Source organism: Phascolarctos cinereus, unplaced genomic scaffold (assembly GCF_003287225.1).
Source record: "Phascolarctos cinereus isolate Bilbo 61053 unplaced genomic scaffold, phaCin_HiC Scaffold_726;HRSCAF=1367, whole genome shotgun sequence".
In the NCBI taxonomy this organism is placed as follows: Eukaryota; Metazoa; Chordata; class Mammalia; order Diprotodontia; family Phascolarctidae; genus Phascolarctos; species Phascolarctos cinereus.
Genome location: NW_027556098.1, coordinates 130,011,771 through 130,155,949, shown reverse-complemented (window position 1 = coordinate 130,155,949; position 144,179 = coordinate 130,011,771). Strand labels below are relative to the sequence as shown.

At 38.6% G+C, this 144,179-nt stretch overlaps 1 protein-coding gene across 1 annotated transcript; it reads right to left on the bottom strand.

Annotated features, from left to right (window-relative positions):
- Window positions 1-52,770: 52,770 nt before the first annotated feature.
- On the bottom strand, window positions 52,771-100,134 carry TRIM42 (tripartite motif containing 42). The gene is made up of 5 exons (XM_020986140.2): window positions 99,699-100,134; window positions 83,000-83,694; window positions 75,643-76,493; window positions 67,316-67,540; window positions 52,771-53,041 (listed from the first exon to the last, which is right to left on the bottom strand). Exons 1-5 carry the CDS (start codon window positions 100,016-100,018, stop codon window positions 52,955-52,957), a joined length of 2,178 nt encoding a protein of 725 aa, XP_020841799.1. The 5' UTR covers window positions 100,019-100,134; the 3' UTR covers window positions 52,771-52,954.
- Between the last annotated feature and the right edge of the window lie 44,045 nt (window positions 100,135-144,179).

Below are 144,179 nucleotides of genomic sequence, written 5' to 3'. Positions count from 1 at the left end.
TTCCAAAAAAGTATTATTGTCACTCCCCTCATTATCCATCCTCCTTGTCTACTTTAGACTCTCATTCTCTGATTCATGATCCTTGTATTTATCTAGTCTCTCTCCTTTCTCTGAATTCCTCATGGAATCAAAGCTTCTAAGGTGTCCATTCTAGACAGTCCCCTCTAGGCAATTTCTGCCACTGCCTTTTAGAGCTTTACCTATAGATTTCCCTTTTCAATTTTGCCTAGCTCCCAGAATAAAACCAATCATTGCAGGTGTCAGCAAGGATGCTGCCCATGGTACAGCCCTTCCCCTATCATGTCCCTGATTATATAGACTACTTCTGATCTATACTCTTCCCTGGATGTCTTCACCCCCTCCCCATTTGCCTCAAAATTTCATTCCTGGGTCCATGTTCTTCAGACTTTTAGGTGCCAGCTGCCCCCAGGAGTTCCAACCTCCACCTCCCCTCTCTTAAGGTAGGATGAGTAGATTTTTCAAGTACCAAATTCCCTGGGCCACACCCAGCACAAGGTCTCAATCTCCTTCATAGACCATCTCTCTTCACTCAGCTTTGCTTCCCCATTTCATGTACCCTTTCATGGTATACTGCAGTCCTATAGGCAAACTGTTCCTTTGTTGCTGTTGCTGTCCTAGGTTGCTGCCTTTCGATTCACTCCTCCTACATTTCTGTTGTTTTGGGTATTCAAGAAGCAAATAATCTCTTCAACTCTGGTTTTCTTTATACAAATATTTGAAATGCCTCTTTGTTATTGAACATCCATCTTTTTTCATGTATGGTTAAGCTCAGATTTGTAGGTAAATCACCTGGAAGTGCACTGCTCTTCAGAACACATTATTCCATTCCTTCTTATGTTTTCTGGAGAGCACAGGGTCTCGTGTTATTCAAATTTCCTTTTCTTTGTATTTAAAGATCTTTCTGCTGATGACTTCCAGATCTTCTTGTTTCTGAATTGAATTATTAAATTTAATGAATATATGTCTTTGAGTTTGCAGCCTTTTTTTTTTCTGGAAGGGATCTGTGAATTCTTTCAATTAGTAATTTGTTTTCTATGTTCAGAGGTTCTGGGCTGTTCTCTTATTTCTTACATTAGGTGTGAAGGTTTGTTTGTTTGTTCATTTTTTTTGTCCTGTCGTGTTCTTCTGGACCTATGATCCTTAGGTTGTTCCTACAAATTCTGTCTTAGAGATCAGTATATGTTGCTTGCATGGTGACCATATTTAAATTTTTTAAAAAATTTTCTTCTTTTCTTCTCTTCTAAATTGCCCATTGCTTCTATATTTGCCTTCCCAATCTATTATTCTCTTTTGTTTGGTGAGCCTTACCACCATAGATTCCATTTTTTTCTATTCTGCCCATTTCTTCCCAGGCTGGCTGGGCAACTCACAGTTCACCAGCCTAGCCTCCCCACCCAGTAAGTTCATCTGATTGATCATAGAACTCCCTCTACACATAGAATCACAGAGTTTAAGAATTGGAAGACACCTCAGAGAACATCTTGTCCAGTCTCTAACTGGATGGGAATCTCCTCTATGTCAACCTCACTAAATGGTCATCAATCCTTCTATGAACACTTTCACTGAGGGTAAATCCACTGACTACCGAAGTAGCCCATTATTCTCTTAGATCAAAGTGTTAGGAAGTTTTTTCTTATGTGTTGGGGAAGTATGCCTCTTTGTGATGTACAGCTACTGCTCTTGTTAAGCTTTCAGGGGATAAGTAGAATCAGTTTTCCACATGACAGTCCTTCACATATTCAAGGATAGTGATCATAGAATCATAGATTTAGAATTGGAAGAAACATTAGAAGTTATCTATTCCAACCCCTACATTTTACAGATGAGGAACTGAGGCTTAAAGAGATTAAAGAGTTTGCCCAATGTAACACAACTGGCAAGTATCATTGAACTCAGGTCTGTCAGGCTCCAAGTCCTGGGCTCTAACATCTTTCTCTTAGCTTGAAAAGACCAAGGTCTCCCACTGTATCCGAGGCCATCTCTAGTTGATCTATATCTTGCCACTGGAGCTAGATGGCTCTGGAGGAGAAAGTGAGGCTGGTGACTGCACAGCCCTGCCTCACTTAAATCCAATTCACTTGCAAGTTAAGATATCACCTACCTGATGCCATTGGTCCTCTTCAAGAATGAAGGACAAACAACAAAACAAAAAACAAAACAAAAGCAAAAAACTCCAAAATCTCTTCTCCAAATTGAAGACTATTATTTACAAAAATCAAATATACTTTAAAAAAATCATCTTGAATATATTATTTTCTTTCTATATATGATAATATTTTAATCTTTTTTCAGAAGTAAGATGGAGAAAGACAGGCCCATGAATGTAAAGAAAACAAAACATAACATGTAGGTAGCATTTATACAATGCTTTAAGATGTGTAAAGTGCTTTACACATGCTATCTCATTTAATCCTTACAACAACACTGGGAGGTAGGTGTTGTTATCATCTCCATTTTACAGAGATTAAATGACTTGCCCAGGGTTACCTGGTTAATAAGGTGGAATCAGGATTTGAATTTAGGTCTTTCTCACTCCAGGGCAGCTAAGTGATACACTGTATAGAGCACTTTGCCCGGAGTCAGGAAGACTCCTTTTCCTGAGTTCAAATATGAGTTACCATCTTGCCATTTTTATTCATTTTTTTCCATTTTAGATGCATAGAGTGTAGGCTTTAATTTAGGTTCAGGAGTATAAGCCATGGACACCTGCAAGTCTAGGAATCCAGGTTAGATGTTATAGTTAGCTTAGAAGTAGTGATCCCTAGGAGTGAGACCCTAGTCCAGCAGAAGCTGGGCACTGCTAGCTTTGGACTTGAAATTGGTGGGACTAATATTATGTAGGTACTGATCTAAATTATGAGCCTAATCTCCCACCCCTATCCCCAGAAACTGAGCTGAGGTAGGAAGAGATTTTGCCCCTGAGGTGTTGGGGAAATATCTATATACACACATAGTTATATATGTATATTTATAAATACAAATAAAAATAAATAAATTTATGTTTGTTTAGCTGTATCTCTGAAGTAAATTCCTTTTTCAAAGCTAACCTGGTGTTAAGTGGTTAAATAGAACTGGGGGGCTAGTTATTGGAATCCTGAAAATGAGGGGATATGATTTATGGGGCTTGAGTTGATGGAAATAAGAGACTCCTCACAAAAAAGAGAATTCTCAACTCTCTCAGGGTACCATAGAAGTCTAAGGGGGGTATAAAATGTAGCAGTTCTGGCTCTGAGAAAGTGGGGCAAGAACAACCCATGTTATACAGATAGCAAATGGCAGAGCTAGCTCTTGAACCAGTGATTTCCGATTCTTAAGCCCAAAGCTTTTTCTACCTTCCAGTTTTCCACTCTACCTTTATACTTGACATCCTGGACATCTCACTATGCTTCCTGAACTCTGGCCATCATCTTTATCGCCTTCCCATGTGGAGCCTTGGAATTTGCCTGTTGGGACATAGGTAAACTTTTGTTTCTTCTTTCCTAAAACAAGATCTATCTGTCACTTCCTGGTCATCTCTGTGCTGCAGTTGCTGTATTAGGTATCTCTCCCTTCCCTTTCCAGCTCCCCCTTACTCATCGTCTTTCCCCATTAGTCTGTAACCTTCCTGAGCAGGTCTTGTTTACTTGTATTTGTGTCTTGGTTCCTAGTACAGTGCCTGGTATATAGTAAGCTTTTAATAAATGTACTCTTGCTGTCTCTCCATCTCTGTCTCTGCCTCTTCTCTGTGTCTCTGTCACACACATATGCTACAGGGTTTTTCATAGAATCATAGAACTTTATAGCTGGAAGGGATCTTAGAAATCATTCCCTCATTCCATGACTGAGAAAACTGAAGTCCAATATTAATTAGATCTCACTCTGTGGTCTCCTACTCTGCCTTCAATTAAGGAGGTAGTGAAGCTCTCCACAGAGACCTCACACTACTTGGTCCACATAGGATGTGTCAGGCAGTAGAAATACTAGAAAATACTCCTACCTTTTCATTCTTCTTACACCTTACTCTCTGCCATGTACTCTGAACCAGTGCCATTGGTCTCCTTTCTGATCTGCAAACAAGAAACCCCATCTCTTGGCTCCTGGCATTTTCCCTGGCTACTCCCATGCTTGGAATGCTCTTTCTCCTCATCTGTCCCTATTGATTTCCCTGGCTTCCCTTTAAGTCCCACTTAAAATCCTATCTTCTACAGGAAGCTTTTCCCAACCCCTCTTAATCCCAGTGCTTTCCCTTCTCTTAATTATTTCCCATTTATCTGATATACAGCTTGTTCATACATATTTGTTTGCTTGTCTTCCCTATTAGATTGTAAGCTCCTTGAGGGCAGGGATTGTCTTTTACCTCTTTTTTTTTAAATCCCCAGCACTAACTGCAGTGCCTGGCACATAGCAGGTGCTTAATAAATGTTTATTGACTGACTCACTGACTGGATGAGAGAGAGAGAGAGCCTGTTGTGTATTGAGCTCTAAGGGTTCCAGGAAGGCCTCTCACAATAAGCCTGCTCCACCGACTGTCTGAAGTTTTGCTATCCAAGCTTCATCCCTCTAGTTCAAAGCTCTGAATAAAAACAAATTTCAAAAAATAGGGATCAAGCTTTAAGTCATCAGGCATTTACATTTTTGAATTAATAAAAATTCTAAAAGCAGGCACAGTCTTGTGCCGAATGCTGAGGGAGCAAGAAACAGACAAGGCTCAGACTCTCAGGGAGTGTATCAGCTAATCAAATAGGCAGAACATAATAGACCTTTATGAAGGTGAAGAGGTCAGAGCCCTTGGTGCATGGAGAAACGAAGCTTGGGAGCCACTAGGGGAGAAAAGGTCACAAAACATGATTCCTGCTTATAATCAAACACAGCATAAAGAACGGAGTTATCTGAAATCATTTGGGAAGCCCATAAATGTATGCCAATTAATATGACAATGCCTGAGTATTTAATTACTGAGAAGGTCCAGAAAACCAGGCTGACATTTCCAATCAAAATCCAATTGGGCAGTTCAATAAAAATGGATTCAATTCAATTCGACAAGGATAATCATAGGCCTACTTTATGCAAGGTGCTGAGCTAGGCAGTGGAGATACAAAAGCTAAAAAGTGAAATAATGCCTGTCCTGGAGGATTTTGCATTCTACTACATCCCCAGTGAGGGATGGATAGACCTTCACAAAATGCAGTTTGTGTTCAGTGTTGCTCCACTCCCTTTTAGAGACACAGCTTGTCTCCCTCAAGAGCCTAGTGCTATCTGAGCTCCTCTCTTTAGTCTTAGTGTCCAACATCTGTGCATCTTCCCCTCCTGGACATTTATATGTCAAAGTCCACAATATTCCAGCCAGGGGTGGGGGACCTGTGACCTTGAGGCCACATGTGGCCTTCTAGGTCCTTGGGTGCAGCCTTTTGACTGAGTCCAAGTTTTACAGAACAAATCCTTTTATTAAGGGGATTTGTTCTATTAAGTTTGGATTCAGTCAAAGGATTGCACCTCTCTTTCCCTTGGCAGATATGTCTCATTTTCTTAGGGATCCTATTCTCTATTAGGGAACTGATAAAAAAAAAATTGAGCTAAGACATCAATGGCCAAAAGTGTCTCAATTTGTTACCCACCCTTGGCTAATGAAATATATATTTTTTAAAGGGGCTTTTAGTCACCTAAAAGAATGAGTGATGGTGGAATTTCAGGCATGGTGTCATGGTGATGTCTGGGTGACAGTTTCAGATTGGAGGTGTCACATGTCTTTCTAACACCTATTCTGCCTACTTTTAGTTCGCATGAACAGGAGCCTTGGTTTTCCCTAACTTCTCTCTTTTCACCCATATATTGCTTATTGACCTACTTCATGCACAGAAGCTCAAACTCTCCATGCCAGTTTTTAATAAACAGCTTTGCTGGGTGTGTATATAAGATGATGAAGCCACCTTCAAGAACAAAGCACCAGTTGGGGAGTTAGCATTCACTACAGAAATCAAAGGCTAGCAGGCAAAAGCAACAGGGTGATAAGAAAGAAGATGAGTGAAAAAGGTTTCTGTACTCTCCTTTGGCTTTCCTTACCACTGCACCCCTCCCTTTCTGAACACATTCAGACTTTAAGCTATGGATATAAAAGCTCTGTTGCCCAGAGATCATTTTTTGGGGGGAGGGAAAGGGGAGTGGAAGACCATTAATTTGGGTTCCATTCAGCATCTCCAGGTGTTTTATGTAGCCAGCAGATGGATGATATTGTTGAACTTCCTCCTGGGATATTTTTGTTCTACGTAAGTCTCCAGGCAGGGTCAGTACTTTAACCACCATCAATCCCTAAGGAAAAGTACTATAGCAAGCTGCAAAGATAAAGCTTGTAAAAATAACATTGAAGAAGACCAGAATATAAGGTCACTGGAAGAATCCTCCCTCTGCATGTTTGTATATGTTACAGTCCATCATAGCACTGAAGAAATGCCAGTGATGTACATAATAATTTTTTCTCCTATCTGGACTGATCTTTTGCTGTTCATTATTTACCATTCCCACTCTCTGACCCCTACTCCCTGCCCCCAAGTATGATTTTATGACTTTCTCCTGTCCTGTCCTGTCCTGTCATGTCCTGTCCTGTCCTGTCCTCTCTTCCCTTCTCTTCTCTTTCTGCCTTGAGGACTTCATGTATTCCCAAGGGTTCAGTTATCATTTATACACAAATCTATATATCCAACCTAATCTCTCTCCAACTTGCTCATCCTGAATTGCCAACTGCCTGGATATCTCCACCTGGATGTACTGTGCTCTTAATTTAAAATATATAAGAAAGAATTCATTATTTTCCCTTATAAGTGTGCCCCTCCTCCAAACTTCCCTTTTCCTGTTCAGGGCACCACCATTTTGCTATTCCTGCAAGTTCATAGCCACATGGTTGCCTCTTCTTCATCCCCTTTAGCCAATCAGTTGACAAGACCTGTTGATTCTACTTCCACACTATCTCTTAGATTTCTCTCAACTCACATAATCACCACCATTGTTTAGGTTCTTGCTACTGTTCTCCTGGAATTTTCTAATAGCCTCCTTCTTGATCTTCCTGCTTCCAGTTCAGCCCTTCTCCAATCCATCCTCCAAATGATTACCAAACTAATATTCTTAAAGCACAATTTCTTCCCTTGCTCAAAATTCTTCAGTGGCTCCCTTGTGTGTCTAGGATAAAATACAGAATATTTACCTAGCATTGAAAGTTCTCAATAGCTGGGCTCCCATTGGCCTTTCCACCTTATTTCATATTACTCCCCTCTCCAAACTTTATGTTCTAATCAAACTGTGGACTCCTGATCAAACTGAGACTCAGAATTCTGTCTCTTAGCTCTGTGCCTTCTCTTGGTCCAACCCCAAGGTTGAATCAGGTTCCTGGCTCATCTCTGCTTCTTTGAATCCTTATTTTTTTCAAGGCTCAATTCAGGCACTATAGGCTATGATTGTTCTTTCCAGTCAGTAATGCTTTTTCCCTTCCCAAATGACCACATATTTACTTACCTGTGCGTAAGCTCTTTTAGAGCAAAAATAGTTTTATTTTTGTCTTTGGCTTCCCAGTGTGTAATCCAGTGCCTCACATAGTGCAGGCTCTTCAGTAATATCTGTTGTCTCTCAAATATTATGGTTCTTCCATTATTTAAAAGAGGAAGAATTAACATATTTGAACTTTATTAAAGAATAATTTCTTTTCCTGGGCCTTGGTAGAAGCAAATGAGAATTTCCCCACTGATGTTTCAAACAACAGTGACAATGATAACAATAACAACACAAAAACCCTTTAAGCTAGTAACCTAGATTGAATCAATTTGATGCAGTTGGAAAGAACATCGACTGGAGTTAGGAGGCCTTGGTCCAAACATTCCTTCAGATGCTTATGACCTAAATAACCTTGGGTAATTCCTTTAACCACCTTGAGCCTCACTTTCTTCATCTGTAAAAGGAGGGGATTGGACTAGATCTGCCCCTGAGGTCCAGTCCAAATCCACACCTGTGATCTTCTATTCCATTCTGCATTATTTCACTTGATCCATGCAATAGACCTTTGAAGTCTAGAGTATAGATTCATTGGTCCATAGCTAGAATGTGGTTCCTGGAATTGAACATAGTACTCAAAATGAAGTCTGGCTGCTGTTCTGAATACAGCAGTCTTATATTTCAATAATAGTAATAAATAATAATTGCTAGCATTTATACAGAACTTTGAGGTTTACAAGCACCTTAACAGTTAATATGTCATTGATCCCTACTTCAACCCAGTGAGATAGGTGTAACTCTCTATCTGTCTCTTGCCAATTGGATAGCTCCTCTCAGAACCTCTAAGGCCAGGGAAGTCTCTATGCTTCTCTAGGTTGTACTCTGGACTTTCTCTACCAGCCTGCCTCTGCCCTTTCCCTTTTATGTATTTTCTTTCCCCATTAGAATATAAGCTCCTTGAGGGCAGAGACTGTTTTTTTCTGCTTGTATTTGTAACACAGTGCCTGGCATGCTGTGTTGTATTGTTGTTGTTTAGTCATGTCTAAACCTTCATGATCCCATTTGGGGTTTTCATTGCAAAGATACTAGAATGGGTTGTCATTTCCTTCTCCAGCTGGTTTTACAGATGAGGAAATTGAGGCAAACAGGGTTAAGTGACTTGCCCAGGGTCACACAGTTAGCAAGTGTCTGAGGACAGATTTGAACTCAGGTCCTCTTGACTCTAGCCCCAGAGCTCTATCCACTGTGCCACATAGCTGCTGTTGGCACATTGTAATCATTTAATGAATATTTGTTGAGTGGGGCTGAGGGTTTGCCTAGGGTGAGTGAAGTCTTCCTGACATCAAGGCCAGAATGCTATCCATTGTACCAGCTAGCATCATTCTGGGTACTATGCCTTTCTTAATTCAACTTAATACTTAGTTCAGTCTAATGCTTCTCTTAATGAAGTTCAGAAATCTAAATCCCATTCTCAGACATGATCTTCATAACCAGCTATTCACTTCACAAGTCAATTTTTCTGAAGCCTTTACCTTCAAATAGTAACAATGACAAAAACACCAAAGGTTTTCAGTTTCTTTGCCATGCTTTCCAGTTTCCTTCTGGGGGTATCCTTTCCCTACTTATGAATCACCAGGAGTGGGTAGTCATCTTTAATTCTGACAAGTCTCAGGAGGTTCTCCATCACATTCCAGATATATGTCCCAGGGAAAATAGCAGTCCTTCTATTTTGTTCTCACCAGGTCCACAAATGACAGCCTCACCTTTTAAGTTAGTAGCTTCCAATGATTTTTTATGAAAATCAGTATTATTGATATTTGAAACAACTCTTTGCAACATTAAGGACAGGTGTTATTGTATCTCCTGACAGATAATGAAACCAAGGCTCAGAGAATGCCCAAAGTTATATATGAAATTGTGGCACGGCCAGAATTTGTCCAAAATACAGGGAAAGTAATTTACAGATAAATAAGAAGAAATTACTTGATTAAATTTTAAGAATCAAATAGCTGTTTTACTGTATCCATTTGCATTAAAAAAAGCAACATGCCATAGAGGCCATTTCTTCCTCTTCCATTAATCTAGTATTTTGCTCCTCTCTTCAGGACAAGTAAAACAATATGACTTACAGCACAGCTATCTGTAATATAATTTATTTCTCTGTAGTTCAAGATACTTTCCTTAGGACATTACTATTGTTCTGTCTTCAGTTTCCTCCTTTATCGATTTCAACCCTTTAGTTAACCAGTTCAACTCTTTATTTACTAATTTTTTACTTGAGTCCTTTGTTCCCCTGCCTTATGGTTGCTGGCCCTGCCAAACCCTATCCTTGCATTCTCACTATGTCCTCCTCTGCCCCTACTTATGCACTCTTAAATGGAGCTTGAGAAAGTAAGTGGAGAAGGAAATGGGAAACCTATCATCTTTGCAGAGAAAACTCCATGGACTTTATGTAGACTCAGATGGGACTAAACAACTGAAGAGCAAAAGTAATGTAACAGCTCTGAGGCTATGTCGTATAATGGGAAGTGTTGAACAGGGAGTCAAGAGGACCTCAATTTAAATCCTGTCTCAGATACCTACTAGCTATGTGACCATGTCAAGTTACTTAAACCTTCCATGTCTCATTTCCTCATCTGTAAATGACAGGGGTTGAATTAGATGGCCTCTGAGTTTTTTTCTAACTCTACAGCTATGATCCTATGACTAGTGTTACCAGTTTATGTGATCTAATCTGAACTTGGCCTCCCCGAAACAAGGCAATTCTTTTATTCCCTAACTGATTCTTTAACTCCCTAGAGCAGCTGTTATAAACCTCCTCAAGCCTGCCACACCACCATTTCCCCAGACCCTCCCAGTTTAGGGCTGGTCCTCATACTTTTATTACTGAATACTTAATATTACACACACATATATAATATATAATAACATACTTAATATTACTGAGAAAATAGAGGCCATTTTCAGTAATCATCTTCTTCTTTTATTCTCTAAAACTCCTTGACATCATTTGCCATTCTCTCTTCTTTTACTCCAGTCTCTGATGAGGTGGCCCTTCTTGCCAATCCCTCTCTATGTCCCTTTGATCTTATCCCTTTCTATATTTTCCAGCAGATCACCTCTTAAATCATCCCATTTCCCCCTCTAATCCTTAGCCTCTCCAGCTATTTGTTCCTTGCCTGCTACCTCCAAACACACTCATTTCTCCCATACAAGAAAAATAAATCTCAGTAGACTCCGTTCTCTCCTTAAGCTGAGCCTGAAATAAAAAAAAACCTGGAATAAAAAATCCAGCCCCAGTCACTTATTAGGTGTGCGACCTTGGGCAAGTCACTTAACCTCTATTTGCCTCAATTTCCTCAACTGTAAAATGGGGATAATAATCACACCTACCTCTCAGGTTTACTGTCAGGATCAAATAAGATAATGTTTATATATTAAAAAACCCTGCTTAGCACAGTGCCTGGCATGTAATAGGTGCCATATAAATGCTTATTCTCTCACCCTTCCCTAAGCTATTGTTCTATATCTTTCCTCTCATTTTTCAATATTTAAAAAGCTCTCTATGTTCTTTGTCTCCTCTTCATCTTTTTTTTTTTTTACTGCTTAATCCTTTGCAATCAGGCTTTAGAATTTATCACTTAACTGAAATTGCCCTCTCTAAAGTTAGCAGTGACCTCATAGTTGTAATATTTAATCATTTTTTCTCCATTTCTATCCTTCTTGAACTCTCTGCTGCATTTGATATCATTGACCTGTTGGAAACTCTCCTCTCTGAGTTTTTTAGATGCTTCTCTCCCTTGGTTATCCTCTTCCTCGTCCTTTAGCTCCTTTGAAATCTTCTGATAGGTAGATCTGGGAGTTATCATTATGACTATGATAATCAAACCCATCACAGTTGATGGGGTCTCAGAGATATAGTGATCTCTTGGTATCCTCTTGCTTCTCTCTGTCTCTCTCAGTGATCTCATGAGTTAATATGGATTTAATGATCATATCTGAGCTTATGATTCCCACATCTATGTATCTAACCATAATCTTTCTTCTGAGCTCCACTTTCATATCCTGAATAGCCTATTGGACATTTTCAACTCACTGTCCTGTAGGATCTCAGAATCAAAATGTCCAAAACAGAACTAATTATTGTCCCCCTCAAACCTGTCTCTCAGCCCAACAGCAAGAGATAGAAAGAGAAATTCCATTTAAAGTTATTGCAGACATTATAAAATATTTAGGAGTCTACCTACTGAAACAAACCCAGGAACTATATGAACACAATTACAAAACACTTTTCACACAAATAAAGTTAGATCTAAATAATTGGAAAAACATCAGTTGCTTATGGGTAGGCCAAGCTAATATAATAAAAATGACAATTCTACCTAAGCTAATTTACTTAATCAATGCCATACCAATCAAGCTAACAAAAATTATTTTATAGTTAGAAAAAATAATAACAAACCTAAATCTCTCTCAAATTTCCCTGTTTCTGTTGAGAGCACCACCATCCTTCCAATTACCCTAGGTTTACAACCTTGGTGTCACACTTGACTCCACACTCTTAATCACCCCACATATTTAGACAGTTGCCTAATCTTGTAGTTTCTACCTCTACAGCTTTTCTCCCATGTTTCCTTCTCTCTACTCACACAGACACCACCCTAATACAGGTCCTTATTACTTCTCACTTAGATTATTGAAATAACCTCCTTATTGGTCTTCTTGCTTCAAGTCTCTCTATTCTAATCCATCCTGTAAATAGCTACAAAAGTGATTTCCTAAAATCCCGATCTGACCACGTCCACCTCCTATTCAATAATCTTCTGTGACTCCATAGTACCTCTAGGATAGAATAGAAATTACTCTGTTTGGCGTTTAAAACCTAACACAATCTACCTTTACATTTCCAGCATACTTTACTTCCCTTCATGCACATTATAGTCTGCCCAGACTGGCCTTATTATTTATTGTACTCCATTATTTTTTGTCCTCCATTTCTCATCTTTATCTATTCATTTGTATTTGCTGTCTCCCAAGTTTGGAGTGAACTACCTCACCCTTTCATCTCTGAATCCTTGTTTTCTTTCAAAGCTCAGTTCAAGTGCTACTTTCTGTGTAAAACCTTTTCTGATACCCTCTCCTCATCTCTGACTACTGCCATCTTCTAAAAATTATCTTGTGTTCATTTTGTATCCTTTAAAAAAATCTAGCAAACTATATATATGTATATATATATACACATACATACATACATATATATATACACACATATCTATATCTATATGTGTGTATACACACACACACACATACACACACACACACGCATGTTTTGTCTCATGGCTAAATTGTAAGATCCTCAAGTGAAGAGGCTTGTACTTTTGTCTTTGCATCTTTGGTGCCTAACACAGAGCCTTATACAAAACAGTTAATAAATTTTTGTTGATTGGTCAGAACTAGCATATATCAGACAGTGTAGGTTTTTTACCATCCTCCGTATTTTGGTGTCATTATCTACTTTCTATAGCTTGGGAGCATATAAGTCCTTAAATGTGTCTCTTGTTCAATATCTAGATGGGAACTATGGGCAAAAATTGCAGAAGCTGTCTGGTCCCCTGAACCAAAGGAATTTAAACTTCTGGTAAGTAAGAAAGAAGGCTTAGGAACAATGGGTCTAAGTAACAAAGAGGTGACTTTGTAAGGAGATGTAAGGAGAAACTTCCAAACAATTAGAGCATTCCAGAAGTGGATTATCTTTGGAGCTAGCGAGTTCCTCTTCACTGGAAATATTCAAGAAGAGACTGGGATGACAGCTTATTGGTGATGTTGTAGTTGGGATTCTTGGTCATGTGCAAGTTGTACTAGATGGCCTCGAGTTGTTACCAGCTCTGAGATCCTGTCCTTCTAAGGCATGTAAGCTTGTGGGCAAGGGAAAAGTTGGTAAGTGCAACTTATTTAGACTTCTAAGAGTCCATTGACAAGATTTAATTCCCAAGTGCATTAAAAACATTGAATTTCAGCAAATCTAAACATTTTTGGTAAATTTAAAGGAGCTAGATCATAAGAAGCACCTTAGGAAAGCTTGGATGTTTGAAGCATGTGTCTTATAATCATGCCCATTTATGTTACATACCTTGGTGTATTATTATAAAACTCTGAGCACAATGGAAGAAGTATTGAAAGGGTTTGACCTCCATATAACAATTTTTATATTTTTATGTAAAAACTAACACTCAGCCTTGCAAAAGGTGAAACTGTCTCAGGTAAGAGAAAATGTAGGCAAGAAGGTATATTCTCTCATTTTTCTCATGCTGATGAACCATTCAGTTGTAGAAAGCTATTTTGATGCCAAATGAAGGGACTGCTGCGCCAGTATGGGTATCTTGGGACCATAGATAAAATGCTATTCTCCTATCCAAAGCTATGTACAGGTTAGAAGGATGACTGGTTATTCAGGCAATAAACAGATTGTTAACTGAATGAGCAAAATATATACAGTAATTGCATTTAGAATCACTAAATTCATCTTGTAGACTATGGAACATAAACCATTATATTTAATAACAATAAAAGATAATCATTCTTTCATCCACATTTGGATTATATTTTGAAAGAGCATGCAGTCTGAGTGATAGAAACAATTTACTTCTCATTAGCCTAATTAAACACCCTTTCTCTGTGAAGGGAAAGGCCCCACTATTCTTGATTCACAATAAAACTGCTTGAATAGCAACTAGAGTGAGTCCTAAGTATAGAGTTAATGGATAGTTACCCATATGGTATTTGAAAGGTGTTTAAAGGCTCTCTCTCCATTCCAAATATTCCACACTTATTAGCCTGCCACAATTCTTAAAAGTCCATCATCAGAATCACTTCTTTGTGAAATATTGAAAGGCTCTATTAAAATGCAAAGAGATCCCTGGGAAGGAACAATACATTATTAGTCTTGAGTGATGAGAGAGATGTGAGTGAACTTCTTTATTTTCTTAAATATTATTTGCTTTGTTTCATACCTTCAAAACATTTGCTAATTAGCAAAAACAATGATAAAAGAATCTTGACCTTTTTCACATAGGGAAAGGGATTTTATAGTAATAAACTTTAAGGTAGTAAAAAGGTTGAGTAGATTATGCGTTCATGAGGAAAGAAGAGTAAGAACTAGAAGCATCATTGCTTGGAAAATATGGGAAAGACATGCAGCACAAGGAAATAGGACCAGACTTCTAAAAATGCAATACATAGGTGTTAGAGTAAAACCGTTATGGGGGCAAGGGCAGAATGTGTGCTTCGTGTTGTCTTCAGAGCTTTCAGTGTTGAATTTTGGGGGAAAGAGGAAGAAAAGTTGGTAGTTTAAACTGGGAAAGATTAGTACGTAGTGTAGTTGTGGAAAAGCCTTAAACAGAGATACTTCAAATTTAAACTCAGACACTTCAAAGCAGGAGGATAGTAGGAAAATATTCAACCTTAGAAGATATTTCTGAGTGAGTTTATAGCTTACCTTTAAGAATAACCCTGGTGTAGCTACATAATAAGTAATGATAGTTGAGAGGAAGTACCCTTTAGTATTCATGTCTTACCTTTCTTCACATTTTGCTCTGGATGGTATTTCTATATTAACTATATTAATAATGCTAGAATCATACAAATAGTTTGATGAAGGCATTTATTTTTATAGATTTGGATTTATCTTTGGTCATGCCTCAAGAGATCTTTATAATTTGGTTTGTACTCCATTGCTTATAAATTAATAGATAAAATGCTGGACTTGAAGACAAGACTTGGATTAAAGTCCCACCCCAATAGTTACTAGTGATATGATCAGACAATACAGATAAGTCATTTAAATTCTATGAAATACAGTTTTCTCATCTAAAAGATGCTGATAATAATACTATAGTACTTAATTGAGAGGGTTGTGAAGTGCAATTGAGATCACATATAATTCAGATACTTTGGAAAGCTTAAGTTGTATGTTATTTTATAATTCCTATTATTATTTTTATTTTTTACTATTATAAAACATTACCACCATTTTGTAGCAGCTATTTGAAACAGAGACAGTAACTACAGAGATAATCTTATGAATTCATGATCTCATCAACATAGGTATTCCTTCCCTTGTTGTAGATTGCATGCAATCTGATTGTGTATCAGTTGTACAATTGATAGGCTTACAATTTATCAGTGCCATCTCATCTTATAGGAATCTTGTCAATATCTGTTCATATATCCTCTACAGGGGATCCATCCAATTTACTAGAAGCTTTCCTCCATGTCTTTATATTTTGTGGGTACCCTTGGAGCATTTTTTCATCACTCTTGCCATATGATGATGACACCTCCTTTCGATATAATCAGGCTGTTCTTCTTTGGATAATTATGTATCTAAGGAGGCCCTGTAATATAAACAACCTAGCTTTGGAGAAATGTATCTACTTAGTCAATTAATTAGAATTTATAAATCCTACCTCCCATTGGTGGGTGGTAGATTTGAGAAGAGAATACCCAAGTTTGAGTTCCAAATTCTCTCCCTCCCTTTCCTCTCCCCCATTGAGAAAGTAAGGAATATGATATCAAGTATACGTTGAAATTTTGCAAAACATTTCCATATCAGCCATGTTTCAAAAAAAGTAAAAAAAAATAGAAAGAGAAAACTTTACAGTACTTCAATTTGTACTCAAAGTTCATCACTTCTTTCTCTAGGAGTGGATAGCATTTTTCATCATAAGTCTTTTGGAATTGTCTTGGATCATTGTATTGATCAGAGTAGCTAAATCTTTCATAGTTGACCATCATTACAATAATACTATTACTGTGTACAATGACCTCCTGGTTCTGCTCACTTCACTTAGCATCAGTTCCTATAAATCTTCCCATGTTTTTCTGAAGCCACCCCCTTCTCATTTCTTACAGTACAATAGTACTCTATCACAATCGTATGCCACAACTTGTTTAGCCATTCCCCAACTGATGGGTGCCCCCCTCCATTTCTAATTCTTTGCCACTACAAAAAGAACTGCTATAAATATTTTTGTACATACATGTAGGTATTCTTACTTTTTCTTTGATCTCTTTGGGGTATAGTCCTAATAGTGGTATTGTTGGGTGAAAGGGTTTTATAGCCTTTTGGGCATATGTCCAAATTGTTCTGTAGAATGATTGGACCAGTTCACAACCTGCAAGGTCTTTCAAAGGGCTGTATCATACTCAGAATTTTATTTTCAGGTGTTTATGGAATTGGGGAAGATGCTCAGTCAGATTCTCATAAGGAAGATTCAGAAATTATGAGCTAGGAACCAGGACCATGAAAATCCAGATAGAGGAAGCAATTGGGAATGGCTCTCTTGGCTTCTTCCCTATTCAACTCTTGCTTCCTTCTTAACTTTGGAGCTCACTCTACTAGGTCTTTATGCCTTCAGTCAAAGGAGTCCCTATTCTAGGTTTTCTCCCTTACTTCTCCCTCTTTTCTCCAGCAGTAGAGCCTACAGGGGGAGGGTATGGTAGAGCAGGTAGTTATGATCATTCTTTGGATTCAGAAAGAACTCAAATGAAACTCATTTACATCTCCAAAACCCCATAAATTCTTCCTCCGTTTATAGTTTTATTTAGAAAAGTCATCTTAGGTCATTCCCTGAATTGTTGGGAGATGGGGAAGGAAGATGGCAAAGAAAGGGAAGAAGTGACACCAAAATGGGACATAAAGAAACGCTAAAATAAAAGTTAACCTATTTCACAGTTCTGCTGAGGGCTAGCCCTGCTTGCTATGATCACTGAACTCCTGCATCTCCAACTAGCTGAACCCTCAACAGATTGAAGAGTATTTTAACCTGTCATTTTGATTGAGTGATGGCTTGGGGACAAACTGAAAACAAGATTATAGAAGATGTTTGATGAAGTCAGCTAAAATGTTTTGCAGTGTTCTGCTAAGTTTGGAATCTGTGATGTTAAGAAAAGAAATTATTCTGAATCTGAAAGCCATTGCTAAGAACTAGCCAAGTTACTATGTCTGCAAATTTAGTTATTTTTGCTAGTAAAATATTAACCATATGTGGAGGGTTAGGGAGTTTTAGAGTTACTTCTCCTAAAAGGAAAAACTTCTTTTACTTGGAGTTCTCTAGATATAGCCTCAATATGGTTTCCTGGAAGCAAAAGATAACTTATTTATCTCATGATGTCTTCAGAGATAGGCAGTGAGAACTATAGAGGCAGAATTTGGGGAATCTAGGGAAAAGATCCCAAGGAACAGCAGAGACTCCTCTTTTTGCCAGCTCATTAAGCACTTACAGAGATGACTTCTTAGTAAGAAAAGTGTGTTCCATATTTCCAGTGCCCACCACTGAGTCCCCTTCTTTAGGCCCTGTGTAAGTCTCCCTCTCTGCCTCATTTCTCTTAGCTATAAGATAGGGATAATAATATCACCTACTTCATAAGGTTGTTGTGAGGATAAAAGGAGGTAACATGTATAAAGTGCTTTGAAAACCTTAAAGTGCTACATAAATGCTTACTGTTATTATTCATTATTATTGTTATACATTCAGTACCTTGGAGGCAGAGTTATATATAGTGGAGGGGCTGATGGACTGGAAATCAGAGGTCCGTGGTTTGAATTCCAGCCTTACCCCTTGCTACTTGGGTGACCCTCAGCAGGTCACCTAGCCTCATCTACAAATTGAAGGGATTAGACTAAATATTACCACGACTACTAATTATAATTGCTGGCATTTATATAGCATTTTAAGCTTCACAAATCATTTTATAAATATCTCATTTGATCCTCACAACAACCCTGGAAACTAAGTGCTTCTATTATCCCCATTTTACAGATGAGAAAGTTAAAGCAAGGAGAAGCTAAGTGACTTGCCCAGAATCACATTGCTAAATAAATATTTGAGGCTGAATTTGAACTCAGGCCTTTCTGACTCCAGGTCCAGTGCTCTAAATCAACTAGCTACCTTATTGACCCCTAAGGTCCCCCTTAGTGCTAAATCAATGATCAATGTTTGTTGAATTGACTTGAATTCTGCACAGATAAGGCTAGAAGGTAAATTCTTCTGGGTTACTGAATGGACCACAAATTCATCCAGATATGAACAAAGCCAGGTTTAGGTGGTTTCCAACAAAGGGAAATCATACTTTGGAGATTCTTTTTTCCTCCCAACTAACATATAGGTGAAACCTTTCTTACATGAATATCATGAGCAATTCTGATACATGGTTCTAAGAGTCTATACACTAGAAACAGCAGGTGGTATGCAGAAATAAGGTAAAAGAAGCAGCCAAAAGAGAGAAGGTGTCTTCAAAGGACAGCATGCAACTTGAAGGGTGTGGAGTAAGGGGGCACTGTTGCTAGGCAACTAGTCACAACCCTCCCTCATTGTCATGGCAATGGTAAAAGAAGCAGCAAAAATTCAGCATTCAGCAAAAGTATGAAAATGGAGAATTTTGTCTTCAGTATTTTCTCAACTCTTGTTAGTGCCTGCTTTCTACTTGTGATATACCTCCTCCCTTTTACCTAGGTGCCTAATACACCAACACTTGAAAGAATAGAGAATTGAATATCTAGACCTAGCTTCAGGGCTAACTCTTCTGTATTAAATGATACAGACACATAGAGTCTATGTTCTCACCATCCTGCCCCTAGCCCTGATACGTTTGTTGGTTTAGGTTATGTGTTTATACCACCAAATATCACTGAGAGGTAGCTCAAGGTTCTCTTATACAATCTCAGCATGAAGCCTTCCGCCCTAAAGTATCTGATCTGTAAGCCTTTATTCATCGTTCCAGGGATGGGACACAGGACATAAAATTCAGTGATAGAAGAGACTTAGAGATGTTATAGTCCAACCAGCTCAAACTACAGAAAGGGAATTGAAACCACAGCAAGTCAATGTACCAGAGAGAACTCAGATTTCCTGACTCCTGGTAGAGTGCTGTTTCATTAAAACAAACTAGAGCCCGAGTTTACTCCTTTCATATATAGTTTCTCATCCTCTGCCTGAAAGAAATATGCATCTTGTGTATAGTGGTTGAATATTATTCCTCTCAGTGTAGTATGGTAGAAAGATCAAAGGATTGGGAATCAGCCCCAGTTGTGCCATCAAACCATCCATGTCACCTTGTGTAAGTCGTTGAACTTTGGGCTTCAGCTTTTCCATCTGCCAGTGCTGATAATCTTATCTGTCCTTCCTATCTCACAGGAGTGTTGTAAAGATCAAGTGAGATATTCAATCCTGCAACTTGAGGATGTCCTAAAGTCCTTTTCCCTTTGTCTTGAAATACAATGAAACTTCTCTTTAACCTGTACCAAAAGAATTGCTTTTGTCTCCCTTATCCTGTGTTCCCTGTTTCTAATCTTTAAACTGTGTCCCCCTGCCCTGTCCTTAAATTTTTAAACCATAAAGAATTCCTTTTGCCTCCCTCATCCTATGTTATAAAATCCTGTCTTGTCCTATCCTTAATCTTTAACTCCCATAAAAGCCCTTAAAACTATATCATCACTTTGAAACCTCATATAAGCACAACCCCCCCAAAATATTGAGGCCTTTTCATTACCTTCTTGTTAATAGGGCCCGTGATGCTTTTTCACAAAATAAAAAGCTCCCAATGACTACAGAGAATATCTAAGTGAATTCTTTCACATGCAACTACTTTCCCAAATCTGACCTCAACGTCTCTCTCTCACTCTCTTTCTCTCTCTCTAATCTATGTCTACATACATATATGCATATGGCCTGGAGGAAACTCCCACTACCAGTGTAGACATGCATCTTTTTTTGTAGCAAGTTGTTTTGAGCATTGTGAGTTTAGGTGCCTAGGCCAGGATCATATAACCAATATCTTAGAAGTGGAAAATGAATTCAGGGCTTCCTGGCTTCAGGACCAGCTCTCTATCCTCTGTGTTCTACTACCTCCATATATATGCATACACAAATGTAATATGTATTTGTAATGTACAGTTATTTATATTTATAATTTGAATCATAACATTATATGTATAATATTATATCCACAAAGGAAAGCACTTTGAAAAGCTAAAATAGAAGCTACTGTATTAGACCAAATAGAAGTTGTAATCCTTCCCAAATACGCCTTGTTAGTATTCTTGGTATGCTGATGAATTGTCTTTTGTCAGGAAGATAAAAGCCCACCCCAGGCAAAAAAACTAGAAAGCCATTAGTGGATCTGCTGTAACGATGCTGAAAAGAACATCCCCTGAGTCTATCTCCTGGAGGCTTAGAAAAGTACAGCCCTTTCATTGTCATGGTTGATAATAAAAATAACATGAAAATGACAGTGACAAAGACAAAGAGAGTGATCATGATAAAAAGAATGAAATATCTTTATTTGACTGAAAAAATTGAAAAATAGTTTGTATTAAATATACTTCAATATGATAGCTTTTCAAAATATACTTTACATACAAAATATGTAGGGAGTATGACCAGGAATAGCCTAGTTAATCTAATAAGCCTAAATAAAGGATTAAGCCTTTGTTCTGACTTTAAAGATATCTTCCCATCTGGGGTGTGGATGTTCCTATTAAACACATTTGAAACTTTGAGTCTCTTTTGATGGGTGTGGAGAACCCCACAGATACCAAACTGAGATGATCAATCACATCTTACTGTGGGTGCTTGGCAACCCAATGAAGATGATTGAGTACTGGTTCTTGGGAGGTCATGAATTTCTCCTCATTGGATATGTTTAAATAAAGGCTACAAGACTCATTTTATTGAGTATAATAGACAGGGGATTTTGGGAGAAGTATGAGTTAAACTAGATGTATTCTATAGTTCCTTCTAACTCTTAGGTTCTTTGATTCTTATAGATCTGAGATATGCTTTTCATTTGGGCAGGAAAGTAGAAAGACCTAGAGGAAAGAGCTGATCTTAAAGGAGAACAGAACCCTGAATAAAGCACAATATAGACAAGAAGCCAGACAGAAAAAAAGGTTACATGCAGAGAATGGACTTGGGTTGCTGGGCCCAGGGAAGCCTGCTTATTTATCCAGGAAACCCTCCCTAAGTAACATCTTTGATGTGGAGATAGGAGTTATGGAGTGGTAGCAGTGGACCCATCCTTTCAAAGCACTTTCATCTTAGGGGTACAGGCTATATTTAGGTATTATTATGATTGTTGGGGAGGTTAAAAGGAAACTATTTTATGAGTCATTCTTCAATTGATAAATGGTTGAACCATATGAACAGGCAGTTTTTTGATGAAGAAATTAAAATTATATACAGTCATATGAAAAATTCTGTAAATCATTATTGATTAGAGAAATGCAGATTAAAACAACTTTGATATATCATCTCATACCTGTCAGATTGGCTAAAATGTTAGAAGGGGAAATGACAAATGTTGGAGGGGATGTGGAAAAATTGGGACATTAATATTTTGCTGGTGGAATTATGAGCTGATTCAACCATTTTGGAGAACAATCTGGAATTATGTCCTAGGAGTTATAAAGCTGTGAATACCCTTTGATCCATCTCTGAGACCATAAGTTCTGTTTCCTAAGGTGATCAAGGGAAAAGGAAAAGAACCTATATATTCTAAAATATTTGTAATGGCTCTCTTTGTGGTGGCAAAGAATTAAAAATTGAGGGGATGCCCGTCAATTATAGAATGGCTAAACAAATTTTTATATGTAAACAAGTTGTTATGTGATTGTGATGGAATACTACTGCAGTGTAAGAAATGATGAGCTGAATATAACAAAAAAGGAAAATGATAAATGTTGGAGAGGATGTGAGAAAACTGGGTCAGTAATGCATTGTTGGTGGAGTTGTGAACTGACCCAACCATTCTAGAGAGCAATTTAGAACTGTGCCCAAAGGGCTATAAAACTGTGCAATACCAGTGCTATTCCTATGTCCCAAAGATATCACAAAAGGAAAAGGACCTATTGGTACAAAAATATTTATAGCCTCTCTTTTTGTGGTGGCTAAGAATTGGAAATTGAAAGTATGCCCATGAACTGGGGAATGACTAAACAAGCTGTGGTATATGATTGTGATGGAATGTTATTGTGCTATAAGAAATGACAAATAGGATGATTTTAGAAAAACCCAGCAGGACTTACATGAATTGATGCAAAGTGAAGTGAGTAGAAGCAGGAGAATGTTGTACACAGTGACAGAAATATTATATGATGAAGAACTATTAATGACTTAGCTATTCTTAGCAATACAATGATCCAAGACAGTCCCAAAGGACTAATGATGAAGCTCACTATCCACCTCCAGAGAAAGAATTGATATTGTTTGAATACAGAATGAAGCATGCTCTTTTTACTTCCTTTATTTCATTCTTTTTCTTTTATTTGAGTCTTCTTGTACCAAATGACTAATATGGAAATGTTTTACATGATTGCACGTGTATAACCTATATCTGATTGCTTACCATCTCAGGGAGGGAGGGAGGGATAGAATTTGGAACTCAAAACTTTAAAAAAATGTCTAAAATTGTTTTAACATGTAACTGGGGGAAAATAAAATATTATATATGCAAAGGCTAAAAAAAGAAATGATGAGCTGGTTGATTTTAGAAAACCATGAGAAGACTTGCATGAAATAATGAAAACTGAAGTAAGCAGAGTCAAGAGAACATTGTATATAGTAATAGCAATATTGTTTGAAGAATAATTGTGAACAACCAAGTTATTCTGAGTATTATAAATACTCAAAAGAACTATAATGGACCTATGAAAGAAGATACTATACACCTTCAGATAAAAAAATTGATAAACAGAAGTACACATAGTATGGTTTTACATATATTTATAAATCTGTGTCAAATGGTGGCCTTCTCTAGGGTGGAGGGAGGGGGGAGGGAAGGAGGGAAACAGTTTGGAACTTAAAATGTAATAAAAAAAATTTTAAAAAAATGAAACTGTTTTCTGTTCAGGTTGGTTTCAGTATAAAGCTGCCCTAAGGTGGGGGGATGGATCTCATGAGCTTCTGCTGATACATGAATGTAGAGTCTCCCACTCACTGATGAAAATGGAAAATATATAGAAGACTCAGAGTCAGAAAACCTGAGCCCAAGTTCCAGCTCTGTAGCTTACTGGCTTCAATTTATTCATCTGTGAGATGGGGACTATAAAATTTAGAGATGGAAGGACGTCAGAGATCATGTCATCCCAACTTCTCGTTTTCCAGATGTGGAGAATAAGGCCCAGAAAAGTGAAGTGATTTTTAAATGTCACATAGGTCATGAGAAACAGTCAGGATTTGATACCAGCTTCTCTCACTCCAAATCCAGTGCTGATAGTACTTGTACTACCTACCTGGAAAGGTCACAGCAAGGGTCAAATAAAATAATGCATGCAAAGTACTGTGTGACTCTTATTATTTTTATTATTCTTTTTCGATTGTCATGTTGCTGCAAAAAATAGAAATGTCCACATTCTTATACATACACACAAAATACACGTACACACCTGGAGAATAGATCTCAGCACCTATTACTAGTTAGCATCCCTTCCTTATAAGCCAAATACCACGTGTTTGTCCCAGTTAATATGAAATAATCATAAATGATTTAGAATTGAAACCTTAAATCCCTAGTGAGAAAAGCTCGTCCCTGTTCATGTGGGTTCATGAGATCTTCAGCAAGTACCATTATAAACAAGCAGTAATATCTTGGCAAGTGTTTTATGACAACAGGTCCTAATCAAGAGTTGAGACAATGAAATCTCCCTCCCTTATAGAGGCAATGAGGTGATGCAGTGTCAGAGGTCAGGAAGCCAGTCTCAGACCCTTACTAGCTGTGTAACCCTGGGCCAGTCACCTAACCTCTGTCTATCTCAGTTTCTTCAACTATAAAATGGAGATAATAATGGCATCTCCATCATAGGGTTGTTGTGAGGATCCAATGAAATAGTATTTGTAAAGCACTTAACAGTGTCTGACACATAGTGAGTGCTTAATAAATGCTTCTTTCTTTCCCTCCCTCTTCTCCTTCCCTTTGTTCAAAGAATGCAAGGAAGTTAGTATCACTTGATTAGAGAGTAGTTTGGGATATGTAAGATATAAGGAGAGTGGTAAGTTGGGGAGGAGGCAGGTTATGAAGGCTTTTGAACACCAGAGGATTTTATATTTGATCCTGGAGGTGATATGAAGCCACTGAAGTTGGAGTGGGGCTAGAGTGACATGGTCAGATTAGTACTTTAGGAAGATCACTGTGGCAATTAAGTGGAGAATGGACTGGAGTGGGGAAAGCCTTGAGGCAAGGAGAACAACCAGCAGACAGTATTATAATAATCCAGTTGTGAGGTGATGAGGACTCTCCTGAGACTGGTAGCAATGTGTGCAGAGAGAAGGATGCATATATGAGAGATGTTGTAAAATGAGAATGACAAAACTTGGCAACAGATTGAGTATATGGAGTGAGTGTAAATGAGGAGTTGAGGAGGGCATTGAGGTTGCCAATCTGGAAGACTAGGAGGATGGGAGTTCCCTCAACAGTAGAATGAAAACTGGGGAGGAGGGAAGGTTTCTTGGGAGAAAGATATTGAAGTCACTTCTGGACATGGTGTTATGTGTGGTTGATGTCAGCATCCTGTTAGCTTAGGTTCAATTTTTGGGTCAAAAAGAGACACTGCTAAGTCATTGAATAGTTAACCAAAGGGGGTGCACTTTGTCCTCACATAGCAAGGATATACATGGTCATTGTAATCAAGGTACTGTGCAGTTTGGTAATAATTAGTTTGCTAGTTTGAAGAGTAGACAGCAATTCATCTTCTTGAGCTTTCTTTTTCTTTCTTTTTTAAATACGTTTATTTACTTTTAGTTTTCAACATTCATTTCAATAAGATTTTGAGTTCCAAATTTTCTCCCCATCTCTCCCCTTCCCCCATCCCAAGACAGTATGTAAATTGATATAGGTTCAACATATATGTTCATATTAAACATATTTTCACATTAGTCATGTTGTAAAGAAGAATTAGAACCAATGGGAGAAACCATGAGAAAGAAGAAACAAACAAACAAAAAAACAGAGAGAGGGCAAATAATATGCTTCAATCTGCATTCAGACTCCATAGTTCTTTTTCTGGATGTGAACAGCATTTTCTGTCATGAGTCTTTTGAAGTTGTCTTACATCCTTGCATTGCTAAGAAGAGATAAGTCTATCAAAGTTCGTCATCGCATAATGTGGCTGTTACTGTGTACAATGTTCTCCTGGTTCTGCTCACTTCACTCAGCATTGAATTTTCTTTTTCAATAAAATATAATTCAATTTAACAAACATTTATTAAGGGTCTACCATGTATCAGTCACCATGCTAGTTCCTGGGGATATGATGTTTGAAACAAATAAAGTCCATGCACTCAAGGGGCTTGTATTTGGCTGGGAGTATAATATTTACATAGATAAGTAAATACACAATATATGTAAAATATGTTTTGGGGTGGATCAGAGCTCCCTGCAAACTGACAACTAGAGAGATCTAAAAGGCCTTGTGTAAGAGGTCACAGCTGAGCTGAGCCTTAAATGCTCACCTAGTTAGGTGTTCTAGGAAGTGGAAATGAGGAGGGAAAGCAATCCAGGCAATAGGGGAGTCCTCTGCAAAAGGCATGAGATTAAATGTTTTGTATTGGTCAAATGTTGTTGTTGAAGGCAACTAGGATTATCTATCTATTTACCTACCTATCTACCTATCTATAAGTCTGTCTGCCTGCATATTTTTCTTCCTTCCTTCCTTCCTTCCTTTCTTCCTTCCTTCCTTCCTTCCTTCCTTCCTTCCTTCCTTCCTTCCTTCCTTCCTTCCTTCCTTCCTTCCTTCCTTCCTTCCTTCCTTCCTTCCTTCCTTCCTTCCTTCCTTCCTTCCTTCCTTCCTTCCTTAATGATAGGGACTAGATCAGCATGGTTTACTTTGAAAATTCTAATTTGAGTGCCCAACGTCATTAGATGCTCAATAAAGGAATAGAGACATGATAATGATGATGATTTTAAGGAAAACTTGGACACATACAAAATAAAAATTAGGCTTCTTTCTTTTTTTTTCAAGCAAGAGATGAAATGCTCTTTGCTCTCTCTTTATTGTCCATTATAATCACCCCATTCACCCCAAGAAGTGGTCTGATCTCTTTTCTTCTCCTTCCTTCTCCCCCTCCTCTCCAGTATAACTAAGTGATCTCCATTCTCTCTATTTTTCTTAGTTTCCCTTCCCAGGCTCAGTTTTTTTTGAATTGTAGCAGTTCTGACACTTTTTAAAAATAAGCCATGCTCTTTTATTTGTCCTCTTTCCTATCTTTGTGTTTGTCTTTGGAACATATTAAATCTAAGTGAGTCGATGAGTTTGCAGTTTGAAGCATAGAACAGAGCAAAACTAATCATGCTACTCATGTAACCATCTGCTTTCCCTCACTTTATTTAGCTGGGTGTTTTAACCATTGAGCTAATCACCATATAATTGAATATGCAAATATTTGATCTCAGTTGAACATATCTAACACATAGTTTTTAATGATTATAGTGATTTAAAAAAATTAAAATCATATAGATTCAGGATGTAATGTATTGAAAATATTGTGTCTTAGGTAAAACATCAAGAGAAGGACAAATCGCCCTGCATTTAAGGAACATTTGTTGGACTTACGAAAGCTTTTAACTTCAGGTAGTTACCTCACAGAGGTAGTATGATAAAAACAGTAAAAATAATAACTAGACTTTATATAGCAAAGTGCTTTACAAATAAAATCTAATTTTGTCATCTCAACAATCTTGGGAGTTAGGTACTATTATTATAATTTTGCAGATGATGAAACTGAGGCAAAACAACATTAGGTGACTTGCCCATTGTCACACAGCTAATGAGTGTCCAAGACTAGAATTGGATTCAGATCTTTTTGACTCCATGTCTAGAGCTCTATCTACTGCATTATTTAACTGCTTTTATATGGGTATTTGGGATCAGGACTAAGCAAAGCTATGCTTTAGGAATGGAGAGGGCAGATGATTGTCCCCCAAGCTTTCTATAGTTTGGCCAAAATCCTTATCTTCTATTTCTCCCCAGTAGCCAATCCACTTCTCCAATCAAACAGATCTCTTCATTGTTGCTTGTATGTGTCATGCTCATTCCTACTTCTAGGCTTTTTTTCATGCTGTTGCCTCCAACTGGATTATTGCAACATAGTATTGGTGACATTATAGGAGCTCAATTCAGTTCAATTCTATTTGATACCCTTGGAAATTTCTAGAATGTGATATCTAGGATGACCTGATGGCCAGGCGCATCTGCCCTTCATCCCTCATTACTTTGTGTGCATCAATCCTAGAGACAGGCAATGAGTCAAAAAAGATGGTGTTTTCTGATAGAGAATACCATTAAAAAATAAGATATGTAAGAGTTGATGAGCTTCCCCCAAGTAAAATATAAGCTCCTTGAAGGCAGGAGCTATTTCATTTCTGTCTTTACATCCCCAAAACCTAACATAATTCCTATAAGGTACTTAATAAGTAATTATTAAGTTGACTTTCCAGCCAGAACCTTCAAGTAAGTTCCAGAAACATTTGTATTTGGTGTGCATTAGGATAATGGAGAAGGAAGCACAGCAGATCTTATTTGAAAGAGTGTTAGAAACCATTTAGTCCAACTTTTTCATGTTACACATGAGTTAGTTAACTGAAATTCAGTGTTTCACCGTAATAAGCAAGCCCAAGGTCATGTGGCTGGTTATAGCAGAACTTGAACCCATTCACTATTATTTCCACTATGCAATGTTGCTTTTATTTCTCAATTACTGAATCTGTAACAGAACCATACTATACTAGAGAAAATGACTAGAATTCACAAAGAATGGCTCAAGAATAGTTTAGTTAGTCCTTAAGGATGTTTTTTAGGCAATTCAACGAATGGTATTGTTTAGTGGAAGAAAAAAAATGATTATACTATTTTACAATAAGGCATGATCAGAGCACAGGAGTTAAATTTTGTTTTCAAAGACCTTATTTGCTTATTCTAGTAGGTGTGATCATTGTAATGCAATATTCATGGAGTTTTGTAGTTTAATTTCTCTTTAGTCTGTTAGTAGTAAAATTCCCACTGGCATTTCATTTAATCCGCTCATGGTGATTCTGAAGCTCCTTACTGAAATGATTACATAAGTATATAAAATCTGACAGTGGATTCAAATCCTTATTTACAAGAGTAGGATCATAATGAAGTTCTCTTGGCAATCCCTTCTTTTAAGGTTGTTAAAAGAAAAGGAAACCTAGAAAGTGCTATTATGTCACATTATTATAAGACTCTCATTAATAATCTATTTACCCTTACTAATCCTTTTAATAAATACTAGCAGACATATTGAGGCCTCTTCTGAGTCCTCAAATTAATTGAATTAAAAAAAATTATTAAGTGCCTAGTATGTGCTAGGTGCTGGGTTAGGTGCAAGGTTTAGATATGATGCATTTCTTGTCTTCATGGAGATTATAGTCTAGTTGACTTGAATCTCCAGATCAAAGCAAAAAAAAAATTACAAAGGAATGGTGTAGTTGGATCTGGTCTGACTACAAATGCCATTTCACGTATTTTTATATTCATCTGTCCTTTCCTCTGGCACTAACTCACTGTGTTGACCTTAGGCAAATTACTTTTGGCCATAGTTTCCTCTTCTATGGAATGAAGGGGTTAAACAAGATGATCTTGATGCCCCTCCAAGCTCTAACATTCTGTGACTTTATGACATGAAAGAATTAGATCATAATATGAGATTCTATGTCAACATCAGTGGCAGGGACACTGAATACTATAAGGGTTCATAACGGGGTTTGTTGAATAAATAAATGAATAATTGAAAAGATGAAGAGGTCTTAGAAGACTTCTGAGAGGAGGTAGGATTTTAGCTGTGCTTTGAAGGATGAATAAGTTTTGGATAGCTGGAGAGGAGCAGGAAGAACATTTCAGGCTAGGGTCATGGTATGAACAGAGGCTTAAAGGCTAGATTTAGCAAAAGACAAGGAAGCAACCTAGTAAGATAGAACAGAGAATTTGTATTGGAGGGTAGTAGGAGATAATGTTGGTAAGTAGGTAGGATGGGATCATAATGTGAAGTCTCTGAAAATAGGCTGAAAAAGATGGATACAGTACAGAAAAAAATAGGATAGTTTAGTGAGTTCTGAAATAAGCAGAAAAACAAAAATGATAACAAGCACAGAAGCAAACAATGGGTCTATTTTGAATTTGGGTTATTATATTTTCAGCCAATGGAGGATATGTCTTTCATTATCTTCTGTCCAGCAAGTAACTTAAATATCTTTGTTTTTCCATAAATTCTTTGTTTTTCTTTCCTTTTTCTTTAGACTTGATAATAACTGTCACAAATGAATTTATAACTAAAGAACCTAAGTCTGAGCTACTTGATTTATTTGCAAGGCATGCCATTACAGAACAAAGGACCCTGAATACAGATTTTGTATAAATTTTTACATATTAAAAGAAAACAGTAAACAGGATATGAAACAGAATATAGAATTAGGTAATCTAATTTCTTATAGGAGGAAAGATTAAGGACTTTCCAATTTGGGAGGGGGAGATTGAGTAGATGGAATTCCTTGAAATCAGGTGATTTATAGGAAAATAACAAAATGGAGGTTATTCACAAAATAGAGTCAGTTTGGTTCTCACAATTCTCTACTTTGATGCTTGGGGAGAGAGAATTGTTCCCTCTTCCCCATGGATGACTGTCTAGAAGCCAAATTTATAAGTTTTTTTAAAAAAATATGCTTATTATCAGTATCATGAACTAAGAAAAGCTCACTAGGAAGAATCCTTTTGCATAACTTAGTATGACAGCTAATATAGAGTATAAGCATAATTGTTGTGTAGTTGTTTCAGTTGTGTCCAACTTTTCATGACCCCATTTTGTGTTTCCTTAACAAAGATACTGGAGTGGTTTGCCGTTTCATTCTCTAGCTCATCATACACATGACGAGACTGAGGCAAACAGGATTAAATGACTTGCCCAGGATCATATAGCTGGTAAATGTATGAGGTCAGATTTGAACTTGGGTGTTCCTAACTCCAGGCCTAGCACTCTATCCACTATACCACCTAGATGCCCTTTCAGCATAATAATGAAGCATAAAGGAAAGAGAGCCCATTTACCTATAATGGCTAATATGTCATTTCTCTGCAACCAAGTGAATCAGGAGGAAGGATTCTACCAGGGATCATTTGGCTTAATCAATTGTGTTTCTGCTATAATCTGTTGGATTTTATGATGATTTGTCACAATTCCTCCTGATTGGCTAGTGTAGGAACAACAATATTGATTATCATAGCACAGGGCCCTCCCTGTGAAGTCATAATAAGGTCTAAGATCATACAATTTTGTAAAACCATTTGTGCTAAAGAATCTACCTTAACTTGGAGAGAGGAGATGGACTCACTTGTGGCCTGTGTGAGTTTCTCAGTTTCAAGTGAGAGGTTTCTGGCAGACTATACTAATGCTGCGGCTCCACAATGAAAAAAAGGATGAGAGGATTTTGTTCCTAGCCCATATGCTTTTTTTAAAAAATGATATATTTTTTCCAATTACATGCAAAAATAATTTTTTAACAATTGTTAAATGTTTTTTGAGTTCTCAAATTTTCTCCCTTCCATCTTCCCCTCTCTCCTCCTTGAGAAAGCAAGCAATTTGATATAGATTATACATATATGTATATACATATATGCAACCATGCAAAACATATTTCCATATTAGTCATGTTGTGAAAGAAAACATAGACCAAAAAAGCCCAATAAAAATATAGTGAAAAGTAATACACTTTGATCTGCATTCAGCCTCTATCAGTTCTTTCTTTGGAGGTGGATAGCATTTTTTCATCATGAGTTGTTTGGAATTGTCTTGGATCATTGTATTGCTGAGAAGAGCTAAGTCATTCACAGTCCAATTGTCCAATATTGCTTTTACTGTGTACAATGTTCTTCTGGTTCTGTATACTTCATTTTGCATCAGTTCATGTAAGTCTTCCCAGGTTTTTCTGAAAGCATTGTCAGTTCTTTTCAGTTCTTATAGCACAATAGTATTCCATTACAAACATATATCATGATTTGTTTAGCCATCCCCCAAATGATGAACATCCCCTCAATTTCCAATTCTTAGCCACCATAAGAAGAACTGCTATAAATATTTTTGTACAAATAGGTCTGTTTCCTGTTTTTAAAAATCTTTTTTTTTTTTTAGGATACAGACCTAGTAGTGTCATTGCTGGATCAAAGGATATGCACAGATTTATAATCTTTTAAAAATAGTTCCAAAGCCTCATTTCTAAAATATATATAGAGAACAGAGCAAAATTTATAAGAATACAAGTCATTTACCAATTGATGAATGGGCAAAGAATATGAATGGGCAGTTTTCAGATGAAGAAATTAAAGCTCTCTACAGTCATATGAAAAAGTGCTCTAAGTCACTTTTGATTAGAGAAATGTCAATCAAAACAACTCCAAGGTACCACATCACACCTATCAGATTGGCTAATATGACAAAACAGGAAAATGATAAATGTTGGAGAACACGTGGGAAAATTGGAACACTAATGCATTGTTGGTGGAATTGTGAACTGATCCAACCATTCTGGAGAGCAGTTTGGAACTATGTCTCTATTGAGATAATCATATGATTTCTGTTGGTTTTGTTATTGATATGGTCAACTATGCTGACAGTTTTCCTAATATTTTGAACCAGCCCTGCATTCTTTGTATGAGTTCTACCTGGTCATAGGGTATGATCTTTGTGATATATTCTCTTTGTTAGTATTTTACTTAATTTTTTTGCTTCAATATTCATTAGGGGTATTGGCCTAGAGTTTCGTTTCTCTGTTTTTGTTCTTCCTGGTTTAGGTATCAGAACCATATTTATGTTGTAAAAGGAATTTGGAAGGATTCCTTCTTTGCCTATTTTTCCAAATAGTTTATATAGTATTGGAATTAATTGTTCTTTAATATTTGGTAGAATTTACTTGTGAATCTGTCTGGACCTGGGAATTTTTTCTTAGGGGATTCATTAATGGCTTGTTCAATTTCTTTTTCTAAGATAGAGTTCTTTAAGTATTCTATTTGTAATTTATTTGTTATTTTATTCTGTTATTTAAGCATTATATTTTACTGTTAGTCTGGGCAATTTTTAGTTTTGTAAATATTCATCCATTCCACTTAGATAAGTTAGATTTCTTGGCAAAAAACTGGACAAAATAGCTCCTAGTAATTGCTGTAATTTAATCTTCATTTGTGGTGAATTGACTCCTTTCATTTTTGATACTGATAATTTGGTTTTCTTCTTTCTTTTTTAAAATCAAATTAACCAGTGTTTTATCTATTTTATTCTTCCCCCTCCACCATAAAATCAGCTCTTAGTTCTATTAGTTCAATGGTTTTTTACTTTCAATTTTATTAACCTCTCATTTGATTTTCTGGATTTCCCATTTGGTATTTAACTCAGGCCTTTTAATTTCTTCTTTTTGTAGTTTTTTTTTAGTTGCATGGTTAATTATTGATCTGCTCTTTTGTCTCTTTTATTCACACAAACATTCAGAGATATAAATTTTCTCCTGAGTATTGCTTTGGCTATACCCTTCAAATTTTGGTTATGTTGCCTCGTTGTTGTCTTTCTCTCTAATGAAATTATTGTCTCTATGATTTGTTCTTCAATCTATCATTCTTTAAGATTAGATTATTTAGTTTCCAATTAATTCTTAATCTATGTTCCTGTGACCCCTTATTGAATGTAATTTTTATTGCATTATGATATGAAAAAGATGCATTTAACATTTCTGTTTTTCTGCGTGTGATTGTGAGGTTTTTATACCCTAATATGGTCATTTTTGTGAAGATAGGCTATACCACTGAGAAAAAGGTATATTCCTTTCTGTTCCCATTCATTTTTCTCCAGAGGTCTATCATTTCTAACTTTTCTAAAATTCTATTCATATCTTTAACTTCTTTTTTGCTTATTTTTGGTTATATTTGTCTAGTTTTGACAGGGGCAAGTTGAGGTCCCTCACTAGTATGGTTTTACTGTCTATTTCCTCCTCTAACTCATTTAAATTTTCCTTTAAGAATTTGGTGATATACTATTTGGTGCATATACGTTTAGTATTGATATTATTTCATTGTCTATGGTACCTTTTAAGAAGAATGTAGGTTCTCTGCTTATCTCTTTTAATTAGATCTATTTTTGCCTTTGATTTGTCTGAGATTGTGATTGCTGCCCCTGCTTTTTTTTTACTTCAGCTGAAGATTAATCAATTCTTTTCTAGCCCTTTACCTTTACTCTGTGTGTCTTTCTGCTTCAGATTTGCTGCTTGTAAACAACACATTGTAGGATTCTGTTTTTTAATCCTTTCTGCTATCCACTCCTGTTTTGTGAGTGAGTTTATTCCATTCACATTCACAGTTATGATTACTAACTGTTTATTTCCCTCCATCCTGCTTTCTTCCCATTTATCTTTCTCTGTCTTTCCTTTTACCCTGTCCCTTCATAAAAGTGTTTTGCTTCTGACTACTGTCTTTCCCAATCTGCCCTCCATTCTGTCAGCCCCCCTTTTCTTTTCCAATTCTCCTATTTCCCTGTAGGTTAAGATAGATATTTATACTCAACTAAGTGTATATGTTATTCCCTCTTTGAGCCAATTCCAGTGAGAGTAAGGTTCACCTGCCACTCCTCCATCTTCTCTTACACTGTAAAAGCTCTTTTGTACTTCTTTTATGTGAGGTGATTTACCCTATTCTAATTCTCCTTTCCCACTCCTCCCAGTGCATCCCTTTTTCTCATCCCTTAATTTCATTTTTTTTTGTATATCATCTCATCCCAGTCAACTCACACCTGTGCCCTCTTGTCTATGTATACTCCTAACTATCCTAATGAAAAAACAGTTTTTAGTATTTGTAAGTATCATCTTCCCATGTAGAATGTAAATAGTTTAACCTTATTTATTTCTCTTTCCTATTTACCTTTTTATGCTTCTATTGAGTCTTGTGTTTGAATGTTAATATTCCTATTCAGATCTGGTGTTTTCATCAGGAATGTTCAAAAGTCCTCAATTTCATCAAATGTGCATTTTCACCCTGCAGGATTGTAATCAGTTGGTTGTAATATTAGCTCCTTTGCCCTCCAGAGTATCATATTCCAAGCCCTCTGATCTTTTAGTGTAGAAGCTGCTACATCTTGTGTTATCCTAACTGTGCCTCCATGATACTTGAATTGTTTCTTTCTCATTACTTGTAATATTTTCTCCTTGACTTGGGTGCTCTGAAATTTGTCTATAACATTCCTGGGAGTTTCCACGTAGGGATCTCTTTGAGGGGGTGATTAGTGGATTCCTTCAATTTGTATATTACCCTCAAGTTCTAGGATATCAGGACAGTTTTCCTTGATAATTTCTTGAAATATGATGTCTAGGCTCTTTTTTTTGATCATGGCTTTCAGGTAGTTCAATAATTCTTAAATTGTTTCTTCTCGATCTGTTTCCAGGTTAGTTGTTTTTCCAATGAGATATTTCACATTTTCTCCTGTTTCTTCATTTGTTTGATTTTGCTTTGTTGTTTCTTGATGTCTCATGAAGTCATTAGCTTCCACTTGCCCAATTCTGATTTTTAAGAAATTATTTTCTTCATAGAGCTTTTGTATCCCTTTTCCCATTTGGTCAATTCTGCTTTTTAAGGAATTCTTCTCTTTAGTGGATTTTTATGCCTCTTTTAACATTTGACATATTCTGCTTTTTAAGATAGTATTTTCTTCAGGTTTTTTTTGTGCCTTCTTTATCAAGCTGTTAGCTCTTTGTTGCATTACTTTCATTTCCTCTCCCCATTTTCCCCTCTGCCTCTCTATATTATTGGCCTGAAACCAATTCACATTTTTTTCCTTTGAGGCTTTGCATGCAGCTGCTTTGATCTCATTGTCTTCTGAGTTTATGTTCTGGTCTTCCCTGTCACCATAGTAACTTTCTATGGTCAGGTCCTTTTTTTTTTTTTTTACATTTGCTCATTTTCCCAGCCTTTTTCTCGACTTTTATCTATATGTTAAAGTTGGGCTCTATTCTGGGGATGCAGGGGGTACTGTCCCAAGCTTCAGGTTTTCTGTTTTTTTTTTTTTTTTGTGCTGCTGTGTTCAGATCTAGTTCTGGGGATCTGTAAATTTCAGTTCTTCCAAGGTGGTATGATCTAAGGAGAGATCACTGCTCTCCTGAACTGTACTCTAGTTTATGAATGACCACAAACAGTCTTTTTTACCTTGGAACTGTGACCAGGGTCTCTGCTCCTTTTAGTTCTCCTTCTTGCCCTGGGATGACAAGCCAGATCTGTGTATCGACAATGTAACAGAGTCTTGTACCCACTACTGACAAAGGATCTCCTATAATCTCCTTCTGATCAGTTTCCTGACCCTCTTATCATCTGTGTGCTGAGAGCGATGGAAGCCACCACAGTTGATGCTGATTCAGTCACTCCCACGGCCTGCTGCTAGCTTTCAGGGGCTCAGTCTGAGCTGACGCAGCCTGCACTGGACTTCACTTCACCCCAGTGAGGTAGACCTTTCTTTCCAACCTTCTAAACTTTCTTGGGCTGGAAAATTGTGTCACCCTGTCCTTTTGTTGGTTCTGCTGCTCCATAATTTGTTTTGAGGTATTATTTTAATGTTGTTTTGGGAGGTGGGGTGGAATTTGGGAAAGCTCAGATGATTTCCTGCCTTTACTCTGCCATCTTGGCTTCTTATCCCCCCACCCCACCCCATATTCTTTCACAGGGTTTGGGATTATATTCATATTTCCACTAGCTGGGGTCTCTTCTCTTTTTTGACATTTAAATCACCTGCTTTCAAGTTTCTGGTAGTTTTCTTTCTCACTAGTCCTATGGTATGATTAAAAACTGATATTGGTAGTGTCAAATAGGTGATCCCACATCTCCCAAATCAATTATGGGGAAGAGAGGAATGCATTTAACTACCACAGACAAAAAAATTTCCAGGGGATACTACTCCCCAAGAAACTTTTGAAGGGGGAATATTTAATTCCTTCAAAGGTTCAATTATTCTTAAAAAAGCATAAATTTATATTGAAGGATGCATCATGTTTGGTCCAGCTAGAACCATTGGAAGTAAGGTTGGTCAAAGAAATACATTGAGCTTTCTTGTCTCATCCCATTAAAGAGGCTGGTTTTAGCACAAATAAAAGGGTCTCCCTTGGTAATATCAGGATCGTAAATACTGCAAATGGCTAAAGCAAAGGGTGTAAAAGCCTATTTCAAAGGTGATGTTTTAGGATAGCCAGAGTCAATGCAACTGCTAGTTGTGGGAGAATTTAGTTTTCAGTAATAGGGAGTACTGTCCATCTATTGCGGTCACTCTGGTGGATATGATGACAAACCCAGCATCCATGAGGCCCAGTTGCTCTAAGATAATACAAAGCATGGCCTACAGATTTTACATAGGCACAGCATATCCAAGAATCTTTTTCTCTGATCTTGATTGCAATTAAGGTGGTCAGTAATACTTGGAGTGGGCCTTCCCAGGCAGGTTGAATTCCATTCTACACTGGAAATTACTGATGTACCAGGGGTGAGGAACCTGCGACCTTGAGGCCACACGTGGCCCTCTGGATCTTCAAATTCGGCCTTTTGACTGAATCCAAACTTCACTGTTTGTTCTGTGAAGTTTGGTTTCAGTCAAAGGGTTGCACTTGACTCAGAGGGCCACATGTGGCCCTGAGGTTCCCCATCCTGTAAGATCTTACCTATAAGGTAAAAATCATGTACTGAAAAGTCTAAGGGCTCAGTCTATATTGCAGGCCCTGTGTTGTAAAGTTCCCTCAGTCTCTTTTCAGTTCCTGTATATAGGAAACAACAGAAGTATCTCCTCCCAGTGATTCTATAGTTGCCAGACTTAGACATGCACATGAAATTAATTTGTAAATGTTGGAAATGAGTATTAGCTAGAGGATGGCTGCTGAAAGTGGTGGCATGGAATGCACGTTGATTAAATGACTGATTAAGTAGGAAAAGAGGCACAAACACATGCAACAACAGGGGTAATACCTGGGGCAGCAGTGGGGAACTTGAGGCCTCAAGTCCACATGGGGCCTTCTAGGTCCTTGGGTGCAGCCTTTTGATGGAGTCCAAGTTTTACAGAACAAATCCTTTTATTAAGGGGACCTGGAGGACAGCATGTGGCCTCAAGGCTGGAGGTTCCTCACCCCTGACCTGGGTTGACCCACACCCTTCTAATCATATCAATAATCCCTTGTGTGCCATAATGACTCCTCTTTATGTACAGACAGACATCCCTGGTGATAAAAACTCCTAGGGATAAGTGGTTTTGCTTTCTGCAGTCACCAGATCCCATATGCCTGCTTGGCACAAAAATGATGTTATCGCTTCACAATTTCAATAATTGTAAGATAGAGAGAGGTCAGCATTATCAGAAGCAGAAAGATGAACCACATGTGTGTGGCCCTCAAGGGCAGAAAGTTTGCAGCAACATCAGCTTGATTGTTACCTCTTGAAATAGGATCAATTCCATTAGTGTGAGCAGGGCAATGGACTATAGCCAGAGCACTAGGAAGCTGTGGGGCAGATAGAAGTTCACCGATGGATTGTGCCTTCACAATGACCTTACCAGAAGTCAAGAAACCCTTCTGCAACAAACGACAAACTCCAAAAGCATAGTGGAATTCAGAGTAGATGGTTGCACACAGAACACAGTAAGCTTGTGTAAGTGTAGTCAATTAGGCATCTTGGGCACTGAGATAAGATGCCAGAAAGGCTGCCTAAACAGTGTCAAAATCAGAAACCATGGCAACACCTGTGTTCCAGGTGCTATCTCTCATAAAAGAGGAAGCATTAGCATATAGGATGGGGACAGGGTTCTTCAGGGGGGTTTCAGAAGAGTCATTGCAGGGTCTCTCAGCCATATATACCACAGAGGAACAATCATGGAGAGGCTCTCTGTGTTAAGTAAATCAGAAAGTAATGTGGCTGGGTTGAGAATAGAACAATGCTTTAGAATCACATTTTCTTTGCTCAATAAAGTCACTTCATATGTAGCAAATCTTTGACCAGAAAAAGTTTGAAAGCACTACCTCAACAAGAGATCCTTAACCTCATAGGGGCATTACATTACAAGTGGGGCCCCTAAAAGCAAATCACATGCCCTTTCAACTAAAAAGGTGGTGGGTGTTACTGCTTGCAAGCAGGGCAGAGCTCTTGCAGTCACTGAATCTAGCTGAATGGAGTAATATTCTTACAGAATAAAGAGAGGGTCCAAAGGATTGAGTGAGGACCCCTGAAGCCTTATGTTCATGTACAAAAGGAGAAAAGGACTTACTGTAATCTGGAAGTCCCAGTGCTTGAGCTGATAACAGGGCTTTCTTGAGATCTGCAAGGTCAGTAAGGTTCTGGTTCAAGCTGGAAAGGTTTTGAAATGTTATTTTTAGTTAGGAAAACTAGAGGCTCAGTGATCTCACCAAAGGATGGTATTGACTGGTGGCAATATCCAGCTGCTTCCAAAATAGCATGTAATTATCTTTTGGTCTTGGGAACTGACAATTGTTGAAGAGGCTGTACATGCTTTGGGGAAACAGACTGAATGCCAGCAGACAGAATGAAACCAAGGCCCTCCACCTGGGGGAGGCACCACTGCAGCTTAGATTTAGAACCCTTATGACCCCTTAGATGATGTTGGAGAAGACAGTGACTCTCATTTTGATGGACCTCAATGCTGGATGCCACTAGTAGGAGATCATCAACTTACTGAACCAGAGAAGAGCCATTGAAAGTAATAAAAGCCAGCTCCTACTGTAAGATTAGAGAAAACAGAGTGGAGCTTTCTACATATCATCACTGAGGTAGATGAGTCCACGTCCATTTTGTGTTCTTCCACATGAAGGCAAACAGGTACTGAAATTCTGGGTGAATTTGGATGTTAAAAAAAGCTGAGCAAAGATCTGTCATGATGAAACCGGTAACCTCACAGGGAACTGAAGATATGATGGTGGTAGAGTTGGGCATTACTGGGTGTCTAGGTATAAAATAAACATTAATGGTCTTACACAAAGTGATAAAGTTTGCCATCAGGGCCTGGCTTGGATTTCTTAACACAGAGGATAGGAGTGTTTTAAGGGAATTTATATGGAACAATAATACCTCTATCCCTCAGAGAGTCAATAATGGGTATAATACTTTCAATGGTCTCCCTGCCCAAAGCAGACTGATGAATGCATGGTGGGACGTCTTCCTTAGCCTTGATGGTGATGCAGACAGCAGCTTTTAACAATTCTACATCTGAGGATGAAGTGACCCATAGAAAATCAAGGATGTCTGATGGAATGCCTGGACTATTGTTAGGGGTCTCTTGGGCATTCCAAACCAATACAAGGAACAAAGAGAGGGAGTCCTCAGGGAGTTACAAGGACAGAGATCCCTCAGAGGAGCAGGAAATAATGGCTTTAAGTTTACAGAGGAGATCACAGTCCAACAGGTTAACAACAGATTCATGCATAAGAAGAAAGGAATGCTCTACTGAGAGAGTACCAACAGTAACCTTATAGAGAGACAGTTTAGGGATGCTTTGAGGCTTCCCCAAGATCCTGATAACATTTAGAGATCCAATAGAAGTACAGTCAGGATCTGGTTTGTTCACCAAAATCAAATTAGAAGCTAGTATCTAATTGCAAATATCAATCATGTTACCAACTTTAAGGAAGAGATGAGGTTCATTGATGTGGGGAGAGGTAGAAACTGGGATAGTTGGGGCAAGGACAGCAGGATTGGGAAAAAAAGATCCTCATCGGAATCTATGGTTCCTGCCCCTCCCTAGTACCCTCATACCAAATACCTCCCTTGGGCTCTTCTAGGGCCCCCTTTATTCCTATTTTTACATTCTCTGTCAAGGTGGTCCTTTTTGAAATAGTAAAAGCATTCATGCAGCCCTCAGTTCCCTGATACAGCTCTTGAATGGGAGCTGGAGCTGTTTGGGCAGGAGCCAAAGCTTGGAAGTGAGCTGGACCAAGACTGAGGTTTTGGCTTAGGTTTCTCCTCTTTATCTCTACCTTCATAAGAATATTGAATGATGCTTTTAAGCTTACCAATGACCTTTACATGCCATCCAGGGTAATTCGTATGAAAATATTTTTGATATTTTTATCTGTGATTGACCAACAAAATATGTATTAATAATTCATGCATCTTGTGGGTTGAGTGGGTCTAATCCCACATACTGCTTAGCACTCTTACACAGCCTATCATAACAGCAGTTAGGGGGTCATTTTCCTACTGGACAGTTTCTTGGAATTTACTCCAATATTCAGGGCAGACAGCACACACTACCATGCTCTGATCAAAGATTTCTTAGCCTGCTATAGTCTGCGGTGGTCAGCTGGAATATTAGCGTTCCAATGAGGATCTTGTAATGGCTAATTAGGAAGACTGCACAGGGCCAGCAGGTACTCCTGCTACTGGGGCTTGGTTATTTGCAGCTTTGATAAATGGCAGTTCTTTGCCCTGGGGGAGAGTAATATCTCCATTAAATCAGTTATGTCTCCCCAGATAGGATTGTAACCTCTAACTATGGCCTGAGATGGGGTTATAACAGTTCCAGGATACACATTAAATTTAGGAATATTTCTTCTCTATGTGGAGAGGTCAGAAGGATTGGAAGATTGATGACTTCTTGCAAATAATAGAATATCAGGGTTAGTTGGGTCAGGTGCAAGTCTTTCCTAGAAAGGAAAGATAACTGCAGCAGGGACACCTGTAGGAAATCCTTCGTATTCAAAGGAGATCAAATTTCCTGTTATAGTAGGAAGAGAGTAAGATGGAGGAAGAAGGAGGAGGGATGCTTGTAAAGCAGTATGCTTAGCAATATGAAGTGGTGGTGAGAGTAGGGCTAGATAAAAGAGACTACAGGGGAACAGGCAGAATAGGATATAAAGAAAAAACCCTTTTGGGGTCTGTCAAGCACAATCCATCAAATAAAATGGCCCAGTAAAACCAATATTGCATCAGATATGAATGAGGATTTTCAATGACTAGCCTTAATTTGCATTAATGGAAAGTGCCATATTGGGCCAAAACAGATTACCAGCTGAATCTTTTGCAGTTTTAGACCAAATTTCATGTAATTCAATAGTGTACTTTTTGGTGATTGTCTGATGAACTGGGAGTTTCCCCTGGTCCTAGGATATAAGAAATTTTTCTAGGAGGGGAGGAGAGTTCCCTTTGGTATGCTACTACCAGATTCTATCATTCCCTTAAAAGAGCTTTCCTAGCAGTGTGGGAGCTTCCCCAGCAGTGTGGGGGTTTACCTTACCTCAGAAGAATTCGAGATCAAGGAGAAGTCTGACCTCTGGGGCAGTCTTCCATGAGGAAGTCCCTCAGTGAAAAATCAATGAGAGCACATTTTAGGGAGGTCTTCTAAGAATCTTGTCCTGGGGATGGGATCCTATCTCAAGTATCTTCATGGTTACCAACTCTTAAGACTGAATTTATAATAACCGATGAAACAAAGTCCAAGCTATATGATTTATTTGCAAGGTATGCAGTTGCAGAAAGAATTGGGTCCAGGCCCTTTCAGTAGGCACAAGGACCCTGAATATGGATTTTGCACAGATCTTCGTACGTTAAAAGAAAACAATAAACAGGATACAAAACAGGATGTAGGATTAAGTAAGATTAGGTACTTTCTAAGTTGGGAAGGGGAGTATAAGGGAGTGGGATTACTTGAAATCAGGCGATTTGCAGGAAAACAACAAAATGGCATTTGTTCACAAGATGGGCTGAGTTTGGTTTTCATATAACTAATGCAGTTTCATTATTAGCTTATTTGAAATTTTATGGTAGTCTCATTTTCACAGTAAAAATTATATTTTGTTTTCTAGTAGAATTATTATTTTGAATGTCTTCCAAATTTTACTGATGATTAGTTTAATTTAGCCCTCACATGTTTCTCACATTTCCACCTTGGATGTCTTTCTTTAGGAACAGTGAGCTCTGGTAATTATGACAGTGAGTGTTGTGAGTTGCTTGTGGGAGCCATCACTGTCACCTTGCCCACTGTGGATGGACAATGTCTAGAAACCATTGTTTCCTTTAAGCCCTTGAAAACTAAGGATTTCTCTAGTCCTTTCCTTTGGCCTAAATAGAAATCATGGCTGGTAAGAATTAGGTGAGTGGAGTAGGGGAACAGTGGTAGTGGTGTGTCTTTATGAACTTTGAGGGTATTGTAGGCAGTAGGTTATTGTCTGTAGTTTAAAGCATGCATGTTCTGTGATGTCTCATTGATCAAGGGAGAGGGATGATGATTTGGTTACTGATGTGCCAGTGTTATGGTTATGTAAAGGAGAAGCACAAGGACTAGCTTGGCCCTTTCAATCACTTCTGTTGTCCACACCTCCTCCCAATGGGGGTGGCTTCTGGAAAGTCTGGGCATGAGGTACATCATGGACCAATGGAATAAAACTTATGATAGTTGGGCAAAGCTAAAGCTATTGGACAGGCTGGACCAGGAAAGTAAAACAAGAGTGTATCATCAGAAAGGGTTTCCAGGTTCTGGGATTAGAATATGTTAGATGTTGTAAGACCTCAGGCTGGACCACTTGAGAACACTTGTGGAAACTGGCTAGATTAGGGTGTATTTATGGAACGTGAAAAACATCCAATTATGCATTGGACAGACAATTTTATTAGTACTCTGATTCTCTTATCTTCCACATACAAGTTGTGAGTTTACTCTTCTTCTTAGAAATAAATATGTCTTCATCTATAAAAACTGGGTTGATATTTGATAGACAGAGAGAGAAGGTAGTTGCTAAGAGACAGCTTGAGGTAATGGATAAAATTCTATGACCTAGAGTCAGTTCAACATGGGTTCATATTCCGTCTCTCATGTTCACTAGCTCTGCGACCACTGACAAGACATTTAACCTCTCCCTCTCTGATCTTCAGTTTCCTTATCTCTAAAATGGGAATGATAGCCTCTACCCCACAAGATCAAATATGTTAATATATGTGAAGCACTTTACAAACCTTAAAGTGCCATAAAAAGTTACTTATTATTACTGTCTATAAAATGGTGATGATATTGCTTATAGTATCTACCCCATAGGGTTATTGTAAAGCTCCAATGAGATAATGTATTGAAAGGTGATTTGCGAACTTTAAATGACTATATAGATGTCAATTTTGATGATAATGATGATGATGATGATGATGATGATGATGATAGAGCCAGATATACAGACAGAATCCACAAAGTCTTAAGGTTTCTAAGGGCCAGAGTGTAGTACAGGGTATATACATTTCATGAGATTGGTTAGGGAATTAGGCTAGTGGAAAGTCAGATCCTGCCAGAAAGGCTCATTGGATCAAGATCAATATATGCTAGCTGGCCAGTACTGAGTGGAGATGTCTTGCTCAGACATCTTTCTTCTCATGCTGACTTTATTAAGCTGACATGTATCATGATGACAACCTTGGGCACCTATAGTATAGTTTCTTTGGCTGTGTTAGGTGCAGAGTTACTGCAAAATTGTAAAATTTGTCTTTGTCTCACTTCTCATTTCTATCTCCCTTTGTGCGTTCATTCATTCCACTGTCATTTACTTGGTGTTACCACCTTCTTCCTTTTACTTTGGGTCCTGCCCCTCCCCCCATCTTAGTGGCCTCCTAGGGGCATAGAATGACTATTTAATCAATTATTCTTCTCCCAACTAGCTAACACCAGAGCACTGAAAGAATAGGAATTTTGATGGGCATGTAGGTAAGGAAGAGAGAATTGAAACATTGGTTATTTTCCTGTTCTGAGGCTGGGGGAAGGGAAAGGGTAGGGAGGGCATTAAGTATGTATATAACACCTATTGTGTGACTCTTGTTTCTTGGTTGTTCCATGAGCAAGACCCTCCGTCTCTCAGCTCCACACATTTTTTTTTTCTGGCTGTTTCCCAAGCCTAGAACTCTCCCTCTTCTGCTCCGCACACTGACCTTCTTGGCTTTCTTTAAATTCTAACTAATGTCCCATCTTTCACTGGAAGCCTTCCTCAACCCCTCTTAATTCTAATGCCTTTTCACTGTTAATTATTTCCTATTTAGCCTATATATAGCTTGCTTTGTATATATTTATTTGCATGTTATTATCTCCATTAGATTGTAAGCTCTTTGAGGGCAGAGACTGTCTTTTGCCACTTTTTATATCCCAGCATTTAGCACAGTGCCTGGAATATAGTAGGCATTTGATAAGTGTTTATTAATTGATTGATTGTCAGACACTGTCTTTTAATAATATTATCTCATTTTATCTTTGTAACAGCAACCCTGAAAGTAAGTTGTGTTATAATCCTTATTTTATAGGTATGGAAACCAAGAGAAGTAGAAATTAAATAACTTGCCCAGGGTCACACAGCTAATAAATATCTGGGACTGGATTTGAACTCAGGTCTTCCTGACTTTAGGCCCAGCACTCTATCCACTGTGCCACCTATGTGTGAGTTGAACACCTAACTTTTGCAACAGCTTCTGGAAGTTTTTGTTCTCCCTTTTCCTGTATGAGATGCATATACAATTCAAAATAATGGCAATTACCAATTTGAATATATTTTAATTAAATTTTGAGTAGCAGCATGATGTTATTAGAGAGCCACCTGGAACACCTGGGTTCAGGTCCCACTTCTGAAATACTCACTTTGTTAGCTTCTCGGTATTCTAGACTACTCTCTTGTAGAGAAGATGCCAACCTGCATTGGTAGATGGAGTTCACTATCTCAATGAAATTATAGTTCTAGTCCCTATTTTCATTTCATTTTATTATTTTTTTTCTGGATAGCTTTATTTATAAGGGGAATTTAGAAGAAATCAGGATTGCATTGCAATATTTGTATTACAATATTAAATTGTTAGGGTTAATTTTCCATAATAATGCTTCAAGGGAAGATGTTTCATTAAGAAAGTTAATGACACGAAGCCAGTTGGAGGACATGCTAGCGAAGGCAGAGAAATGTTCACTTTAATGCTAATTTCTATGGCTAATGATTGCATAAAGTAGACTAGCTTTACATGCATAGAAAAGGACCACATTCCATCTCTTTCTCTACATTTTCTTTGTAATCTGATTTATTCAGAAAGAAACCTAGAGACAAACAGGGACAGAGATAAGATTGATAATCTCTTAGAGATGCTAGTATAGCTTTAAAAAAAACCATTTTATTGGTGCTTTAAGAAAACAACCAACCAACACCATCATTGTTTCCTAAGACTCTTTCCTTATTCATTTTACCCTTTGTTGTAACAAAGAAAAGCAGTCAAGTAAAACTAACCAATAGAATTCCTAGGTCTGTCAACTTCTGAAATATACAGGCTTGGTTCCCTATCTCTTTTCTGAAAGGATGGAAGTGTATTTCATCACCTGTTCTCCAGGACCAAGGCTGATTATTGCAATTAATCTAAGTGATGATTTCATTTCTATTATTGTACTTATGGTGTGCTTTATTCTCCTGTTTCTGATTACTTTGGTCTGTATCAGTTTATAAAAATCTTTTCATTTTCATTTCTCATCTTAGCTGTTTTTTACACTGTAATAATATTCTATTACATTCTAATGTCACAATTTGTTCAGTAATCCTAATGAAAAGATATTTATTTTGATACTTTTATTTACTATGAATATTCAGTATATATTACTCCCTTACCCTATTTCTTTGACCTCATTACAGCATATGCCCACCATATACTTCCTGGTTCAAGAGCTTGACCAGTTAGTAACTTTCTTTTTTAAGTATAATATGAAATTACTTCTAGAACAGCAACCTCCATCTTAGAAAAACATCTTTCAAGCTTTAAGGGAAAAAAAGGAAAAAAAAACCCAACTGAATAAACTGGAGTGTTCACTGAAGGATTTCTTCAGAGAACAAATTCCTGTAGGGCACTTACAAAAATTCAACTTACACGTGACTTTTCAGAAATACCTCTGTAATGTTTAGAGAGAAGGACTGCTGTAATGAATCCATGACAGGAAGGGCTGATTTATTGCTCAGTGTTCAAGGATCATAAGGATATTCCCGAACCTGATAGTCACACAGAAAGCCTGTTCTTTAAAACAAGATACGTGATACCACATGTAGTTTGCCAAGGGAACAATGATGAATCATTTTGAACTCATTATAGGAAAATACGGCCTGAGGGACTCACTGGACTTCTTATACAGCAGCAGTAGCTCTCCCAATGATGGCAGTAGCTAAAGAAAAACACCATAGTGAGTGGTACATTTTTTTTTTACCTATCTTAGTCAAATGTTAATAGTCAACTAGCAGACTCAATAGTCAAATAGTAGAAAAAGAAAGCATCATAGTGAATGACTTCGTAAAATTTCAAAATTGAAGGTAAATATTGGCAAAAAACAATTGTGCGTCAATTAGTGTTTAGGATGAAATAAAACATTCAAAACTGATGGTACCAATTGGTCAGTGCAGTTGAGAAGTACAAATGCTTGATGCAAATTACCCACTTAACAATTTATCTTATTCCAGTTGTTTTGAGTTTTTGTAAGAACCTTTTAGTATCATGTTATAATCATTATTATCCCTAGGTGGTGAAGGATTCCCTCCTTTAACCATATACCTGAAAGTTATTTTCTTCTTTTCTCCTCTAAATTTTTATATAAAGTTACCTTTTTTATTTAGGTCCCATATCTAAATGGAACTTATTGTGGTAAGTGGTGTGAGTTCCTGGTTTAAACCTATTTTTAACCACAGTGCTCTTGAGTTTCCCTATCAAGGTCTTATTGAACAGGGACCCCATCTCCCAGTAGTTTAAGGTCTTGGGTTTGTTAAACGGTATGCTACAATGTTGAATTGCTTCTGAGTCTTGCTTATTTAGTCCGAGGAAATAGAAATGTCAAAAGGTTGTCACCAGGGCTAATCTTACATGCAGGCAGAGCAGGTTGTAATTTTAGGGCATCCAGGAAGGATGCCTACCAAACTTCCCCCACCAACTTCTTTTCCCAAAAATCTTCTTGAAAGGGACAGAACCCTTCATTCTACAGTTAGACTCACAGAATCTCAAAGGTAGATGGAGCATCAAAGGTCAACCAACTCTAACCCTAATCTTTAGAGAACTTCTATAACATTGTAAAGAAATGGTCGTCCAATTTTCTCTTGAAGACCTCTAATGAGGGGGCATTCACTACTTCCAAAGGCAGCTCATTCTATAATTGGACAGCTCTAATTATCAGGAAGTTTTCTTTACATTCAACACATATACCTGCTTCTGCATCTTACAATTACTGCTCTTAGTTCTGCCTTCTGGAGCTAAATAGAGAGAGGGAGAAAATGCAAATCCCCTGGGAGAATCATAGAATTATGGAATATTAGCGTTTGGAGGGTCTTCAGAAGTCTATCTAGTATGTGGAGCATAAATTCCTTCTATAAAATCTGTAGCATGTGCTAATTTTTGAATTCTTACAGTGAGGGAGAATATATTACCTCCTGAAGCAGCTTATTCTACTGTTGGTTATCTCTAATTTTTGAAAATTTTCCTTCTGTTGAATTGAAATCTGTCTCCCTAGAATTTCCACCATTTATTTCTAGTTTATTTTTGAGGCTAAGCAGAAAAAAAAAAACCGTAATCTCTATTTCTCAATATGGCAATTGGAACATCAATCAGTACCTCTTTATTTGTTGTTGAATTGTTTCAGATTCTTCATGACCCCATATGGGGTTTTCTTGGCAAAAACATTGGAGTGGTTTGCCATTACCTTCTCCAGCTTATTTTGCAAATGAGGAAACTGAGGCAAACAGTGTGACATGACTTGCCCAGGGTGACACAGCTAGTAAGCATCTGAGGCTGAATTTGAACTCAGATCTTTCTGATTTCAGGCCTGGTTCTCTATCTGCTATGGCACTAGCTGCCCCAAATCTTTATTAAGGAACTGCTATTTGTGTTAGGGGCAGTACTTGTCTTGTGCATGGTATAAGGCGTCAAACTTCACATTACTATATGCATAACTGATATCATTATATCCTTTCCTGAGAATTGGAGCTGATATTTGAAGGATAGGGAAGGAAGTAAGGGAACAAACATTTATTAACTACCTATTATATGCCAGGCCCTGTGGCAAGTGCTTTACAAATATCATCTCCTTTTATCTTTGCAACAATTCTGGGAGGTAGGTGCTAATATTATCCCCATTTTATTATTGAAGAAACTGAGGCACACAGAAGTTTAGTGACTTGTCCGTGTTTCTGAGGCTTGATTTTAACTCAGATCTTCCTGCCTTCAGGTTCAACACTCTATCCACACCCCCAAATAGCTTATGCTAGGAAGGGCTGAAAGAAGGGGAGGGCTGTAAGCCCCTTAAAGGATGATTTGGGGCATTATGTGAGTGGTTAAAAGAAATAGAAAGGTGAAGGTACATGAAAGCATCTTTCTCTGATTTCAGTGTTTTGTTATAGCTGGCTTGGCAGTTGCAAACTGTGGTCTTTTGGGCATCTGGAGGTGATGTTCAGAATTTTGCTCTTTCTGGGGGAATTGAGATCTTTCTGACTCCTGGGAGCTGCACACCAGGAAGTGAAGGTTAAGTGAAAGCCCTGAAATTTACATATATATTAACATAAATTCATCCCAAGTGAATGACTTTGCCAACATTAAAAATGCCAAAGTACATTGGGACCTTGAATTTAATGAGGCTTTGGGGAATATTTTCTTGGTGAGTGACCAACACCGCTCTCACTGTACCCAGAGGGGTAAAATCAATTTGCTTTTGAAGGGATAGGAGCAGTCTTGGAAGGCTAGGTTGCCAGCTGTGGCAGCATGCCAGCACAGGTCTAAACAGTCAAAATTATTCAGCTTATCCAAGCAACTTTCCCTGAAGGCACCCTGGGATGACAGACAAGAACTGGACTGTGTTGTGATTGAAAAGTGTTCGACAGTTAGTACATTTGTATGGATTCAGCATGTACCTGAAGGCAAAACGGTAAAGTCGAAAAAAAAAATTGTCTTTGGTGTACTTTCTTTTCTGAGTTCTTTTCTGTCCTCTCCTCCATGGTGCTTCTAAGGTATTGGTGATAGTAAGCCACCAGATTTAAAGAACCCAGTGGGATAGGAGTGACAGGCCCTAGTGAGCCATCAAAAGGAGCAAACGCTCCTTCAGAGCTTCACTGATTGTGATTACTCAGGCCCTTGCTGTTGGACTACTCTTAGACATTTACCTACTTTTGCTCTCCCTTAGTTAACCCAGCCCTTTGTTCACTTATCTGAACAAAGCCTGGAGCTCTGAGCCACGTGGCTTGCATGTTAGCCACTCTCTGTCTGTTTGTCTGTATCCCTGCATTGTTGCTTTGGTCCGGTTCCAACTCTCTGCTCTGGCTGATCTTCCAGTATGTGACCTGTGTAGGACCCCAGTGTTCTTGCTCCTTCTCTGACATTCCTTGCTCCCAACACTGGGCAAGGGTACAGTTGTTACTGATGCTATTGGCATTGGTGGGCTTCTAGCTCTCCTCTGTTCTAGTTAACTCTGCTGATTTTGTAGTTGTTTGGAGGAGTTTTACTGCAGAGCTCACTGTACTGCTTCCTGCTTCTCTTCCACCTTGCGACCCCTCTTTGCTCTTTTCTCATCTCCTCCCAACACTATTGCCCAGAAGAGTGCCTTTTCTAAAATCCCATCACTTTCAGTTTATAATAACAAATTATGCTATACCTAAAGTACTAATAACCTGATAATTTCCAATATCAGTAAGAGAATGGTCATTCTCATATGCTTCTGATTTGACCCAACCCCTACCTGAGGCACAAATTATTTCCACACTCTTTATAAAATTCCTATAGAAATCTGCCCCCAGAAAAGGACCTGACAAACTTACCTTGAGGCAGATGGGACAGATAAAGCTTTTATGTATTTGCATTTTGGTAGCCCAAATGCTTTGTTTGCCTTAAGACAAAGCAACAAAAGTTAAATCAGAGGTCAGCTGAGCATTGGTTAGGTGACCTCCCTAGGATTCTTGAATTCTTCTTAGGTAGACAACCACCTAGTTTGCTCACTCAAAAGACTTTTTTGCTTGGAAGTGAGGATAGCTGACAGATTGTTGTTGTTTGTCCTTCATTCTCGAAGGGGACCATGACATCAGGAAGGTGATGCTAACACTTGCAAGTGAATCGGATTTAGGTGAGGGAGGACTGTGCACCAGCCTCCCTCTCTCCTCTGGAGCTATCTAGGTCCAGTGGTAAGATATAGATCAGGATGACTGGAGAGGGCCGCAGATGCCGTGGGAGATGTTGGCCTTTTTAAATTAAAGTCTTTCCTGGGGTCTCAGTTTGATTGAGGCAACACTCATGCACTGATTAAGGTTAGGTAAGAAAAAAAAAAGGACCAGTGGTCTTCAGTCTTTCCTGCAAACATGAAAGGGACAAGAATAGTAGCTAAGATGAGGGAGAGTTTTCCAGATTTCAGTTTTGGGATTGAGATGAAAATACAAAGTCTCTAGAAAAAGCCCTTCTCTAGGCCAGTGTTTTGCAAATTCCATTGTCCATGGCACATACTGAGGCTTGAAATGTATTAATGGAACCCACAAATACTGATCTGAAGAGTCTAAAGATATGGAATACACCTGAAATAAAGAGGGAGGTGAAGGAAAATTTGGAGCAAAATAGAGGGATTGGGGAATACAGTGTAAAAGAAAGCAGTGGTGTGTCTTTAGACAGAGTGTAAGGAGGAGGAGAATGGCATATGTGACAATCAAGAAACATTTTTTTACACTCTTATTAGGTGCCAGGTACCATGCTAAGCCCTGGATGTATGGTACAAAGGAAAAATAAAGACAGGCCTTACCCTCAAAGAGCTTATATTTCAATATTCCTGATATCAGGTGGGTGAGAAAAAGGGTGGTGCCAGAGTGGGATGTCCTTGATTCTATGCGTTTTGTTTATGTAGAAAGTGGCTACAATTCTGGAGCACAACAAACAAACAAAACAGAAATTAATTATGGTGATGAAATTATTAGAATATGTTTCCCATTTTTTATTCTTATATAATAGAAAGTAAGCATTTTCCCTTTTCATCTTCCCCTTTTCTGTACTAATCTGCAGAAACTGAATAATGACAAACAATTAGTTTTCTCCTTGTTGCCTTTCAGTGAGAAGAAAGTAGGATGATGTGAGTGAGAGACAAGTTATGTGAGATTAATTAATAAAAATGTGCCAGACCAAGAGTATATGGGGGAATGGCAGAAGATATGTGTCAGACATGATGTGAGGGGGAATGGTGGTATTTTGTGTGAGGTGTAAGGGAGATTTATGGAGAGTACGTGTATTCTCTGTCTGTGAAGTAGATAGATGTTGTGCCAGGGGAATCTATGGAGCTATGTCTGATAGGATGTGAGAGGAAAGGGTGGTGGAATATGTGTCAGGCATAGCATGTAAAGGGAGATGCTGCACAGTATAGGCCAAACATGGCATTAGGGTTAGAGTGGGTGAATGTGTGTGATGTATATCAGACACATGATATGAGGGAAATTCATGAACTGTGTTTGTTTATATCAGTCACAGAGAGTTAAGGGGATATGATGGCAGTTTGAGGAGAGACTCTCTGGAGTAATGGTGACAGTGTGAGGGAAGAGGGTGTTATGGATGTGATAGATATTGGGACCATATTGTGCATGTCCTCCCCTCCCGTTTTTCTGTAGGAGTGAGGGTATAAGATAGGGAAAGGGATGGGCTGCAGTAGGTAGAGGGCAAGGGGGGAACTCTGCTGTGAGGGAGATGGGTTGTGTACCTGGCTTGGAATGAGACAAGTTCAGAATTGTGTCTTCTACCAGGTGCTTGCACAATGGCTATCCCACAGACAATAAGAGTTTGTCTTGGTTTTTGAATAAATATTTGTTGACCGAATGAACTCTCCTTCTGCTTCTGCTTGCTGCCCTTTGTCAAATCTTCAGTAGCACTAAGAATTTCCTATCAATCTGTGTTTACATTGTGAGAACTACCAGGGTTCCATGGGCCACAGTTTGGAAAATGTGGCTCCAAGTCATTTTCTTCCAGTATATTTCCACTTGGGTTTGAATCTTAAAATAACAAAACTTAGATCTGGAAAAAACCTCAGAGATCACTTACCAGTTTCCCCCATCCCTGTATCCCCTCAACTTTAAAGATGTGCCAAAGAGTTTAAGTGACCTGTTCAAGTATCAAACAGCTAGTTGGTGGCATAATTGAGACCAGAAAAGCACTTCTTTTTTCATTACTTACTAACTCTATCTTCAGTGTGAATACAAATAAATAATGGCATGAACTCCTGCAGAGCTTAGACATTTATTAATTGATTTGATTCTATCTTATTTTCAGGATAATTAACAAGTTACAGCTCAGTATATGTTTTTTTTTTATTAGTGAATTACAAGACTTGTATTAGAAGAACTTAGAGTTAGCCTTCAAGGAACTCCAACTTCAATAAGGAATGCTGTAAGGAATACATATAATGTGCATCTTTTAAACTCTGCTGTTGGGAGCTCAAAAGTGTTTTTGGAAGACAGACTGAATATTCTTCAGCAGCCCCCATTTTGCTCTGGACTTCCCACGACCATCTGGTGTCACTACCTGCAATCAAAAACAGAGAAAACTATAACACAAGAAAGAAGAACCAAGTGGTGGAGGTTTCAGAGAAAGGGTTGTGTCCAGGGGAAACCAGGAAGGTCACAGAATTAGAGAAAATAGTGAGTGGGATCTTATCACCCACTCACACCCCAGTTTTGCAGATTAGGAGCAGACAGGCTGTGAATTCAAGTCTCCAGAATCTAAATCCAGCACTATTTCAACAATAACTTGCTATTCAAAAACGTAAACCAAGTGTATGGAAAGTAAATATTTTATTGTGTTTTTCATGTTCCTCAGGGTACTTCTTTCCAGGTAATTCTGAGTATTTATCTTAACCAATAGCCCAGCAAGAAAAAATGGTCATCAAATTTATAAACTAATTAGTTTGCTCTTCTTTTGTTAAGACTATTTGATTCTCTTAAAAGGAAAGAAATTCTGCTTTAGTGATGCTTAAACTATACCTGAACTTAAATTCTAGTATAGTTTAATAGAAATATGAATTTAAATGTGAATAAATCTGATTTTCCTAATTCTTGTACTTCACTTTTGAGAGTCAAGTTAGCCAACTTATGAATGTTGATGCAGTGGTGGAAATATAGGGATAGGGACAGGGACTGGACCTATATGAACACCTTCTCTGAAACTTTCAGTCAAAGAGTTGTCGATAACAGTGAGGTCAAACTCAAATAGAAATGAGATGGGGCCACTAAACTATACTGGTTTTGGCCTCACTTGGAAATGTTGCAGGTGGTCTGAGTGCTTGATACCTCTGGTACAGAGTACAGAGAGTTTAAACAACTTTCCCAGGGTTATATATTGGATATATGTCAAAAGTGGGGTTTGAGCCTAGGTGTTCCAGATTTTGAGGCTGACTCTCTATCCACTGCACCATGTTGTCTCTCAGAGATATGATCTTACCTGACCTAATGTAAAATATATTGATCAGGGCAGTAAATCCTTGATCAATTTGATGAGTTCCCCAGTCAACCTGATAAAATCATAGGGTATGCACCTCTCTTTGGAGACATCTGAGAGGCATCTTCCTATGGAATGTGGGTACACTCTCAGATTCCTTGTTAATAAGAAGCAGTGAACTTCTAAGGATTGCCTAACTGAGACTCAGGGGAATAGAATTTCATCAGAGAAAGTGATCTTTTAAAAACTGAGCTAACAGACCCTCTCCTCTCCTTGCTTCTCTTCTCTCCTTCTGTCCTTTCTTTGTCTCTTCCTTCCCCTCTGCCTCTCTCTTCCTTTTCTTGCCTCCTTCCCTCTCCTTCCCTCTCTTCTTCTTTCTTCCCCCTCTCTTTGTTTCTCTTTCTCTCCTTCTCTTGACATAAGATAGCAGAGTAGACTTGCATTTAGGGGAAGAGGAATTTTGTCTATGCACGTTATGTTCCACTCAGGAGCACTGATGAACTATGGCAAAAACATATAGTAAAATTGATACATTCTCTCATGTGACCTGAGATGAGAGATCCTGAGAATGAATTTTCCCAGCTCAACAGATGGTAGCAACTAGGACTTTCTGTAGAAGCATATGGCAGAGATAGACATGTATGTGCCTATTGGAGGGGGGAATTTTTAATTCCTTAGGCCAAATGATCCTAGAAACCAGCCTTTACAGCCAGAGAACAGAGATTTCCTGGGTAGTGATTCATGGGTAATTTCAAATTTAAGCATTTCTCTATGTTTGTGGGCTCCTGTAAGTCCTTGGCATCATATAAGTTTTCCGTGGGATAAAATAATACCTATCCCATACCTGATTTGCGTTTGCTACCTTGATTACTTCCAGGAATAATTTCACTTCAATTTGAGGAAACAGACATAAGCTCTAGGGCAGCTAGGTGGCGCAGTGGATAGAGTGCTGGGCCTGGAGCCAGGAAGATTTATCTTCTTGAGTTCAAATCTGACTTGAGACACTTACTAGCTGTGTGACCCTGGGGAAGTCATTAATCCTGTTTGCTTCAGTTTCCCTACCTGTAAAATGAACTAGAGAAGGAAATGGCAAAACATTGCAGTATTTTTTACCAAGGAAACCCCAAATAGGGTCATGAAGAAGTTGGACATGGTGAACAACAACAACAACAAAAGACATAAGCTGTAACCTAAGTACGATTAGGACATTTTCCTACAGCAAATTTAGATAAGGACAACAGGCAAAAAATGAGAAAATGACCCTTTTGGTCAAATATCCAGGATGAGACTCATTCTGCATTAACCCAGGGCCTTTGGGGGGGGGTGGGTGGGCCACAGATAATACCAATAGTTTATTCATCTTAATAACAAATCTGATCTAGAATCAGACATCCAGGAGAACGAAGTCAAGTAGGCCTTAGGAAGCAGTGCTAACAATAAGGCTAGTGGAGATGATGGAATGCCAGCTAAGTTATTTAAAATCCTAAAAGATGATGTTGTTAAAGTGCTGCACTCAATAAGCCAGAAAATTTGGAAAACTCAACTGGCCACTGGATTTGAAAAGATCAATTTGTTTCCCAATCCTAAAGGAAGACAATGACAAGGAATATTCAAATTACTGAACAATTGTGCTCATTTCACATGCAGTAAGATTATGCCTAACATTCTGCAAGCTGGACTTCAACAATATATAAACCAAGAATCATCAGAAGAGCAGGCTGGTTTTCAAAGAGGCAGAGGAACTAGAGACCAAATTGCCAACATTCGCTGGAGAAGGCAAAGGAGTTAAAGAAAAATCTACTTCTGTTTCATTGACTACACTAAAGCCTTTGACCATGTGGATCACAACAAAATGTCTTTGAAGAGATAGGGGTATCAGATCATCTTACTTCTCTCTTGAGGAACCTGCATGCAGGCCAAGAAGCAACAGTTAGAAGTGAACATGGAACAACTGATTGGAAAAGATTGGAAAAGGAGCATGATAAGGTTTTATATTGTCATCTTATTTATTTAACTCATATGCAGAGTATATCACACAAATTTCCAGAGTGGAAAAGCTGCAATTAAAAGATTGAAAGAGGGCTATGGTAGACAAATGGGAGTGCAGAAGTTCTTTCAGAAATGGAATGTAGCCTTACATAGAATCTTGTTGCATGTTGCTAAGTTGGTTTACTTGAATGCCACAGCAATATGATTAGAAGTATGATAAGAATGAGTTTGGTCTGAGAGAACAGAGAATGATCATGGGGTGAGTTTCATTTAATGGCCAATGAATGTTACTACAATCAGGGTAGCTGAGGAAGTTGTGCTCGGGGAATAGGAAGGTAGCAAAGCTATATAACTCTTCTATTCTGAGGTTATTTGCACATGACCAAGGAGGAAAAAGATGAAGTTGAATTTGGCCACAAGATTTACCCAGCAAGTGCTTACATTTTATTTTGTCTTAAAGTGTTGGGTTGTCTGAATGTTGTGGCAACAATTGGGCCATTCTGGTTTTGTCTAGAGGATCAGATTACAATCATGGCTTTGTTTCTTCCTGAGAAAACTTAATTACAGATTACAATTCCCATATTTAAGAAAGCCTAGAAAGGAATAATAATACCTACATGGGTATAGTATGTTCTACTTTTCAAAGTGTTGGTACATCTATTATCTTATTTTCTGTAAGGTCATCAGGGCAGAGATGATTCCCATGTGACAGATCAAGCAACTGAGGCAAAGAGAGAATTAGTGACTTTCCACTAACAATTAACCTGTGACTGGGCTAGGACTAGAATTCAAATATTCCTATGCCTAGTCAGTGCCTTTTCTATCACATAACATATTGCTCAACTTAGCAACTAGATAAATCAAGAGTAGATGATAAAATGTGTGTGTGTGTGTGTGTATGTGTGTATGTGTGTGTGTGTGTACATGCATGTGCATGTACTGAAGTAGTATTCATCTTACAAGAGGAATCTTAGCCTTACAAAAGTATCCAACCACTGCCTTTAAATACCAAGATCCTCTCCTACACCTAAAACGCATTTGATCTACAAATCCATAACTTTTAAGAAACATATCTACTGCCTAAAGTAACACTATGGAAACCTGGATGGAAGAACAATTAGGGCTGGACTCCTTAGCATCTTTATGATGGGAGGCGCATTGATTCTTCATTAAGTTCTTGCTATTACTTGGTTAAATCTGTTCAACCTCATGCTTTCAGATCTAGGGTTCACTGTGTCCATTTGATTGAGTGTTGAAGTGTATGTTATCCTTGTCTATGTTCCTCCTAGAAGAGCCATAATCAACCAGTTGCCACACAGGACAATTCAACATTGTTGTTAGGGTTGTTTTCGGTGGCAATGTGGATGGGGATATTGAAGGATAAAATGAAGCCACTGCTGGGGAGGCCACTGTGGGAGAGGTGGTGGGAGCAATGGTAGGAGGTAGGACAAGCTGTGGAGGAATCCACATAGGGTGTATCTGAACTAGTTAATCTTTCTAAATAGGTCATAAGCTCAGTTGGTTGCTCACTGCAAAAGGAATGAAAATGCTGTGTGTGACTGTCCTCTAAATTTAGGAACCTTCAGAAAAAGTCTTAATGGTTCCTAGTTATTTCTCTGACTAAAGTAAGGGAACTTTTGTTCCAAAGAGAATTCCTTAAAAACAACCGCCAGGTGTGAGATTGTTAACAACAACAACAACAACAACAACAACAACAACAACAATAACGATAATAATAATAATAATGTATTTTAAAAGACAGGTGCATTCTCATTTCTTTTGCATAAACCAAAAGTAATAGAAATATAGCAATTTTTGGTAAGAAACAATTCTGCCTTCTCATTGAAGCATTTTTCATAAAAGCTTTCAGAAATGTCTGCACAGTATTGGTGCCAAGGTAAAATATCCTGACTGTAAGGGAAAGAACTGAAGTTGTTATTTGTAAGAAGCTTTGTAAATGTCATTCAAACATTCCATCTTATCTTCATTTGCTATTGGATTCTTTATGTAGGCAAATCATGACAAATGCTCTGGAAATTCCCTTTTCCCTGGAATGCTAATAAAATCACAAAGACTGCAAGAGGAATTAGTTCTGAAAGAAAAATCTATATTGCATTTCATTGTGTCAGATAAAAATGAAGCTACAGGAAAACCTCATTAATTTGGACTCCACTCATTGATAATTTGTGATAATGGGAAACAGGGCTGGGTGGGCTGGACTGAGTTTCCTTCCTTCACAGAGAGTACAAATTATTGTGTAAATGCAATTGCAGGAGAAATGTTATTTATTGATTAATGATATGTTGTAAATACTTAAGAGAACAAGCTGTTTACAAGCACCCTCTGGTCTTTTATGAGAACTCATTTCTTCATTATTTTCCTCTATGTTGTTGCACAATAGCGAAAAAACAGACATTGACTTAGAAGATCTGAGTTTTACTTCTGTCTCTGCTTATTACTATCTTGTTTTAGATAATTTCTTTAAATTCTTAAAGTCTCTTGAAAGATCTGTTCCTGTGACTCTTCATGGCATGGGGTTGATCTGGGGTTCTTGAAGACTACACTTATGGAGCGCAAGCTCTGGTAGGTTCCACCATACAAAAGGGCTTTAAATGGTTCTAGTAAGGGACTTGAGTTTGCTTTCTAAGGCTCACCCTAGCTAAGTGTAACAAGGTTCTTCATTAGTAGCCACCTGGTGATGAATTTTTTGGCCATGACAACCTTTGAAAGAAAGATTAAATACAAAATGACATGCAGTCCTGTGTAGTCCTCCTTTGCTTCCGCAGAAATGTTGGCAGAGTGGTGGAAATGGGGGTAGTAAGAACCACAAGGTTTAGATCATCTATGATCTTTAACTTAGCTGTTGGCAGTCTAAGAGTGAGACTTTTGTTCATTTCCACCAAATGCATATACAAATGAAGGAACTGAATAATGCCAATCTTGACGTTCTTAACAACAAATGAAATCAGAAGAAAGAAAGAATTTGTAACTACATGGAAAGATGTCTCACAGGTTCTCTTTGGTAGGTGACTGAAGGAGTTAGTTTTGTTATGTGTCCAAAGGCGACAAGAAACATCTTTTCATAGAACAGTTGGTGATCTTGTACTGCATTGCTTATATTGTATTGATAAGTATTTGCAAAAAGATGACTATGAAAATAATTATAGCTTATGCAGAGGATGAAGAGATAGAGAAATTCTATGTAGAATTCCATAGAACCCTCCAAATAAAATCAATATATACTTAGATGCAGGTAGGTGGCATAGGAGATAGAGTACCCAGCCTGTAGTCAGGAAGACTTATTTCCCTGAGTTCAAATATGGCCTCAGACACTTACTAGCTATGTGACCCTGAACAAGTCACTTAACCCCATTTGCCTCAATTTCTTCATCTGTAAAAATGAGCTAGAGAAGGAAATGGCAAGCCACTCTAGTATCTTTGCCAAGAAAACCCTAAATGAGATCACAAAGAGTTAGACACCACTGATAAATGACTCAACAACAACAAAATATTTTGATGCTCAGTAACATCAACACAAAAGTTGGAAATAGGTGAGGATGGCAAGAAATATATTGGAAGAGATATATCAGGAATAAGTAATGAAAGAAGACAAAGACTTGTGGACTAGATAGAAGCTTTATGCCTATATGTCAGAAAACTTGTTTCGGGAAATAAATTAGAAGGTGTTATTGGAAATAATCAGAAGGCATGGTGATAACCAAATAATATAAAAAATGAGCCTGATATTATTTAAATCAATAGGAAATAACTTTTTACTCATATGGGAGTCATTCATAAACTAGATCAGAAGTGGGGAACCTGTGGCCTCGGGGCCACATGTGGCCCTTTAGGTACTCAAGTGTGGTCCTTTGACTGAAGCTAAACTATACAGAAAAGTCTCCTTAATAAAAGGATTTATTCTTTAAAACTTGGACTCAGTCAAAAGACCACATTCGAAGACCTAGAAGGCCACATTTGGCCTTGAGGTGGCAGATTTCCCACCCTGAACTAGATGTTTGTGTAAGTCAGACCACAAACTTGTTAGAGATAAAGATTAATATTATCATAAAGCTAGAATAAAGAATAAAAATTAAAAAAAAGATGAGGTATACAATTGGAACATGGATAGTGAAGTTCTTCAAATGTTTTTGTTTGCAGATGACATTTGGTTGGTGGCATCAAGTTCTGCAACAGTGTGGATGGAGCCTCCTGGAAAAGATCCCTAACTGATCAAGAGTTTCACTTAAATGGTAAATACCAAGTAGATAAAGAATGTCTATTGCAAAGAAAATGATATGCAAGGAGATGGACAGCCTACAGAGCTCATCTGTCAACATGTATATCTTGAACAGACAATCAATATAAGTGGACAACAAGTTGGACCCAGAATTAAACAGTAGAAAGAAAGTGGGTTAGATTTCCTTTAGAACACTGTGAAACTCCTTTAATGACCCAAACTTCTCCCAGAAACAAAGGGTTATCTTTTTCTTAACACTAATATTCTATTGTTTTGTATCACTAAGAGTCATGGACACTGCTATGCTGGTAAATATTTAACAACTGGGTATCTGAAAAAATGTAAACATGACATATTTTAAAATCTTATCTGCATTTTTTATCATTTTTGGGTCATTTTCCATTACTTTCTTGGGGCTAGACAATCAACAAAACAATAAATCAAGCCCCGATTTGTAGCATTTGCCAATTTCTGAAGTATATATGTTCACACCGAAAATTTATCAATTGGCTCTCATAAGCCAGTCTGAGCTGGAACACTGCATGGAAAACTATAATGACTGAAGATTTAAAAATGGATATCACTCAGAGAACAATGGAAAGGAACGTGGTGGGTACAAAATACAACACACAACAACTAAGGTACTTTAGAAGAAGAGATGTCAGAAAAAGATAAAATTGAGAAAGAAGACAGGCTGGTCCCATGGTTATAGTAAGGGATTAGATGAATGGATCAATCAGTAAGTATTTATTAATCATCTATGGCATGGGCAACAGCTTGTGTAAAGACATGGAGGCAGGAGATTGACTGTCATGTAGCAAGGAGGCCAGTTTGGCTAAAATGTAAAGTACAGAAGACCACTGATTCTGGGGTCTAAGGCCTTGGGCCCAAATCCTGGCTCTGACACTTACGACCCTGTTACCTTGGAGAAATCACTTAATTTCCCTGGTCCTCAGATCCCTTATTCATAATGTGTATGGGGGGGGTTTATATGCTGTACTCTGAACAACTCCTCTAACTATGTCCAAAAATGCATGTGTTATTATGGATCTTAGGTCTATTAACTCTCTGTCAAGAAATAGGTAGCATTGTCACTCGCCTGGAACTGTGGTTGGCCGTTGCCCTGATCAGAGTTGTGGATTTTTTCAAAGTTGTTTATCTAGTTCTTGATCTATGTCCTCATGACTATGATCCTATGAGTACTATGTAGTCAGCTTGGAAAGAGAGGTTATAATGGGATTCTAAAGGGGTTTCAGGGACAAATTTGCATTTTATCTTAGGTAATATGGGACATCTGAAGCTTTTTGAACAGTTTGTTTACTCCACTAATATCTATTCAATGTCAGGAAAAAGTGGTGAAGGCCCCAACACATTGGGTGGCTTCTCCCTATTTCCATCCCACCAAACCCCTAAGATGAATTTTTCATTGACAAGGATGAGTCACCAAAGGGGGCAGGCATGGATGAGTTGGAATCTTCTTTGCTGGAGAGAATATCCACCATGTTGAGATCACAGATATATTTGGGTAAGTCTCAGTTACCTCAGTGTAAAGCAGGGTATTAATTGCCCCACAGAGTTGTCTTAAGCAACACAAAACGACATGGGCCATTTTTATATTTAGAGGCTGTATAACATAGCAGATAGAATGAGTGCTCGACTTTGAGTCAAGAGTCAAGAGTCAAGATTTAAACCAAAATGGTTTTAAATCTGGCTTCGGACATTACTAGCCATGTGACACTGGGCAAATCACTAAATATCTCTGTACCCCAGGCTGCTCTATAGAACTTATCTAGGTCACAAATGTTTTTGACAAGATTGGTTTAGGGAATCCCTCATGTGGGCAAAAGCACACACAGATCTTTTGATGATTTTTATTTGAATTATCATCAAACTTTCAAGTTCTAACATATAATGTCAAGTGTCATATATTCTATGAGGGGAAATCCCAGGTAGGAAGAGGTCAGAAATCATAGCTGACTCCTTTTCCCTTTCCTGAATTTCTACCTCCCTTGCAAATCCCTATCTACCAGCTTCTACTTGGGAACTGGGAACAGCCAGCCTTTCATACCTAGTCTCTAGGGATGCTGTGATTTAAGCCTAAGTGTGGACACATTCCTTTTCTCTTACTGTTTTTCAAAACTGTGAAAGGTAACAAAAGATACAATGACAAAAGCATATAATGGGATGAGTTTATAGAGCACAAAGCTTTTATCAATTGTAATCTAAAAATTCAATACTAAAGTTTAGTCAGAATTTGGTTTTATTGGCCCAACTTATTGGACATCCTGTTCCAAAGTCCTGCTTTGTCAGCCTTCCCGGGGCATATTTCCATGGCAAGTCAGAGACTTCTTAAGAATTGCCAACCCTGATAACCACTTACCTATTCATGGTACTTCATGCTGGGATAAAAGATACCAGCAGAAAGAACATAGAAAGCAACATTAAATATTTTGATATTCTGGGGAAAAAACCTGAAGATGCTGGGGAAAACAGATGGCATTTGTAACCCTATTATTGATTGAAAATAAGAGACTAAGAAGAGAAAGGTAGATCTAGGAAGCAAACAATGGGATGAAAAGGTGATTGGGGATGGGATTTGGGTGTCTGGAGGAAAGCTAGGAATGAAGGGCTCTTCAGAAGAGATAGAATATACCTGACAAGAGATAATAAAACACATTTGTTAAGCATCTTGTGAATCAAATCAAGGGGGTATTAAAATAAATATGGAAGGGGGATGTGAAAACTGCCTAAAAATACCTGCCAAGCCAGATATCATACAAAATCACATGAATATAATGAATAAAACGGTGAATATGAGTAGAAAGGACAAGTAATTAACTAAGACAATATTTAGGAAGGTAATCAGAATTAAAAAAACACACCTAAAGTCTCTGATGTGCATGTGTAATGCATAAAGTAGGGGTAATAAATGTGGTGAAATAAGAGATCTTGACCAACTGAGATTTTTTTAAATACATACATGGAAAATGGAAGCAAGGATAGATAGCAGAGGCCAAATAGAAAAGGATAGCGTTTTTATAGAGCTCTAGAAGAATAGTGTCAGAAGCATTTAAAAGCAGAATGAGTTGAGGCTAGTGACAAATAGGAAGGACAACAAAAGAGGGTTTTAAAATTTACTAATTTTAGAGACTACAGTAAGTTCAAAGAAGGTAAAGGAATACTGGTTGTGGAGGATAAGATGGTGATCTTAGACAATAGAGGGCAGAACTACTCAATCCTTCATTTGCTTCAGCTTTCTCTGCCAGGGAGAATGATTTCTGGATTGGGAATGGTGGAACAAAAATGGTTAACAAGGAGTTGGAATGTAAGCTGTGAGGAGGTGGTAAGGGAGCACAATACACTGTTTTCATGTCATCAGGCCCAGCTGAATTACATCCCAAGGTACTGAATGAATGTAATGATTTTATGGCTGAGCTACCTGCACTGATCTTTGAAAGACCATGAAGAGTGAGAGGGGATACAGGACTGGAGAAGGGCAAATATTTTCTCTTTACTAGTAAATTTTATGTGATATAAGATTATTGGTGGTGATTTCTCTTTTTTTCTTTTAAAATATTTTTATTGCTATCTTTTGTTTTTATGTGACATTTTCAACTATTTCCATCTTTCATTCCTTACCCAGTAAGCTACCTCTTATAACAAAGATTTTTAAAAAGAAAGGGAAAAAAAGGTAAAACTCTGAGCAAGTTTTACCTGAGCAACTCCTGTGTGCCTCAGTTTTCTCATTAGTTGTTGTTCATCCTTCATTCTTGAAGAGGACCAATGATAACACGAGAGAAATGTCATCACTTGTGTAGGATTTAAGTGAGGCAGAGCTGCACAAAGTCATCATAGCACCTACTTCCCAGGATTGTTGTGAGGATAAAATGAGATATGTGTGTTTGCAAAGTACTTTGCAAGCCTTCAAGTGCTATGTAAGTGCTAGCCATTATTACTATTAAGGGCAGCTGAGTGGCACAGTAGATAAAACGCTGGGCTTGGAGTCTGAAAGACTCATCTTCCTGAGTTCAAATGTGACCTAAGACAATTACTAGCTGTGTGACTCTGGGCAAGTCAATTAACCCTGTTGAGTTGGAGAAGGGAATGACAGCTTACTCCAGTATCTTTGCCAGGAAAACCTCAAACGAGCCCACGAGTCAGGCTTAACTGATCAATAACATTATTACTATTATTAGTAATAAACCTAATCAACACATTGACCTTATCTGATGACATATGCAATATTACATACACATAGCACCCCATTCCCCTTTGCAACAAAAAAAAATGCATTTTGTCAATACTTTTCTAGGGCCAAGCTTGGTCATTATAGTTACATAGCATTTAGTTTCATTGTATTGTTCTTTCCATTTACATTCTTATAGTTATCATATCTATTGTTTTTTCCTGCTTCTATTCATTTTACTCTTTATCAGTTCAACTAATCACATTTATCAAATTTATCGGATCAATAGGATCGTGATTGTAAAGATGGAAAAGACCTTAGAGATGATTTAGTTTAATTTCATTTTTTTGATTAAACTTTTTCTCAATTAAAAAAATCTGCTTTCTCTCTTTCCTACTCCATTCCCCTTGAAAAAGAAGAAAAAAAAACCCCACTCCTATTATAAACATGTATAGTCAAGACAAACAAATTCCTTCATTGGCTGCCTCCATGTCTCAGTCTGAATTCTGGGTCCATTACCACTCCAAGAGTTGTTACTCATCTCATTCTACCAGGGAATTTAAATGACTTGTCAAAGGTCATGCAGGTAATAAGTAGCAAAAGTGTGATTTGAACCTGGGTCCTCTAATTCCTGAGCCAGTGATTTTTCCACTGTTGTTCAGTTATTTTCAGTTGTGTCTGACAGTTCGTGACCCCATTTGGGGTTTTCTTGGCAAAGACACTGGAGTTACTAAGTTTGCCATTTCCTTCTCCAGCTCATTTTATAGCTGAGAAACTGAGGCAAATGGTGTTAAGTGAATTACCTAGTGTCATGTAGTTAGCTGTTAAGTGTCTGAGCCAGATTTGAATTCAGGAAGATGAGTCTTCCTGACTTCAGGCCCAGCACTCCATCCATTGAACCACTAAGCTGCCTCATTTTCTACTGTATAAGTGCAGTAATATTCCATTACATCCATGTGCCATATTTCATTTAATCATTTCCCATTTTATGGCCATCTGCTTTTTTCCCCCAGTTCTTTGTTACTACCAAAAAAGTGCTGCTCTCAATATTTTGGTATATATGGGATCTTTCTGTCTTTGACCTCACTGAGGAGATATATATGTCTAGCAGTGGGCTCTGTGGGTGAATGTATCTTAAAAATAAAAAGGGCAGATATTGACTTGATTTTCAAAATGGAGGAAGGGTTGAGGCTACCAACCATAATGCTGGTGAGCTTGACTTTGACTCCTGAAAAAATTCTACAATGAATAAGAAGAAAGATTTTCTTTGTGAGCACTTAGAAGAGAAAAGGGATCTTTAAGAACTAGCATGACTTCATCAAGAAAAAAAAAACAAACTATGCCAGATGGACATCATTTTCTTTTCTGACAGAATTACTGCCTTTTTTGAAAGATCAAGCTCATGTTGCAAATATAATACACCTGGATTTTTAGCAAAGAGCCTTCTGGACAAGGTAAAGATATATGGCCTAAATTCTAGTGCTGTTAAGTGGATTCGGAAGTGGTTGAATGATTGAATCCCAAGAGAAGCCATTAACAGGTTGATGCCAACTCTCAAGGAGATCTTTAAGGAAGGATACCAGGGATCTGCCCTAACTACTTGGCTATTTGACATTTTAATCAGTAACTTGGATTGAGATATAGGTGTGTACCTATTAGATTTTTAGATGACACAAAGCTGGGAATGATAGACAACACTTTGAATGACAGAATTCTATTTTTTTTTAAGCAAGTGGGTTGAATCAACTGAATTTGACAATGAGTTGAATCTAGTAAGATGAAGTGCAGTAAGAATACATGTAAAATCATACTCTTGGGTTTAAACATCAACTTCAAAAGTCCAGGGTGGTGAACATCTTGTCTGGATAAGAATCTGTGGGAAAAGTTGTGACCATTTTAGTCAATGCACACAAGTTCAGAATGACATGGGGTAACAAGGTAGCCAAAACAGGTGCCATCATCTTAGGCTCTATTAGGAGAGACATAGAGTGCTCAGGATGAGGAAGGTGATAACCTTCCTTCACTCATGCCTGATCAGACCACATCTGGAGAACTGTGTTGAGGCCTGGGGCAATGTTTTAGGAGGGACATTGTCCTTAAGGGCTGGGACTATCTTTTGCTTCTTTCTGTATCCCCAACACTTAGCACAGAACTTAGCACATAGTATGTGCCTAACGTTTATTTGCTGATTTATTAATTGACAAATTACAGCGTATCCAGAGGTGGGTGATTAGGGTGGACAGGGTCCTAGAAAGGATCACTAAATTGAAGAGTCTGAGAATTCAAAGCTTGGAGAAGAAAAAGACTTAAGAGATGACATTAAACTGTCTCCAAGTGTTTAAAGGGCGGTCATGATGAAGTGGGATCATACTCAGTATGCATGGTACCAAGAAGACAGAACTGAGTGGAAGCCATGGAGGGACAGATTAAAGGTTGAGGAAAGGCCCAATTTCATAACAATTAGAAGTGTCTGAAAATTTAGATATGAATTGGACTAGTTAGTTTCCAACGTCCCTTTCAAACTGGAGAGATTCTGTAAATTTTGTAATCATTTGAAATAGTTCAGGAGGAAGATTCTGGCTGTCTTGCCCTTACAATTGTATTATTTATTTTCATGTCAATTTCTTTAGACCGTGCCTTCTTCATGTGTAAAATGCAGGGGTCAGACAAGATAATCTTTGAAGTTCTTTCTCACTCTAATATTGTATATTTTACTACTATTCAGCGTGTGTTGCTCAGGGTTGAAGGGAGAATCATATCTAAAATCACTTAGAAGTCATTTAGATGGGGATAATCCAGCCATTTGGGGACAATTATCTGGTCTTCTGTTCAGTCTGGTGAAGGTACAGACCCCTTCCTGTCCCAGGACTAGTGCAAGTGTGTCACACAAAGACACATAGGAAAAGGAGCTGGATAAAAAAAGCCAGTGTAGAGAGATTGCTCACAGTACCTTACACACATTGCTCCATTCCCCTGGTCCATTTTCATTGACCCCACGGACTTTAAATAGATACTCTGTGCCTGGAGTTAGATTATGTAGTTCCAGATTCTGTTGCTGTATGTCTCGTATATGTCCACAAAGTTCTGTCTGGACATTGTTGGGAGGATAAACAACAAGTTCATAGAATTCCATCTCGAAATAATCCACGTCTTCTGTTGGACATGTCCAGTAAATCTGTGAAGGAAAAAGAAATCTGCATGGCTCTAGTATGCAAGACTGTAGTTTATTCTTTCCTACCCCACTCCCTCTCCCAAATTATCATACAGCTGATATTCATCTTTATCTCTGGTTTAGTTTGAATACCTATCGCCCTGAGCTTTTGGCTACTCCTTCCTCCATAACGAAAACTGACATAATGAAGATTTCATATATGACCTTTGGATTGGACACTTAATAGCTGTGAAACCGTGGACAAGTCAGCTAACCCTCTTTGTCTAGTTGCTTCATTCATAATATGGAAATAATAGCACTTTGCACTATCTGCCTCACAAGACTTCTTGCGGTGAAGAAATCACTTTGTAAACTTTGAAAGGGCTACGCAAAGGTGTTAAACATAATAATAATATCACTCAATATGCTCCGATGGAGCCAAAATACTAGGATTTTTAAAAAAGTTTTTTGAGAATGTATGAAATGCTACATTGACTCACACTCAGGGGCCATAGAACTCAATATTTTCTCTCTAACAGGAGCACTAAAGGATGTTTTGGAATGTCTTTTCTGACATTAACATTAATTGGTTAGGCATGTCCCCCAAGTAATCTGATTTTGCAACCAAGAACTTATAATCAAACCATATTATATAATAATTAAATTTTCCTCCTTTAAAGCTATTTTTATTCTTAACGGCTATACCCTTTCGTTGACCATTGAATTTCTGTGGCAAAAGAATATACCACTGACAACTTACTGGTAATGAGTTCATTACTTAGCTGGCTGATCTTCAGACATCAGCTATAGATTCTTGCTCAGATTCTATACTCAAAGCCATTGCAGGTTGGTTGAACTTGCTAGAACTTACAGTCTGCTGGCATACTTTTTGTGAACCTGAGGGCAGCTCCACACTACAATGGCAGATTAAGGATTGGAACTGAACCTGTGATTTCATAGGTATAGGGGAACTCCCAGGTAAGGAAACTCCCTCTTCCAGTGCAGGGCGGCATCTTCTCTGCAACTTATAGCCTTAAAGAGTTTCCTAGAGCACTGAGAGTTTAAATGACTTGCCTAGCATAACACAGCCAATTATAAATATCAGAATATGTAATGTCAGAAGTGGGACTTGATCCAAAGTTTTCCTCGCTTTAAAGCTAGACCTTCCTGAGTCTAAGTTTAAAGTTTCATTAAGTCTTTCTTGATGGGCAGTGACTTAGCAGGGTATATTATATTACAGGTGTGGGTGCACCATGGCCTTGCATCTCCATAATTTCTCCAGTACTTATTGAAGAGAAGCTCTATGAATGTGGAAATGCCTCAGGCTGTAACTTATCCTTTTCTTATTTGTCCTGTCCACATATGGCTCCTTTCTGTCCTTCATAGCACAGCCAACCTAATTTAGGCCTTTATCACCTCTTGGTGGGGCTTTTGCAATATTCCCCTATCTAAATGGCCTTCCAGTATTCAGTCTCTTCTTACTAAGTCATCTTCCCCATGGTGACTCATTTGCTATTCCTAAAGAATGAGTGTGACTATGCCATTTCCCAGTACAAGAAGCTAGAAGGACTCCCTGTCACTTCAAAGGTAAAATACAAATTTTTCTTTCACCACTCAGAGCCCCTCATATTCTGGCTCCAATCTAAACCTATCCCTCCAGGTTAATTCTACATTTCTCCCCACTCTCAATTTATGTTACATATTTCTTTGTTGTGACATTGCTTGAGGCTGTTCCTCACCCTGTAATAGCTTTCCTCTTTTGCCTTTGCTTTGGACTTTCAGTTACCTTTGAGGCTCAGTTCAGATACCACCTCCTAACAAGAGACCTTTTCTGTCTCCCCCAACTTGGTAGTGTTGTTCCCACCTAGTAATTACTTTGTATTTATTTTATATATTGTTTGTTTTTACTTATCTGGATATGTATTATTTCCCTTAAGAAGTAAGTTCCTTGAGAGTAGAGACTCTTGCTTTTTTTCTTTGTTATCTCTAGTGCCTAGCACATTATAGGTGCCTAATAAATGCTTGTTGACTGGAGTATTGATACTGGAGGAAGCCGTAGTACTCTCCACCTGAAATTATTCTGTATTTATTCTGTGTCTGTTTCCACCAAAGGGAATGTAAGTTGCTTGAGGGTGAGGAATGTATCATTTTTATCTGTTTCCCCACTGCCTAATACAGAGTCTTCTGGCACATAGTGGGTGCTTAATAAATGTTTGTTGAATTGAATTATATTAAGGAGAAAACATTTTCCGTTGTGTATGAAACCCTTCCTGATGATATTCATCCCTTTAGCTTTTTTTGGCCTTAGTGACACATCAAACTAATGTATTCAGGGAACAGTCAAAAAGGATACTTAATTTCCTTTCCTAGGTCTCAAATCTATAACATGGAGCCTATTATAATCCAAACAGAGCTTTTTATGGGGGCATTGTAAAAGCCCTTCACAATATGGTCCCAACCTACTTTTCCAAACTTACATATGAGATTGTGTCTGTAAATTACTTATCCCAGTGTTTGGTTCATAACAAGTGCTTAATAAATGCTTGTTCCTTTCCCTTGTACTCCATAACTCAGTCAAACTGATCTTGCTGTTCCTCGTTCGGAGCCCTCCAGCTTCTGTCTCTGCACCTTGTCATCAGCCATCCCTTATACCAACTCACCTCCGCCTCTCAGAATCCCTTAGATTCCTGCTTATGACACCATTCACATGAAACCTTTTCCTGATTTTCCATCTCCACTTCTCTTGTATTTATTTTGTCTATATTGGTTTATGAAAGTATTGCTTCCCTTAACAGAATGTGAAGTTCCCTGATGGCAAAAAATGTATTGTTTTATCTTTGTACCTCTTCCCTTCCCACCACTCCCTCTGCCCCTCAATACCGAGGACAGTGCCTGGAATATGGTAAATGCTTACTAAATACCTGTTGATTGATTGATTGACCTGTAATTCTATTGGTTTTGGTCAGGAAATGTCCTCTTCCAGTGCAGATAGCCAACTGGTCTGCAACCTGTGGTCTTGGAGATTTGCCCAGGGCATGGAAAAGTTAAATGACTTATTTAAGGTCACACAACCAGAATAAGTCAGAGGCTGATTCGAGGCCAAGTCTTCCAGATTCCAAGGCCAAATGTCTCTATCCACTATTTCACACTGTTTCTTGTATTCCCTAAATGAGACTCTTTAAACCTACCCACATTCAGGCTTAGTTGCCATTTATAGGCCCAATCTTGTCTTCTTCCTGTATTGCTTAACCCCATTAGCTTGGATTTTCATCCCTAGGAGAGCTCAGCATCAGTTTGTAACTTGGAGATTTCATGGTGTATTCCATCTTCCAACAGACTTTTGCAAATGTTAACGTAACATTGGAAAAAAGTATTGTATAGTAAGTAGAGGTTTTGGAGTCAGGGAGCCTGAGATTGAAACCCAGCTTTGCTATCTTCTCTACCTACGTGACTTTGGTCAAGTTACTTTAACACTTTGGATCCATATTTCCTCTGTAAAATGAAGGGACTGGAACTTGATAATCAATTAGTTCCCTTCTGGCTTTAAATCCTCTGGGTTCAAGAATTAGTTTTAATGTTTGTCTTTTCTATCTAAGAAAAATTTCTGCTTATCCCTGTCTTTTATTTCTTGATTACAAGCCAACTTCTTATCCATGATACTAATTTTTAAAATAATATGTCATTTATTAAAAACATACAGTGAATGCTAGATGAACATTCTACAATTCTCATCTTAATGTTAATGAAATTACATAGGAATAATATTGTAAATTCAATTCTCCTTCTTTCTACCTTGTTACACTTATTTTCCATATGGTAAGCCCACTTTTTAAGGCAAATAGTACTACCATGACAGCCAGGAAAGCATTGTTTCAGACAAATTTATTTCATGAAATCAATGCTCATAGGGCACTCATGAAGATCTTAGACCATATGAATCACTAATTTTGGTCTAATACTAGTGAATAATATAGCTTTTATTTTATTGGTAGTTAAACTGAGGCAAAATGGAAGAATTATGTGATTTCCCCAAATTCAAACAGTAGTTTGGAGATAGATTTGGAACTAAAGTGACCGTTTGGTAGATCACACTATTTTCTGCTGTATTGGAGCTCAGGGATTTGAAATGATTACTTCTGTAATGAGAGAAGTGTGTGTTTACACAAACATATAGCATAGCTAAAGAGCATTAACAATCAGCAAATTGTATCTGAATTTATGATTTTTTGATAAACACTTTTTTCTTTATTTGGCCAGTGGCTTTTGGTAAGAGCTATCTGTAATGGAAAGACACAATGTTTTGGGGTAAAGAGAGACCTGTGTTCAAATCACACCACACTTCTGGACTACTACAATAACCTGTTGGTGGGTCAGCCTGCCTTGTGTCTCCTCTCCAATCTATCCTTCGTCAGCCACCAAAGTGATTTTCCTAAAGCGTGGGTCCAAAAATGTCATCTTCTCCTTCTCAATAAACTCTAGTGGCTCCCTATCGCCCCCAGAATCAAATGAAAAATGCTCTGTTTGATATTCAAAGTTCTTTATAACCTAGCCTCCTTTTATCTTTCTTGCCTTCTTCCATCTTGCTTTCCCTACATGTATTTCTTTGATCCAATGACATTGATTTCCTAGCTGTTCCACAAAGAGAACACTGCATCTCTCTGTTCTGGGGGATTTTCTTCATCTCATCTCCCATGTCTGGAACATTCTCCCTCCTCAACTCCACTTACTACTGACTTCCCTGGCTTCCTTTAAGTCCCAACTAAAATCCCATCTTTTACAGAAAGCCTTTCCTAACCCCTCTTAATTCTACTGCCTTTCCTCTGCTAATTATTTCCTATTTATTCTATATTTAGCTTGCTTTGTATACATTTGTTGCTTGTTATCTCCCTTCTTAGATGGTCAGTTCCTTGAGGAAAGGAACTGTCTTTTGCCTCTTTTTATATCCCCAGCACTTAGCACTGTGCCAGGCATATAGTAGGTGCTTAATAAATGTTTATGAATTGATTGATTATGATTCATTGACTAAAATTGGCACGGTTATTCCTATTTAAGCTCCCATATCCTTCTGATAGGCAGGTAGAAGGGCTCCCTCTTTGACAGAGCACAACCAGATGTTCAAAGAGAAATTCACTCCTCCTGAAGATCTTTCCCTGAAGTATCCAGGCTTCCACCACCTGTAGCTGTAAACCTGAATCTTTATCAGGAAAGCACTTTGTTAGCTGTAAATCAACAATTGATATTCATTAGCATTTAAGTTATTTGCCTGGTAGAGATTCTTTCATTTTTGGTATTTGTAGTAGTACCTCCTACCTAGTAAGTATTAAATAAATGCTTGTTGATTGATTGATGTGAGGTTGTTTTTTTTTTTTATGGTGACTGATCATGCAGTCCTAATAAGTGAATGGGAACTTTGAAATCCTGAAGAAAGGGAGATTGGAGGGAAACTTTGACAATGAGATTCCAGTAGCAAATGACTAAGGGAACCTATGTCTAAGCTGGCAGTTGCTGTCATTGATAAGAATTACTTTGGCTCCCATAGCAGGATTATCCCAGTAGTTACTTTCCTTGCTTTCATTCTATTGATGGAAAAATTGAACAATTCAGTTCATCAAGCATTTACTGAGCCTTATGTGTGTCTTGAGTAACAATTTTCAAGAGATAGAGTTTCTGGGTGAATTATGATTAGTTTTATTAACCACTGCTAGCAAAGCAGGTTAACAAAAAAGGCTTCATTTTCCTCTCCATGATGGAAAAAAGCTTACCTGTGAAACCTTTGATACTTATAAAGCATTTGGAAAAGGGGGTACAACTGAGGGTGGAAATCAATTGGTTATTGATTGGTTAACAAGTAATGAGAAGAATTAATATTATAATGTGAAGTAGGCTTATTCTAACGAGGGGCTAGAGGATATGATTCTGATCACCCAGTTTTGGTCAAAGAGAATGATCTGTATCTATATTATCTGTCTGACAAAAGGGAGAACCTACATTTTTCCCAGTCTGAGTAAAACACAAAGGCAGGAATCTTTACCTTTTGAACCTGTCAAAAAGGGAGCCCCTCCAACTGCCTATCAGAAGGATGTGGGACTTTAACTAGGAATAACATTGGTGCCAATTTTAGTCAATGAATCACAACCAATCAGTAAATATTTATTAAGCACCTACTATATGCCACGCATGGTGCTCTCCTTCTCAGTATCAGCCCTGCACTTCAAAGGCTGCCTGAGTAAGCCACAAGGGCTGATTTCTGAATGAGGAAGTAGGAAGGGGGAAAAACCTTGGTCCTAATTCAATAATTACTTATTAAATACAAGAGAGAAATAATCATTTCTCTCATGTGCAAGGCACTGTACCAGACACTTGGGACAAAGACAGAGATGAAAAACAACATAGGTATTGCCCTCAAGAAGCTTATAATCCACTAGGGCAGACACATGCAAGTAAGTATAATAGTGCAATTGGGCAAAGATGAGCACCAGGCAAAGGGAAATTTGAGGAAGGTGAGAATATTTTTAATTGTAGGGATCAGAGAAGGATTAGGAAAGGAGGTAGGGCCTGAGCAGAACCTTAAAGGAAGACATTTTTAAAAGTTAGAGCTGAAGAGGGAATCTGTGGGAATGAGCCCAGGTGGAAGAGCAGGGTGTGATTGCAAAATAACTAGTAGTCTGATTTGGCTGGATTATAGTTGGTGTGATGGAAGAGAAGGTTGGGACCACATTACAGAATGCCTTAGAAGAAGATTTGTCTTTTTCTCTGTGGGCAGTAGGACGCTACCAAAGGTGTCCTTGTCAGGGAAGGAATGTTTCCACATTTTTCAGACAGAAACTTATCTCTTTAAGTACAAAACCTTTTTAATTTTAGCCTTTTTGTTTGGAAATATTTGGAATACTCTCTTGCTTTCTTAAATAAAGTGAATATTTAGCCTTTTTTTGCTAGTGATGCAGCCATCCCTAAAAAAATAATGTACAATGCAATGGTACTAAGACCTATGAATGTATAATGGACTAGATACCCCACCCTCTACATTAAATGGTCCTATATTGATAAAATTGCAGGATTCTTGTGTTTATATCTTCCCCCAGTTAGATTTGATACATTATTTCTTATTTATTTTTATTTTTTATTTTTGCCTAGGCAATGAGGTTAAATGACTTGCCTGGAGTCACACAGCTAGTAAGTGTTATTATATGTCTGAGGCCGCATTTGAACTCAGGTGCTCCTGACTCCAGGGTTGGTGCTCTATCCACTGTGCCACCTAGCTGCCCTGATGCAGTATTTCTTGCAATTACTTCTTTCTTGTTACCTGTGTCAGTGTCCTTGCCTCTAGCAGTATCCTTTCTTTCTCCCCTAAGATGTGGTTTTTGTTATGAGCCATGGTGTGGGAAGTCAAGCATAGGTGAGCTTTGTTATAAATGTGTTTAAAGTTAGCACCAAACCAAACCACAGCTTTGAGCAATGATAATGCAAAGAGTGAGCAATGGGTCCTGAATCTGAGGACCTAGGTTTGAATCCTGTTTCTGCCACTACTTAAATGTTTACTTTAGGTAAGTCACTTAACTCTTTTGGGGTCTCAACTTCTTCATCTATAAAATGAGAGGGGTTGGACGAGACAGTTTCTGAGGTCCCTTCCAGCTATACAGCCTAGGAATATTTTCACTTTTACTTTGTGACATCTATTTTGGCTACTCAGGAGTCTTTTTCTTTTGTTGTTGCCTTTTTAATTCTCAGCTATATTCCAAATAGGTGAGGTTCCCAAATAATTGATTTAAACAGTGTGTTGAACTTGATTTGGTTTCCCAAGTAGGATTACCTATGGTAACAATGGTGACTGCTTAAATGTGTGCTAGTGAGCAGTATTTCTCATCGTAAATGAATATAAGCTTTTAGGTACAAATTAGTTTTATGGCAGCTGTATTATGTGCCAAATTCTTCAAAACCTGATTTATACCCCTTAGGTAAAGTGACCAGGGAACGTCCTGTCTGGAAGAACTTTAGAGAAAAGACTTTGTGCTCAGTATAGAGAAGTCCCAACCACTTTTCCTATCAACCTGTGTAAACATATTCATGACCCCTTCATCCTGCCCCAGCACTTACCTCTTGTGAAATGCAATAGAGAAAAGACTTACTTTGGCAGCTCTTGGGTATACCAGTGTCTGGTAGATGACAATGAGCCCTGGAACTTTCAAATTCCTTTCATTGGTGATATACCAGTTGTGGAAGCTGCTGTAGGTCTGGACTTTTGTACCTTCTGGAGTAGACCAACAATTCTGGCCTTCGGTAGGTGCCACCCAGTAGGTAAAGAACCCTTCAGTGTTCCTGGGAGTGGAGATGGATTGTGTTCTTCCATATATTTCAATGTTTGTTCTACCCTTCTCACAGGGGGATCCTGGGAGGGACTGTGAAGAGTAGCTGTGTTGAAATATTTGCTGATTGCTAAAATTTTGTGTACTGAAGGTGACTTTTCGAGTAATCATCATTTCAGAATGCACGGGATAGGGATTGGGTGAATAATCACCAGAGGATGACTCTCTCTGTTGCTGGACAGGGAAAAGGGCATGTAATCCATTTGCTAAATCTGTGAAATTCAGGTGAAGGGCCTCCATGCAGTCCACCTTAAGCTGTGGATCAGGCCGATATGTATTTTGGATCCCCTCCTCTATTTGATTTACCAAAGACTTAGCAGACTGTAGAAATGCCACCTGACCTGTCTCTTTCAAAGCTTCTTTACAAAACTCAATAAGTCCATCCATTTCCTTAACTCTAAGAGTTGTGGTACACACATATTTTTCAATTTCCTTCTGCCTGCATCCTTCCAAATTTTCCAGTTGCTCCATGAAGGATTTCTCCTTTTCTTGAAGAATATGCCTCAGTCTTATGAATCCACCTCGGATTACTTTCCTTTTTGCCTCTTTGTTGACTTTAACACCATTCTTTAAAATATTGAATTCTATCAGGTCATTATCAATCTCATATCGGACTGAAAAACAATGTGAGGCAGTTATTTCAACTTCAGGTTAAATACTTTTTAACCTTCCCTGATTTAGGAGGTGTCCCCAAGACTACAGGCAGTCAGGGCAACTGCTGTTGCCACTTGCATCAGATTCTAAAACACTATTTAGCATCAGTGAGTAAAATACAACTTGGAATTAGTTCTATAACTCCCTCCCACCCCACACCTCTGTTAAATTCCTTCAGGATGCTTACTGCTCCCTTGTGACCCTTTCTCCTTGTAATAGTCAACTGGAAAATGAAATGAAGTGGAGTCAAGAGACTCGAATTAAAATTCCAACTCAACTTAATGAACATGTATGACCATTTAACTCCTCTGAGCCTCAGTTTTCTCATCTGTAAAATGAATATAATAACACACTCCACCACTTCACAGGAAAAGTCACTTAACCTCCCTAGGCTTCAGTTTCATTATCTATAAAATAGGGACAATAAGTTGGAAATCTTAAGAATGGGCTGTTCCCTGTGATCAAGACTTCCCTTGATAATCATTTTAACCATATTTCGCTTATATCAAAATACTTGTGGGATTTGTAGAGTAACGCCTTGGGATATTCCTGTCTGTGTTTAGAGACAGTTATCTAACTATTTCGAGTTAAGCATTTGCAAGGGAAAAGGAAAAAAAATCATAATGCAATAACATCCACACCTACCAGGAAATTAATCACCACAAGAAATTAATCGCTACAAGACCTATTTTCTTGACAGATTTGGTTGACCCTTAGCAAAATTGTGAACTTGCTGGTTTCTTCTGTACACTCCACCCCAGTTTCTCTGCATTCTTTTTCTTCCACCTACTCTTTTGTTTTTCCCAATTCTGCTGCTTTTAAGAAATCATCTGTTAGTATAGGATGGGATCATAGCTTTAGAATTAGAAAGGACCTTGAAGGTCATCCAATGCAGCCTCCCCAATTTAAAGATGGAGAAACTCTGGCTTAGAAAGGCTAAATGACCTGCCCAAGGTCACACAAATAAGTGCCAGAATCCAGATGCACACCCAGATCTTCTGGCTCCAAATTGGGCACTCTTTTCACTAAACCAAGCTGCCTTAGTCATCAACATCTTAGCTTGAATTCAGTCACAAGGTTGTTCTGGTTAGGGGTGAGGTAGGGGTAGATATGGAAACCACTGCCAGAAAGTTGGGGAGGACTTTTTTAGGCTGGTGTGTGTGTGTGTATGTGTGTGCGTGTGTGTGTGTGCTCGTGACAGAAATAAGTCATTTATAAGTAACTTTTGTGTCTTTCCCACCCACCAAGAAAAGAAAATCAGGAAAAAGTGTTCCTGTAACCTATATTTTTTTCTGGCCTCCTAAAGTGTAATGGAGAGGGTCCTAGACTGGACTTAGAAGACATGGATTCAAATTCCAACTCTGATACTTACTGTTGGCCTTGGATAAATCATGTCATTTCATCCCCCTGGGCCTCAGTTTTATTAACTATAAAGTGGAGAGGTTGGACGAGATGGTTTCTTTTTGTTTTTGTTTTGGTTACGCAGTGGGGTTAAGTGACTTGCCCAGGCTCACACAGCTAATAAGTGTTATGTGTCTGAGGCCAGATTTGAACTCAGGTCCTCCTGAATCCGGGGCCAGTGCTCTATCTACTGCACCACCTAGCTGCCCCAAGATGATTTCTAAGATACTTTTTAGGGCTAAAATCTAGTGCTATAATTTCTAAGTGGTCAACATGTTTAATAAATATTTGAGCAAAAAGAAATTATAGATCTTTATATTCATAAAGTAACAAAACACCTTTAGCTCTGTAAGAGATTTTATAAAAGGGAAAGCATTGATTGCATAGATTTGGGTTCCCCTAGATTTTAATTTCTCATCTCTACAAAGACCTGTGAGTATGGATATATGCATATATATATGTATGTAAATAGGTTAACTCATGGTGTATTGTTTTCTAGAAATTTTAGATCTTTAGGAGGGGAGGTATGGCTTCTAAGGTACCACTGAAATTATATGATGGTAGTGGCTGCCTACTTCATTTATATATGCTAAAGCTGGCCCTTTAAATTAGCAAATGTTATCTCAAAAGAAAATTATGGTGGGCTTATAACTAAAATGCCAGTACAAAAACCAGTCTTTTCATTCTGCTCTAGCTCATATGCAAAATTATCCCATTTGCAAATAGAGCAGTCATTTTTCAGATTGTCAAATAAGACACACTACCATAGAGATAGAATTGGTTTGGGCTTAATATTGAATGAAGTTATTCCAATAGCCCAAACCACTTTTGATGAGTTAAAAAAATTGACCAGGACAACAAGATAGTAGAAGCAAATAAATGAACAAAATCCATTAATTTTGATTGACTTGCTAGGAAGCTAACAAAGGAGAAAATGAATTTTTAAAATTCTATATTAGGTTAATAATACAGACTATTTTAATTGATGTTTTTAAATCACTGCTTTCAGACTCCATAAAAGTCAGTTTTTTTTTTTGCCAAAACAACAATAACTTAAAAGGAACAGAAAGCCTAACAGTTCCTTTATACATAGTGCATTCTTAAGTGTTTGTTTAAATGAATTGAGCACAGAACTGAGCTCTCCAGTATACTAACCTTCTATGCCAATTTGGAAATTGATTTTTCCCACTGCAAAGCTGCCTCCCTAGAGAAAACTTCCCCAAGTGGTTAGACCATTATAGGGGCAGGTAGGTCATCTTTCAGAACCGTTATCACTTGCGGTACTTGAAATCAATTAAATAATTACTGTTTGAACTTTAGACCTTAATTTACAAAGGCCTTTGACCTACCCTAACTCATTTGACACTCTGAGGAAGGTAATACAAAGTATGATAGTTCCTGTTATTCTGATGAAAAAACATTCAGAATTTAGAGAGATCAAGTGATTCACAAAAACCAGTAAAGGAGGCTGTGGTTATTTGCATTTTACTTAAGTATTCACTGTGGTTTCTTTTAAACAATAGCTTCCCTGTTGGATTTAAAATAATTCATTTGGGGGATTTTTATTTGCTGTGTATCTTTTCAGGAACACAGCTACTAGGCAAAGTAGAGTACATATATCTATATCTATATATCTATATCTGGTATATGAATACTGGTGAAATGTAGCATTGGATTAGGAGTGAAATTTCTGGAGTAACAAAGTCTGGTTTTGGTATCTTCTTACCTACCTATTTCTTTATTCCTTCCTGAGGCCTCTTTCTACCATGCACTCTGATAGTGCCCAGAGATTCTCATTGCAATGTCCCAGCAATTTTCACCTTAGTGCCCAGACCTTTCTTTATCTCATCCCCAATCAAAACTCCCATTTTTTTTTTCAATTCAACTGATCTCCAGTGTTTGGAGGAAAAGAAACAGTAGTCAAATTCCCACTGAGGAATGAATGGCTAATAGGACTAAGTCTCCGAGGGATAATGACATTTTAAAAGAGGAGATGAGCTTATTATTTTAATTATATTTAACGATGTGATATGCTTATATATCATAGGCAGCTGGGTATCACAGTGGATAGAGCACCAGGCCCGGAGTCAGGAAGACCTGAGTTCAGATTGGGCTTCAGACACTTAGTAGCTGTGTGATCCTGGGCAAGTCACTTAACCCTGTTTGCCTCAATTTCCTCACCTGTAAAATGAGCTAGAGAAGGAAATGGCAAACCACTTCAGTATCTTTGCCAAGAAAACTCCGAATTAAGCCATGAAGAGTTACTTGGGCAGAATTTCAGTCCATGTGACAAACGGAAGAATTTCGGGGGGAAGGTGTTTTGGGGCAAAGGGACTCTCCAGGGCTCCTTCAAATTTTTGTTTATGGACAAACCTGGCCCTGGCCATATGTATTAAGATAATTCTAGCTGAAGTTTATATAGTGCTTCGAGGTCTGCAAAATACTTTGCATACAATATCTCATTTTATTCTGACTGCAACCCTGTAAAGTATGGGCTATTTATATTGAATAGATGAGGACACTGAGGCTCAGAAAGTTTAAGAGACTTGTCTGTGGTCTGACAGCTATTAAGGTCTGTAGGCAGAATTAAAACACAGGTTCTTCCTGACTCCTACCTAATGTAAAATTCTTTCTATTACACTGTGGTGACAAAAAGAGGTTGGGTCTTTGAGGTGGAGGTACAAACTGAGATGTGACAATAATGATAATAATAGCTAACATTTATATAGCACTCTAAGGTTTGCAAAACCCTTTACGAATATTTCCTCATTTGATCCTTACAATAACCCTGGAGGTAGGTACTGTTGTTATTATCCCCATTTTACAGATGAGGAAAGTGAAGCAGAGGTGAAGTGACTTGAGCAAGGTCACAGAGATTATGTGAGGCAGGATTTTAATTCCAATCTCTCTAACTCCACATCCAGTGCTTTATGCACTGAATCACCTACCTGTTCAAGAGGATATTCAGGTAGAAATTAAATCTTTCATGGCTATTCTCCATTTTAAGGCAATTAATTTTATGTTTTCCTAGAACCAAATCATAGGATCACCAGCTTAGAGCTGAAAGGGATCTGAGAGGCAATCTAGTCCAAACCTTTCCTTTTACAGATAGAGAAACTGAGGTCCAGCAAGGATCAGTAACTTGCCCAAGGTCACACAGGTGGGTAAGTACAAGGCAGATTCAAATGGAGGTCCTCTGACTTCAAATCCAGTTCCCTATTCATCATCCTTTATCACCTTCCCCACCATCTTGCTTGTTGCTCCAGTAACTTCCTGCTACCTCCAGGATATAATAGACATATATCCCTCAGTTTTTCTTTTCAGACAATTCAATATCTGGCTCTTCCATATCTTTTCCTCCCCTGCACACACTCTCCAATGCCATGACATTGACCTACTTGCTGTTCCTTACACACCATTCTCCGTATTCAAACTCTGCCTCATTTCACTAACTGTCCCCTTTTCCAGGAATTCTCTCCCTCCTCATTCATCTCTACCTCCTGGCTTCTTGTGGCTAAAGACCCACCTTCTGTTCAAAGTCTTTGTAGGTCCCTTCTGACCTTTCCTCTGAGAGCATTCCAATTTACCCTTAATATATATAGGTGGCTGGGTGGCTACAGCACTGAGCCTAGAGTCATGAGTTCAAATCCGGTCTCAGACACTTACTAGTTGTTTGACCCTGGGTAAGTCACTTGGCCTCTGTTTCCTTCAGTTTCCTTAAGTGTAAAATGGGAATAATAATGGCACCTACCTTTCATGTTTGTAGGTACCAAGTGAGATAATATTTGTTAAAGTGCTTAGCACAGGGACTGGCACATAGTAGGCATTACAATATATGCTTTCCCCCTTATATGTACTTAGTTATTTTCATGTTGTCTCTCATGAGATTATGAGCTCCTTGAGGGTAGGGATTGATTGCTCTTGCCTTTCTTTATATCTCCAGCACAGTGCTGGCACATAGTAAGCACATAATAAATGCCTGTTGAGTATTGATTGTTAATGACAGGGACCTGTTGGTTTAGAGACTTACTTTTTAAAAAATTGGTCATTAGAAAACCATTTCATCTATATTCCAGTTGTCTGAATGTTGTGAAATATCTGCATGACTGCTTCACTCTTCTATTCTACACCTAGATATTGGCCATCTGTTAGTATGGCTGCTATCTCTTTGCCTCAGGCATTTTTTTTTGACTAGGCAATGGGGTTAAGTGACTTGCCCAGGGTCACACAGCTAGTAAATGTTACATGTTTGAGGCTGGATTTGAACTCAGGTTCTCCTGAATCCAGGGCCGGTGTGGTGTTCTATCCACTGCGCCACCTAGCTGCCCCCTGCCTCAGGCATTTTCAAACACAACCTTTGATTCCTTTTCTCTCTGTACAGAGCCTTACCTGTAAGCTGTATGAGGGCCAGAGCCCACATAGAACAGTGGGACAGGGAATCACTGAAATTTTTTTTTAATTGAAGATTTGCTACATTCCCAGCCCTTGATTGTTTTTTTTTTTTTGGGTGGTGGGGTGGAGGCTTGGAGAAAACAATATACACACTGGCTATACCTACATGAAACAGCTCACTCTGTCCAGATATATCATAAAATACATTAATTTTTTTTCATATTGTATCTTAGGTACTTGATGAATGAGTTGAATGAACGGGTGAATAGATAGATGAATGAAACTCATTTGTGCTGGTGGAAGGTGTTCTTCTCCACCTCTTCCCACCAGCCCTCAATCCATCACTGTCCTTTAGCGAAAGGCGAAGGGACAGTAACCATAGGATCACAGCTTTAGAGTTGGAGGGGGCCTTAGATGCCATCAAAGACCCAACTCCTCCATTTCATTAGATGAGAAAACTGAGGCAACTTAACAGAGAAATTAAGTGACTTGTCCAGGGTCACATAGCTAATAAGCATCTGACCTAGGATTTGAACTCAGCTCTTCTTAGACTCCAAATCCAGGGAAGCCCTATTCCCTATGCCATGCTGCCCCTGTATTTTCTTAATGCAGATGCCCCACCCAAGGCCCCATTTGGGAAGGGGGGTACAGGCAGGCAAACAAAACTTCCAACCTGATTTGAAATTGGCAATGGCACTGAAGAGAGCTGCAGAGAGCTCGGAGCAGGCGTCCACTAAGCTAATGATTTCATGGCCGTCGTGGTGGATGCACTTGCAGATTTGACAGAGCAGCTCGTGGTCGTTCCAGCAGTACTCAGTGATCTTGTTGTTTGGGTGATAAAAGCAGAACTTCTCCTCCTGTTCCTGGTTAGTGGCCTCAGTGAAAAGGTGGTCCTGCATCAGCGGGTCCGAGTGCATGTTCCTGAGACAATCGACACAGAGATTCATGCGGCAGGCAATGCAGTGTTTATAAGCCTGCCGGTAATCCCTGCACACCTGGCAGTAGGCGGGATTCAAAGCCCTGTCAAAGCGCCACGTGAGGAAATTGTTTTGCTGCATGTAGCGCCTGGTGAGGCGGCTCCGCAAATAGTTCTCGGGCATCACCACCTTATTGTTGGGCAGGCAGTGACAGCGCTGGCAGATCGGGCAGTTGAAGATGAAGAAGCACTCAGTGATGTCAGCTGTAGCCTGGATCCTCTGCAGGCACCTCTCACAGACGGAGTGTCTGCAGGGTAACATGTACGAGTGCACCCGCAGCTTGCCGCAGATGGGGCAGACCAGGTGTTGTACCAGGCCAGAGTGGGTCTTAGCGATTAAGGAATCACAGCTTGCGTTCTTCCATAGAAATCTTGAATTAAAGATACTCCACCTGAAAGTAGAATCATTGAACCATGACATGTTAGAGATTGAGGGGACCTTAGTCTTCTAGACCATCTAATCCAACCCACTCATTTAAGGGATGAGGCAAGGAGACATTAAGAGACTTGCCCAAGAAAACACAGGTGAGCAGTGGCAGAATCAGGATTCGTACCCCAAGTCCTTTGACTCCAAATGCAGTAGTCCTTCCACTGTACCAGGTGCCAGCTCTTTTATTTTAAGGATGATGAAACTGAAGCCCAGAGAAGGAAATGACTAGCCCAAGGTCACATAACTAGTTAGTAGCTGATCTAGGACTAGAATCTAGGACTTGACTGTCTTTAGAGTTTTTTCCCCAGCACATTATATTGCCTCTAGTTAGGGCATGACCAATTAATCAAGAAGTATTGATATTTTTTTTTGCTTTTTGGTGAGGCAATTGGGGTTAAGTGACTTGCTCAGGGTCACAGAGCTAGTAGGTATCAAGTGTTTGAGGCCGAATTTGAGCTCAGGTCCTCCTGACTCCAAGGCTGGAGCTCTATCCACTGCACCACCTAGCTGCCCCGAAGCATTGATTTTTAATAAGAATAAGGGTAGAGCCAGCAGGTGAGGTAGCCAAGGGTTGAGGGCAGGGCCTATTTTTGCCTTTTGTTTTATATCTCCAGTGATTAGCACAGTTCCCGGCAGGTGTTATTTTCTTGATGAAATAGATGCTGAGTAATACTAAGTTGTAACATTGCTCAATATTTATGATAGATTAGCAATAGATCTGGTACTCAAACCCACATATTGTGCTGCCAAATCCCACCACTTCACATTGCCTTTCATTTTGTTAGTCATTGTGAGGGTTATAAGGAGAGTATGTTATCCTTGTCTGTGAGGATTTAAATCAAGTCACTATGTGAGTCACTATACATGAAACATTGAAAAAAATGGTACTGCCCTTTAGGGACTTATATTCCACAAAGAAGAGTACAGCACATATACAGGTAAGTGTAGAGTGGTGTTCAAAAAGGAGAACTAGGCAAAATACTATGAGAAATCACGTTTCTAACATTTAATGACATCTCCCGTAAAGGGGCTAGCCATTCCCACCAAATGATGATGAATTGGCAGGCTAGCTGAAGGAGATATAGAAGGCAGTATGTATGTGCCAGGCAATTCAAACCACCTCTACCATCTTGGGCACCATTTTTCCCCAGACCCTAATAGAGATAACCTAGGCCCTAGGACCTGGTGTGCTCAAGACATTGTGCCTGCAGAATAGTCATAGGTCACATGTATATAGTACTCTAAGGTTTACAAAGGATTTTCCTCACAACAATCTGTGAGATATTAGCTAATTCATGTTTCATTATCCGCATTTTACATAAGAAGAAACTGAAGCTCATTCAGGGAGTTTAAGTAATTCATCCAGGGTTACCCACGTCTTAAGAGTGGTTTCAGTTTGTGTCTTCTGACTCTTAGACCAGTGCTCTTCAGATGCCAGTGACTGCTAGTTCTCCAGCTCTGTTCCTCATTGCTTCCCACTGCTCAGGCCAATAGAATATTGGAACTGTTTCTTTTTTGTTCTTTTATCTCCAGTGCCTAGCACACCACCTGATCTACGTTAGGGTCTGCTGAATTGAACTGCTGAATTGTTGAATTGAATTGAATGTAGTCTGATTGATTTTCTGATTATTTCCTCCTCACCTTTGCTCATAATATTTTCTCATGATACTACCTACCTCTTGATGTTTCTTCCTCTTTTTTCATCTAAATCCTACCCATCTTTGGAGGGCCAGCTCAAATCTCATGTCCACTGTGAGCTCTTTCCCACTTGCTCTAGTGAAAAGAGTATGGGACTTGAAGTAAGGAACCCTAAAAAATTGTGACATGCTTTGTTGCATTACTTGCTTTGTTGTTGTGGTCTGGAACTGAACCTAGAATATTTCTGAGGTATGTATGCCTGCACATGGTAAAATGGAAAGAGCTCTGGCTCAAGTCAGAGGACCTGGGTTTGAATCTTTACCTGTATCACCTTGGGAAAGTCAATCAATCTTTGCAGACCTCAGTTTTCTCATTTGTAAAATGAGTTTGGACTAGGTGGTCTTTCAGGCCCCTTACAACTCTATGGAGCTGTGATCCTATAATACTATGATTTATAACCACTTTCAGCTCTAAACCTGTGATCCTAAATAGAAGTTGTACTACATATGTTACAGGGTTGTTGTGAGTAAAGTGCTTTAGAAATCTTAAAGTACTTTAAAAATGTGAGATATTATTACTACTGCTGATCATACTGTTCTTCTCCTTCTCTGAATTCTTATAGTACTTATAGCAAGTATCACATAATTTATCGTTAATTGCTTCCTCATTAATTAATAGAATGATAGAATTTTAGAGTTTGAAACGACCATTAACACTTTAGAGACTCCACAGAGAGATGATGGCAGCTTCAGGAAAGGAAAACCATGTTAATTAGGAAGGTGCACCAACTGCAAATATCAGCAAAGGAAGGTAGGATTGTATGAGGTCAGAACCTGGGAAAGAAATAAAATACTGGAAATGAGACAAGTAGTAATAACCTTTCAGCAGACAGGCCTTGAAAGAGCCAAGTCCTCAAGCCCTTCTATACAGGGTCTCTATATCAGTTGGTAAGATCTGACTATTGGCTTTTGCCCACCTGTGTAGAAGAAGGGACCTGGTAATAGCCACAAAACTGGAGCCACAGCATGGAAGGCAAAAGGGAGTCCTCATCTGGACCTGTATTTGGTGACAGGTGTAAAAAGAGCCCAGGAATTCTGGATGAAAGATGGAAGGCGGACAAGTAACATAGCCCATCTTCCCCATATTATGGTTCTTGAATCTCTTGAATCGTCTTAGGCAGAATATGACTATTTTGAAATAATCACTTCAGCAGCTTGAGTACTAAGCTCCCAACCATCAATTCCCTATTGCCGGATGATGTAATAGACATATAATTCCAAGAGCAAAAGCGTCTAATTAAAACATGAAAAAAATAAAAGAGAAGAGATATCAAATAGTAAACCCATACTTAGCATCTGTACATGAACAGGTGCAATGTCCTGAATATCCAGAAGAGTTATAATCTGCTTCTACTTTAATAGCTTTGCTTCCTCAGTATAATGGAGAGGGCTCCAGTGGTTCCAGGACTCATGGCCACAGTAGTAAATGCTTTGGCTGTGATGCCATTTGCTTCCTGGAGTTCTTTGCAGGAGCATCTTGGGACAGTCTGGAAAAGGGATGAAACATCTCACTTCAGTTCTGGAGTCATCAGGACCCATTGTGATTTCTGGTTTTGGAAACACCATGGCCACACCATTGCCAGGTTCTTTTAAGCTATCCCGCTTCCAGGTCTCTTTCCTTCTTTTTTCTTGTTCATGCTACCCACATGACTCTGGCAGCCATGTCTTGTAAACCTCCTCCTTGAAAAGCATTCCCCCACTAGAGTCCTCACCTGTGATAATACAACGCTTGCTAGCTGAAGCTGCATAGCAAATGAAATCCTATGGTTATTTACACTATAAGAGGCCTTGAGATACAAAGAACAGTATTGCTCCCAATTCATTATGTTTAACAATGGGCAAAGGAGGGGCAATGAGACAGCAACATTTTAGAAAGATTATTTTAGAATTAGTGTATAGGAAAGATTGAAGGGGGAGAATGCAGGGAATTCAGTTAAAACACTATTGCAGAGGCAGCTAGGTTGCACAGTGGATAGAGCAGCAGCCCTAAAGTCACAAGGACCTGAGTTCAAATCCGGTCTCAGACACTTATTAGCTCTGTAACCCTGGGCAAGTCACTTAACTCCGATTGCCTCAAAAACAACAACAAAAAACAAAAAAAACACTATTACAATAGTCAAAGTATGAAATGATAAGGTCCCGAGTTTGAGCAGCAGCAAGCAGTTAGAATAGCAAAGGACAGATGAATGAGATTGTGAAAGAAGGTTGTATGTTACTTGATGATTCAAGATAGATAAGAAAAAGGCAAGAGTCAAAGATGACTGAGATTTTGAACCTGGTTCAAAACTAAGAGAATAATAGTATCTTGGAGAGGAACAGAAAAATAAGAAGGAACTAATTTGAAAAAAAAAAAAGATGACGTGCACAATTTTGGAATTACTTTCATTTTATAATTCCATAATCTACTGTCTCATTTTCACATCACTCCCTCAATCCTATATGGATTTCTCACTCTGCCTGTCTAATTCTCTCCCCTTACTGTCATTTTCTGTCGCAAATCTACTGTGTCTCTTCAGTATCACTCTAATTATCATGGATACCTCACTCTATCAGTCTTTATGATATAGGGGGAAGAATGCTGTTTGGAATCAAACCACCTGGGTTCACTTCTGGGATATTACACTTCATAGCTGTGTGACCATACATAAATGATGTCATCTCTCTATACCTCAGTTTCCCCATCTTTAAATTGAAGATAATCCTTGCACTCAAAGGATCATGAAGAAAATGTTTTCTAAACTTTTAAGTTCCGTGTAAATGTGGGCAATTTCAGACTCACTCTGGTCTTGCTTCTTCACTTATGTCTTATATCTGTTTCACTTGTGGCTTATAGTATTCCATTCAATTTCACAAACATTCACAAACAAAATATACATATACACATATATGTATATATATGTGTACACACGTGCTTTCTCCCCTGCTCTAACATAAGCTCCTTGAGGGTAAAGGTTATCTCATTCTTTCTATTTATATCTCCAATACCTAGAACAGTACTTGGTTTATAATAGGTATTTAACAAATGCTTATTAAAATTCTAAATATGCTGACTATTTAAACTTATTAATTAATACTTGCTAATAAATTATAATTGGTTAATTTATCTATTTATTGTATGTAGTATCTCTATCTCTCTATACCTCTGTACCTCTGTATTCTGTCTCTGTCTCCTTCTCTTCCTCTCCTCTCTCTTCCTTTTCTCCATTTCTCCCCCCTTTTAGGACAGACTGGAGAGTCCACTGAAGGTCACAGATCTGACTCTTTTTATTGAAATGGATATTGGTGGCTGGTGGTCTAGGCTGCGATGAAAGCTCTGCAGTAATAATGGCCTAGAAATACTTGACCACCTGAAAGTCAGATCTGCATATGATATAATAGTGTGCTTATCACTATATTTTCAGAGTTTAATATTAAAAAGGAGATTTCCCTTATCCATAGAAGCTATTTTGGCAAGTTTTCGTGTTTGTATTAAGTTAAAACTTCTACAAATGAAGAAAGTCAGTATAATGTAGGGGAATGGATACTGAACTTGGGGTCTGAGGACCTGAGTTAAGTCTTATTTCTATTACTAGCTGGGTACCCTTTGACAAGTGGTCTTTCTGAGACTGTTTCTCCATTTGTATAAGGGGAATGATGTACATACTTCTTTATCCCATGGGATTATGGTGAGGAAAAGTGCTTTGTGTGTATATGCAACGGCATACTTTATTTTTAGTCTTTGGTATGTATTTGCTAGATATCTTTTTTAAAATGGGTCTTCCTATCTTGCTTAGGTGGGAAGTGCAGACTGCAGGGATTACTCACAGGCTCAGATCCCACTCTTATTGGCATAGGAGCCCATTTTCCAAACTGGACTGATTCACCTGGAGCCACCCTACTCCCAGGGGCTCATCATTTTAATGCTAAACTTAGTGCTGATATCCAATTGGCGTAGCTTTACTGAAGCTCAGAACTTTGGAGTTCAAGGGATTTACCAGCCTCGGCCTCACTAGGCATTCACAACAACATTCAACATTCCTTCTGTTTTTCAAATATCAGCATGCATTTGATGTCTTTATTATGCATGCGTGTGTGTGTGTGTGTGTGTGTGTGTGTGTGTGTGTGTGTGTGTGTGTGTATGTATAGGTGAGGAGTTAGGTCTATAAAAATGTCTTATGTCCAGTTATTGTAGATCACTTGATGCCTCTCCATTCTTATCGTGAATCTTTCCTTTCTGACTGGGTATAATGGTACCAAGTGTGGTTCACTGGGGAAAATGCTTCGTTGGGAGACAAAAGACTGGTGCTTAAATCCTGTCTCTGTCACTTACTATCATGTGACTTTGGGCAAAATCAACTGACCTCTTAGGGCCTCAGTTTCTTCAACTATGAAATGAGAAAGTTGGACTAGATGATTTGTCAGGTCACTATTCATGTTCTAAATCTATAATCTTGGGACCTTTTATGGTCTTGACCCCTTGGTTTTGATCAGCCATTTTTAAAAGACTACTAACATCCCCTCTTGAATTCCCCATCGCCTTGGCTCTCTGGGATCTCCTTATACATCTCACTTCCTACTTTGGGTAACCTCTAATATCTGCCTTCCTTGAGCCTTTCATTGTGCCACTTGAAGAGCTTTTGGAGGAAATTGTGAAGTCATTTTATAAGAGCCAAAAGAAATTTGTGTTGTCTTACCTAAACTAAGCTCTCACTACTCCATTGCATTAAAAAAAGTTTCTTTTATTGACTCCCTATCATGTACTGCACAGTGACTTTCTCTAAGCTTCCAATTAATCAACAAATATTCATTAATTACTTAAGACGTTGTAGTTACTAAACTAGGCCCTGAGGATAAAAAGTCCAAAGCTTAAAAAATGAAAAATCTCTACTCTCAATGAGCTTCAGATGACCTTTTGTATTATATTATTTCTTTTACAAGTTTGTTGTACATTATATACATGATACAGATAGTATAGTATGAGTAGAGGCCTGGGCTTGAAATAGAAAGGCCTGGATTCGAATTCTATTTTTGACACTTATTGTCTATGTGACCATAGAGAAATTACTTAACTTCTCAATATTTCTCAATAGCTCCATGAAGTGGGCCCACCTGCCTTATAGGTTATTTTGAAGTTCAAATGAGATTATGTAAACAACTTTGTAAACTTTAAAGCACAATATGACTTCTTGTTGCTCTTCTTCTTCTTCTTCCCCAATAAGCCCTCAGCTATCAGCAGTCAGGTTTCCATTCCCACTGTCTATAGATACTGTTCTCTCCAAATTTGCCAGTGGTTTCCTAAGGCTAAATCCAATGCCTTTTCTTCATTGCTTATATTCTGTGAATTTTCATAACATTTGACACCTCCTCCTCTTGATAGTCTCTTCCCTTAGCTTTCCTATCATTGCTCTTTCCTGGTTCTTCTGGAACCTCTCTGACCAATATGTCTTAGTCTTTGTAGCTGGTTCTCCCTATTTTTCTGTTATATTAAGTATGAATGCACCTATTGTCTTAAGAAAAAAAAACTACAAACTCCTTAATCTGGCATTCAACGTGTCCCCCACATTTTGGCTCCAGCTGAACTTTAGAAATATAGTTCATCTAATCACCTTCATGAGCTCTATTTTCCAGCTAAACTGAATTCACCTTCTCTCATCTCATAATATATTCTTTCATCTCCAATCATTTACACACATTATCCATTATGCCTAGAAAATACTTCCCCCAACATTTCCATCTTTTCTTCCATCAAGACCCAGTTGAAATGCTATTTTCTCCATAAAGCCTTCCTTCAATTTCAATCTCTATAGTACAAAGTTTATATAAAAGAAAATACAGAGTAAGATGTCCTGTTTAGAGAAACACAGGATTAAGAGGTAGAATGGATCTTGTCTAAACTTCTCCTTTTACAGATGAGGAAACTCAGCGTCAGGGAAGTGAAGTGAATTGTACAAAGTCACATAAGGAGTAGGAAAGCCAGACTTTGAACCCAGGTCCTCTGGAAAGTCACTTAACCTCTCTAATAATGAAACAACCCCTACTCACAATGAGCTCCTATCTTTCAGAAGATGACTTTTCTTATTCACGCTCCTTCTTTCACAGGTTCGTTATGAATTACACAAATAGCATGGTATAGAGAGAGGTCTGGGCTTTCATTCAGCTTCCTCTTTTGTAAGATGAAGGGGTTGGACTCAGTGAGTCAACTCAATCATAAAGCCCTTTCTAGTCTTAATTCCATGATTCTCTGACTTCAAAGCAAATGTTCTTTCCATTATACGTTACCTCCCTGAAAAGGAAAAGCCCAAATGAAGTTTGAAGCCACAAGTTTACGATTATGTCAGCTGTGCTACTGACTGAGCTATCTGGAGTTCTCTTCATTCTCCAGACCATCTTTGTAATAGAATACTAAGAATTCTAGGGCACAAGTCAGTTATACTTACCAAGTAAATGAGAGGAACAGAAACTTCTAAGTAGGCTTTGAAACTTCAGTTTGCTTATCTTCTACCTTGAACTGACAGCCAATTCTTCACACCTCCTCATGTGCCTCATACAAAGGGCTAGGTATGTAGCAATCATATAATTCATACTCAGATGAATGGATACATGGAGAATAATAGTTTGAAAACAGCTATTAAGAGTCAAGCTAAAATATGTTTTGCATGACTTCACAGGTGTAATAGGTATCATATTGCTTGCCTTCTTAATGAGTGAGTGAGAGGATAGAGAAAGAGAAAGAATTTGGAACTAAACATTTTAAAAATGAATGTTAAAAATATTAAAAAAAATGAAGTCCAAGACTTTTCACCTGAGGGTAAAAAAAGCATTAAGCTACACACAAAAAGAGGGTCAAAGAGAGAGGGCCCTGAATGGGAGTCAGAGAATCGGTACCTAGCATTGAAAGGTATCTCAGAGACTATTTAGCCTAACCTCTATCCTAAACATGAATCCTGGTGAGAATTTTCTTTCTTTTTAAAAAATGTGTTTTATTTATTTTAACTTTGAATTCATATAAAACATATCAATTTAGTCCTGTTGCAAAAAAACAAATTGTCTAGAATTTTCCTTGACAAATAATCATTGAGTCTCTGATGGAAGACCTCCAGGATTGGGAAACTTGCTATGTCCTGAAAAAGCCCAGTCCACTTTGGAATGGCTTTAACTACTAGAAAGTTGTTCTAGGAGACCAATCAGGATGACAGAGTAGAAGGAAGAAAATGCACCAAATCAAATTCAGATCAGGGTATCCAAGAAAGAAAATCATAATTATTTATTTTTCCAGTTCAGGGTACCATAGGGAGACTGAGATGTTTGTGCACACTGGAGTTGGGTGGAGTTTATGGAGTATGCTGTATGGAGCCTTTGGTCATGGAGACTGAGCCTGAGGGCCTGCCTACAGTCGTGCACCCAAGCAAGAAGAAGTCCCAGATTCAGTCAATGCAAAGAGGTTAGGTGCTGTACGGGGAGCAGGAATGAATGCCGATGAATAGCAACAAATGAATAGCAATGCTGCTCATTACCTATTTCTGAATCATAGATCCAGTGCAGACTGAAGAAGGCACCTGAAAGTAGGGATGGCGGTAGGTACAGGGCACTAAGTTGCATACTGAGTGAGAAGTGAGTACAGAAGCAAGCAGCAATTGTGTGACTGACTCTGGAAGCAAAGCTGGGTTTCACATCCAGCCCTGATACCTGCCTGAAGCCTGCCCCAGGATAATTGGGATAGGAATCCCAGAAAAAAGGGAGAATCTATATTTCTGTCACTGAACCAGTAGATCTTTCAAGCTGGCTGACAGTGGCTGAGTCCAGAAGCACTCTAATGGAGTTCCAACTAGGGATAATCCCACAGGTATGTTGTTCAGACCCAAAACCAAGTCAAGAACTCGTAGAATGCAGACCAAGAAATCAATGCTCAGACTTCACCCAGGATCAGGCTACTTTGGGTGAACTGAAAGCATATAGGTTCCTTTATTGAGATGTCCTTGGGATTCTGAAATAACTCACTTTTAATAATGTGAGAAGGTGTCAGCAGGACCTATGAGGACACAAAACAGGACCAAGCATAGTGCAGACATTCCCTGCAGATTCACATAGAACCTGACTCTAATACAAAGTTCAAAGTCAAGAAGAAGTAAGACCAAAAGAATGGGCAAATGAAGAATAGCACCAAAAAGAGCTATTATGGTGACAGGGGCACTCAAGGGTTAAACTTAGAAAAAGAGAATGACTGTAAACCATTGACAAGCAAAACCTCAAAGAAAAACACAACTTAGGCACACATTCTACTAGGATTTTTTTTAACATATGAGTTAAGAGTTTTAAAAAGACTGAATAATGATTTTTTATAAATGAAATGAGAATGCTATGGGAAAATTGGAAAAGAAATGAAAGGTATGGAAGAAAACATTAGAAAGAGGATTGGCACAAGTGGTACAAAATCTTGTCTAGTAAATAGACTTCTTGAACATCATAATAGACCAAATAAAAGCTAATGACTCAATGAAACAACAAGAAATATTAAAATAGTCAAAAAGTCTGAAAAAAAATAGATGAAAGTGTGAAGTATCACATATGAAAAATAACTGGCCTGTAAAACAGATCAAAGAAAGATAATTTAGGAATCATTGGAAGGCTGGAAAAGGGCTTTACCAAAGTTCCCTTATTTTTTTAAAATTAACTTATTTATTTTTGGTTTTCAACATTCACTTCTATAAGGTTTTGAGTTTGAAATTTTCTCCCGCTCTCTCTCCTCTTCCCTCCCCAAGAGGGCATACAATCTGATTTAGGCTCTATGTATACATTCCTATTAAATATATTTTCACATTAGTCATGTTGTAAAGAAGAATTAGAACCAATGGGAGGAACTATGAGAAAGAAGAAACAAAATGAAACAAAAGAAAAAAAGAGCAAATAGTGTGTCTTGATCTGCATTCAGACTCCATAGTTCTTTCTCTGGATATGGATAGCATTTTCTATCATGAGTCTTTGGGAGATGTCTTAGATCATTCATTGCATTGCTGAGAAGAGCTAAGTCTATCAAAGTCAGTCACCACACAATATGGTTGTTACCTTTGTACAATGTTCTCCTAGTTATGCTCACTTCACCCAGCATCAATCCACACGAGTCAAAGTTCCCTTATTTTACGTCACAACAACCCTGTGCTATTATTAACCTCATTTTGTGGATAGGAAAGCTTATGCAAACAGAGTATAAGTGATCTGACTAGGATTACACAGTAAGTATCCAAGACTGGATTTGAACTCAGGTTTTCTGGACTAGAGGGCCAATGTTGCATCCACTATAGCGCTTCATAAGAAGGGACTTCAAATGTCATTTAGACCAATCCTTTCATTTTACAGGTCAGGAAATGAAGACTTAAGAAAGGTTTAGTGACGTGTCCAGGATTGCGTAGCTACTAAACATCAGAGGCAGAATTTTAACTTAGGTTTGCTGACTCAAGATCAGTGTTCCCTCTATGTGTCTCCATGCTTCTTCCTGTACAAAACTAGAAATATGGCCAGTTCTAGGATGAAAATAATGGTGCAAGGGGAAATATTTAAAAATGAAAATAGTTTTCATCTTTCTTTTTGGGGGGAGGGCAAAAGTTTAATCCTTATTTTTTTTCCTGGACCATGATTTAAGACTATGAGTTTTTGGTCAGGAATGTATTGTATCTAATGAAACTTAAGAAGAATTTATTTGTCTACTAGTCTGGAGTAATAGAAATTTATTGAGGAAGGCTTAAAATGCTTTAATATAGAAAGAGATAGAAGGGAAGGGAGACAGGAATCATGCTGACAGGCATTATTTGAAGATGTCCCCTTGTCTAATCATATTGGTCTGTAGTAGACACAGGGCAATCAGGGTTTTTAGTTTGGGGAGGTAAGGACTGGAAGTTGCTTGTAAGTTGTCCTTCAGAATAAAAAGGATTATAGTATTCTTAATTAATGTGTATTTGCAGGATTTAGAATATGAATGGGAAAACAAGAAGATAATAAGGGAGGGAAGAGAGAGAAAGAGGGGGGAGGGAGAGAAATGAGGGAAGAGGGAGTGACAGAATGGGAATAAGGAACATCACAGGAAGGGAAAAAGGGAGTAAAAATAGGGATAAAAGCAGAGAAAAGGAATCAAAGAGAAGGGGTATAGTTTTATAGAGCAAATGGGTTATCTTTTTTTTTTTGCTCTCATAATGGACATCCTAATGAATGAGGCCATTAGTGGAAAGGATCTGTCCAAAATCCTGAGAACACTACTCTAGGAAATATCTTTGTTTTATGCCTATAGACTTCCAACATTAGCCAGAGTAGGCAATAGCCACCAGAAAACAGGCAAAGAATAGAATGTCCATTTGCTTTTTACCACCTGAAGGATACACAGAAACATTAATCTCTGACCATTCTGAGGGACAATATACCCATCTCAGTACTCAGGGGTCCTAAATATGAAATCCTTAGCCTTGAAGCATTAGGAAGATAGTTTATCTATAATGGACCTTGATGTGCCTTCTTTTCTGTCGTTAGCTGTAGGTTTCAAGCTGTAGGTTTCGAGCCTGGCCATGCCCTTCTTATTAGAGAGGAAAATGATCTGATAAATTCTAGGGTTCCTTCTTTTTCTAACTTTTTATGGTTTGTTACATACAATTTGACTGCTCCCCCTCCCAGAGAAGTTTGTGTTTTAAAAGAAGAGTTTTGGATCTATGAAACTCCTAAGCCAAAGAACTAATTGAAGTAGCATCAGAGGAGGGTACTTCTGTTTTGTTCCTCAAATCACTTTTCATAGACAGCCACTTATGCTGTGAAAAAAGGCAACTGAGCTCTGAGAAGTCCCTACAGCCATGGGATCCTGCCTTCATCCTCCATGTTCTGGAGAAGGTTCACACAGATGAGTCAACTCAGAGGTCATGTCTGACCCTTCTCACCTTCCTCACAACATCTAGCACATAGGCAGTGATTAGTAATTCATCCATATTTTAGTATTCTGGGATCTCATCCATGCAGATACTCCTCCCTCCAACATTAGATCACCACCTTCTCATCATCTGTGATTTTTGTCTATGTCCTTCCATAAATTCTCTATAAATGCTATGCCCATCATGCAGAAGATCTTTCAAGACTTTTAATGTTTCATGTATACTTGTACAATATTCAAACTGTCTATACCTTGATCTCACAATATGATTAACTTATCTCCTTTTCTAGTCATATATATGTACAATATTCTTCTGTGATGAAATGTGATATAAATGTACTTATACAATGTATATGTAAATACACATGCATAAATATGCACACATACACATATCAATATCTATTTCCTTGATGGTGCCTTTTATTATAATTCCTGTATACAAGTCATCATAGATCATATGCAACAGCCTACCCCCACCTCCTGTGAGTCTCCCCCCATGATCCTTTGATACATTTTTGGGAGATCATGGCATTCTCTCATTCACATCCATAAGCATCAATCAGCCAATAAACATTTATTAAGCATGATGTACCAGGCACTGTTCCAAGTGCTGGGGATACAAAAAGAGGCAAAAGCTCCTGTCATTCAGCAGTTCACAACATAATGGGTCATCACCAGAAGAATATTGTAGAGGTATTAAAAAAGATGGGTTTTAGCAGCAGGTAGCAACTTGAAAGTGCTATGCAGTTACCCATATGCAATATATTTCATTCTTCTCCTCTCATTCAATTATGTATTCAGTTGTTTTCAGTTGTGTCTGTGTCTTCATGGCCCCATTCTGGGTTTTCTTGGCAAAGATATTGATGTGATTTTCCATTTCCTTCTCCAGCTCATTTTGTGGATGAGGAAACTGAGACAAACAGGGTCTCAGTGACAGGTGACTTGGCTAGAGTTGCACAGCTACTAAGTGTCTGAGGCCAGATTTGAACTTAGGAAGATGAATCTTCTTAATTCCAGGCCCAGCACTCTAGCCACTGCACCATCTAGCTGTCCCATTCAACTGTTGTCCTAGTTTATTGCCCATCTGCATATTGTGCCTTCATGAGATATAGGTACTGATATACTAATCCAATAGGGCTGCCCATCCAACTACATGCCTTAACTGGGACATTTGTTCTTCATTTGTTTTTTGTTTTTCCTGAGTGTGTTAATTTCTTTTAAATGTCCATGAAATCTCACTGAGAAGGCCCTGTGATATTATTGCCACAGTGTCATCTGCAAAGAAGAATGTTTGGAGAACTTTAAAAATTTATCAAGTACTTAATAGCCCAAAGTACTGGACTAGGCATGATGGGTAAAACCAAGTTGCTTACACTTTAGATAGAGAGAGATTTATGTACATAACATAATTAGACACATCCCCTATAATGGTCTCCAATCAAAGTTGCTCCTCAATATCCTTAATACATTAAAAATAAAATCCTACTCTAATGCTAGAAACCCTGCTGTAAGGTTTTGGGATTAATCCTTTGAGACACAACTCCCCATACACACTCTGTGCATAGCAGCTCAACAGGGTCATTGATGGTCATTCGGAAAATAGTTGTCAGGTGGGTCCAAGAGGTTTCATCAATGAATCAGTCACAAGGGGGTCATCTCTCGGGTTCTTTCTCCCCTTCCTGTGAAGACCTGTCCCTTTCAAGTTTCTAGCTTGGATGAGGAAAAAAGCTCAGACAATCAGAATGACTGCTTTCTCCTCATTGAGATGAGCAATGTTGGCTCCATTCCCTAGTACTGTGGATGGAGGGATGAAAAGATATGAAGCTGTGTACACGGGGAGATTTTTGAAAAGTCAACATGACAGTGATAGGCATAAAGGGGATGGATCACCTCCATTCTTTTGCTGACTCAGTGAGAATCACACCAGGTCTCTGGGGCAGGGAAGAAGGAAGTTGTGGGGAAGTTGAGTCAGTAGTACTATTATGAAGATGAACATAATAGCACCTTAAGATTCATCTAGTTCAACCTTCTTGTTTTAAAGATGAGGGAACTGGAGCACAGAGAAGTATCTGGAGCGAGGTCAGTAAGCGTCATAAGTTGTAACTCAAACCCAGATCATGTGTCCAGAGTGTTTTCTCCTACATTAGAGTTTTATGTCTCTAAGAATTTTTTTAAAGCTTTTGTAATCCGAATTTTGGTCATGTATTGGTATCTGAATCTGTTAAGTATTTCAGACATAGTTCCTGTGGCACTAACTGTTCCCAGTCATGTTGCTTAGTCTAATGTTTTGTTTTGACATCACAAAGTAGAATAGACTTAATTTTAAAATAATAAAAATTTAAATCATGACTATTTAATTGAGTACTTATGGCATGCAAGACATTGTCTAGGAATATGCTATAGGGAATACAAAGAAATCTAAGGCATTATGCTTGCCTCCAAGCAGTCTATAGTCTAGCTGGAGAGACAAAATATTAAATATACAAAAAACCCCAGGGGCAGCTAGGAGCCACAGTGAATAGAGCTCTGGCCTTGAAATCAGGAGGACTTGAATTCAAATCTGGCCTCAGATACTTGACACTTACTAGCTGTGTGACCCTGGGCGAGTTGCTTAACCCAGATTGCCTTGCCAAAAAAACAAAACAAAACAAAACAAAAAAACCAACAAAACCCCCAAACATTACAAGATGAAAGCATGCATTACTGATGCCACTGGCAGGATGAGACAAAGTGCCAATGTTTTTGAAATCTGGGGTCCTGGGTTCAAGTCTTGACTAGGTGACTGCTGTGTTACTTTGGCAAGTATAGTAACTTCACTGGGCCTCAATTTCCTTATCTGTAAGATGAGATGAGATAACTTGACCTTTAAGGTCCCTTTAACCTCTAAGTTTGATGATCCTATGAAATAGCAGCATATTAGAGTGGTCCAACATTTCGAAAATTTAGAGTCAAAGGGCCTGGGTTTGATTGTCTGCTCTACTGCTTACCACTTTGCAAGACTTTGGGCCAGCCACTTCACTCTTCCCGGCCTCAGTTTCCCTATATGTAAAATGAGAGGTTTGAACTAGATGACTTCAAAAGTCTGAGTCTCTCCTAAAGGAGAGAACAGTGTAGGCCTAGATAGCCTAGGGAGACTGCATAGAGGGGAAGGAACCAGAACTGGGTCTTAAAGGATTGGGACAGACCTGGAAAAGTCATGAGGTAGCCAATGGGTGGTGCAGAAAGGAAATGGTGTGATTCCCAAAGAGGGGGAAAATGTCATGATGGGCTCTAGTTTGCTAGGGAAGTTGTTTATTAAACAAATCTTGGCTGGATTGACTGGAATGGAGTTGGCCTCAGCAGGTTATAATGGGCATCTATCTACATACAGGTTCCTAGAGTACTTACGGGGATTCAGCAGAGAAAGGTATGTGGTAGTAGCAGCGGGCATTGTAGAAGTGGCAGGAAGATTTGCCTTTGGGACAAACACAGCAGCACTTAAAGATGGGGTCATTGGCGCAGGAGCAGCAGCACCAGTGGCAGTTGGGAGAATCGGAACAGGTACAGTGACAAAACTGGCATCTTCCGTCATCCTCATATGGGCAGGGGAAGCAGGTGCAATTCCTTTCTGTAGTGAGAAGAAACTTCATGCACAGGCACATGCATGACCTGGGTAAGATAACCTCCCATGGACAGCATGGAGAACAGAGGCATGTTGCTTCCTCCATGGCCCCTACATGATTGCTGCCTTCTACATATGTCACCCCCTTCCAGAGTCCCGAGGTCTATTTGATAGCACACTCTATCTCTAAAAAGACCAGCTACTTGGTTTCCTCAAGTCATGACCTACTGTTACAACTTGGGTGCCAAGGGACAGATGGGCATTTACATAGGTAAGAATGAGTTCATTGCTTATGTCATAATCCTCTCTACCCTCTTTAATTCACTGCTCTGTGAGACTGCAGGTGCCTTGGAGGTACATTCTCCACAGACAGCCCAGTCAGTGGGATTGCAGTGAATAAAATACCTGGGGATCTTTTGCTCTCACCATGTAGTATGTGAGCTGACAAGGCTGAGCTTTGGTCTGTTTAATTCCTACTCAGGATTAGGTCTGCACTTCAGGCAAAATATGCAAGGTTACCTGGGCTATGACTTAATGGTTTGAATGGCTTTGAATAACTTCCCATAAGTGTACTCACAGTGGAAAAGAGTTATGAATTTAGAATCTGTGGTCCTGGGTTCAAATCCTAGCTCCTTGTAACCATGGGCAAGTCATTTCATTTCCCTAGGCCTCAGTTTCCTCATCTGTAAAGTGAGGAGGTTAGACTACATCAGGATTCTTAACACTTTTTGTGTCATGGACCCCTTTCGCAATCTGATGAAGCCTATCTTGGAATCACATGTTTAAATTCATGAAATAAAATGCATAGGATTATAAAAGAAAACAATTTATATTGAAATAGCTGTCAAAATATTGGAAGTTCCAAGTTCATAGACCTCCTCAAATTTATCTATGGACACTTCGGGCAGTCTATGGACCCTAGGTTAACAATCTCTTTACTAGAATGTCATCTCTGAATCTAAGCTCATATGAATTGAAAACATAAGGAACCTCTCATTGTTCTTTTTCTATAGAAATATAGCTTCATTAGACTATTGAACCAAAACTTCCCACAGAGAGGTTCAGGTGTGGATAGCTGGGAAACCTCAGAATCAGCAACGTGAGCTTGGAGGAAATGGCCTGGTGGGTACTTCAGGCCCTCTCAAAAAGATCTAACAAGCAGTGTTACCAACAAGGATTTGCAAAAAGCAACTAGGATTGCAAACCCAAGAATGATTTAGGGTAGACAGGGCCACAGAATCAGTCACACCTACCTGCAAAGTGCTGGCCATCATCATCACACTGTCTGTTGATTCTGGCAAAATGAAAGCTTCTCAAGTGTTTCCACTTTGGGTAAAACTGATATTGATAAAAATGTTGGTGTCATTCTATGGAGAACTTCTGGTCCTGATGAATATCAGCCAATTCGTGAGTTTTATCTGTGATGTTTGAATATCACAATTGCTAAGCAAAATGGGCATTTTTCAGATTTTCCTCTTTATAATGGAGCAAAAAATACTCTAAATGAAACATTTCAGGATTTAGGGTAATATTTTTGTTTCTTCTCCATGGACATAGGACATTGCTTGAGTGGAGTTGTCTATATGGGAAACAAATTATCCTTTACTTTGAGACTCATTTCCATGAAATGTTCAGGTTTTCTTTGTAGGGCTGTGTAGGATGCCTATTAGATCTTGACTTCATCAACTCTATAATGGCAAAACTCTGCTGTCTCCTGAAGAGACACTAGCTGCTTCACTTTTAGCCAATAGAGTGACGGAGACTTCCCTGCTTGGCCCCAGTGGGCAGCTGCAGAAAGACAGGTTTAGAATTGACTTATTCTAGAACTTCTAAATAATCATAGCTATTACCAGATGGAATGGGCTCCATAGAGAATGGGTTCCTCCTCATGGGAGTGCTTTTCATAAAGGCTTTTTGTTAGGACAGGCATTTTTCTAGTAAAGGGCAGTAGGTGGTGCAGTGGGGTAGAGTGCTGGGCCTGGGTGTCAGGAAGACCTGAGCTCCTTCCTTCAGACACTTACTAACTGTGTGACCTTAGGCAAGTCACTTAAAAGTCTATTTGCCTCAGTTTCCTCAGCTATAAAATGGGAATAATAACAGCACCTACCTCTCAGGTTTGTTGTAAGGATCAAATGAGATAATATTTTTAAAGCACTTAGCACAGAGCCTGTCACATAGTAGGTGCTATATAAATGTTTATTCCCATCCTTATTCTGACAGGTATGTTATAACTAACAATAGCTAGCATTTTCAGGCTTATAGAATTTTCAGGCTTGTAAAACACTTTACATAAATCATGCCATATGATTTGTAGCGACTCTGTAAGATACTTGTTATTATCCCTATTTTGCATATGAAGAAAATGAGGCGGGCAGAGATTAAGTGACTTGCCCAAGGTCACACAGATAGTAAGTGTCTGAGGCAAGGAGCTCAGGTCTTCCTGGCTTATTATCTACCTACTATAGATGGAAGTCTTGCTTGTGTATGAGTTTGAGTAGATGACCTCTGACTTCCAGCTTTGAAATATGGGGTTCTATAATCCTGAAACTACATCTCCCCAAAGCACTGTCTGATTCCACCACCTTATCCTCCTCATCTTTATGTGATCACAATAACTAACATTTACATTGCTCTTTCAGGTTTGCAAAGGTTTATATATATTATCTCATTTGATCCTCACCACAACCTTGTGATAGAGGTGCTATTATCATTATCTTAATTCTATAAGCAAGGAGACTGAGACTGAGAGATTGTAAGTGACTTGTCCAGGGTTGACACATCTAGTAGGTATCTGCAGCAAGATATGAATTCAGGTCTTCCCCCGGGGCTGCCCTAATAGCCCATTTTGTAATGGAAATGGGATTTGTTATATTTTAATTTTATTTTCAGACAATATAGCTACTCACGTCTATTATAGTTATTTTTCTATTCACAACTCTTCTGTGGCTCACTATAATTTAACAAATGTATGTGAAACTTCTTGGTTTGGCATTCAAAGCTTTTGCCATAGTCGAATGCCACCCAAGATTTCTACTTTTATCTCACACTGGTCATACCACTATAGCCAAACTGTTCTATTTAATTAATTTAAATTTCACTTGCCATTTTTCTACGCATATGCTGTATGGTCCCTTCCATGCCTTAGGTCATACTTTCTGTGCTTGGAATGTCTACCATCTATCCTTCCCCAATCCAATCAACCTCTGACTATTGAAATCTTACCTGTTCCTTAAGGCCATGCTCAAATGTTGGCAAATCTCCCATTAAACTATCCCTGATCCCACTAGTCAATAATGATAATCACCCCTCTTCCCCACTCACCAAGCCACGAAAACCAACTTGGTTCGCACTTATCATATATCATCACTATGTATTATGATCATTTGCACCTTCTTCATTCATATCTTCCTCCTAAACTCCATGAAGGCAAGAATCTTATTTCATTTTCATATTGTATCAACCCCATTATAATTATCTGAAAATAATTAATACATATTTGTTGAAAATGAATATTTCTCTTGCATAAGGGATACCCAAATTACCTTTCATGATGCATAGTCAAATCTTTTTCAGAATAATAGGCTCACAGAAACTTAGAATTGGAAGGATCCATGGAGCTACCTATCCAAGATAGATCTTGGTATATCAAGATAGATTCTTCCATCTGCGTATTTGCTTCTGCAAGTGAAGACAACACTGGAATCTGAAAGCAACAAAGAAGAATCTGAGATGTGATAAGTATGGAGACTTGAGAAGTCTCCCAACTGGCACAACATTTTGGTGCAGGGGATCTGCCTCATCAATTCATAGAATCCCAGAATTAGAAGGGATGTGCAAGGTCATCTAACCTAACCCCCTACCAATAGATGCAACATACAATTTTAGGAACTAGAGTTTCAAGGGCTCTTGAAGATCAGCTGATTCAATCTTCTTTTTACAGTTGAAGAAATGAGGTCCTCAAAGGAGAGATTATTTGTCCAAGGCTATCCAGTGACCAATCAGAAATGAGATCCCAGATCTATGGATTTCCTATCTCAGTTCTCTATTCACTGCACTCTATAGGTCAAATTAATAGCACTTTTAAAAAGTGGTTTCCTCAGAGGTCCCTAATTTGTCATCTGCATCTTGCATATCCCATTCTGAGTCAAGTGCTCTTGAGCTGGGAGAGACCCTCACATTCAGGGCTGTGTAAACAAAGGGCAGAAATGAGCTTTGTTTTGTTTTCAAGACATCTGATGTGTCACTTATTGGCAATTTACAGGTCTGAGCTGCAAGCTATACTGCATTTGAAAGCCTTTAAAACTCCCTGATCACACATTTACCTGATGTCAGCAAAGTAGTCCCTCTTGTCAGAAGCTCACAGATACATAGCTCATTTCAAATGTATTTAAGATGGGGAAAAATGATTAGCCTGGGTTAATGCACGTTTCGAGAATTTTGAAAAGTACTGAACCTTGGCACAGTTTGCCACAATGATTCTTTCTAATCCCTTCCTCACAGAGGTTTTCAGTCACTGATGCCGTAATTACTAGATTAAGAGGTACAGGGTGAAGGAGACTTGCTGAGCTCTACCTTCCAGAGACGGACAACCAGAAGAGCCAGTCTGGCAGTGGAACCCACAGCTTGGCTGAGACAGACAAAGGAGATCCTACACATGAGGATGGTGTATCATTGCTGCTGGCACTCCAGTCCTGAACTTCCCCTTTCCAGCCTAATTTGAAACAGCTGTTATTAACATTCATAGCAAACCTAGCTGGATTTCTGTAACCAGTCTAGGTTGGGGCAGAGGGGTCAGGAAAAGGAGAAGAAAGGATTCTGGTGAGAGGAGAATGTTCTAAATAGACATTCCAAGGAGCTTAGTGAACCTCAGGAAAGACACGGAGGCTTACAATGGCTCTTGGGAGCCACACTCTTCTATAGGAGAGGACCAGACAACCCATATTTGAATTCTGCCTTTCCCACTAATCACAATAAGAGCTAGCAGTTGTGTGGTACTTTAAGGTTTGCTAACTGCTTTCCATAAAGGTTCTCATTTCAAGTTTACAAATGTGTTATTATTATCCCCATTTTGCAGATGAAGAAATTGATGCTGAGCAAGATTAAATAAATGACTTTTCCAGGGTCAAACAGCAAGTATTTGAGGCAGTATTCATACTTAGGTCTTCCTGACTATTAAGTTTGGCACTCTATCCACTTGCCACCTAACTGAGTGTCCATGGGCCTTTTTTTTCCCCCTCGCCTTAGTTTTCTCACTTGTAAAATGAAGGATAATATAATCTCATAGGATTTAGAGCTGGATCTTAGAAATCTGATTTTAAGTTCATAGAAGTGTAGCCTGGCTCTGCCAGGCAGATGCCACTCTAGAATCCAATAGCAGTAACTTTGTGAAACTGGGGGACTCTGGGTGAGACTTTTCACAAAGACTTCTGGGAGAAAGACCCTGGAAGTTTGGGGGTTCTTTGCTATGTGATGTGCCAGGTGTTTATGCTGGTTTTTTCCCCCAGCACTTCCCTTAAGAGAGAATCTGACAAGAGAGACTCTGATGAGCTGCCAAAATATAGCTAATGAGACCAATAAAGATGTTTGTTATAATAGTACCCAGAAAGTGCAGCTAGGTGTCGCGGTGGATAGAGTGCTGGACTTGGAGTCAGAAAGACTTATCCTGAGTTCAAATCTGGCTTCAGACATTTTCTAGCCGTGTGATCCTGGGCAAGTCACTTAACCCTCTTTGCATCAGTTTCCTCATCTGTAAAGCGAGCTAGAGAAGGAAATGGCAAACCACTCTAGGATCTTTGTCAAGAAAATCCCAACTGGGGTCATGAAGAGTTGGATATGGCTGAAAAGATTGAACAACAACAAAGAAGTGCCCCTCAGTAACATTATACTTCTCCTGTGCCTCTGAGTCAAAGAGACACTACCCCTACAACTGAGCAACTTCAATGAGGTCTATCTCTCCCTCTTCCCACAAATGGGAAAGAACTAAAGCAAAAAGGCAATTTTTTTTTCCACCTGGTATCGGAATCCCCTGGCAGTAGCTGGCGTTCTGTCCAACAAGTGCCTTTCTTTTGTTCTTGTGCTCGTTCCCATTATACAGTTGTCTGTTACCCTTGCTATAAAAAAAATGAGTGGGTACTAACTCGTGATGTACTGTACTGAATGCTAGTACCATGAGTAGAAGTTGAGGAAATTGGTCAGTCTTGGAAAAACAAGAGATGAACCCAGCCTAAAATGAAAGACATGTGAGGAGATGACAGAGAAATGATTTCTTCCCGGGGAGATCACAAACATTTTTAGTTACTCTCTGATTGTACTCATCATCTAGCTTGGAGCTGATTTATGGGATAGAGTATAAACAAAGATTAATAATGGGAAACAAATTAAAAAATTGCCTAGACAAGCAGATCTCAAAGTGTGGTCTATAGAACCTGGCAGGTCCCTGAGACCCTTTTAGGGTATTTGTGAGATCAAAATTATTTTCATAATAATACTAAGATGTTACTTGCCCATTAAAATGCTCTACCCCTTTCCAACTGCATATATCTGTGTGAGGCTAGATTTTCTTCATATATTTCAACCAAAGTACCAAATTGCAATAGGTTGAATGCAGAAGCAGATAGGAGAATCCAGTTGTCTTCTATGAAGCCATGGATGGGGCAGCTAAGTGGTGCAGTGGATAGAGTGCCAGCCCTGGAGTCAGGAAGACCTAAGTTCACATCTGGCCTCAGGCACTTGCTAGTCATGTCTCTGGGCAAGTCACTTAACATTTGCCTCAGTTCCTCATCTGTAAAATGAGGAAACACTGGAGAAGGAAAGGGAAAATCACTCCAGTATCTTTATTAAGGAAAGCTGGTGGTGTAGAGTCAGACACAACTGAACAGCAAGAATGAGCCATTGATCTTATTCTGTATTCTTTCATCTGGGTACATACTGCTTTTTGTTTACATCCTCTTCTAACAGCTAATTCAGTGGATGAGGATATTTACAAAATAATGGAGTGCCCTCATTCCTCCCCTATCAATAGCACTTATGTTATATAAGGAGGGCATTTCTCCTGGAGTATTTTATTCTTACAAGTGAAGGACTTATAACTTACATATATATATAACTTATAGAAAGAGGAAAAAAAAATCCTTTGTAACAATTAGGACTATTTAACAACAGAATAATCTGCCCCAGAGGCAATGAGTTTCCCTATCATGAGAGGCCTTCAAGCAGGGGTTAGACGGCCACTCCATATGGATCTGGTAATACATGTCACCTACCCCACAGGGTTATTGTAGAGATCAAATGAGAGAACGTATGGAATTTTCAGACCTTAAAGTGGGATATGCATGAGAGCCACCATCATTACCTTGTCTAACCTCCTCATTTTATAGAAGAGGAACATGACAGTCAGTGAAAGGAAGTGACTTGCCCAAGATCTCATAGATGATAAATAGCATAACTGGTATTTAAACACAGGTCTCATGACTTAAATCTAGCATTCTACAAGTGTTGCTTATCTCACAGGGTTGGCGTCAGGAAAGCACTTTGCAAAGCTCAAAGCCCAATAAGATGTAAGCTATTATTATTTGGAAAACTAATAAGAAGGGGCAGCTATGTGGCACAGTGGATAGAGCACTGGCCCTGAAGTCAGGAGGACCTAAGTTCAAATCCAGCCTCAGACCAAACACTTGACACTTACTAGCTGTGTAACCCTGGGCAAATCGCTTAACCCCAATTGCCAAAAAAACAAAAAAACCCAACCCCCCCCCAAACCAAAACTAATAAGAAGAGTGGCTCAAAGTCTTTTCTATGGTTACTATACTCTTAGCTCTATGTAGCTTGCCACTCATTTCCTGAACTTTTCCTCTATTCACTTCAGCATTGTATTTTCAATTTCATATCCATTCATTTTTCAAAAGTTAATTATTTTTGAGTCAACATTAAAAGTAACTTCTTACTAATTAAACCAAGTTAGCAACAGCCTATTTCATATGCATTAGTTTTAGGTTATGCTCATATTTTCAGGGATCTTTTAAGTTTTAATTACACAACAAAGAATCATAGTTCTCCTTATTGAGAGCATTGTTTCCTACTATAGTCCCTGGATTGCAAGAAAACTCATCAGTCCTGAGATTTTGTTTCAGAGGTACTTGATCCAAACTCAATATTGTTAGTTAGTACTTGTCTGATTTTGGTAAATTACTTAACTTCTCTGACCCTCAGGTTCCTTCTCTGTAAATTAAATTTGTACAGCTCTTTAAGACTTGCAAAGCATTTAGACAGAATTACACCCCTTTTATTAATGTGAAGAAACTGAGGCAGATGAAGATTAAGTGACTTGTCTGGGGTCACACAGTGAATAAGTTTCTGACGTTGAACTTGAACTTTTCCTGATGTCAGGTGTAGTGTTTTATGCATTGTACCACATAGCTGCCTAATAAATAACCTAGTTGGGTTAGATGACCTCTTACTATAAATCCCTTATAGCTCTTAAACTGTGATTTTCTATTATGTTTCCATTTCAGATTTATTAGTCAACTCAGAGCTTCCAAATGGCATTTGTCTCTGAAAATGCTCCTCTCCCTAGGTAATGGATATTCTAAAGTCTGACAGAATGAATTTGAATGGTGGTTGGTGTTTTTGAGTCATTATTTGATCAACCTGGCCTTCAGACATGTCAGACATGATGAGATGTAGGTATGCCATTGAAGACCTCTTGATTTCTTCTCTTGCTCCTCAGCAAGAGTCATTCTGCTTCCCAAACTATGTGAACAAAAATGGGAAAGCAGCCTGTTCAATAGCAATATTTTAGAGTCTATTTATTTATTTATTTATTTTTCTTTTTTTTTATTTCCCTGGGATTTCCTTTTTAAAAAAAATTATTTTTTAATTAATTAATAATTTTTTAGTTTTCAACATTCATTTCCACAAGATTTTGAGTTACAAATTTTCTCCCCATCTTGCCCCTTCCCCACCCCAAGACAGCGTGTATTCTGAATACTCCTTCCCCTAATCTGCCCTCCCTTTTATCACCTCCCCTTCTCCTATTCTCTTCCACTTCTATTTTCCTATAGGGCAGGATAGATTTCTATACTCCATTGCCTGTATATCTTATTTCCCAAACTATTTATTAACATTTGTTTTTAAAACTTTGGTTTCAAAATTCTGTCCCTCCCACCCACCCTCATTGAGATGGCAAGCAACTCGATATAGGTTATACATGTATAGTCATGTAAAACACTTCTATAGTAGTCATGTTGTGAAAAACAGACTGTATTTCCCTTTATCCTATCCCACCCCCAATTTATTCTATTCTCTCTTTTGACTCTGTCTCTTCTCAGAAGTGTTTGCTTCTGATAACCCCCTCCCCCAATCTGCCCTCCCTCCTATCATCCCCCTCCTGTCTTATTCTTTCCCCCCCTATTTTCCTGTAGGGTAAGATAAATTTCCATACCCAATTGAGTATGTATGTTATTCCCGCCTTAAGCCAAATTCCATGAGAATAAGATTCACTCATTCCCTCTCACCTTCCCCCACTTCCCCTCCATTGTAAAAGCTTTTACTTGTCTGCTTTATGTGAGATAATTTACCCCATTCTACCTCTCCCTTCCTACTTCTCCCAGTATAATCCTCTCTCACCCATTAATTTTATTCTCCAGATATCACACCTTCATCTTCAACTCACACTGTGCTCTCTCTCTCTCTCTCTCTCTCTCTCTCTCTCTCTCTCTTCTCTCTCTCTCTCTCTCTCCATATATTTTTTCCCTCCAACTTCCCTAATACTGACAAAGGTCTCATGAGTTACAAATATCATCTCTCCATGTAGGAATGTACACAGTTCAACTTTAATAAGTCCCTTAAGATTTCCCTTTCCTGTTTTCATTCCTCTCTTGAGTCTTGTATTTGAAAGTCAAATTTTCTAGTCAGCTCTGGTCTTTTCATCAAGAATGCTTGAAAGTCCTCTATTTCACTGAATGACCATTTTTTCCCTTGAAGGATTATACTCAGTTTTGCTGGGTAGGTGATTCTTGGTTGTAAACCTATCTCCTTTGACCTCCAGAATATTATATTCCAAGCCCTCCAATCCCTTAATATAGAAGCTGCTAAACCTTGTGTTATCCTGATTATGTTTCCACAGTACTTGAATTATTTCTTTCTGGCTGCTTGTAATATTTTCTCCTTGACTTGGAAACTCTGGAATTTGGCTATAACATTCCTAGGAGTTTTCCTTTGGAGATCTCTTTCAGGAGGTGATCAGTAGATTCTTTCAATTTCTATTTTTCCCTCTGGTTCTAGAATATCAGGGCAGTTTTGCTTGATAATTTCCTGAAAGATGATGTCCAAGGCCCTTTTTTGATCATGGGTTTCAGATAGTCCAATAATTTTAAAATTATCTCTCCTGGATCTATTTTCCAGGTCAGTTGTTTTTCCAATGAGATATTTCACAGTTTTCTATTTTTTCATTCTTTTGGTTTTATTTTACAACATCTTGATTTCTCATAAAGTCACTAGTTTCCAATTACTCCATTCTAATTTTTAAGGAGTTATTTTCTTCAGTGAGCTTTTGGACTTCCTTTTCCATTTGACCAAATTTTCTTTTTAAGGTATTCTTGTCCTCATTGGCTTTTTGGACCTCTTTTGCCATTTGGGTTAGGCTATTTTTAAAGGTGTTATTTTCTTCAGTATTTTTTTGTTTTGGGTCTCCTTTAGCAAGCTGTTGACTTGTTTTTCATGATTTTCTTGTGTTACTCTCATTTCTCTTCCCAGTTTTTCCTCTACTTCCTTACTTGCTTCTCAAAATCCTTTTTGAGCTCTTCCATGGCCTGGGACCAATTCATATTTTTCTTGGAGGCTTTGGATACAGGAGCTTTGACTTTGTTGTCTCCTTCTGGTTGTATGTTTTGATCTTTGTCACCAAAAAAAAGACTCTATCATCTAACTTTTTTTGTTCAGTTTACTTGTGATCCTGGCTAATTACTTGAGTTATAAACTCTTTGTTAAGGTAAGGGTCTGCTTCCAGTGTGGAGAATGTACTGTCCCAACCTTCAGGGGTTTTGTGCAGCTGTTTTCAGAGATACTTCTAAGGACCTATAAGTTTTCAGTTCTTCCAAGGTGGTATGATCAAGGGTGAGGTGTTTACTCCTTTCCTGACCTGTGCTTTGGTCCATGAGTGACCACAAGCAGTCTTTTCTCCCTTGGAACTGTGAGGAGGATTTCTTCTTTACTGCCACTACAAGCTATACCGTGCCAGCACTCCATCTCACCCCAGGATTGTACCCAGAACTGTGACCCAGATCTAAGCATGGGCAAAGCAAGAGAATCCTGCCTTAGCACCAGCAAAGAAATCCCTATAATCCCACTCTGATCAGCCACCCAATCCTCATTGTGTCTGTGGGCTGCCACAGAGCTGTGCCAGAACTGGAGTTGAGACCAAGCTTCTTTTTCACTGCAGTCACAGACTTTTCCTACTGACATTCTAAATTGTCTTTGGCCTTTGTGGGTTGAGAAGTCTGGAAACTGCCATAGTTGCCCCTGATTCAGTCGCCTGAGGCCTGCTCTCTGTTCACTGAGGCCTGGTCTTTGCCTGTGGGGCCCACACTGAACTGCTGCACTCCTCTCCCAGCCTGGTGCAACATACTTTTCCTGCTGACCTTCCAGTGGTCTTGGGCTGGAAAATTGTTTTGCTGTCTTTTTGTGGGTTCTGCTGCTCTAGAATTTGTTTAGAGCCATTTTTTGACAGGTATTTGGAGGGGTTTGGGGGAGAGCTCAAGCAAGTTACTACTTTTACTCCTCTATTTTGGCTCTGCCCTAGAGTCTATTTATTAAGAGTATACTATGTTATTAAGCCTAGTGCTAGGGGCTGGGCAACAAAGATGAGTGATTGGATTCCATTCAATTCAATCCAATAATCATTTGTTAATCATCACTGATGCCCATTCACTGTGCCAGGACTGGGGTTACAAAGAGAAGAGCAAAATGGGCCCTGACCTAGAGGAGCTTACATTCTGCCTAGGTTGGGGAACATGGACATAGATAAGTACATGCAAAATATATACAAGGTTAATATAAAGTAATTTGGGGTGGGTGGGTGGGAAAAATATTAGGGGTGTGTGTGTGTGTGTGTGTGTGTATGAGAGAGAGAGAGATGAGGAAAGGCTTTATGTAGGACTTGGTCTAGGCCTTGAAGGCAGCTAGGGAGTCCATTCCAGGCACTGGGGACAGATTGTGCCAGGACACATGAGAGATGGAATGACATGGATCAGATACAACAATTAAGTTAGTTTGGCTGGAGTGCAGAATATGCAAAAAAGAGTAACATGTAAAATCATCCTGGAAAGCTAAGTTAAGTCTGTAAATACTCAATAGTTTCATTTTAGAGGCAATGTGGAGCCCATGAAGCTTCCTGAACAGGGATTGACCTGGTTAAACTCGTGCCTTAGGAATATTGAGTTGGCAGGTCTGTGGAGGATGATGGCTAAGAGCAGGGGTTCTTAAATTGGGGTCCATGGGACAACCCCAAAGGGTTCCTAGATAAATTTTAGAAGGTCTGTGAACTTGGTTGGGAAAACATCTTTATTTTCACTGTTCACTGAAATTTAGCGTTTCCTTCAAATATGATTAATTTTTTTCCCCTTACACCTGAAATGGCTTTGTAGGCTTCACCAGGCTACTGAAGGCATCTATAACATAAAAAAAGGTTAAGAACTCCTGGCTTAGAGACAGAAGAAGTTGTATGTAGGGACATAAATTAGAAGACTATTATGAGGTAGCCAGGTAGTGCAGTGGATAGAGCAACAGCCTTGGAGTCAGGAGGACCTGAGTTCAAATTTGGCCCCAGATACTTACTAGCTGTGTTACCTTGGGCAAGTTATTTAACCCCAATTATCTAAAAAACAAGAAAGTGTATTATAACAGTACAGGTGAGTAGTAATGAGGATCTGAATTCTCTATGGTGGTGGCTTTATCAGAGGAAAGAAAGGGTCAGCTTTGAAAGATGTTAAGATACACATAGCCCTGGCCTTTATTGAACTAACAATGTATACAGTAGCCATGATGCAGAATAAAGCATAAAATCTTAGGAAAAATCTAGACCAAATACTATGAAGAATAAAAAAAAATGAAAGCAGATCTCTCATCCCTAAACCAAGATATCATCATTCATTCAGCAAGGTATTACTGAAAGTTCACTATGTGCCCAGCCCTGTGTTAGGTACTAGGGGGAGATGTGAAAAAGAAAACATGATTCCTAGCCTCATTGGAAAGTCAAGACACAAATATGAAGAAAAAAAAAATAACAAGGCTATAGAGACCTCAGAAACTATTTATTCAATTCTATACTTGAATAAGAATTTCGTCTACAATGAATCCAAGAAGTCATTTTTGAAGACTACAAGTGAAGGATAACCATTACCTCCCGAGAGAGCCAATTCTCTCTTCCTCTTCCTCCACATTATTATTCCTCACCTTACCCTTGTCCCTAGGAATTATTCTTGGCTTCTCCAAGTTACTAGGCCTATTTTATAGCCTAGCTGTTGATAGCATAGAGTATATACAGGAACATAGATTTAAAGCTGGAAGAGACTTAGAAGTAATCCAGTCCAACTACTCTATTTTACACATGAGGAAACTGAGGCCTGGAGAAATTAAATGGCTTGCCCAAAGTCACATAGTTATTACATGGTAGAGCCAGGATTTGAACCCAAGTTACTTGATTCCAGATCCCACACTATTTCCATTGCACTGTGCATGTCCCAGTTCACTCAGCCCACTCTTTCTGAAGACAGAAATTCACCCAGACTCTCTCTCAATAGGATCCTGGTCATCCTAGGAATACAACTGGGCTAGATTTAGGGGGAGACAAGTGTTCTTCACTTCTGGGGCTCAAGATTCACTCATCATCTCTGAGAAGACTTGCATGGCTGATTGGCTACTTGGTGATTGCTCCCTTATTCAGAGTTATCAATTAGTCTTCCTTTTCCCTTAATGCTAACACTCAATCATTCATCAAGTCCACCTCTGAAACAATTGCCACTGCCATCCAGACCTCTAGTCCCATTGTCTCCACTCTTGCTAAGCTCTCATTACCTTCTACTTGGATTGTTGCATCAGCTTCCTAAAAGGCTGGCCCGTTTCATTCTGTCCTTGATTTCTGAAATCCATTCTTTATGCTGCTGACAGAATAATCTTTTTTTTTATCCAGAGATATAATAAGGTTACTCTTCTGCTCAACAATCTTCAATGGTTCCTCATTGATGACTAAATAAAGTTTAAACATCTTTGCCTGGCATTTAATGCTCTCCACCAATTGGTACCAATCATTCTCATCTTAAAGACCAACCCCTTTATTTAATAAAAGGAGAATCTGATATTCTGGGAAGTTTAATGCCTGGCACATGACTACATAACTAGTTTGTGGCCATGTTGTTTGAAGGCCCCAAGTGAAATTATTTGAGCAGATCCTACAAAACTTAACTTCCAATCTAATGCTCTTTCCATTACCCAAGAATCTCAAGCTGATGATAATCCTCAGTTAGGAAAAACCCAATTTGCTTTTTTCCCTAAAGAGGCCAATGATGGCAGGAGAATTATAGAATGCATTTGGCCACTGACAACACTGACAAGTGTGAGAATATTTCCTGTGGGCCAATGCATATCAGCCTTCAAGATATCAGACTTCATGCATTCTAAGGGAATTTTTAAGTCTATCATAGTCACTTACAGTCATGGCCTCATGACAGAATATTTGCAGGGGGATTTTGGCCATGATGTTAATTTCTCAAAGAAAAATAAAAAGTGGCTTTATTAAATACATAGCTCTGCACTCAGATTGGATAGGAGAAGACAGAACAAGAACAGATAGCCAAGGTTACCATTATTAGCTCATATGTGTTTATCAAAAATGTCCATCTGAAATTCTCTAAACAATGAAATGAGAATTATTGAGAAATAAAAACTAATATGGGGGAAAATGCCTAACTCAGCAGTTGAAAAAATTGCTTAAATGGAATATGGGAGGGAAAAATAGAGAAGTAATATCTAATCTAATCAGACAAAGTATGCCAGACTTTTAAACTCTGGAAACATTTTTTTAAATGTAATTTTTGTTCTTATCAAATAAAATAACCACACAAGGAGGAGATTCCCACCACTGCCGTTCTTTATATTTGCTGTTTTCCTTTGTCTGACCATTCTGAGCTCATCATTTCTGCCTCTACTCCACTCTATTTCTGCTATTCAATTTGTTAAACATTTTTAAGCCTATCAAAGTGCTAAGGAGGGGATACAAATAAGAAAAAGAAAGGCAATCTCTGCCCTCAAGGAGCTTACAATCTAATGGGCAAAGACAGAACACAAAAGGAATGGGGGGGGAAGGGACACCTGGGGTACTCAGCCTGGAGGCATGATGTTCTGTGGAGTCAAAACCAAGCAGGGCTGCTGATGGAGAGAGTAGAGCTACTTGGAAAGTTCTGATTCCTGCCTTCTATAAGGGAAGGTTTTGGGAGGAGTTTAAGTGCTCCATTCTTCAGCCTCCAAAACAGAGAGGAGGGGAGGATTTCCTTTTTTCTTTGCCTTTCCCTTCCCCTTCTCCTTTCCCTTTCCCTTTCCCTTCTTTCCCCCCTTTCCTTTTCTCTTCCCTTTCCCTTTCCCCTTCCCCTTCTCTTTTTCCTTTCCCTTCTCCTTTCCTTCCCCTTTCCCCTTTCCTTTTCCCTTCTTTATTCCCTTTCCTCTTTCCTTCTCTTGGACAAGGTAGGGAAGAAACATTCTGAACGTAACATGGGGTAGGAGACAGTAGCACACATCAAGTAAGGTCCTAAGGACCTCCTTACTTGGAGGATTTTTATACTCAAAGGTGATCAGTTCAGTCTCCTGCAGAAGGTGGGATTTGGGCGAAGTCAGGGAAAACATGAAGTAGAAGTGAGGAGGGAGAGCATTCCAAGCACGGGGACAACAAATGAAAAGACACGGAGACAGGAGGTAGAGTTTCCTGTGGAAGAAACAATGAATTGGCTGGTATAGCTGGATTGTGGAGTGCATCACTCACCTAGTTCAGTGGCTCCCTGTTACCTGGTGTTAGATATAAACTTCTCTGGCACTTGAAGTTTTGCACAACCTGGCCCTTTCCAGCTTTTTGTACATTACTTCCCTCCATGCAGTCTGTTGTGTAGCCATGTTGACCTTTCTTCAGTTCCTTACACACAAGAGTTTATCTCCTATCTCCATGACTTTGCATTAGTTCTCTCTCACACTTGGAATGTGCTTTCCTCACTACTGCCTCATAAATCTGTGGTGTCCTTCAAGATCCAACTCAAACTCCAACTTCTCCATGGGTCCTTTCCTGGTTCCAGTTCCTCCTCTCTCCCTCTCGGGTACGTGGAATTGACTTGGTCTATCTAAGCATGGGTCTAAGAAGCAGGCATGAAAATGTGGAAGGGTCAGAAGAAGAAGGGGCAGCTAGGTGGCACAGTGGATACAGTGCTGGGCCTGGAGTCAGGAAGATTGCTCTTCTTGAGTTCAAATCCAGCCACAGACACTTACTAGTTATGTGACCCTGGCCAAGTCACTTAATTCTGTTTGACTTAGTTTCTTCCTCTGTAAATGAACTAGAGAAGGAAATGGCAAACTGCTCCAGTATCTTTGTCAGGAAAATCCCAAATGGGGTCACGAAGAGTCAGTCATGACTGAAAAACGACTAAACAACAACAATAGAAGAGGAAAATGATTTGTTTTCACTTGGAAGAAGTTAGAATTTTAATCCAATTTAATTCTACTATGTTCTGGGCCAACTTTAAGCTAGATTGTGTGGTTCAAGTTTGTCTGTCCTTGGTGCACCCAACCTGTCAATTCTGCATTCTCCACTCCTCCACTCCTCTCTCCTTACTCTGAACCCCTCCCCACCTCAAGAACCACCATGATTCTCTGTTTCTTGCATTGATCTATTCCTAAAATGTGACCTCAGGAAAAGATCTGAAATGTATTTACACTGAGGTGTCAGTGGCAGACCACAGAGATCAAAACCTTAAGCTAAAGAAATGACAAGATAACAGGGACCTTTCAAGATTTAGTGAGCAGCAGAGGTTTTGTATTTGAAGAGTATTGAGTCCTTTTCAGTGTCCCTGAAATAAAATGATTTAGTTGGCCAGCCATATATGGAGGGACTCCTCTAACCCTATATAATCCTTTCCTTCTCAGGTGTTCATCAAAGGCAACTTTTCATGTGTCTGGAGTGTCTGAAACATTGTCTGAGAGGGGGAATCACTGGACACTGATAGGATTTGGCAGTGGCACAGTGGGAAAGGGTTCAAAAGGGACCTGGTAGAAAGGACACCAGAAAAATTTTGCTGAACTTTCATGCTGTGGTGTTACAATCCTGTTCAGTCTAACATCAGTTTCACAATATATTGTATAGTTCAGGTCACTTTCACTTTGTTAGCGGCCTTCTTTAGTCATCTAGGCCCTAACAGCTTGAGAAGGAGATTCGTAAGTTCTGGGGGTGTTTAATTTGTCCATAAGGAGAATGTAATTAATTTTGTTTGGAAATTTTATCAGTTTTTCAAATTTTCCTTTGACTTTTCTTCTTCAAAGCATATATGTATAATATATATATGTATATATATACACACATACATACATATATACTGTCTATATATGCCATATAAAAGCATATTGATGCATGCCTGTATAAATATGAATTTGTATTGCTGCTCTTTTCAGCACTGCCTTTCCCACCCCCAACTCTCTCTCAGTTCCAATTAGGTCAAAGGAAGGGCTGGGAGAAACCACAGATTCTAAATTCCAAAGCTTGTTAGAGATACTAGTATCAGAAACATCACTATGGCTTATAGAAAGTATATAAAAGTAAGGGCTGACCCAACATTTCCCCTCTTCTTAGTAATGAATCATAGACTTTTACAGCTCTATCAATCAATCAACCAATAAAACATTTATTAAGTGTCTACTATGTGCCAGGCACTGTGCTAAGTAGAAAGAAAACTGAATTTGGAAAGGATCTAGGTTGAATCTTGGGGCACAAAGACAAAAAATTTCCCTCAAAGGCTCATACTTTACTGGAGAGAATCCACATAGTACTACAAGTTAGTACAAAGTTTATGTCAAGAAAATAGAGAATAGTTTGGAGAAAGGAGATCTTTAACAAGTGAGGGAATCGGGACAGGCCTTGGGGTGACATCTGAGATAAATTTGGAAAAAAAATAAAGGATTTCAGGAGGCAGAGGTGAGGAAGGAGAATGGATCGAATATGAAGCTGGAGAAGGCATGGAGGGGGAGAAGGAATATTTTGTGTAGGGAAACAGTAAGTAGATAAGCCAGACATGTGAATGGAAGTAATTTGAGTGCCTGAATTGAGGCTGTGGACAGATTGTGGAAAGCTTTAAATATCAAACAAAGGAATTTTTTATTTTATCCTAGAGGCAGTGGGGAACTCCCAGAGCTTCTTGAGCAGGTGATAGGGTGAGACATATGCTTAGGAAAATAAATTTTGAAGCTGTGTGGAGGATTTATTTGTAAGGTGAGACACTAGAAGCAGGAAGACCATTCAGGAGCCTACTGCAAAATAGTTCAGGTAAGAAAAGATGAGGTCCTGTCCACGTGTGGAGAAAAGGGGACAAATATGAGAGATGTTGTAGGCTGTTTCTGACCTTCAGTTTTTTTCATCCATAAAATGAGAGTTTTGGACTAGATGATGTCCAAGGGCCCACACATCTTACAATCCTATAGTACCATGAGGCAGAATGCTCTCAGTTTCTCTCCTGTGTCCATTCTTTTGAGTGGTAACTGTGTAGCCCCACACTCTGTGCTAGGTGCTCTGGGGAATACAGTAGTGCTGGCTGTCCTCACTTTTTTCAACTTTCAACCCTTTCCAAGTGCCTGAGAGCTGGGCTGAAATTCTTGGCTCTGTGAGAGATGTTTTGAAGTTCCTTTTAAAAAGTCCAAGCTAATAACCTAGTGATTGCTTTTACGGCTTTCCAAGGATGTGTGAAATGCTCTGATGGCTGTAGACAAAGTGTCAAGAGAGTCTTGTGGCAGTGAAAGGTGAGAAAGTTATTGCTTCCTTCTGTATTACTAAGTAGTTGCACTTGGAGCTGTTGCTTTGAATAAACTGAGCAGGAAGAAAGGCCTAAAATTCCATCTTTTTGTATCCCTGGCACTTAGCACAGTGCCTGGCACATAGTAGACACTTCATAAATGTTTTATTGGTTGATTGATTGATAGAGCTGTAAAAGTCTATGATTCATTACTAAGAAGAGGGGAAATGTTGGGTCAGCCCTTACTTTTAAAAATGCTGCTCATTTTTTTCAGTAGGAGAAAAATTAATGTTTATTACATCCACCATATTAGTTTTGGGTCAAATTTATGATACGGTGGAGCTGGATTTTTATTGGCCATATTTATACTTTATACTATATTGAGTCTCATGTAATCATTATGTATCATACATTTATTTATAGGATTGTAGAATCATAGAATTTCAGAGGAAGACAGTTACCAAGAGATGGAGAACTTAGCTCTACTTGTCACTGTTCAGATTAGGAAACTGAGTCCCAGAGAAGTGAAATGATCTTGCATTTTGAGAGGCCTTGGAGCCAGGATTTGGAAAGGGTTAGTCCTAGTGCTGTGCTGTGCTGTGCTGTGCTATGGTAAGACCACATTTAAGTACTGTGTTCTGTTCCAGGTACCATGTTTTAGGAAGGATATTGTTGAGCTGGAACACTCCAGATAAAAGTGACTAGTATGGTGAAGGGCCTGGGGATATCCGTTCAATCAATCAGCAAGTACTTATTAAATATCTACTTTGTTCTAGGCACTGTGTTAGGATCTAGAGTTAGAAATTAAAAAATTAAACAATCCCTGTTTTCAGGGAACTGGTATTATATTCATAGGATACACCATGTACATAAATATGTGTGTGCATGCATGTGTATATATGTATGAAGAGGATAAACATATGTAATATAAATACAAAATGAATCCAAGGTAGTCAGAGATGGAAGACATTAACAGCTGGGGGAGAAGGAATCAGAAAGAGCTTTGTTCAGAAGGCAGGGCCTGAACATCTTGAAAAAAAAATGAGATTCTTTGAGATATTTTAAGCATGAGGGATAGCAAAGGCACAGAGATGGAAAAATGGAAAGTTGTATATGAGAAACAGAGAGTTTAGTTTGACTGGACTATTAAGACTAGGTGGTGGCATGATAGCTATTTTAACTAGCTGAAGGGCAGTCATGTGAAAGAGTACTACTGCTTTGAGAGTTAGTGGGTTTCCCCTCTCTAGAAGTGTTCAAACACAGGCTGAATAAGCCTTTCTTATGTATGTTGTATTACAGAAGTGTCAAAAACACAGCCTGTGGGCCACACGCAGACCTCTAGATAACTCCAGAGTGAGACCTGAACCAGATTAAAGTATAATTAGGAAATAGTTAACAAAATAAATTAAAATACAATGAAAGATATTTAATATTGGGGAGTCACAATCAGAATCACACAGGACTTGGCAGCTGCAACATTAAAAGACTGGAGGTCATGGAACATGATATTCTGGAGGGCAAAGGAGCTAAGACTATAACCAAGAATCACTTACCTGGCAAAATTAAGCATAATACATCAAGGAGAAAAAATGGTTATTCAATGAAATAAAAGGATTTCAAGCCTTCATAAGGAGACCAGAACGAAACCAAAAATTTGACCTCCAATATCAAGACCCAAGAAAAGCATAAAGAGGTAAAAAAGAAAAACAAAACATAAGGGATTCAAAAGAGCTAACCTGTTTACATCCCTCCATGGGAAGATGATACCTGTAACTCTTAAAAACCATATCACTAACAGTGCAGATAGAAGGACTATACATGGACAGAGTATATGGATATAAAGTGAATTTGAGGGAATGACATAAAAAAGATATATTTTAAATCTAAGTCAATATGTGGCTTTCAGGATTATATGTGTATGGTTTGTTGGTCTCTGTTTCTATTAGAGTTTGACACCACTGTTATATAGGAGATTATTATTTAGGCATAGGATAAATTAAATGATTTCTGAGGACCCTTCCAGCTCTGATATTCTGTGACTCTTACTTTCCTAAGGCCAGTAGTGTTGGACCTGAGATTAGAACTCATTAAAATGTACGTAGGTCACTGGGGCATAGTGGAAGGAGCACTGCTTTTTGATTTAGGAGACATGGGCTTGGGTCCTGGCCCGTACAATCATTATGGAATGTAAATGCCATAGGAATTCGGAGAAGGCAGACATCAATGATGGTTGAGAGCAGCTGGGGCAAGTTGTGTGTAGGAGCTGGATCTAGGCCTTAAAGACTTTGGATAGATGGGTATTTGGTGAGAGCAAAGCCTTAAAGTAGGGCAAGTCCCTAAATCTATGCAAATCAGTTCAACTCAGCAAATTACCTGTTTCTGAGGAACTTTGCCTTTTATTCCTTTTTATTCCCCACAGTAGTGGAGCACTGTACCATAGCACATAAGGCCACTTTTGGAATCAGGAAGACCTAGGTTTAAGACCTACCATGTATATACCAACTGTGGGTCTCTGCATAGGTCAATTAAACTCTAAGTGCCATAGGTCACTTTTGAAAGATGATTTTTTGACCTGCATCAGTGGAAGGAGTTTTTATACTAGGAATTATACATGCCAATGAAAATATAGACTCTTTCTCAACAACACAAAAAACCACAACATGACTAGGAACCTAGTAAATCCTCAGTGGACCCAGTCCCATAATATATAATTCAGAAATGAGGGTTCAGAAAAACACCCATTTATATAACTTGGGAGTCCCCTTCCTAGCTCTGCTAGACTTTAAAGTCAGTATTTTCTCCTTTCTGATGTTGTAGCAAAGCCTCCTTCTTCCCTGCCCTCTCTGTGGACATCTATCACTCTCACACACCCTCTGTGACAGTTGCTTTTAAGCTGCTCTGTTCAATTCAGAGAGATGAGAGAGAATTAGCTGTCAAGGGCACCCAAAGACATTCTCACCTAAGAGAAGAGCCAGGAGACCCCCCAGAAAGAGGACACAAAATTTGTTCTCAGCTGTTGGTCTCTTCCCCGACATGCAATTACGGGATTGAAGGAAGAGTTGACAATGCAGCTTTCAGTTCTCATTCTAAAAGTGACTGACAGTGACAAAGTTGGTCTACATGTAGCTTGGGAAGTATCTGCAGGAGAAAGGGAAAGTTTTCCTTTCCAGTCTGGCACTCATGCCTGGGCTGAGGTTTCTGCAACTCCTTTAGCACAGTGATCTAGGCTTGGGGCAATAATCAACTCATTTCTCATTGTTGTTCAGTCATTTCAGTAGTGTCTGACTCTTCATGACCCCATTTGGTGTTTTCTTGGTGAAGATATTGGAGTGGTTTGCCATTTCCTTTTCCAGCTCATTTTGAAGATGAGGAAACTGAGGCAAACAGGGTTAAGTGACTTGTCCAGGGTCACATGAGTATCTGAGTGTCTGAGTCTGGATTTGAACTCAGGAAGATGAGTCTTCCTGACTTTAGGTTCAGCACTCTGTCCATTCTGCCACATAATTGCCCTAGGTGCATCATTTCTTTCTGCATCATTTCCCATTGGATCGTCCAATTGAGAGCCAGAAGAAATGTAGAAATCACGAATCTAATACACTCAGTTTATAAATAAGGAAACTAAGGCCAAGAGAGGAAAAATTACTTTTGCAAGGTTATGTAAGTAGTAAGTAGCAAAATGATATTGAAACTTTGACTCAATTTCCAGTTCCTCTTTCATCTATACCTCCTCTTCCCCCCCATCCCACTCTCCACCTCATCTTCTTCCCTCCCCCCATTCTTGGGACTCTCTCCCTGGCCCTGTAAGCAGGAGGAATGGGAAGAAAGTAACTTGGCCTTTGGAAAAGCATTTCTGAAACATTAACCCCAAACAAAGATACAGGGTCAGCCTGAAACAATTTACTTGAAGTTGTTAAATTTACTTTCCATGAATATTACATTTCCATGTATCTCCTTTCCTCCCTGCTCTCTGCCTTGGGTACCCAGCTAGTATGCTCTTATTGGGCAGGGCCCCTATGGTACAGGAAGAAAGCAATGGAAAGACCTCAGAACTTGCTATCACAGGACTTGAGTTTGAATTCCCCCATATCATTTACTACCTGTGTGACTTTGGCTTAATCACTCTTTTGGCCTCAGTTTCCTCATCTGTAAAGTGGAGAGATTGAATTAGCTAGGAAGGTCCCTCCCAGGTCTAGAGCAAAGAACACAGGTTGTTACAATGTCCTGAAATTAAGGTATCCTGCTAAAGTATGGGAGAGTTAGTGTGTTACCTTTCTTGGAGGCATACACATCATGAATGAGAAACTTCAAAGGAATAATAATAATAATAATAATAATTTTATTATTGTTGTTTAGTTGATTAGTCATCTCTGATTCTTCATGACCCCATCTGGAGTTTTCCTGGCAAAGATAATAGGGTGGTTTGCTATTTCCCTTCAGCTCCTTTTACAAATGAGAAAAATGAGACAAACAGGGTTCAGTGACTTACCCAGGGTGACACAGCTAGTAAGTGTCTGAGACCAGATTTTAATTCAGATTTTCTAACTCCAGGTCAAGCTCTCTATTCATTTTGCCACCTACCTGTGTCAATAATAATAATAACAACAACAATAACTAACATTTCTATAGCGCTTACTACGTGCCAGGCATTGTACTAAGCACTACAATTTTTTTCTCATTTGGTCTTCACAACAGCTCTGGGAGGTTGGTGCTATCATTGAGGCAAACAGAAGTTAAGTGACTTGCCCAGAGTCACACGTCTGGTAAGTGTCTGATTATTAATCTCGGAAATTCAGGTTCTATGATAGGGTGTAACATGTCCTTCATAAGGGAGCTCTCAAATCACATCCTGTAGGAAATGACCTACAGTGTATATGTTAAGGCCTGCTTTTCTCATGCTTAATGTGGTATGATTGCCTAATGAGTTTTATAAGATAAATCAATCAATAAGGAGTATGTACATTTGGAACTGGAAGGGATCTTACTGGACGCCTTGTCTGAACCTCTCATCTTACAGGCAAGGAGACTGAGTCCCAGAGAGGTTGTGTGACTTGCCCAAAGTCAAATAGCAGCTGGTAAGTTGGAGAGGTAAGAGAGAAGCTAATATCCTCTGACCCTAAGTGCAGAGCTCTTTCCCACTATACCAGTATGTCACCCCATATCAGGCATTTTCTTTCCCTCTCCTTCACCAGAATTTTCTTAACCCTTCACCACTCCTTTAACCACTTCTCTGACCTAGAATTCTTTTTCTTACCCTTGCTCCTTTAGGAGAGACAACAAAGGGGGTCACTGTTGACAGAAGGTTCCATATTAAAATATACATAAATCCCTGAGGCATAATGGGCATAATGGAAAGAGCACAGGTCTAGAGGTAGGAAATAGGATTCAGATCCCGGCTGTGAAACTTATTAATTTGCGTCTTCTGCTCTGCCTGGTTTCAACTCCATGGAACAAGATCCCCCTCCCAGGATAAACTCATTGCTTCTAATCTCTCTATACTGCTAGCTCAAACCTTGATTGACACCACATTCTTCAGCCTCCTCTCTCCTCTGATTGGAGGGCTAGAGGGTGGAGCACTAAACTCCTCCCAATGTCTTCCTTTTTAGAAGGCATAAACTGGATTCAGCTCACTCTCCTTTGCATCTTCTGCTCTGCCTGGTTTTAGCCCCATGGAACAAAATGTCTTCATGCTGGATACCCCCTGGCTCCCCACTTGCTTTTTGCCTCATTTTGTCTGCTGTCTTCCCTTTTAGATTGTAAGTTCCTCGAGAGTAGGGGCTGTTCTTTTCTGTAAATTGTATCTGCAGCGCTGATACATAGTGCCTAGCACATTACTTCATTCAGTCATGTCCAACTCTTCATGACCCCATCGACCTTAGCTGTCCAAGTTTTCTTGGCAAAGATGCTGGAATAGTTTAGCATTTCCTTCTCTGGTAGATCCTTTTGTCAGGCAATCACAGGTTAAGTGACTTGCCCAGGGTCACACAGAAAGGACGTGTCTGAGGCTGGATTTGAACTCAGATTTTCCTGACTCTAGGTCCATTGCTCCATCTACTGAGCAACCAGCTGCCTCACCTGGCTCATAATAGGTGCTTAATAAATGTTTATTGAATTGGATTGAATTATAATTGTGAGCCCATGGCAAATGACTTCTTTTCCCTACAACTCAGGTGGCACAGTAGGTAGAGCAATGGGCCTAGAGTCAAGAAGACCTGGTTCAAATCCAGCCTCAGATACTTATTAGCTGTGTGACCCTGAGCAAGTCATTTAACCTTTTTCTGCCTCAGTCTCTTCATCTATAAAATAGGAATAATAATAGCACCTGCTTCCCAGGGTTGTTGTGAGGATAAAATGAGATATTTGTAAAGCATTTTGTAAACCTTAAAGTGTTATGTAAGTGCTTATTATTATTATCATTTGTAAAATAACACTTGCAAAAATAAAGAAGTTTGATATTATTTGCAATATTCTACATCTATAGTTCCCCACTTACCTCTAAGTGGTCACTTATGATCACCAGTGATTCTACAGTAAGGCTCACTAAGGAAATGTGAGCCATTAAGGTAGGCTAGCCAGTTCCTGAGATGGGACAGCAATATCTGTTTTATCTTTTTTTCCTGAACCAGGTTTCTTTTATGTTCAGGTCATTTGGAACCTCCACTGATTTGCTTAAACTGTGCAAAGGAGGTAGGGTGAGAACGGGTTGATTTCTCAAGAATCTCAGATCTACCTTTGTTGCTTCTAATAAAACGAGCCATTGGCATCTACTCTGGCACGTGACTGAAGTCTCCTACCTCTCGAATCCCAGCAGGTAGGGGGGAAATTCTTGCATACTCAAGCAACCTTGGCCAGGCTTGGCTGTCAATAAGAGCTGACTAGAATACAGGGGGCAATTGCATTTTCAACATGATTAGGTACCTGGGCCTTGAAAAGGGCCTATTGTATTTGTGCACATGAGAATTAGGATTCATGGAAACCATTCCATTTTTATTACAATCTCATCCATTTTCTGAATCTCAAGTCACTGGGGGAAATGTTTTGATTTTGAAAAGATTTTCTCTAACCAAGTGTTCCAGCTTTCCCATGTTGTTTTTAAAAGGACAAAAATCAATAGTACACAATCAAGGAGATGCCAATTCATAGAGGGCTGGCCCGCAACCAAACTGGCAGTCTGGACCTGTTTATTATTGGTGTATATGGCCTCCTCTTTGTGTTTTCTGCCATGCCATAACCTTGACCACAGGTTATCATGTTGCCCTCTAGTATGAATATAGACGAAAGCTTCTTTTCTGGAGAAGAGGATGCCAAGGTGACTTAGTAGAGCTAGAACTGTGTTGGTTTGTAGAATCATAGGATTTAGCACAGGGGAAGACTGTAGAAACTGGGTCTACAGTAGGGATTCTTAAATTTTTTGTGTCATGTGCCTATGGATCCCTTTCCAGAAAAAAATTTTAAATGCATAAAATTAAAAAAGGATTATGCAAAGCAAACCAATTTTACTGGAATATTATTGCCAAAATATTTTTCAAAATCAAGTTCATGGACCCAAGGTTAAAACCCCTAGTCTACTTAGTCAACCCCTCTCATTTTTATTTTATTTAAGCAAATATTGGTATTTCTTTGCTATGGCATAACCTTTATTTTCAAATACGTTCTTCTGCCTTCTCCTTTATCCAAAGAGTTATCTCATATTTTTTTTTTGTCATTTTTCTGTCATGTCCAGCCCTTCGTGACCCGATTTTGGGGTTTTCTTGGTAAAGATACTGGAGTGCTTCTCCATTCCCTTCTCCAGCTTGTTTTACAGATGAGGAACTGAGGCAAAAAGGGTTAAGTGATTTGCCCAGGGCCACACAGCTAGTAAGTGTCTGAGTCTGGATTTGAACTCAGGAAGACGTGACATGGGAGTATCCCATGTTACAAAGAACTTTTTTTTTTAAAGGAGAAAGCAGTTCAACAAAAGAATCTAGGTCTGAAGTTATATGTTTCAAATCTATAGTTGCTGACTTTTCTTTTTTGGCAAGGCAGTCAGGGTTAAGTGACTGGTCCAGGGACACAGCTAGCAAGTGTCAAGTGCCCTAGGCCAGATTTGAAGTCAGGTCCTCCTGACTCCAGGGCCAGTGCTCTATCCACTACACCACTTAGCTGCCCCTTGCCCACTTCTGCAAAAGATGGAAGGGACGTACATTTTTCTCATCTCTTCTTTGAAGTCAGCCTTGGTCACTAGAGTTACACAGCATGAAGTTTTGTTTTGTTTTCCTTTAATCTCTTCATTTTACAAATGAAGAAATGAAGGTTGACAGAGGACAAATGAACATTTTTAAGGTTACATCAGTGATAACCTCCTAGAATTAGACTTCAAACCAAGCATGTGTGATTCCATAATTCAGTCAGTCAATACATTTTTATGAAGAACTTACTATGTGCCAGCACAGTCCTTGCACTCAAGGAGCTTACAATCCACGGAGGAATACAGCCCAAAAGGAAGGGGACAAGGTTGGGGAGGGAAGGTACCCAATGGAGTATGACGGAGTCCGAAGGAGTACAGCCAAGTGGGAAAAGAAGAGATGTTTGGTCTGGGATTCCTCTTTAAATGGAGGCTTTCGAGGACCTTTTTGCTCTGCGCTCCAGCACTCTCATCAGAAAGGTGGAGGATACTGAGGGTTTAGATGGACTCTCACATGATGATGAGTTACTTGGGATGAGGTTCATGGAAGCATGATGGAGTCCAAAGGAATGCAGCCAGGTAAGCAATGAAGAGATGGTTGTACTGGGAGCCCTTCCACTATACCACACAGCCTCTGTAGATCCAAACTCTTCTCTGATCATCCAGCCAGAGCTGTAAGGAAACTGAGAGGCCATCTAGTCTACCCTCACCCAGCCCTTTTTTTTTTTTAAATGAAGGAACTAAGGCTAAGTGGTTTGTTCAAGCTGTAAGGTGGGATTTAGAGCTAAATACTCTGACTCCAGAACCATTGCTCTTTCCATGGTACCATACTGCCTTTAGCTAAACCAGAAGTTATGTGAAACTATCTTACACTGAAAAACAATGGTACCTAACTTCTATACCCTCTTAATATCCAAGCCACTATCATTTGAGTTCTTTTTAAAAAATATTAAAAATTTTATTTTTAACATTTATTTTAAAAAATTTGAGTTCTGAATTTGAGTTCTGGCCCCTCCCTCACCCCTTGATAAGGCAAGCAATATGATATCAATTATTCATATGAAATCATGCAAAGCATATTTGAATATTAGCCATGCTGCCAAAGAAAAAAAGAAAAATAAGAAAGTGAAAAAAAATTATATTTCAGTCTGTACTCAGACTTCATCAGTTCTCTCTGTAGGAGGATAACATTGTCTTGGGTCATTATATTGATTTGAGAAGCTAAGTCTTTCACAGTTTATCATCATTACAATATTGCTATTACCGTGTATAATGTTCTCCTGATTCTATTCATTTCACTTTACATCAGTTCTTGTAAGTCTTTCCAGATTTTTCTGAAAGCATCCTGCTTGTCATTTCTTATAGCACAATAGTAGTTCATCACAATTATATACCACACTTTTTTCAGCCATTCCCCAATTGATAGGCATGTCCTCAATTTCCAATTCTTTCCCACCACAAAAAGAGCTGCTGTAAATATTTTTGTACATGTAGTTATTTTTCCTTTTTCTTTAATCTTTTTGGAATATAGACTTAGTAGTGATATTGCCAGTTCAAAGGGTATGCAAAGTTTTAGAACCCTGCATAGCTCCAAATTGTTCTACAGAATGACTGGACTATTTCACAACACTACAGTGCATTAGTGTCTCAATTTTTCCACATCCCCTCCAGCATTTGTCATTTTCTTTCTCTGTCATGTTAGCCTGCAATCAGATGTTGTTGTCCATCCTTCGTTCTCAAAAAGGATCAATGAAATTAGAAGGGTGATGTCTTGGCTTGCAAGTGAATTGGATTAAGTGAGACGGGGTTGTGCAAAGTCATCAGCCTCATTCTCTTTTCTAGAGTCATTCAGAGTCCAGTGGCAAGACATAGGTCAGAATGACTGGTGATGGCCCCAGATCTGATAGTTATGAGGTGGTAACTCAGAATTATTTTAATTTGCATTTCTCTAATCAGTAGTGATTTAGAACATTTTTATGACTATAGATAGCTTTGGTTTCTTTGTCTGAAAACTGCCTGTTCTTATTTTTTGACCATATTGGAGAATGACTTTTATTTTTACAAATTTGGCTCATTCCCTTTATGTTTGAGAAATGAGTCTTTTATCAGAGAAACTTGCTATAAAAAAATTCCTCCCCCCCAATTTCCTGTTTTCCTTTTTATTTTGGCTGCATTGGTTTTGTTTGTGAAAATCCTTTTTTAATTTAATGCAATCAAAAGTATCCATTTTTTACTTCTATAATCCTCTTTATCTCTTGTTTGGTCACAAATTCTTCCTTTATTCATAGATCTAAAAGGGAAAATTTTCCATGCTCCTCTTATTTGCTCATGTTATTACCCTTTATGTCTAAATCATGTAAACATTTTGGCCTTATCTTGGTATATGGTGTGAAATGTTGGTCTATAGTTTCTGCTAATCTGCTTTTCAGTTTCCCCAGCAATTTTTGCTCAATAGAGAGTTTTCACCTCCAAAGCTTGGATCTTTATGTTTATCAAAAACTAGATTATTGGAGGGGTGGAGGCAAGATGGCAGAGTGAAAGCAGTGACTTACCTGAACTCTCCCCCAAATCTCTTCACATACCTCTAAAAATGACTATGAACAAATTCTAGAGTGGCAGAACCCACAAAGAGACAGAATGAGGCAGATTCCAGCCCAAGAAAACCTAGAAGGTCAGCAGGAAAGGTCTGTTGCACTAGCCTGAGAAAGGAGCATCTAGTGAGCAGGATGCATGCAGACCTGCCTAAGCAAAGCTGGAGCAGGCTTCAGAGGACTCAACACCAGGAGCAGTGGTGGTTTCTAGTTTTCTCAGCTCACAGATGCCAGTGACAACTTAGAAGGTCAGCGGGAAGGGTCTGACTGAATTGGGTAAGAAAGAAGTGCAGAATAGAATAGGGTTTCAGGGCATGCCAATACAGTCCCTGAACCAGCAAACCAGGAACAGACCTTGGGAGTGACTGAATCAGCAACAGTAGCGGCAGCAGTGGTGGCAGTGGCTGCTCCTGGAGCTATTAGTCCACAGACTGAACATTTGAAAGCCACCTAGTTACAATTCCGGGATCCAAGATGGTGGAATAAGCAGTAAGTCACCCTTACCCTCCCTTATTGACCTTGAAAAACCCAGAGAATATTGCCCAGGAAAAATCCTGAAGTAGTAGAGTCAGCAGAAAGACTAGATACAACAGTATTTTAGCTCATGAGGCTAGGGGAATTAAAGGGAAAGGTCCCTCTTGCTGTGGCTGAAGGGGACCAGTAGAGGAAGGGAGGTGTACCAGCAAGCTAGTGGCAAGCCTCACCTCAGAAAACCAGTAACCAGGCCCCTACCCCCCAGAACAAGAAGCCTGGGACAGTGCCCCCTGCATCCCAGAAAGAGAGATCAACTTTGAAAGCCAAAAAAGAGGCAAACAACATGAGCAAGAAGCAACATAGAAAAACAATGATCATAAAGAAATATCTTGGTGACAGGGAAGATCAAAACACAAATTCAGAGGAGGATAACATTGTTAATATACCCACATCTGAAACCTGAGAGGGGAATATGAACTGGTGTTAATACCAAAAAGCCTTCTTGGAAGAACTCAAGAAGGATTTTAAAAATCAAATAAGGGAGGTAGAAGAAAAATTGAACAATTCCTTTAAAAATACAGTTGACAAAATGGAAAAAAAGTACACTGAAGAAAACAACTCCCTAAAAAGTAAAATGGGCCAAATGGAAAAGGAGGTACAAAAGCTAACTGAAGAAAACAATTCACTAAAAATTGGAATTGAGCAATTGGAAGCTAATGACTCTATGAGACATCAACAATCAGTAAAACAAAATCAAAAGAATGAAAAAATAGAAGAAAATGTAAAATACCTCATTGGAAAAACAACTGACCTGGAAAATAGAACCAGAAGAGAGAAGTTAAGAATTATTGGTCTACCCAAAAGCCATGATGAAAAAAAGAGCCTGGACAGCATCTTTAAGGAGAAAATCAAGGAAAACTGCCCTGAGACTCTAGAACCAGAGGGTAAATAGTCATCAAAAGAATCCACTGATCACCTCCTGAAAGAGATCTCAAATTGAAAAGGCCAATGAATGTTGCAGCCAATTTCCAGAATCATCAGGTCAAGGAGAAAAATCCTGCAATCAGCCAGAAAGAAACAATTCAAGTATTGTGGAACCACAGTTAGGATTATGCAAGACCTTACCACTTCTAAATTAAAAGATCAGAAGGCTTGGAATATGATATTTTGTAATGCAAAGGAGTTTGGATTACAACCAAGGATCAATTACCCAGCAAAATTGAGCATAATCTTTCAGGGTAGGAGATGAACATTTAATGAAATAAGGGACTTCCAGACTTTCCTGATAAAAAGACCAGAGCTCAATGGAAAATTTGATCTTCAAATACAAACTCCAGAGAGGCATAGAAAGGTAAACAGGAAAGGGAACCCCCCCCCACATTATTCAATAAGGTTAAACTGTTTACATCCCTACATGGGAAGATGATAATTATAACTCTTGAGAACTCTATATTTATTATGACATTTAGATGGGATATACATAAACAAAGGGGTTATGTTTAAGTTGACTTTGATATGATGATATAAAACCTAATGAAGTGGTGAAAAGGAACTGTAATGGGAGAAGAGGAAAGGAGGAGGCAGAAAAGGGTATATTGTATCACATGAAATGGTGCCAAGACCTATCACAGTAGAGGGAAAGAAGGGAGGGAGATGAGCATTGTTTGAACTTTACTCTCATCAGATTTGGATCAAGGGGGGAAAAACATACTCAGGTATAGAAATCTAACTCACCATATAGACAGAAGGAGGGGAAAAGGGAAAGAAAAAGGAAAGGGGGATAGAAGGGAGGAAAGAAATAGAAAGGGAAAAGGGAAAGAAAAGGGAGGGTGCTGATAGAATGGAGGGCATATTGTTGGAAGCAGTGGTCAAAAGCAAAACTGTAGTGAGGAAGAAAAAGGAGAAAGGAGAAAGAAATGCATAAACTGGGGGAAATAGGATAGAGAGACAGGCACAGATAGTAATCATAACTGTGAATGTGAATGGAATGAACTCTCCCATAAAACAGAAGTGGAAAGCAGAATGGATTAAAAACCACAATCCTACAATGTGTTGTTTACAAGAAACACATTTGGAACAGAGGGACACACACAGGGTGAAGGTAAAAGGCTGAAGCAGAATTCAGCTGAAGTAAAAAAATCAGGGGTAGCAATCCTAATCTCAGACAAATCAAAAGCAAAAATAGATCTTATTAAAAGAGATAAGGAAGGAAACTACATCTTGCTAAAAGACACCATAGAGAATAAAGTAATATCATTACTAAACATATATGCACCAAATAGTATAGCATCCACATTCTTAGAGGAGAAGTTCAGGGAGTTATAGGAAGAAATAGACAGCAAAACTATATTAGTGAGAGACTTCAACTTCCCCCTCTCTGAACTAGGTAAATCTAACCACAAAATAAACAAGGAAGAAGTTAAGGAAATGAATAGAATTTTGGAAAAGTTAGATATGGTAGACCTCTGGATAAAATTGAATGGGGATAGAAAGGAACATACTTTTTTCTTAGCAGCACATGTCCCTTACACAAAAATTGACCATGTACTAGGGCGTAAAAACCTCACAATCCAGTGAAGAAAGGCAGAAATATTAAATGCATCCTTTACAGATCATGATGCAATGAAAATTATATGTAATAAAGAGCCATGGAAAGACTAAAATTAATTGGAAACTAAATAACCTAATCCTAAAGAATGAGTGAGTCAAACAGCAAATCATAGAAACAATCAATGACTTCATCCAAAAGAATGACAAGAATGAGACAATATGCCAAAACTTGCGGGATGCAGCGAAAGCAATGCTTAGAGGAAGGTTTATACCTCTAAATGCTTACATGAACAAAATAGAGAAAAAGGAGATCAATGAATTGAGCATGCAACTAAAAAAGCTAGTAAAAGAACAAATTAAAACCCCCCAATTAATGGGGCAGCTAGGTGGTGCAGTGGATAGAGCTCTGGCCTTGGAGTCAGGAGGACCTGAGTTCAAATCTGTCCTCAGACACATGACACTTAGTAGCTGTGTGACAAGCCACTTAACCTTGATTGCCTCACCAAAAAAAAAAAAAGCAAAAAAAAATCCTCAATTAAATACCAAATTATAAATACTGAAAACCAAAGGAGGATTAATAAAATTTAAATTAAGAAAATTATTGAACTAATAAATAAAACTAAGAACTGGTTTTATGAAAAAACCAATGAAATAGATAAACCTTTGGTTAATTTAATTAAAAAAAGAAAGAAGAAAACCAAATTACCAGTATCAAAAATGAAAAGGGTAAATTCACCACCTATGAAGAGGAAATTGAAACAGTCATTAGGAACTCTTTTGCCCAACTATATGCCAACAAATTTGACAAGCTTAGTGAAATGGATAAATATTTACAAAAAGATAAATTGCCCAGATTAATAGAGGAGGAAGTGAAATACTTAAATAACGCCATCTCAGAAAAAGAAATCAAACAAGTCATTAATGAACTCCCTAGGAAAAAATCTCCAGGCCAGATGATTTACAAGCAAATTTTATCAAACACTTAAAGAACCATTAATTCCAATACTATACAGACTATTTGGCAAAATAGGTGAAGAAGGAGTGTTACCAAATTCTTTTTATGATATAAATGTGGTGGTGATACCTAAACTGGGAAGAGTCAAAACAGAGAAAGAAAATTATAGACCAATTTTCCTAATGAGTATAGATGCAAAAATTTTAAATAAAATATTAGCAAAAATATTACAGTAACTTATGCCAGGAATGCAGGGCTGGTTCAATATTAGGAACACTATAAGCATAATTGCTCATATCAACAACAAAACTAACAGAAACCACATGATTTTCTCAATAGATGCAGATAAAGTTTTTGACAAAATATAACAACCATTCCTATTAGAGAGCATAGGAATAAATGAAGTCTTCTTTAAAATGATAAGTAGCATCTTCCTAAAACCTTTAGCAAGCATGATATATAATGGAGATAAGTTAGAAGCATTTCCAATAAGATGGGGTGAAACAAGGATGTCCATTATCACCACTGTTGTTCAATATGGCACTAGAAATATTAGCTGTAGCAATTAGAGAAGGAAAAGAAATTGAAGGAATTCAAATAGGTGAAGAAGAAGCAAAGCTATCACTCTTTGCGGATGATATGATGGTATACTTAGAGGATTCTAGAGAATCAAGTAAAAATTACTTGAAAAGTTTCACGTTATAAAATAAAGCTACATAAATCATCAGCATTTCTATAAATTACCATTAAAGCAAGAGATAGAAAGAGAAATTCTATTTAAAGTTACTGTAGACATTACAAAGTATTTAGGAGTCTACCTGCTGAAACAAACCCAGGAGCTATATGAACACAACTACAAAACACTTTTCACACAAATAAAGTTAGATTTAAATAATTGGAAAAACATCAGTTGGTCATGGGTAGGCTGAGCTAATATAATAAAAATGAGAATTCTACCTAAATTAATTTACTTATTCAGTGCCATACCAATCAAACTACCAAAAATTGTTTTATAGAGCTAGAAAAGATAACAAGATTCATCTGGAAGAACAAAAGTTCCAGAATATCAAGGGAACTAATGAAAATAAATGCTAAGGAAGGTGGCCTAGCCATATCAGATTTTAAATGGTGTTATAAAGCAGTAATTATCAAAACTACTTGGTACTGGTTCAGAAATAGAATGGTGGATCAGTGGAATAGGTTAGATATGCAAAAACACAATGGTCAATGACTATAGTAATCTACTGTTTGCTAAACTCAAAGACCCCAGTTTCTGGGATAAGAACTCAGTATTTGAAAAAAAAACTGCTGGGAAAACTAGAAAATAGCATGGCAGAAACTGGACATAGACCAACATCTTACAAAATGGGGACATGATTTAGATATAAAGGCTGATACCATAAGCAAACTGAGAGAGCAAGGAATAACTTATGCATCAGATTTATGGAGAGCAGAAGAATTTATGACCAAACAAGAGATAGAGAGCAGTATGAAATGCAAAATAGATAATTTTGATTACATTAAATTGAAAAGTTTTTGCACATACAAAGCCAATGGAACCAAGATTAGGAGGGAAGCAGAAAACTGGGAAAGAATTTTTACAACCAGGGTCTGTGATAAGCACTCATTTCTAAAATATGTAGAGAACTAAGTCAAAAATATAAGAATATAATCCATTCCCCAATTGATAAATGGGTCAAAGAATATGAATGAACAGGCAGTTTTCAGATGAAGAAATTTAAGCTATCTATAGTCATATGAAAACTGCTCTAAATCACTATTGATCAGAGAAATACAAATCAAGACAACTCTGAGGTAACACATCACACCTATCAGACTGGCTAATATGACAAAACAGGAAAATGATAAATGTTGGAGAAAATGTGGGAAAATTGGAACACTAATGCATTGTTGGTGGAGTTGTGAAATGATCTAACCATTTTGGAGAGCAATTTGGAACTCTGCCCAAAGGTCTATAAAAATGTGCATACCCTTTGACTCAGCAATAGCATTTCCAGGGGCTGTATCCCAAAGAAATCATAAAAAAAGAGAAAAGGACCCACGTGTATGAAAATATTTCTAGCAGCCCTTTCTGTGGTGGCCAAGAATTGGAAATTGAGGGAATGCCCATCAATTGGGGAATGGTTGAACAAAGTTGTGGTATATGAATATAATGGAATACTATTGTGCTATAAGAAATGATGAGAAAGCATACTTCAGAAAAACCTGGAAAGACTTGTATGGACTGAAGCTAAATGAAGTGAGCAGAACCAGGAGAATGTTGTACACAGTAACAGCCATGTTGTGTGATGGCTAACTTTGATAGACTTAGCTCTTCTCAGCAATGCAAGGATCTAAGACATCTCCAAAAGTCTCATGATGGAAAAAGCTATCCACATCCAGAGAAAGAACTATGGAGTTTGAGTCCAGATCAAAACATATTATTTGTTCTTTTTTCCCTGTTTTGTTTTGTTTCTTCTTTCTTGTGGTTCCTCCTATTGGTTCTACTTCTTCTTTACAACATGACTAATGTGAAAATATGTTTAGTAGGAATGTACATGTAGAGCCTATATCAGATGGTGTGCCATGTTGGGGTAGGAAATGAGGAGAAAGGGGGAGAAAATGTAAAACTCAAAAGCTTATGGAAGTGAATGGTACAAACTAAAAATAAATAAATTTAAAAAACTAAATTACTATGGTCATTTATTACTGTGTATTGTGCACGTAATCTATTCCATTCATCCCCCACTTTATTTCTTAGCCAACACGAGTTTCTTTTGATGATTACTGCTTTCTAATCTGGTTTGAAATCTGGCACTGCTAGGCCATCTTTCTTCACTTTTTAAAATTGATTCCTGTGATATTCTTGACCTCTTGTTCTTCCAAATGAATTTTGTTATTTTTTTCTAGCCCTATAAAATATTTTTTGGTAGTTTGATTGGCATGGTACTGAATAAGTAAATTAATTTAAGTAGAATTGTCATTTTTATTGTATTGGCTTGGCATGAGCAATTAATTTTCTCTAGTTGTTTAGATCTGTCTCTATTTATGTGAAAAAGTGCTTTTTAATTGTGTCTATGTAGTTTCTGAGTTTTTCTTGGCAGGCAGAGTCCCAAGTATGTTGTATTGTCTGCAGTTATTTTAAATAGAATTTCTCTTTCTATCTCCTCCAGAGCTCCATGTCCAAAATCACTTTATTGTAATTGAATTTTAATTCACACTCCATTTTTGTGATTTCATTGCCTGGTAACAAACACAACCAGACTTGAGTTCTAGTCTTTTGCTCTGTTCTTATGTTTTAAGTGTCACTGCCTTTATACTCACTCTACTCCTTTAATAGTTCTTCTGACCATAATCACTTCAAGTGTAGGCTCAACCATCTATACCACCACAGATAATCAGTGAAGACTTCCTGACCACTTCTGTAAGTCCCAGAAAGTAACTAAAGAGTAAACAGCTGTTTGAAAAAATCTGTCACCCCTACACAGCTGTCTCTTTTGCCCTAAAGCTTGTGGTCCCAACAGTGAGACTAGCTTAAAAATCCTAAGACTCTCTCAGATAAATGAACAACAAATTGCTGCAGGCTTTTTAAGGAGCATAAATAATCTAGTATACAAAGAAGAAAGAAGGATCTATAAAGAACTGTGAACTTTTGTTATGTACAATTTGTTTTTTAAAAGCATATATTAAATTCAACAAAGTAGTGGTGACAAAATTATTGTTTGCCCAAACTTCCAAACTTCTGTTTCCTTCTATGTGTTTTTAAATGTTTTATTGTTACTATTTTTCCTTTTTTTTGCATTTGCTATCATTTTCCACTAACTCACCTCTACAAATAGAAGCCTCTTATTTTAAAATTTTGCTGATATTTTCATTTTTGTATAACTTATATACACTCATTTATTTTTTAAATTTTATTAATTTATTTTGATTTATCAACAATCACTTCCATATGCTTTTGAGTTTAAAATTTTTCTCCCCCTTCTTCCCACCACCCTCCCCAAGACAGTGCACAATCTGATATAGGCTGCACATTTACATTTCTATTAAACATATTTTCACATTAGTGAAGTTGTAAGTAAAAATTAAAACCAATAGGAGGAACCATCAGAAAGATGAAACAAAACTCGACAGAAGAGAAAAAAAAAGATAGAGATTCAACTTTCACAGTTATGATTACTATCTGTGTCTTCTTCTTCATCCTTTTCCCCCATTTATGCTTTTCTTTCTCCTCTCTCCCTTCCCCCCCTCACAAGTACTTTGCTTTTGACCACTGCCTCCTTCAGTCTCTCCTCCCTTCTATTATCTACCTTCCCCTTATTCTCCTTTGCCCCCACTGCTTCTTCCCTCCCTTTCATTACCCCTCCCTTTTCTTTCCCCTTTTCCCTTTTACTGCCCATAGGGCAAGTTAGATTTCCAAACCTAACTGATTATGTTATTCCCTTCTTCAGCCAAATCTGATGAGAGCAAGGTTCAAACAATGGTCAGCCCCCTTCTTCTTTCCCTCTGCTGTAATAGGATTTTCTGTCTTTTCCTGTAATGTTATTTACCCTTGTCTGCTTTCTCCTTCCTCAGTACATTTTCTAAGATCAGACTAATCCACTTACTTGGATCCATTTAACCCACTTGATTAGATTTTTTTTATCATTACATCAAAGTCAACTAATATCCACCCCCTTTATGTATACTCCTTTAACATGGTGTAATAACAATACAGTTCTCAAGAGTTGCAAGTGTCATCTTCCCTTGTAGGGATGTAAACAGTCCACCCTTATTAACAACATTTTGTATCTTTCTGTCCCATTTACCTTTTTATGTCTTTCTTGAATCTTGTACTTGAAGATCAAATTTTTGTTGAGCTCTGGTCTTTTTATCAGGAAGGTTTGGAAGTCCCCTATTTCATTGAATATCCATCTCCTCCCTTGAAAAATCATGCTCATTTTTGCAGGGTAGTTGATCCTTGGCTGCAATCCAAGCTCCTTTGCCTTATGGAATATCATGTTCCATGCCCTGCTGTCTTTTAATGTAGAAGCTGCAAGGTCCTGTGTAATCCTGACTGTGGTTCCATGATATTTAAATTGTTTCTTTCTGGCTGCTTGCAGCACCTTCTCTTTCATCTGGTAATTTTGGAATTTTGCTATTATATTCCTTGGCATTGTCAATTTGGGATCTCTTTCAGGTGGTGAGTGGTGTATTCTTTCTATGGTTATTTTACCTTTTCATTCTAGGGCTTCAGGACAGTTTTCCTTTATGATTTCCTGAAAGATACTGTCCAGGCTCTTTTTTTCATCATGATTTTCAGGTAGTCCAATGATTTTTAAATTGTCTCTCCTGGATGATTTTCCAGGTGGTTGTTTTACTGATGAGGTATTTTAGGTTTTCATCATTTTTTTCATTTTTTGTTTCTGTTTGACTGATTCTTGCTCTCTCATAGAGTCATTAGTTTCCATTTGTCCAATTCTAGTTTTTAACAGATTGTTTTCTTCTGTTAGTTTTTGTACTTCCTTCTTCAATTGGCCAATTGTGTTTTTTAAGGGACTTGTTTTCTTCAGTGTACTTTTTTTCCAATTGGCCAATTGTATTTTTTAAGGACTCTTCTACCTCTCTCATTAGACTTTTAAAATCCTTCTTGAGCTCTTCTAAGAAGGCTTTTTGGGCTTCAGACCAGTTCATATTCCCTTTTGATGTGGGTTTGTTGACAATGTTGTCCTCTTCAGAATTTCTGTCTTGATCTTCACTCTTCTCATAATTTGAATCTATGGTATGTTTCTTTTTGCTCATGGTTTCTTTATTCCCTGGCCTTTAAAGAGATTGAGCTCTCCTGCTGAGGAACAGAGGGCACTGACCCAAGCTTCTTGTGTTGGGAGCCTAGGTCTTGGTCACTGGCTTTGTGTGCTGGGGCCTCTTATGTTGGCAATTGGAGGCTGTAGGGTTTTGGCAGCTTACCTCGTGTTGGGCTGGAATCAGCAAGGCTGGAACTTTCAGGCAATTCTAGGTTGCCTGCTTTTCCTTTCCTTTAGCTTTCTTCAGCTCCTTTTAGATGGGTGCTGCAGGGTGTTTATCTGCCTGGAGTTCCTTGCAATGCTGCCTCCCTCCTTTCTGCTAATGCACTGGGAGATTCCTTTGTGGTAGAGTGCCGAGGCACCTGGTGGTTTTCTGATCTGGTTTCCACTGGTTCCCCTGCCCTCACCAAAGCATTCAGAGGTCCAGGTGTTGGTGTTTGCCTGCTCTATCACCTGGGCTTCAGAATCTCTTCTTGGTTGACAGTTGGAGGCTGTAGGTTTATGACAGGTTACCTGGTGTTGGGTTGGAATCAGCAAGGCTGGGACTTTAGGAAGACTCTGGGTTGCTTTCTTCAGCTCCTTTCAGATAAATGTTGCAGGGTGTGTATCTGCCTGGGGCCCTTTGTAGTGCTGCTTCCCTTATTTTTGCTGAGGCACTGGGAGACTTGTTTGCTGGGCTACTGCACTGCTGGTCCCCATCTTTATTCTAGTTTGGCTGTTCCAGGTTTTTTTTTTCCCTAGGGTGATATTTTCTGGGTTTTCAGAGGCTGATAGGGGAGGGTGAGAGCAACTACCTTTTTACTCTGCCATCTTGGCTTCTGGAAGTGGAAGTCCACACATTTATTTATACATAACTCAATCTATCTTTTCCCCCTTGCCTCCCAGAGAGAGAGTCATCCATTCTAGTGAAGACTAAATGAGAGAAAGAGAAAAAAATTCAGCAAAACTAACACACCAGCCAAGTCCTAAATTATATGTGGTATTCTCTATCCATAGTCTTGCCTTCTGCATAGAAGAAAGGAAGATGTAAGGTCATTTCTTTGGGGCCAAGCTTGGTCATTATAATTTTATAACACTAGATTTAGATTTGTTGTAGTTTCCATTTACATTATTGTAGTCATGTGTATATTAGTCTCTGCTTATTTTATTTTGCATCATTTTATGTCTTCTCATGTGTCTTTATATGTGAATACAAATTTCTATAACAAATTCTATTTCATTCATGTGCCATAATTTGTTTAGTCATTCTTCCATTGATGGATATATTTTTGTTTTGCTGCTACAAAAAGGTATTGTTATAAATACTTTGGTATATATGAGACCATTCTTTGTATCATTGACCTTTTTGGACATATACATACATATATATCTATATCTATATCTATATCTATATCTATATCTATATCTATATCTATATCTATATCTATATCTATATCTATATCTATATCTATATCTATATCTATATCTATACACACACACACATATATACACGCACACACGTATGTATACATACACATATACATACACACACATACAAACATATGTAGCTATGGGATTGCTAGAATGTGGTCATTTAGTTGCCTTCTTAGCATCATTCCAAATTGCTTTCCAGAATGCTTGGACCAACTAATTCATGTCTTTGCCCCTTGTAGTGTATTTGTTTCTTTCCGCAACCTCTCCAATGTTTTCCCATTTTTGTCAGTTTTCTGGCTGTGAGATGAAACCTCAGGGTTGTTTTGATATGCATTCCTGTTGTTTATTTTGTAAGTGGAAGTACACTGAGACTCAGTTTATTAATTTTGAGGTCAGCAAAGTTTCTCTCCACGTCCCCCATTGTGTTCCTTTGCCCCTTCTTTCCAGATTGTCTTCTGGCTACTCAACATCCCCACCTTAATGTGTTGTAGCTCCCCTTATCCAGGCTTGTCCTTCTTCTGCAGATTCATGCTCCAAAGTTATCCCACTGGACTCTAAATTCTCATTTCCTCAGTGTCTTCTTTTAGTTAGTTGCTGTAAGGGAAAGTGATCTGATGAACTAAATCATACTAAGATGTGAATGAATGATTGATACATATATTAGACTTTCAAAAATTATTTTCCAATAGTAATTTCAGGCAGGACCTGTGGTAGGCCAGTGAGGGGTGACTTTTTAGTGTGAATGGGGAATGTTTCTTGGAATGCCTCAAATCATGCCATGTAATGGTTACATTTATTTATACACATGTATATATGTACATGTGTGCGTGTGTGTGTGTGTGTTCTCAAACAGACCCTGTGCACTGACTTAAATATTCAGACTGATCTTGCCACTGTCTGACTATTTTCATTCTTTAGACAGAGTCTGCAAAGTCTCAGTTCAGATCAGCATCTTTAGGTGTGTGGATGGTGATTAAATCCAAGCATCATATGCCCTAAACCTTGTGTGCTTTCTCAGGGGACTTAGAAATAAGTCCTTTCAAATGTAGAAACCCTTGAATTCTTATTCACACCAACCCTTAAAGAGCCCTCTACAAAGTAATAAAGACAAGTTTTCTACACCTGACTGCATACATTCAAAGAGACACAGAGAGTTAACATTTTTCGCAACTTCTTTTCACTGAAGGAACTTTATAACAAGCTGCCCTGCCCAGAGAACCATTGCTGGAGAAAAATAAAGAAGGAAGCCATGCTGGTTTTCAAATTAATTTTATGCTGAGGATGCTGGGCTCTTTATTTGGTGAGTGACCAGCTAGCTTCAAGCCTTCCATTTCCCACTGTGAGGGAGGCAGCTATGATACACATGGGCATCTTGCACAACTTCCCAAGAACTAGAGAGGATGTTGGACCAGGGCACTTGGCATTTATTTACGTAATAAACACCATCCACACTTACTACTTTTTACTCTTTCCTATTGCTTTTTGCAATCTCTCTCTCTTCTACTTCCCAATGGCATTTATTATGAGCACTTGTCAACTGGGAGCAATCTGTCTTGTTTCCTCAAGGGCAGGTCCCAACTTTTGTCTTTCTTTGTATGCCCAGTGCTTAGCACAGTGTCTTGAATATAGTAAGCACTTAATGATTGTTTATTGGCTGACAAAGTGTATTGTCTTCTAGGAGATTATGGCTTGTGTCCATTCAGGGTTGTGAACTCCAATATTAGGGTTAAAAAATATTTTGCTTTTCATTGGGGACCATCTATATGACATGAAAAAAGTTATTGGGGAAAATGAATTCTTTTTTTAAGCAGACTCTTCCACATAGTAGGAAAGGCTGATCAGAATTTCTTCCCTCTCTGGAATCTGACAAGAAAATCAGGGCTAGACTTAGGAGGTAGATATGGTAGAAAGAGTACTGGTTTTGGACACAGAGGTTCTAAGTTCAAATTCTGTCTCTTTCAACTATCTATCTGACCTTGGGCATACCTCTTGGCCTTAATTTCTTCATCTGCTAAAAGAGTGTTGTATCTGATGGTCTATAAGGTCTTTTTTGACTCTAAATATACAGTCCTATGACCTCATAAAGGGCAACTAGGTGGTGTAGTGGATAGAGTACCAGATCTGGAGTCTGGAGTCAGAAACACTCATCTTCCTGTGTTCAAATCTAACCTCATATACTTCCTAGTTGTATGACCCTGAGCAAGTCATTTAATCCTGTTTGCCTCAGTTTCCTCATATGTAAAAATGATTTTGAAAAGGAAAAGGCAAACCACTCCAGTATCTTTGCCAAGAAAACCTGAAATGGGGTCACAAACATTTGGACATGACTGAAATAACTAAACAACAATAAATGACTTTGTAAACATAATACTGTGAATATGTGTAATGAAATCTACTTACTGAAAGGCATTGTGGGCTACTGTACAGAGAACTGACCTCAGAGCCAGGATGACCACAATTCAAGTCCTGCCTATGACATGTACTGGCTGTATGAATCTTATTACTTAGCCTCTGATGGCTTTCAGCAAGTCTCAAGACTTGATTGCTTGTCCTCATTGGAGAAGGAGCTTCCTCATCAGGATGTCCCCTAGACTAAAGAAATCACTTGCCTGGATTAAAAAAGCCAGGCATCATTTCCATCTGTTTTTTATGTGTTTGTTGAGTTATTTTTCAGTCTTATCCATTCATGACCACCCCCTCCACTTTTTTTTTTTTTTGGCAAAGATACTGGAGTGGTTTGCTATTTTTTTTTCTCCAGCTCATTTTACAGATGAGGAAACGGAGGTAAACAGGATTAAATGCCTTGCCTAGGGTCACACAGCTAGTAAGTGTCTGAGGACAGATTTGAACTCAAGAAGATAAATCTTCTTGACCCCAGGTCTGGTCCTCTATCTACTGTGCCACCTAACTACCCCTTACTTCTATCTACATAGCATTGAAAAGGTGTGTAAAGAACTGGCAGGGAGACAGCACAGAAACATTTTCTCCATTTTGCTAGTGAGGAGAGTGAGGCTCTGAAAGTATGATTTGCCAAGGATCATGCAAGTGGTAAATATCTGAGGTGGATTGGTTATCCTGACTCCAAATACTGTACTAGTACTCATGCCACCAGGCTGCCTTTTCAATATAGTTGTCAGTTTTTCAAAGATCAGCAGCACCATTGGTGTGCAGCATAGATCTGTCATGTCAGATGTCATTGATATGGACACTGCCCCTAGCAGCACAGATTCTAGTCACTCTTTACTCTAGGAGACAGTTTTCATGAGTTGCTGTTCTGAGATGGGACTCCTTGCCCTGCCCTCCCTTTCTTGC

Excerpts from the sequence above, each read along its gene's own strand:
- TRIM42 (XM_020986140.2), bottom strand. The coding sequence starts at position 100,018 with ATGGAGGAAGCAACATGCCTCTGTTCTCCATGCTGTCCATGGGAGGTT. Across the intron at positions 83,695-99,698 it reads CCTTTCTCTGCTGAATCCCC|GTGGAGTATCTTTAATTCAA; the intron begins GTAAGTACTCTA and ends TTCTACTTTCAG. Across the intron at positions 53,042-67,315 it reads AATGGAGCAATGTGTGTAAG|GTAGTGACACCAGATGGTCG; the intron begins GTACTGTGAGCA and ends TTTTGATTGCAG.